We start from the raw sequence: 132108 nt of genomic DNA, 5'->3' as shown, positions 1-132108 counted from the left end.
AAAAAGTCATAGTATAGTATGTCGTTAAAAATTATGAAATAACGTCATAGTATAGCATGTCGTCCAAAATCATGACAAGAAGTCATAGCATAGTATGTCGTTAAAAATTATGAAATAACGTCATAGTATAGTATGTCGTTAAAAATTATGAAATAACGTCATAGTATAGCATGTTGTCCAAAATCATGACAAGAAGTCATAGCATAGTATGTCGTTCAAAATTATGAAATAACGTCATAGTATAGCATGTCGTCCAACATCATGACAAAACGTCATAGTATAGCATGTCGTTGAAAATCATGAAAAAAGGCATAGTATACCATGTCGTTAAAAATCATGAAAAAAAGTCATAGTATAGCATGTCATCCGAAATCATGAAATAATGTCATAGTATAGTATGTCGTTCAAAATCATCAAAAAATGTCATCGTATAGTATGTCGTCCGAAATCATGAAATAACGTCATAGTCTCGTATGTCGTTCGAAATCATGATAAAAATGTCATAGTATAGTATGTCGTTCGAAATCATGACAAAAAGTCATAGTATAGTATGTCGTTAAAAATTATGAAATAACGTCATAGTATACCATGTCATCCGAAATCATGAAATAACGTCATAGTATAGTATGTCGTTCAAAATCATGACAAAAAGTCATAGTATAGTATGTCGTTCAAAATTATGAAATAACGTCATAGTATAGCATGTCGTCCAACATCATGAAATAACGTCATAGTATAGCATGTCGTCCAACATCATGAAATAACGTCATAGTATAGTATGTCGTTCAAAATCATGACAAAAAGTCATAGTATAGTATGTCGTTCAAAATTATGACAAAAAGTCATAGTATAGTATGTCGTTCAAAATTATGAAATAACGTCATAGTATAGCATGTCGTCCAACATCATGAAATAACGTCATAGTATACCATGTCGTCCAACATCATGAAATAACGTCATAGTATAGTATGTCGTTCAAAATCATGACAAAAAGTCATAGTATAGTATGTCGTTCAAAATTATGAAATAACGTCATAGTATAGCATGTCGTCCAACATCATGAAATAACGTCATAGTATACCATGTCGTCCAACATCATGAAATAACGTCATAGTATAGTATGTCGTTCAAAATCATGACAAAAAGTCATAGTATAGTATGTCGTTCAAAATTATGAAATAACGTCATAGTATAGCATGTCGTCCAACATCATGAAATAACGTCATAGTATAGCATGTCGTCCAACATCATGAAATAACGTCATAGTATAGCATGTCGTCCAAAATCATGACAAAAAGTCATAGTATAGTATGTCATTAAAAATTATGAAATAACGTCATAGTATAGCATATCGTCCAACATCATGAAATAACGTCATAGTATAGTATGTCGTTAAAAATTATGAAATAACGTCATAGTATACCATGTCGTCCAACATCATGAAATAACGTCATAGTATAGTATGTCGTTCAAAATCATGACAAAAAGTCATAGTATAGTATGTCGTTCAAAATTATGAAATAACGTCATAGTATAGCATGTCGTCCAACATCATGAAATAACGTCATAGTATAGCATGTCGTCCAACATCATGAAATAACGTCATAGTATAGTATGTCGTTCAAAATCATGACAAAAAGTCATAGTATAGTATGTCGTTCAAAATTATGACAAAAAGTCATAGTATAGTATATCGTTCAAAATTATGAAATAACGTCATAGTATAGCATGTCGTCCAACATCATGAAATAACGTCATAGTATACCATGTCGTCCAACATCATGAAATAACGTCATAGTATAGTATGTCGTTCAAAATCATGACAAAAAGTCATAGTATAGTATGTCGTTCAAAATTATGAAATAACGTCATAGTATAGCATGTCGTCCAACATCATGAAATAACGTCATAGTATACCATGTCGTCCAACATCATGAAATAACGTCATAGTATAGTATGTCGTTCAAAATCATGACAAAAAGTCATAGTATAGTATGTCGTTCAAAATTATGAAATAACGTCATAGTATAGCATGTCGTCCAACATCATGAAATAACGTCATAGTATAGCATGTCGTCCAACATCATGAAATAACGTCATAGTATAGCATGTCGTCCAAAATCATGACAAAAAGTCATAGTATAGTATGTCATTAAAAATTATGAAATAACGTCATAGTATAGCATATCGTCCAACATCATGAAATAACGTCATAGTATAGTATGTCGTTCAAAATAATGAAAAAAAGTCATAGTATAGCATGTCGTTGAAAATCATGAAAAAAGGCATAGTATACCATGTCGTTAAAAATCATGAAAAAAAGTCATAGTATAGCATGTCATCCGAAATCATGAAATAATGTCATAGTATAGTATGTCGTTCGAAATCATGAAAAAAGTGTCATAGTATAGTATGTCGTCCGAAATCATGAAATAACATCATAGTATAGCATGTCTTTCGAAATCATGATAAAAATGTCATAGTATAGTATGTCGTTCGAAATCATGAAAAAAATGTCATCGTATAGTATGTCGTCCGAAATCATGAAATAACGTCATAGTCTTGTATGTCGTTCGAAATCATGATGAAAATGTCATAGTATAGTATGTTGTTCAAAATCATGAAATAATGTCATAGTATAGTATGTCGTCCGAAATCATGAAATAACGTCATTGTATAGTATGTCCTCCGAAATCATGAAAAAAAAAGTGAAAATGTGATAAAAAAAAAATTTAAAAAAATCATATTATTTTGTTTTATTGGGCTACATAAAAAAAGAGGATGTTATCAGTAATATAAGGAATACAGTGTTATGTTTTTTCCAGAATGTCACACAACGTCTGATGACTCAAACTTTTGAAAGTCACAATGAGGAGAAAAATATATCAAACAGAGACTTTTTGGTCAGACATTTTAATGTCCATCCAAACATATTTCATTGCAGTGTCTGGATAGTTAACGACAGAAAATGTGGAGAAATTATGCATAATAAATCTTTTATTTGTACCTGCTAAATACCACATCCATACAAATTCAGTGGTTCTAAACTGGTCTTTCTTGTATGCAATCATGAACTCAGTGAACATATTGATTAAATATTCAAAGAACTCCAAAGCTACGAGGACTGAACTGAGGCAACCTTTGTGACATCCGTCCAGGACTGAAGGTGGTGCTTCCTTGTTTGTCTTCCTCCACTTCCGCTTGTAATCCCGGGCTTTGTGCTGCTGTGGATGTTTTTCGTGTGTCTTTTGTGTGTTCTGTGTAAATTGTATTGACATTGTCTCAAATAAATATAAATAAATAAATAAATAAATAAATAAATAAATTCGATCATATGTCAGTTCCGCTTCCGGCACGGCAGAGGGCGCCGCCGGAGCCGTGCCGTGACGTCATCACGAGACATTAAACATGGCCGACAGCGAGCGGTAGATGGCGAAAGTTAGCGAAAAGCTTCGGTAAAATCTGTGAACTTTTGAGTGTTTGCTGCGGGTATTAGGACTTTGTTGCGTACTTTGATTCTCTATTGTTTTATCTGGACACATTTCACACATGAATTGGAGGGTTGAGTCGTGTTTGTCCGCCCGTACAGGCCTCAGGAGACCGGACGTTAGCCCGCAGTGTTAGCCACGTTAGCAGTCGGACCAGATATTGTTTTTGTCCGGGGGATAGTGTTATGCGTTAGACGGCTGGCAGTGTAAAGACTCTGATTTCCTTTTTTATTTCAGTTTCCTTTGTTTTTTTAATCTGGATTGGACTGTGTAGCTGCACAGCTGGATTTACTCCGGAGCTTTTTGTATTAAACCACGGGTGGGGTCCAGCCTGTGTTGCAGCGTGTTGACGGTGTTGATTCATTTTGAGCCGCTGGACTGAACCTGTTTATAAACATTACACCCAGCAACATGGATCCAAAGCGCTCACACAGTAAACCACAGACAAGTGGCGGTGGTGGTGGCGGCAGCAGCAGCGACTCCAGCTGCGGCAGCCCCGCGTCCCCCTCCAGCAGCCCCGCACCGGCACCCAGCAAAGCCCCGGCACCGGCGGCACCCGGGGGCAACGTGTTCGCCAACGACGGCAGCTTCATGGAGATGTTCAAGAAGAAGATGGAGGAGGAGAAGAGGAAAAGGGAGTCGCAGCAAACAGGTGGAGAGGCGAGAGCCACCGAGCAAGGACAGACACCAGTGGAAAAGAAGCCCCCTCCAGTGACGAGCTTTGTAAGGGGTTTGGCAGTTGTAAGATGAGATAGCTATAGCTCAACACAGATTGAAGCACCATGCACTCATTGAGTCTTACTGCAGTTATTACATCCTGAAATAATGGCAAATATTTCAGTATTATTGCCTGTATTTCACACACATACCAGTGCTTGCAGTATTTTATGAACACATTGTGGTAATATTTGTAGACCAGTGAAGACTAGGGATGCTCCTCATTGATGATGATGGTTTCGCTGGTGGTGCGGCAAGTGACTAAATGTAGACCTTCTGCTCTGGTGTAGTCTCCTTCATTGACAGTCCATCTGCAAGAGCTCCTATAACGGTTTCAGTCTTCTATCCCCTAACCCAGGTGGGGAAGCGCAGAGGCGGTGTGTTCCTAAAGACCGGCGTGGTTGCGAAGAAGCAGAAAGACGACACGGAAGTAAGTGGCGTTTGTGTTGTGGTGTGGAGTGAGTTTGAATTGTGAACCCCTGACTCATCACCTTGTGCTTCCTCTCCTGCAGGTCGAGCCAGGCAAGAGCGATGCTTGGTCAAAGTATATGGCCGAGGTTAAAAAGTACAAAGCCCACCAGTGTGGCGACGACGATAAAACCAGACCTCTGGTCAAGTAGGTTCCGAGAGGCGAGCGAGAAACGACGTTGTTTTGAGGGGACAGCCATCTGGGAGAAGCTCCGGGAGGGCCGGCCAATCCTGACCTTCTCATACTGCCAGTTCAAGTCACCCTTCATTTAAAGTCTCTCACAAACTGCTCAGTTTGACAGGCCTTCTCCCCTCTCTTTTTGTATTGTTTCTGTCTTGCTTGTTATCTGTCGGACCCTGGTAATCTGATCTGATGTCAAGACGTGTTTCAGAGACTTGGGTGTTCATTATTGATCGTTATTCTTTGTAAATGTTTTCAGATTTGACATGTCTGGGTTGAGTTAGGGTTCATTAACAGTTGGATTTCTTTTAATAGCCAAATCCAGGTGTCAATTAAAAATACACTGCCCATTAATGTGTGGTGTTGTGACTCAGTTTTTTAAAATCCTGTTATAGACACAACCTCAAAGAGTAACTTCAGTGTCTCTCAACCTGGCCCTTTTTACCCATGTTTTTGTTTCTAAATGAGCGAAAGCGCCACAGCCAGCAGCCACAAAACAGGCTGCAGTGTAATCCCTGCAGGCAACAGAGCACTGTACGTCCACTAACAGGGTTTGGTTTTGCCACTGACGGGCTATGATTTTTATTCTAGGTGCCTGACAACATTATGGAAAGGATCCCTTTTTGTTTAATGAGAAACAGCCCTGAAATCGCCCACCAGACTCCATTTAAATAAACATTAATTTTACCATTGTGAATCACTCTTCATTCAAAGTCAACAGAAGCAAAATAAAACTCAAAAAACTGTCATGGTTCATCTTCCCACTGTTCCAACAATCACCAACTCTGGTTTGGTTGAAATAAACCCTTAATTCACCCAGTTACATGTGAAAACATGCTGCCTCTATACACACCTAAATTACTGTTAATTTAAATGGAGTCTGGTGGGTTTGGTGATGGTGATTTCGGGGCTGTTTCTGGTTAAACAAAAAGGATCTTACTCTTTCATAAAAAGGTCTTTCTTTGTAGGGATCCTTTGCATAATGTTCTCAAGACACTTAAAGTAACAACGCAGGATTACCACACATTTTCACGGACAAAATTTAAAAACTTTTCCATGACTTTAGAAGAACACACTTTTTTTCTTGCTCTACTTCCCTGACATTTTTCAAACATGCCAGATTCTCATAGTATTCAAACATAATTTCAGCTTGTGGGCAAACATGAACAGAGAGATGCAAGGAGGAAATGGAGAAACGTACACGATGGTGAACAAAACGTCACATTGATGCATATTAGAGCTATGTTCCATAGCGCCACAAAATAAATGTGCTGAAGGTTATCAATGAAAGATTGTTATAACAATTTCGTTTTTTTGATTATTATTTTGCCTGAAATGACAGGACAGTTGGCGGTGTGGGGATGGCACACAGCAGGGAGCAGTGGGTGCAAGGACACCACTCCTGCACATGGGGCGCCGGAGTACTGTAACAATTTCATGGCACTTAAAAAAAATGCCACAACTTTTCCAAACCTTTTTAATTATTTTTACTTTATCCATGACTTTTCAGAGGCCTTGAAAATGTGACTGAAATTTCTCAACTTTTTTTTAGGTTTTCTATGACTTGGGGAAGTCTAATGAGCCTTTCAGTGGCAAAAACTAACACTTTAAATGGACCAGTGGAATTGACGATGCTTAGTTTCTTGCAGGGGATTACATCGCAGCGGTCTCAACCAAAAAATTGTTCCCATTTCGCACATAGAAACAACAATTAGGGGAAATATTTGATTTTCCCTTAAGGACTTTCATGTTCAGAGCAAACCAACTGCATCAATCCCACTAGATTTTGACGCCAGACCCTTTTAAAGTATGTCAAACTACTCTGTTGTGAAGGGAAAAATTTTAATTAAAAGTAGGTTTGAGTTCTATACAGAAAGAAAATCATTCAAGTACAATGAAAAAGTGTACAGCTCTCATTGGAGAAAAAAAAGTTCATTCTATTTGCAGTTTACATTTCTTACAGGTATCAGTGATAATTACATTATGATAAAAACAGCACCAAATAGACACACTGACCATGCATCAGAGAGGGAGACATACAAAAGGCACACGTTCAGTCCCACCTACCATTCAAACCCTCAGTCACACACACACACACACACACACACACACACACATACATCCCATCACTCAGCTAAAAATCCCATTCACTCCTCCCTGTCCACAGTGATATAGGTCTATGTTGTAAACATTGACAAACTGTATTTGTCATTTCATTTAACAATTCTATGAAGAATAGTATTTAAAAGTTATCAAATAATTTTAAAAAAGTTATATTTAACTGTGGTATTCATGAAAAGTTGAGCCGATCTTCTCAGATCAATTATCTTAAAAGTGTGACCCCGTCCTCGTGTCAGACCCGAGTTACACGTGGTCTGTCGGTTTTTCACCCACGTTCCGTCCTGATTTGTCATTTCGTGAGACAGCGTCCCCTGGGCGTTGAAATCCAGCTGCATCATAGAGTCTTCCTCTTAGCGTCTCCGCCCTGGCTCTGAACATCTGGACAGGAATAATACAGCTCTTGAAATTTGAGTGGGAAGCAAATCGACAGACAAATAACAGATAAAATGACTACATAAAAAAGGCATGCTGCCATCAACAGACGAGCAGAGAACAGGACAGGACGACCCGAGACAGAACACCAGACACTTGAGAAGAAGAGAGGAGGGCAGGGCGGGGGAGGGAGAACATGGAGCAGGCGTTTGAGGGCGGAGGGAGGGTCAGATTTTACCTGAGAAAGCGAGCTGCAAGTGAGGAGGCAGAGCAACCTGAGACCCTGACTGGAGACTCTTATACAGATCTGAGGAGACAGGACAGGGGAACAAGAAACAAGGAGGGAGGGAAGGGGGCGGGAGATGAGGGAGGGACAGATACCAACAAAACAGGGAGGAAAGAGAAGGAAGGAAGGACAGAAGGGAGAGAGCAAGGTGGTACAGAAGGGGGGGGGGTGACAGCCAAACAGAGGAGAGGACAAAGATAGAAGAATGAAGCAGAGTGTGTGACAGGTTGAGGAAAGTAACCAATCCAGGATCGGCGTCAGTTTGGTAGGAGTGCAGAAAAAAACAGAAAAAGAGAAGTTTGGGGGAAATGAAGCAAACAAAATGGAATAATGTCAAACAGGAGAAAAATCACAAGCTTACATTTGACACACAATATGGTGATAAAACAAATGATGCTATAACATACGACACAAAACAAAGCCTACACAGGAACAGCAAAACACGACAGCAAGGCGATGCCTGCCTACTGTGTAAATATACATCTATATTTTAGGGATGCACCAATTTATCAGCTGACATTCGCCTTGTTGACTTCTGCTGCCTCTCTGCAAATAAGATGACATTCACCACAGGGCTGATTTCACACCTTGTTAAAATAAATCCAAACCGATATGACTGGACCATGTGTGACTTTAATTTGAAAGGACAGACACAGGAAGTGTCCACGCTCAGCAGTCAGACAGGAGTCAGGTTAATTTCCAGGGCTGGTACCTGCGGTTATTCCACAGGCTAGTTAATAACATGTAGGGCAGGAAATCCAAAGTGTGGGATCATTTTGAGAAGGTGAAGGACGAACCCAAGGTGATATGTAAACTCATCTTCATTGGTCGACTACAAACATGACGTATCATCTGAAACATGGAAGTAGCTACATGCCCATTAGCCCACAGCGTCATTAACAGGCGGCTCGCTCAGTGTGTGATGCGCACTTAAATACAGGCCTATATTAATAAATATAGGAGAATAAATAACAACAAAAACTATTATTTTAAACATCAATATCAGAATTTCACAGTTGGTGCATCCCTAGAATATTTCCCTTAAATCAAACTGCCAATAATAATCAATATTTAAATCTGAGCAGTATTCAGAGTGTCCATGTTTTTGCCCTGCGTGCGTCACTCACTCTGGGTCAGGGTGGAGAACGATGCATTGCTACTGGCTGCAGAGACATTGGCTGCTGCACTGGATCCTGCTGTACCCAGTGGAGGCAGGTTTAGCAGCGGGGGGAACTGGAAGGGCAGGGACACGGGCACCAGGCCCCCTAGCATCCCAAAGCCCAGGGGAAGAGATGAGGGTGAGCTGAGCAGACTGCTGCTACCTGCTGTGGAGACCTGAGCACAAACAGGAAGGTTAACAATACTATATACTACACTACTACAAGTTTAATACAAACTGCAAAATGTAGATACTGTGTCAGAAAACACATTTACAGTGTTTATAAGTTAAAACAAAATCAGAGAAGAACAGTATATAACACCCTTGTTTTAAAACCACAGCCCACACACAGTCTGATCAGTCTTCAAAACTCTTTCCCACATGTGTGATTACAGCTGGGTGATATACGGCCTATAATAACATCACAATATCTTTAGCCTATATCACCAAACACAACATATATCTCAATATTTCTAAAATCTTCTCTAAACTATTGTAAACTATTAAAATACTAAACAACTAAAGAAACAACTGTTAGAATAAAGTTAAATAAAATATTTTTAATAACTGTTAAAAGTTAAAGTATTTCTTAAAATAAAGTTTAAAACGTATTATAATTATAGTAGAGTTAAATAAAGTACTGTTAGAATAAAGTTAAATGAAGTACTGTTGCTGCTAACATTAAGTTTAATAAAAGTACTGTTAAGATAAAGTAAAGTAATTACATAAAGAACTGTTATACTACTACTTCCATAAAGATAAAAAAATAACTGTAATAATAAAGTTCAATACAGTACTGTAATAATGGAGTTAAATTGAGAATTGTTACTAAATAAAATCAAATAAAGTACTATTTTGATCAAGTTTAAGTAAGGTTATAATAAAGTTAAATAAAGTACTACTTCCATAAAGTTAAATTAGTAACTGTTAAAATAAAGTTAAATCAGGTACTGTTACAATAAAGGTACATCAGGTATTGTTGTGAAAAATTAAAGTGCTGCTAATGTTAAGTTTAATAAAAGTACTGTTAAAATAATTACCAAAAAAATGCTATACTACTACTTCCATAAAGATAAAAAAATAATAACTAATAATAAAGTTCAATACAGTACTGTAATAATTAAGTTAAATTGAGAATTGTTACTTAAAAAATCAAATAAAGTACTATTTTGATCAAGTTTAAGTAAGTTTATAATAAAGTTAAATAAAGTACTACTTCCATAAAATTAAATTAGTAACTGTTATAATAAAGTTAAATCAGGTACTGTTACAATAAAGGTACATCAGGTACTGGTAGAATAAAGTTAAATAAAGTACTGTTGTGAAAAATTAAAGTGCTGCTGACGTTAAGTTTAATAAAAGTACTGTTAAAATAAAGTTATATACTACTTCCATAAAGATAAAAAAAAAAATAACTGTAATAATTAAGTTAAATTGAGAATAAAATTAAAGTAGTATGTGAGTTATAAAAATTTTAAAAATACTCTTACAATAAAGTTCTGTTCTACATGTGACATATCATGTTTGAGACTCTTTTTTTCTTTTTGTGTCTATGAGAGAGCAAGAGAAGCAAAACGCTGAAGCGACTCTCGTCAGTAGCTAAAAAAAAAAATGAAGTGAAAAATTATACTCAGTGTTTATGATAGTCATTTTATACATCCTACGTGGAATAAGCCACAACACACTGAGTGTAATCACTATATCTACCTCTCTGTGTGACTTACAGTTCATCAAATCAAAGTAAAATATTTTCCAGCTCAGCAGAACTCAGATCTTTTGTAGTATTGATACCACAAAGTGAAACTACTGAGATATGTCAACATGCTTAATAACATCAATCTGAAGCACGCACACTACAGGTCACTAACGTGGACGTGCTGGTGGTACATACCTGTGGCAACTGAGAAGAGACGGACGATGATGGGACAGACGCGACTGGCTTGGCCCCCTGAGGTGTCCCGCCCCCCGGCCTCTGACGCTGGCCTGCGTTGGCAGAGGCTGTTGTGGGGGAGGCACTGGATCCTGAATGTTTGCTTATGGATATGGTGTTAATAAGGCTGGTGTTGGTGGTGCTGTTGTTGTTGTTGTTGTTGGGGGTCTTCTGGCTGCCTGGAGGAGTGTAGCTGCCTTGCCCCGGCTTCGTTGCTCCTCCTTGGGCACCTGAGAACGGCGGGCGGAACCCTGCTGGGTTTTTGGGAGGGTACTGGTGCAAGGGGGGGTTTGCCTGAGACCTGGAGATGGAGGGTGAGGCTGAGGTGGTCGTGGTCACAGCAGGGTTGAGGGTGCGTGGGGTGAGTTTGACAATGGGTGGGATGCTGCTGTGGGTGGACTTGGTGAGAGTGGCGTGCATAGGGGTGATGAAGTTCGACTGCGGCTGGGGCTGAACCCCAGAAAGAGTCTGAGAGAGGGAGGGGGAGGATTTACTCTGCGGCGTCAGGGTTAGGCGGGGCGTCTGGAAGGTTTTGGGGGTCAAGTGTGAGGAGGACGTGAGGGTGTGTGGCCGAGACTGAGGCGATGTGATGATGAGTGTGTCACCACTGGTGGCTTTATTATTGCTGCCTTTGAGGAGGCCTGAAGTGGGCGTGGACACCCCCGTCTTTGATCCTGGGGGCACGAGCGGAGACGCAGTGGGCGGTGGGCGCGGTTTAGGTGATGACGCTGAGGCAGGCATGTTGGCTTTAGCCACACCCACAGCCAAAGTCCTCTGAGTGTTTAACACTGAGTGTCTGTGCGCCTGCACCGTGCCCTTAACGACCCCCATCGCGTCCACCCTCACTGAGGTCAGAGGAGAGGACGTGATGGAGGACGGCCGAGACAGAGAGGTGGAGGAAGACGAAGAGGTAGAGATGTAGTGAGGTGCGTTGGAGCTGGGAGTGCTGACAGAGTTCTTTTTCTGCTGCTGGATGAGTGGCGAGGTGTGAAGAGGAGAGGGCTTGGTGACGGTCTTGGGTCCCTCAGGGGATGGGGGGCTGTCTCCGTGGGCCAGGCCCTTGGCTGCGTTGCCAAGGATTGCCAGGGCCTGGGAGATGGAGTCCAGAGAGGGAGCTGTCAGATCCCCGTCGAGGGAATCGAGACATATGGGCTCAGACGGTGACTGAGGTGGTCGCTTGGTAACCTGGGCTGCGGGGGAGGGCGTGGCTCCTGTTGAAGGCGTGGGCCGCTGAACCCACACGGCCTCCTGGAAGAACAGAAACAACATTTACAGGGGAACCCCATCAGGACAATTTTTTTTAAAAATAATGCCAAATATCCACTCCTGAATGAGTTCCCTCTGAACCGTAAGTCACTACAAGAGTCTGAGAAGTCCGGGGCTGTTCATAAAACATTCAGGACGCCACAGTTTATTCCACACAAGCTGCTCCTCTTTTTGGAACCACCACGGAGTCGGTAATAATTTCACTTGCTGTGAGACCATGACAGAGGCACATCTGTTCTAACAGACTGATTGTTGCCTCTTTGCTGAGCTACACCAGAGAATATTTGGTTAAAACAGATCTGTGACACTGTTTCTTCCCTCATTGTCCTCCACGACGTGATGTAATGTAGCCCACAGTGAGCACTGCTACGCACTCTGTTTTAAAAATAGCCTTTTAAATGCTACAGTGCTTGTCAACAACGAGTCATGTTGTAACAGGAGGCAATTTGGCCTTGTGTGCTCAGATTAATTTGGCATGCAGTGAACACACACATATCATCATTTTGTTTTAATGAAAACTCAAAACTGAAAATTGGCATTTGCTCCTGGTGTTCTTCACCACTGTTTTAGGGGAAGGAAACGAGAGTAAGAGGTGAACCAGCAGATCAAATTTATGCTGATGTGAATATTTGATGATATCTACTGTCTATCTAATGTCTGATATCACAGTATCGATATATTCCTCAGTCCTGGCCATGTCAAAAACTAACCCCTCTGAGATTGATATAAAAGTCTAACCTTTGGCTTGGCCTTGGGCGTAGGGACCATCTTTTTCTTTGCTCTGGAGTGAGAAAAACAACAACACACGTCACAACAAGCTCCACAGGCCAAGGTTAGTTCTGAAGATACTGGTTAAGTCACATGACTCACGTGTAGCCTGTGAGGTGACCATGAGCCATGACGCTCTCTTTGAACAGCATCCTGTAAACAGAAATAAACACACAGGAAATATCAACACAAGAAAGATTCACATAAAGGGAATTATTGTTGTATAAGTAATCTCAGCATGACGCACACACCTGGCCTGCATCCAGCCTTTAGGCCACAGAGGTTTGACCTCAGTCTCCATGAAGGCTTTGAGGTAGTCCTCTAGAGACAGAGAGTTCTTTCCCTCCAGCTCGTAGCAGTCCAGCTTCACCTGCACCAGGTTACACAGCAACAACCTGGACACACAATGCAAAGACTCCGTCAGACAAAAGGCAAACTAATTATGATCACGGCTTGAAACTTTCTGTAAGCTATATCCATTCACAATTCTCTCTCAAACCCATTCCCACCACTTCCACCAATCAGCTGAATGTGGGTGTTCCAAACTTTGCCACGATCTCTTTCAGCCACTTTAAATCTGTTCTCCTCTCTGCTCTTGTCAGCTGTCACTTTAGGCGAAATCATCCCACCCTCCTCCACCCCATTCACCTCCAGTCACCTTATCCAGAGCCCAGGACAAGCTCATCAAAAGCCCACTCCTTGTCACACCCAGATCCTCAGCTCCCTCTTCATCCCATCTCATCACCACCACCAGCATCTAGACTCCATAGAGGGGTTTCCCCAATCTACTTTAGCCCCTTTTACACTGCCAGATTTTCGGCGAACGTTGGGCCGTTTTGCCGGCAAGCTGCGAGCGTTTAGACACACAGAGCCGGATTGGCGAGTTGATCCAAGGTGCCCAATTTTCCGCCTCGTAGGGTAGACATATTGGCGGAACCCTTTTAGTTTAAACAGACCGAGGCGGCCTTCAGCAACAGGAGGGGCTGTTGATGACTTGTGGGAGGAGCTGTTGATGACACCGCACGTGCGACCCACTGGCGGTGGATAAACAGGAAACAGCTGATAGCAGGAATTAGCAGCTAGTAGCAAGAGGGAAACACAAACCTGACAGACACTGTAAAGATGAGCAACTGGGGAAACAAGGAATTGTGCGCCCTCCTTGTCCTCGCAAACGAAGAGGCCATTAACCGTCAGATGACGGGGACGGTGAAGAACGGGCCGACTTATGAGAGAATCGCCGAAGGACTGACCAGCCGCGGCTTCCCTCCCACATCACTGTTCACGTCCCCCATTGCCCCGAAAAAGGCACATTCTGTATAAACAAAAGTAGGCAGGCGGCATTTTGCTGCACTCCCTGATTTTGTTTTTATACTGCCAATGCTGAAAGAAGACTGATTGGGCTTTCCTGCAAATTTGCACAATTCCTGTTTAAAAAGGGCTACTGTCTTTACCACCCTCTTGGAATATATGGCATCACGATGGGGTCCAATTGCCAATTTCTTTTCTCTCAAAACAAGTCCCTCCTGACTGAATTAAAGTTACCCAAAGTTACCCAGTCTTGCCTTTCCAGCTAGCAGGAGCTCACTTTGAGACGTACTACAAAATTTGGCCAAATGAAAACAAAACAGAGCGTCACGCCTTGCTCTAAGAACACCGCAGTTACCTCCCTGAAATGGATGGCCCGTGAGGACAGTTTGCAGATGGCTTTACAGAATGGAGGATGAAGTCGTTGGAGGTTAAAACTACAAACGACGATCATTTTGGTGTATTGCCAGTCGATGGCAAGCTCACAACTATTAAAAATGTGCATCTTCCAGTTCAGCTGCAGGCTACTTGTAAGCTATGCTATGTCATCTTTGAAGTGTTGTTTTAGTTTTCTTTTGACTCGTGCAAGTAGGCGGGGGTGGGGAGCCAAAAAATAAAAAATAAAAAAATAAAGAAGAAGAATCATTGTTCCGGAGTCTTATAATGGTCCAAAAACCCTGCTGTTTATTCTGGCATCACATTCTTATGTAAACAAAAATGCATGTAAACAGAACAGGGAATATCGAGGTCACCAAACGATCGAGGTCATGTCCATGTATCTTACGATAAGTCATTACGTAATAATCGTGATAAGCCTTGGCACGAGCCGCACTCTAATTTACTGCCACTTGCATAACAAAGTCAAACTGACCTGAGTTTGTCGTCCCAGACAAACTTCTTTCGAGGGCCCATCACCCTCTTCCCTGGTTTCTCCTCGTCATCGTCCTCTGACCCGTTCTTCTCTCCCTCCTCAGACTGCTGCCTGTGAACACAGAGACAAGCATCATAAATCACAGCACCTCTCTAAATGATGTGGATAAAAATATGTTACAAAGCACACAGAGATGATGACTGATAAACTGCGAGCCACAGCTGACTCAAGACGCGTCCTTACTTTGCCACTTTAGCGATACAGTCCATGTTGTACCGAGCAATCTGCTCCGGCATCACACTGCACACTGCCAGCTTCAGCTTCAGCAGGGGCGTTCGGAGACGGTCATCCTGGGCGACGGGGATAAGCACAGTCAGAAATCACACACATATATTCAGTGCAGCTGAATGCTAAACATAGAATCAGAGAGCGGACACACAGCCAGCAGACACAGCAGTAACAGAAACAATGACGTAGCTTTCACACTGTTACATTTAGATGCACCTGCCAGCTCATAGACTCTCACTTCTGCGTATGTCCTGTGAAATACTGTGAAATATTTGTTCTCTTTGTGAGGCAACGTTTCAATCTACAAGATGTTCCTCAGGCCTTGTAGACTGAAACGTTGCCTTAAGCCCTGTTCGCTTGTAACATAGCAAACTAATATTACCAGGGGACCTCATGTGATTTGGAAATCAACCCCCGACATCTGTGTTTCCTGTGGCGCATTTTCATGCACACACACCCCACAGACACCACACAGCTCCACTAGCACTGATTTATGGTGTTACCGTCCTTATTTTTCTTCTCACGTGCGTTAAACAAACAGAAAGGATTCTGCCACACATTGTCATGTGATCTGTCTCATCATCTTTCGAGATGTCACTCTTCTGATGGATTTGAGCTTGGTTTTCCTGTGAACAGGTCAAGACAAGTTGTGTAGCAGCAACATGACAGAGTTTATGGTGATAATTGGAAAAAACTAACACCACAGGAGGAGTGTTGTGCGACCAGGAGAACCTGATCGATACGCTTTTCTTCCTGCAGTTGTTTCCTGTTTTCTGGTATTTAGGGATCAGATTTACTTTGTAGTTTGTGCTCTCCATGATTGTATTCCTCCAGATGTTTAATCTTTTCCTCCTCTCACCAATATGGTTTCCTTGTCTTCTTTTCTTCTGCCATTTTTTCACTATCTAACTATAATCCAACTTTGTGAGATGATGACAGGCGTCACAAGCACGAGTTCAAGCAGACAAACTATCTCCATGGAAACTTTTACCGCTGTAAAATCTCTTTCAACACACTAAATGACTTTTTCCTTAACTAAGGAAACCTTCTCAGGGATCTGTGCAACTGTGTGAGTCCCTCTGCTAAGAAGAAATTAAGCCTTTAGTGACATACTGAAGGAGAAGTCTTAAAGAGACAATAAGCGGAAATTCATCATTTCTAGATTGAAGGAATTAAAAAATCGGTATGTGAAGAACTAGAGGTGTAATTTCATCTGGAGTATAGCATGACCTCACACACCCTCTCTCTGTGTTGATCTCCAGCCCCTTGTTTACAAGCCGGTCCGGCTGCGCGTTCATGTACGTTCATGTGAATCGCCGCCTCCTCCCCCCTCTCGGAGCCCTTGGCCCCCCCTCCCTATAAAAGACTACAGCCAGTGAGCGATGGCAGCGCGTATTTTCGAAGCAAAATGGCGGAGAGCGGAACGAAACGTTCACCTGAAGACGACCAGGATCTGACATTACCTCTAAAGAAACAACGGTTGTTGGCAAAGAAGTTGTCGGATAAAGAAAGGGACAGAACTCGGATTAAAATTGGCCTTACATTTCCAAGGTGGAGAGCACTGCGAGAGCTAAAGGGGCTACAGTCTGACTCGAAGCTAGCTCTTCTTCTCCTGGACAGGTACAACATTAAGTCAAATGTCTGTTTTAATTAGTGTTACAGTAACGTTAAGCACATGTCGCTATGTCGATTCAATTAAATTTAATGTTACAATCATAGCATGGGTTAATGTCTGGAGCTTGAGTTATTAGCGGCTCGGTCCCAGCAATGGGTCAGGCGTTTCAGTTGTGTTAGGTGAGTAGCCCGGCAGTCCAGCTAACATTTGCAATTAGCATTGTAAAATGTAGCCAGGTGAAAACATCGCTCTCACTCACGGAGAAGAGTAGGAACGTTAGCGTTAGCTCCCAGTGTTAGCACTAGCCGGGATCCATTGATGGCTCTCACCGAGTTGGCTCCCACCAGCCACTGGAGTAACTCACAGCTATGGAGCGCTTCTACCAGCTCTTCTAGTCACTGAGCCTCGCCTCCATCTCAGCAAATACATTACATTTATTACAGGTACCATCATCACTGAAGTAGGCAGGGGAATAGCTAAACACAGCAGAGACCGAGAGTGAGTGAAAGACATCGCTAACTGCTAAACAAGTTTAGACGAGGCGAGTGGGGGGTGGAGAGCAGAGGTAGAGGGAGGTGTGGCTCATGACACACCTTGTTTTGGTCTACAGGCAGTGCACAACAGCGAACCTAGCGGTGAAACAATTTCGCTTATTGCCCCTTAAAGGTGTTTTGTGCAACTGGTTCCAGGTTTTTTTTTTTAAAAATCTGAATTGATGCAACGACGAGAGGTTCTTCAGCATACAATCATAAATGTACACAAAAAATATTGGTGCAGTAGTGTGCAAGATTAAGTGTAGACAGACAGATACACGACCAAATGCACTATCAACAAACTGAAAAGTTGCCCAAACAGTTCACTTTACTATGAATCCCTGTGACTTCTCGGCACTGAATTCTGCAGATGACTGTTTATAAAGCAACTGTCCTCGTGTCAGAACCTGTGGTTTGTAACATGTTCCAACTTGAGGTGGCAAAATGTTTTGTGATTGTGTCTGACATTAATATCAATTGCTCCCACTCACCTGTATGTTGAGGCTGAGCTTCTTAAGGCGTTTGAGCAGAGCTTCTTTATTGCAGGGCACGAAGGCCTCCAGGTGAGAATAGACGATTGAACGCACCTCTGGAAGCTGCTCTTGGACCTGCAACTCAATACTGACACACACACACACACACACACACACACACACACACACACACACACACAGGTAGGTGTCAGGGATTTACATCGATTTGTGTTTTGTTTTTATATCACTATGCAAACAATGGTAATCTGAATGGTACTCACTCCAGCAGGATGTTGTTCATGTCCAGTGTGAAGAATTTCTTCCTGCCTTCTGCGTCAAACAAACGGGACGCCTGCGACAAGGACAAAGATCATTTTTGTCTTTAAAAAAAAAAGATTATTTTTTCAGCCATTAAGCTCTTGAGACAGTTCACAACTGTTTGTGTTATTGTTTGCTAGTAAATATCATTTGTTCTTTTAACGCTGGGGTGTGTTGTTAATGTGCTAACTGGCTAACTAGCGTCTTGAATCCATCCTGATGGTCTTCCAGTTTCACTTTTTAATTACAGACTACTGCCGTGTGCTGATATGGAGAGCACAGAACATGCGAGCTAGTAGGGGTGTAACCATCCATCGATCTGCATCGATATATCAATTCAGTGATCAATGAGCTGGTATCATCAATGCAAAGTGAATACATCGATCCATATCGTCTTTAGGATCCGCTTTTATTTCGAAAGTCTGTGTCACCGTCAAACAGCAGCAGGCAGATGGTAAGAAGAGAAGGACGATGAGGATAACATTATTTACTCAGGAATAAATCAGCAGTGTGGAAACACTTTGGATTTCGAAGATAATACAGGTCAAGAGACAGAGCACGTGGCGTTATAGGATAAAACACGACGTAATGTCACCTGCCTGGCTGAGCATGTCACTCCTTTAACTTCTCACTACAGTAACATGAGCTGCTCAGTTTCAACAATGTCAGGCTGAAAAAACGTGCCTGCAGACTGAAATTCGACTGCGTTGTTCTGTCAGGAGACGCAGTGACTTTGTAATATCGGCAAAGTCTGTGATATTTTCAAGTGCAACTTTTTAGCCATGACACAAGCGATGAGAGGTGATGCAACAGTCAGCCTACGTTGCAGCTAGTTCTTTGATTTCGATTTTTTATGTGTGGGCCTTTAAAAAAAAAAAAAGAATATCTGTGGGTTTTGTAGATCAGGTTGACCAAATAATTTGAAAAGGTAATTTAATGCTCTTTTATCAGTATTTTACAGGCAAAACTACCAATCCAAAAAAAATCTACAGATCAGTCAATACTAAAAATAATTCTTTGTTGCAGTCCTAATCTATCAAATGTGATGCAGTGGAATAAAGAAGCCCGTACCGCTCTCAGGTCCTCGATGCGCTTTGTCAGTGGAGCAGGCAGTCCACTGGGAAGAGGGGGAGGAGCCACCACAGTCCCCTGTGACACTCTGCTACCACCTGCTTTATGTCCTGTCCCAAAGGATCCGTTCTCTCCCTGGAGAGGACTGGAGGGCTGAGGAGAGTCCAGCATCCCAAAGTCCAGGTCGCCCATCATGTCCTGCAGTATGTCGTTATTGGCTGAGCCCAGCAGTGACATCACAGCCGGGTCGGCAGCCAGGTCAGCCATGTTGCATTCGTTGCTCCCGGCAGCCTTGGGCTGGGTGTTGAGGAGTGCACTGTTGGCGTTGGGCACTTTGGCGGTGGGACGTGGCAGACCGGCGACAACCAGGTTCTTCTTGCGCATCTCCTCCTTCTCCCTGGTGAAGCGCCGCAGCATGTTGGCGAGGTGGATGGAATCCTTCATCAGCTTCTTCCTCTTCTTCTTTTCTGGACGATGAACATTCAGGGCTGAAACTCTGCCGGAACAAAGACACGATAAGGAGGAAACATTTAATGACTTGCACAGAGAAAATATATTGAGTTTAGGGAATTCATCTGTGGTGATTAAAGGGATAGTTTGGATCTTTAGAAGAGGGGTGGTGTGACCTACTAGTCAAAAGGAACTAAATGTTCCCTTCTAAAACACTGCACAACAATTTGCACATAAAGCTGCACTGCCACACAAACTTGTGAGAAGAAAAAATACTGTGTGCATTAAATTACTGGAGAAACATCAAGCCTGAGATGAAACACAGAAGAAAAAATAAAACCCTTACCCGGGCTTTGGTACTTTATTCTTTCTGGGCTTCTTGTCCTCCAGAATTCCACCATCTTGCTTTTTCCGACGTTTTTTAATCACCCGCTCCTCGCCATCTTTCATCTTCTACAAACAGGTGCAAACAATGATGTTTGATATCATGGTATAACAACAGGAAATGAACATATCTGACTATTTATTGTGTATAATCTATCGAAGCAAGGGCCTACCTTGAAGCGATTATCATCTGTGCCTACGTTTTCTCCCTCAGAGTCGGACGCTGCTCTGAACTGCAGAGTGCCTGTGTTGATGTAGAAGCCTCCATGTTTTGTGGTGAGAGATGCCGGCACCAGCTCGTCATACTGAGGCCAGGAGAGAGAAGTATAATTACTGTTAGTTTACTTCTGCTATTGTGGCTCGCCAGGCTTTTACCACTGCTTAGGAAAACAGCAAAAATTAGACTGTTGTTGTCCCAAACTTATTCCACGTTATACTTTACTGTACGCACTTTATACTTTGGTTTTGCTGTTAGTATACAAGAAAGTAATGATACAAGACATGTGCATTCGAACTGCAACTTAAGAAGACAAATGCTGTAATAACTGAGAGCAACAAATTTTTTCTAAAAGATTTAAAATTTCTATGTTTATTTTATTTAGAAAGGAACGATGCACATTAATTACATGATCACTTATCGTCAATGTTACTGTAACATTTAATTTAATTTCAGTTGGAGTGGCATTAAAATAGTCTTGAATCTAACACTGACTCAAGTTGTGGGAACCCTGCGATCTGGGGAAAGAAACACTTTATCCCTGCTGACAGTTTGAGCTAAAGCAGGAAGCCTCAGAACATCAGAGATCAGTGGCTCTCAAATAATGTGCTTTGATGCCAGTCCAGGTGTGCTGTTGGATTTTGTGATAACCACAAATTATAACTGCAATATTCAACTAGGCCTGTACAAAAAGTTATGAATTCATTTTTAATTGACTCTATCAGTATGCTGTGTTCACCCATTTTCTAATAAAGAGGCAAAATCTAGTTAAAAAGTCTAACTTAATTAAATTCAATGAAAAAAAAAAACTTCACTGGGGAACCTCTTTGTCACCATATTATAAATGTGTGATTTCAAAAGCTCTGATTGGCGGCCAGTGTGAGGGATGATAACATTTAAACAGAGAAAGCCGTGAATGAGACAATGGATCGCTTTATTGTACAGAGCAAATTACAACAAAGCACCAGCGAAGACGACCTACCACTGTAAGACAAGACAAGTAGACCGTGCCATGAAAGCTATCGGTCTTATTTTTCCTTATTTTTATGATCTTATGTCGTGATAAGAGTGATAACACATGTTATAGAAGATGTTGTGCACAGATATAAATACAGGTGTGCCTTGAGATTTTGGCTCGCCCTTTGGTGTGTCTTGGGCACAAAAAGTTTGAAAACCACTGTCACAGATTCTGCAAAACAAGTTAAACCTTTAAGGACTGTGGGGCAAAGTCTTTGGAAAATAGTTTTTCCAAAGGATAAAACTTTTTTAGGTGGAAAACAACATTTTTTTTGTTGTCACCTTGTTTGCTGGGAGTTCATTAGCCTATTTTGTTCTAGTTTTGTACTTTGGTAATCGTACATCATTGTTAGCTGTTGTCCAAAGGGCTCTAGTTAAGCTATCGTTAACTTCTGGAGTTTAGCTTCATTAACTTATCTGTAATGGCAGAGATAACAAAGGTTGGCAAACGTTATGCTGAATGATTCAGTGTAAATACTGTAGCACCAAACTAACAGAGAGACACTCTTGGTAAAGATGGTAAAAAGGCCGTTATCCTTTTCTCATATTCTGAGCCAAAAACCTTAACTTCAGTGGCACTTTAACTTGTTGTCTTTGATGGCGACGGCAACCAGATGCGGTTCACAAGCGTACACTGTGATCTGTAAATTTTGGCTTGTAATTTAAGCTTTTCATCGACCTTCTCAACAATAAAATGATGAATATATCCCTCCAATGCGTAGTTTAGGCCCTTTTGGTTACTTCTCAATGACATCTGATCGTTATGTCCCCAAAAATCATCAATTGCCTCCTGTGAAATGCCGTGTACTGTGACACCTGCCATAGCGCCGGTCACTGAATGTTGATAGTTTGTCCGAGTGAGTGGAGGGGGGCGTGGCTTATCCATAGGTCAATTACAGTGATCAAAATTATCAGTTATCAGTATTGTTAAAATGTACTGACAATGTCCAAAAAGCACTGATACACTGAAATAATTTCACCACGTTTTACACCCAAAACCACAAACAAAGGTGGCAGCACTTTTTGTTTGCAAAAACATTAAACTAATAACATATATTTTACTTTATGTAAACGTATGAAAACCACATCAAATGTGCATTAATGTTAAAGACAGCCTGTCTGTGAAATGTTTGCTCAAGTGTCTGTGTTGCTGTAGATAAGGACAGAGGCCAGCAGCATCACAGAGTTTGTCTGCTGCACACCCACCCTGTAAACAAGTAAACAGCACAACAAACGCAAACTGTGCTGCGCCTGCGTCTGGGAGACTGTGTTATCTTTGATTGATGCTGGACAGTATTTACCGTTACAGTCTTTCAAAGTGTGGTGGTCAAACATGGTTTTAATGATAACCAAAGTCTGAAACATGATATTAATTGTCTGGAATTTAACTGTAGTTTGTTGTGAAACAGGTTAACATCCCCTCCTTAGTGACCACTGATGAGTAACACAGAAAATAATGTGTGTGCTTGAGCAAAAAGGGAACTCACAGCCTCTGAGTTGTCTATGAAAGGGTCAGTCTCATCGTAGCCGTAGCCAATGTCGATGAGATCCTGCATCCTGTCCTTCTTCTTCTTCTTTGAGACGCCACCCTGCAAATGGAGGTAAAACACAAAGATAGTTAGACATTCTTCTGCCCGCACAACATCTTCACAGTTATGACTGTAACAATATATTCGTATATCTTCAAACTATAACACTCACATATTTGTTCTCAAATTTCTTGGCCAGCTCTTCCACCTCCCGTCTCTCCCGGTCGTCATCAGCAAACGGGTCGCTGGGGTCCAGAGGAGGAGCGAGTCCTTTAGGGACTGTTGAACCTGCATGCTTTACCTGAGGAGGACACAGACATCGGCAAAGGAATGAAATGGGAGCAAGAAGCTTTTGTGATCTGTTCTCACAGATGGATATGAACCTCATCAGTCAATCAGGCAATCTTCTTCTTTAAAGGGGAAATCCGTCAATTTTACACATGAAGATGTCAGTCAGACTTGACTCAATACCACTGTGTTTAAATAAATAAAAAAGGAATTAACAGCTGTATACTACTGACTCTGTATGGATGTGAAATGATTGCAGTCATCTTCGCAAACACCAGAAAACAGGGTTAGTAAACAGTAGACAGCAGCATGGAGGCCAGAGAAAATGTTATGGTAGTTACTTCTTTTTTTTTTTTTTATCTGTAGCTTTTTCAGTCTCTTTCAAACTCAGACTAAGTGCAGACTAATTTGTGACAATGTTCGAGCACTGCTTGGACCGTAATGAGCAAAATTTGTGGCTGAGATGACAAAGAAGTACAGAAGTCGAGTTGATAAATACTCGTGACTACTGTCATTTGTCCTGGATATGAAAGACGACTGTAACCTTTCAGGCAAAAGCCAGATATCAGTGAGAGTTAGTTGTGTATTTAAACTTGTGCAAACAGTTGGATGTCTTCTGTGGCTCTGCACACAGCTATTAAAAGTTTGAGAAAGCCTGCATCACAAAACAGGGGTGTGGAGTTTGGAGGATGTGTGCGCTGTGCCCAGCACTCGTAATTACGAGATTCGGACAACATCAAAGTTGTAATTACAACTTGTAAACTTTTCTGTAAACTCCAAGTTAGCGCTTCATAACACAAACGTTCCTGTAAATCAAGCACATAAAAACACCTACCAAACATCAACCAAAGGCTATTTAATTTAACGGATATAGTGTTATATTGTCAGCTGACTATTTTATAATTCAAGAGGAAAATTAATTGATTCACACTGGGATTTTTTTGGTACTTTGAATGTAAATATGGCATCAGAGTGTATAAAAAATGTCTTGAAATGTCCTGTGACGTGAATACTTCCTGGTTAATGCAAGACTGAATACCATCTATGGAAGAGACCCTCCAACCAGGATGGAAATCTCTTACGTCTGAGACGCAACTTACTCACACACTGGGATTTTTTGGGGTAATTCAAATGTAAATATGGCGTCAGAGTGCATAAAAATAGAGCTGTTTATCCGCTACATTAAGCCACTGTATTTATCACCTCACCCCTGACAGAGGTCCAGGCTGAGCCCTGTTCTGTCCTCAGTTCCTAGAAACTGGCCCCAGGGTCCTGTTATTTTGCAGACAAAGCCCCTGGTCAGAGCCAATTGTGTATCTCTGGTCTAACAGATAAGGAAGACACAGTGCTTTGAGGGTTTCAGGCAAAAATAATGGACTTACCGTCAAGATATCTACTTTCTGCAACTTATTAGTGTCTGGCAAGCTCCCTAATTCTATGGAAATGCAATTTAAAAATGGCTGGATTACTTCTTTTAGCATGCAACTCTTCTTCCTGGGTTAGTAAACCTGTCCAGACTAGCCCTGGGTCATATTATAATAATGTCAGTGTCTTATCAGCACCACTACTGCAGTGTGACACCTTTACACTCCTGCAGTGACACCACCAGGTTGACGTTAGGCCCCTCCTGCTCACATCATGGTGCCTTCAGTGTAACGTTACTCTCTTACCTGAGTAAGAGTTGAGTTGACCAGCTCGCCGTAGTTGAACTCAGAGGACCCCCGGTCATTGGGCTCGGACAGCGGGAGGTTGAGGCGGACTGTGGGCTTCGCCTCCCCGGTGTCCCCATCACCCCCCTTCGTGTTCCCAAACGGACCTCCGCAACCTCCTGACCCGACCACCGCCGCCGCACTTCCACCTCCATCTTTCCCAAAAGTGATATCGACGGCCTCATCTTCGCGGCGGCGCTTCTTGCTGGATTCCGGGGTCGTCTGCGGCGGCGACGTATTGAAGGAAGAGATGGTGACGAACGGCACTTTCCTCGGCTCGGCCATTTGACGCTCTCCGTCCGACGAGCGGGCACGCAAAACGGGCAGCGCCACGCTCCTGTGAGCCGCCGCTGGTTGGAAGGCTAAATCCGGAGATGGTCGACAAGTAGAGCTAGCTTAGCCGCTCTGCTAGCTAGCTTCCTCAGAATGAGTGCTGCAGGCAACACAATGACTTTTATCTCCTCTCCGCCCGTTTTAATCCATAAAGAATAATCCGTGTCGCGGCCCTCGTCACCTACGAGGGACTTAAACAGTGAGAAAAACCAGTTTTGAGTGGTTCCATGAAATTGGAGGTTAGCTACCGCAAGGAGGATTCTGTAGTAGCCATCTTGATCATTATTATCATTATTCAGGGGCTGGGCGTGCAAGTCAAAGAAACCGGAAGCAGCGGAGGAAAGGGAACAGCGCTCGTCCAATCACAGAGCAGAAACACGCCCACCTGACACACGAGCGCGAATCTACAGAGTGATTGTTCTGCACAGGCGGGATGTCCGGACCTTGAATGCCCCTTTGACTGTTTACTACAGGAAGATTTACATTAGTTGTTTGTTTATTTGTTTAGCAGGTTCCCCCGGGCACATTATCATAGCAGATAACCACGTTTCCCTCAGGGTGAAACACACACAGACTTTGTTGAGGTCACACATCTTTCTAGGGACTGTTCTTTACTTATCAGAGGATGGGGGCGGCTAGTTCTGACCAATGATTTGAAACCATTTTATGTTGTGTCACATAACTCACACAAGTTTGAATGCTAGAATATGTGTTTATTTACTGTGATGTTACTACTGCGAGCAGTGTTTCTGTTACGGTGTGAGCAGAGTGTATCCTAAGGCTGCGTTTACACGGAAACGATCCACTGAAAACAGAAGCGTTTCTCGTTTTCGTTTTGAAAAAAGTTCCATGTTCAGATGACAGTGTTTTATAACAATCGTCGTTCACACGGATCCACAAAAATGACCAAAAACACTGTAGTTTACATGCCAAGCAAGTAGGTGATGTATAAAAAAACAAAATGGCAACTTTCTCGCACATGCCTAGTGACTCGAACCGTAATGCTCATGAGTCTCCGTTTTCAGAGGAACTGCATATTGCAAGCCACCCAAAACGTTGCTGTCGTGTAAACGATCAGCCAAAACGCAACTGAAGTTTATAGTTTTCGGTTGAAATCATTGTCGTATGAACAGGACCTAACTTACTTGTGCTGTGTGTTTTAGTTTCGTGTTTTAATCGTTCACGACTAAAATTTATTACGATATCTTGTTTTGACTCGCTTCATACGCACAAATAACTAATGTCATAAGCACATGAAGTTCCTTTTTATTTTTATTTACTTACCTAACTTTTATTTACCCAGGGAGTCCCATTGAGATTGAAAATCTCTTGGCCAAGGTAGCAACCAATCAAAACACATTAAAATGCAACAAATACAACATATAATACAAACATCGACAATAAAACCACAACTAGCTATTCAAACATATATTTAAGTATTTTTATATTAAAACATATAAACTCTTGAAGATCCACTCACTCATAAAAACTAAAGTGATGGTCAAAGTTGTCACAGTGAAATTTAAGGTGTGCTGATGGATTCCCGTCATCAACTCATGCATTGAGTAACATTACAAGTTAACGTTCCACCTTAAAAGTTGCCGGCAGTCGGCCCAGTGAATGAAGTTATTTTTTCTCAGACTCCAGCTGCTGTGAGAGGCAGCAAACATCCTTTCATTTTATAGTTACAGTTTACTAATAAAACTCTCCACAGTATGAACAGTGGTTACATGAGCCTCAAAACCAGACACAACTCAGCCCTGAGCAGAGTGACCGTCCTCTACTGACCAATCAGACTGCAGTGTTCACAGCTCCACCTTTTAGTACCAGATCTGTGTGCTAGGTACCCCAACAGAGGGGGGACCAGACATGGGGACGCTAAGGAACGGTTCCACTGATACCATCCACAACTTTTCACTGTGGAAACTGAAAAAAGCGTACTGAACTGTACTGAACTGCTTGATGGAAACAGATGCTCTATAGATGTGACAAATAAGCACAAACTGAACAGGTTTAATTTAGAATAAGCATTTTCCAACAGGTAAGTATAGAGTATGGGATTAGCGGTCGACAGAGTGCAGGAGAACTTGACTTATTTTGACATAAGTAGATCCGTAGAATTTGATAAAATGTTCATATTGAAATAAAGACATCAGTTATTCAAATTTAAGGCTAATGAATGATATTCAAAGCCTGACATTTATAAAATTAAAGACATTTTAAGACTTTTTTAAGGACTCGCAGACACCCTGGTTCGCCATTCTCTGCTGAGGAAAGCAAGAAAAACGAATTCAAGGTAACAGTGTGATTAATTGATACATAAATTGTCCATCTTGTTGGTCAAGTATTTATTTAAGACCTAAATGACCTGCAGACACCCTGATCTCACTTAACCACGTCAATGGTGTATATTGCCACTAATTTTAAAACTAGATTTTTCTTTTCACCTTGTCTGTACGTTTGCTATTTTTAATGTTTTTTTTAAAAACTTAATATCATTTAATTTTTACTTTTTGTATCTTTTTTCTCTTCACTCTTTTCTATATCATGTTTTATATTGTATTGCTCTGTAAAGCTCTTTGAATTGTCCTTGTGTATGAAATGTGCTATATAAATAAAATAGCTATATAAATAAGTCTTAGACTTTAATCAATAAACAGAAGTTTGACACAAAATGAATTCCCCTTAAACAGTGGTATTGATAACCTTGCCTTTACTGAATATTCTCTATATTTTCTCAGTAGCAGTATTCATTATTCCAAGTCACAGGTTCCACTGGTGTCACCACACCGCCTTACATTTTTTTTTAAATTTTTTATCTATTCAGTCAAATCTGAACAAACCAACAGTACTGTTAATGAAAGCCAACAAATCCACAGGCCCCTGGTAGTCTTTGACCCTTTGATAACTTCACACCAAAGACCAACCACTACCTCAGTTTTACTCCTGCAATTTTTATCTTATTTAATAAACCATTTTTATAAATGTATTATTAAAATATTTTAACAAGATTTATATTTCCATTTCTTTAATTTTGTACTACTTTTTTGTATACATTTCATATTTCTATATTCTATTGTCCAAATGTTTGATTACTTGCCACTAACAAAAGAATTCCCCAGTTTGAGATCAGAAGTTCTGTCTAGCTATGTATCAAATCATTACAGTGTTGTGTTATGTTAGTATGACAATTTCAGATTCCCTCCATTTTTCAAGATCTGGAGGGGATGCATTTTTCCCAGACTCTGAGGATCATTTGACCCCGACGTTTATCACGACAAGGTCATATTGTGGTACATTTGACATTAGATCTTGAAACAGAACAAGATTACAGTTAACAATGACTTTCACACAAATGAATCAGAAGAAAATCAGTCAATGTGTGAAAACAGTTTTATTGTTGCCATAGTCAATGATTTTAAGACCAGTCAGAGGCAGCACCACCCCAGTCAGATGCCTGAGCAGTGGGGGCGGAGGACCAGTCCTCTGTGGCAGGCTGACTGCTCCAGTCCTCTGTAGAGGGGAGAAAAAAAAAAAAAAAAATTAACATTGTGTAGTGGAAACGAACACTTTTACATGTTCGCGTATTGAATATTCATGAAAGACTCACCAGAAAATACTTCACCTGTCTTTACAGCCGGAGCAGCTGTAACAGAGATAACAAGCAGGTTAGTGTCAAAGAATGAACATCAGATGGCAGCTGTGGTCACACTTGGTCGATCAACAGTTAACTCTTACCTGCGGGGAACTGCTGGATGGGCACAGATGGAACAGCAACACCCTCAGACCAATCAGCAACCTCGGGCTGGGCGAACTCAGCTGCAGGAGCGCTCCATTCTCCCTGGAACTCCTCCTTTCCAACAGCCTTCTCAGCTGCAGCCTGCTCCTCCTTCTCAATCTGCATTAAAGACACGTCCATTAGATCAGTTTCACACAGCAATCTAACCTACTGTACGTTTATCAAGGTGCGCTGCACGTGTCTTACCTCCTCGGGATCTCTGTAGAAGTACAGATCGGGCATGACCTCCCAAGGGTGCTCCCTGGAGATGGTTCCCCTCATCCTGAGCACCTCCCTGGCCAACATCCACCACATCAGACCCACAGAGTGGTGACCCTGCAGCACAGTCACAGATTAGCCACGGATAACCACAGTTAAACTGTATTATATACTCCATGTTTCATCCACAGAGGCATTCTGTGGCGAGACCTCTACTTCCATCCCCGTGTGGTTCACAGAGAGGAGGTGAGAGGTCAGGCGTTTTTATTTAGCACACGTCCTACACCCCGCACCGCACAGACAGGACAGCGCCGGGCTCTAACGGTGTGCAGATGACTCAAGTATATTAAATATAGGAATGACTTTCTAATTTCTTTCCCTGTAGGTCAACAAGGTAGGACACCCTAACCTCTACATTCAGTTTCTATTCATGCATTTCTTTGTAATTCCCTTCTTTATTTGAACATTTAACTGGGTATTACACAAAAACATTTTGCGTGTACATGACAGATTCTTTTGTTTCTTAGGTCTCACCTTGTTGTTGCAGGGGATGGCGATGTCCACGTATCTCAGTGGGGAGTCGGTGTTGCACAGGGCAATGGTTGGGATGTTGACGTAGGAAGCCTCAGTCAGTGGCTGATGGTCAGCACGAGGGTCTGTCACAATCAGGAGACGGGGCTCTCTGAAAGCTGCCTGGATCTGATTGGTGAAGGTACCAGGGGTGAACCGACCGTGGAAGGTGGTGGCGCCGGTGGCAGAGGCGAACTTCAGCACTGCTCTCTGAAGTAGTCAGAAAGAAAAGAGTCAAACTCAAGATCTCAACGAAACTGCTCATTATTTTTATTAGACAACTTGAACTGTGGCTCAGGTCACTATCAAACCCCAGTCATGGGACAGCAGTCCTCATAGTGTTAGCGAAAACCCGGCCCGCTCACTCTCGCACACTTCCGACACCGGAACACTGACGTCAATGCCCGGCTTTAACAGTGTGCATATCATAGTGTGTGTACAGCCGTGTAAAGCATCAGAGTGTTTACCTGTCCAGTGTTCCTGGAGGAGATGACGCACACATCACCTGGGTTTTCAATGGCAACAATGGCCCTGGCAGCCAGCAGCAGCTTCTCCCAGGTCTTCTTCAGGTTAATGATGTACACACCTGGTGATTGAAGGGGAACCCCAGAGCGTTAAGAGAAATCCTAACTTCATAGACATTGATAATTTGGTAAAGTATCACTATGGTGCAGAGAGCCCTGAAATGTTTTACTGTTTAAACTTTTAACATGTCAAAGTTTACAACAAATAGCGGCGCCATCTTTCACCACTCACCGTCGCTTTTTCTCTTGTAGACGTACTGCTCCATCTGGAAGTCCAAGTTGGTGCCTCCCAGATGGGTTCCTGCTGCCAGGAACTTCAGCACATCCTCCTCCTTCATTTGAAGGACATCCAGACCTCCGGACATCGTGACCGCTTTCCCTGCGTTACGAGTGATGGGAGAGCTGGGAAAGAAAAGTGAATCAGAATCAGCTTTATTGGCCAAGTAAGTGTTAACACATAACAGGAAGCTGACTCCGGTTTGTTACTCTAAATGTGCTCGAACAGAAATAGACAAAAGCCAAAAAACCAGGATAACAAAGCTGAACAAGGTAAATGAAAACACTGACTAGTATGTACAGATAAATATAAAGTAGTAAATAAACAATTAAATTTGAAGACAGTAAGACAAAAAGAACAAGTTAAACTCAAGACCTCAATGAAACTGCTGATTATTTTTTAAGAGACAACTTGAAGTGTGGCTCAGGTCACTATCAAACCCCAGTCATGGGACAGCAGTCCTCATGGTGTTAGCGAAAACCCGGCCCGCTCACTCTCGCACACTTCCGACACCTGAACACTGACGTCAGTGCCCGGCTTTAACAGTGTGCATATCAAAGTGTATGTACAGCATATTAACAATCTCATGACAACCAAAATCTCTTTCATGACTTAAATTTTTTCCTGATTCCATAACTTAACCAGGCCTGGAAAATCCGATTGTGAAATTCCATGACTTTTCCAGTTTTTCCACAACTATGACAACCCCAAAGATTGGTGGAATAACTACAGAATTACTGATATCACAGGTTGCTTTATACACGAGTTAGTTGGACTTGACAGTATATAGACAGAGTACCTATATTTGTACTGACAGTGATTATAAAATGTTAACTGTACAAACTAGTGTTGTCAAAAATATAAATTTCAGTACATATTCTGGATATTTCACTACAGCCATTCAGCTGTTCTAATAACCAAGTCACTGTTGTCATGTTAAAGCCTTGTTCTATATATCTGTAAATAAATATTTAAAATGTTACTATGGATGCACGATGCTGGATTTTTTGCCAATATCCTATTGATAACAATGCATTTGGCCAATAACCGATACGCTTTCTCCCCCACCTAATTTTAGTTATCAAGTGTCTTAAGTGCAATGATCATCATATTACACATGCATACTCTTAAAATACAAAAAAAAACACGTTGGCTGGTTTTGGTAGTTCATTTTAAAGCCAATATTGGCAGATACTGATGACATGCCTGTTACGGTGCATCATTCTGTAAACTGTGGCCTTCATGTCAATTTTGTTTTGAGTATCAGTATTTTAAGGAACTGTATTTAAGTTAAAAACTCCAGTAGCCTGACATCACTTGTATAAACTACAGAACACATCATTTACATGTACAGTGAGGTACAGTACATGTTTGGTGTTGCAGAATTTATGACACTGATAACCAGTCAGATGACGAAATTACTTGTCACAACATCGTGGCAGGTCTGTGTCCTACTGTCGGCTCATAGTGTGCAAGACGTTTAAACTATAGACTTGATTATGATGCATCAAACTGTTCAGACATCACAATATTTACTTCATTGATCAGGCTTCTTGCTAACAGCACTGAGACGTTAACTGAGAGCATCCGGGTTACAGACGCCGGTCTTTAAAAGCGTAAAACGCTGCAACCCAAGTGACCACCCGCTGCATTTGACATTTACGTATTTAAGTGCAACATTTATGGCTGTATTTCATTTAATAAGCCGTGACTACGATATCTTGACAAGTGTTTTAACTCAGGCGCTAGGGGAACACTACGATGAGCGCGTGTCACAGGCTAGCGAGTTAGCTCTCGCGATTAGCATCATCTGTTTTAGGCTAATTTAAGTCGATAAAAACGCGGCAGCTGGCGGTTAATCCGCCCTGTGAGGAGATTTATGGTCACACTATCTTTACTTCGTCTTTTCTGTGTCTTTTAAACGTTTAAAACCAAAATATGAGAGTTAAAAACTCACCACGAAACAACGCCGTATGGAAATCTGACCACACGGTGAAAAAGAGGGCGCTGGGAGGAAATGACGCATTATAAATACCGATGGTAGCAAGCCTGTGATTGGCTGGTTTTGTCAAAGGGCGGATGTAGTTTTTTTAAACGGTCTTTATTGAATACATGTTCATAAACAAATGACAGACGGATAAATAATCTATGGGGATATGTTTGTCTCAATCAATACGATTTGTGATCGACAATCTGTGTGTAAATGTGTAACCTGTAAATATAAAATAACCTCCACATTTTGTAAAAAATATAACGTTAAAACAGATCTGCAAATACAAAAACAAATTCCAAAAAGTTTTAAAAAATAGTGTGCATAAAATGTAAATTTACCAGTGTATAATTAAGATTCAAGGTAAAAACTGGATTCACAAATATCTGTTTGAAAGTTGTAAATGTTAGAAAGATATATACAAATGTTTATTTCATTTTATTTTTTAATTTAATTTAATTTAATTTAATTTTATTTTATTTTATTTTACTAATCAATTAAAACTATTTACAGATATGTTCTTTTTATTTGTGGAATTTGTTTATGTATTTGCAAATCTTTTTTTTTACACTTGCAAAATAGTTTTTTTGAGTTTAAAAATCTTATTTCTTTTTATTTTATTTTAAAGTCACATTGAGATTAATCTATCTCCATACAAAACAAATAAATAAATGAACACATTTTATAATGCTGGTGTTTGTGTTATATACATCATATTATAATTTAAAGGTCCTTAAACTTTTTTGTTGTTTTTGTTTTTAACATAAGGTTAGCTAGTACTATATTGATTGAATTCATTATTTAAGTGCAGGAAAATTGCCTTGTTTCTCGCCATTTTTTCCTGAATATAGAATTTTATATAATAAACAGCTATATGACACTCTAAATACTGGACTAAAATATAGCATTACATCCAACATATTTATTTCCCAAGGGGCAGATGTAGTTCTGTGTACCTGCCTTTGGGTGGTAGTGTACGCTACGTGCAGTGGTGAAGGCAGCAGAGGTAACTACAGGTTGGACCTCTGGTCGGATGAGTATCCCATATTAAGACAATGGAGATGGAAAGACCATATTAAGACAATGCTGAGACGCTGACTTCTCGGTGAAGGACTGACCCGTGTTGCAACTATATTTGCGAGAGATAAAGAGTTCCAGGCAAAGGTAACATGATATGTACACAATGTCACAACGGGTTGAGAAATAATTTCAATAAAACATGTCTTATGTGCAGAAAGCATTGTGATTCTGAAAGGACAGATATATATAAAGACATTAATAAGGCAGTCATGGAGGGAGACTGAACACACACACACACACACACACACACACACACACAGGCAGGTTCAGGATCACTGGTTATAATGTGTTGACCCAAAACTAGGTTTGGGTGAAAGTCAAGGACATCAGAGGCAATGGGTCTTACAAATAAGGCTATACAAAGGATGAGAAGGGTGGTGGGTCAGGAGTGGGAATAACATGTTTTTGAAGTTGTTTTCTGGGAAAATTCTGGGATGTCCACACATACAGTCAGTATGGTCGAGCATATGCTCACTTGTGGCACAGATGACACATATACTGTTTAAGTTTAAAGGCTTTCTAGGTTTATGTATCTGATGAACTGCAAACACAATATTGAGAGTAATGTCAGACACATTCTTACCCCTATTGTTACTCTATCAGGCACTGGTTCACTTTATATCTGGTATATTTTGAAGTTTTTGACTGATATTTAGCACTATATTGTTTAAAGTCTGGGCCCAGTGTGTGACCCTGACCCTGGGGGCCCACTGGTTGTTACTGTATTTTGCGCTGCTGTAACAAAGCATTCTCTGGTGCAAGAATGTCCTTTGAGATAAATAAAGTTCTACTGAACTGAACTGAATTGAATACAGTTTAACATGTTGCACAGACTCCTAGTTATTCCTGGGAAAAGTTACACATGCAGGTTTATAATCAGTAATTCGACACATTCTGGTCGTGCAGTAAACTTTACCATAAAAGCGTCTTTCACTGTTTCTCATTGGCTTTTGGGAAACGCTGAGACCTTGATCCACTGATCCAGTAATTGCCATCATTGGAGCAACATGCTCATCTGTTGCCAGTAAGTATGATAACATGGTAGTTGTGTTTGTCATGGTGTCTACCAAAAAGTTGGCAGTGTGTAAAATGGACTCTGCACCCATGTATGATTTGAAGTTGAGAGACATGGCAAACACATGACATGTAGAGAGACTGTGATTTTATAATGGAGATAGAAGAGGTGTGTTTGATCAGATCCAGGACCCTGTACTGCAGTTTTTATTTTTCAGGATGACTAATGTTTTGTGCCCAGTGTAAAACAATCTGCTGCGTTTATTCCTTTCCTCTCTATGGATATACACCTTTGCAGGGGCGGATCTAGAGAACTATTCAAAGGGTGGCAAGACGGTGGCAGGTGTGTGTAACAGGGTCAATGATACAGCAGTAATACAGTGGTGGAAAAAAGTTTTCGGACACCCTTAAAATTTTACACAATCTCAAATATTATCATGAAATATTTGTGGAAAAATCTTTTTTGTGTTTCAAAAGGTGTGGCTGCATTAGACAGATACAAACAAATACAAATTATATTTTTTTTGTTTATTGTTTACGAGAAAAACTAACAAAACTAAATTCTTGACAGTTTCAATATGTCAGTTCTCAATATTGTCGGTATCAAAGTCAACAAATAACAGAGAATGTGTTCAAAACTGAACAAAAAATAAATAAACCATCACATCATCAAATTAATATTTAGTAGTCCTGCCATTGGCACGTAGTAGAGCTCTAATCCTGGCTGGCATGTTCCCCACGAGCCTTTCACACTGTTGAGGGGTAATCTTGTCCCATTCTTCTTGAATTACTGCTTTTAATTCTTCTAAATTCTTTGGTTTATGCTTTGAAACAGACCTTTTGATAATCCACCACAGATTTTCAATGGGGCTCATGTCCGGGGATTGAGCTGGCCACTCTAAGACCTGGATACTGTGCTCCTGCAGCCAAGTTCTACTGGCCTTGGATGTGTGGCAAGGGGCATTATCTTGTTGAAACATCCAGTTTTTACCTCAACGGAACAGTGCACGCACAGAAGGGAGCATGTGGGTTTCGAGAATGGTACAATACTTGGTAGAGTTCAATGTGCCATCACAGACAGTGATATGACCAACACCAGCAGCACTCATGCATCCCCAAACCATGATACTGCCTCCACCATGCTTGACAGTAGGTACTGTACATGCTGGAGATAATGCTACGCCTGGCCTTCTGCGTACCCTCACATTAGTAGGAGGAAGATAAAGCTGGAAACTGGACTCATCTGACCACAAAATCTTCTTCCAATTCCTGGCTGTCCAGTTCTTGTGTGGCTGGGCCCAACGACGCCGGGCTAACCTCTGTCTCTCATTGATCAGGGGCTTCTTGATAGCCTTGTAGGACCTTAAGCCATGATCTAAAAGTCGGCCACGTACAGTGCGGGTGGAACACTGGACACCAGTTTGGTTTGACCACTGCTGCTGAAGCTCCTGTGATGTCATTCGGCGGTTTTGCCTGCACATGCGGATCAGGATGCGGTCATTTCTTGCTGAAGAAACCCTTGGACGCCCAGATCTTGGTTTGTCTTCCAAGCTGTTGGTTCGTCTGTATTTCTGCAGAGTGTATCCAACTGCTGAAGGACTGCATCTGCACTTCCTGGCTATCTGGCAGCAGCTGTACCCTTCCTGGCTGAGAATCTTTATCTTCAGGCGTGTTTCCTGTGTTAGGTTCCTTGTTTTAGCCATTTTTGTGTCTGAAGAACTTTCAAATGTGCTGGCTTTATGTAGACACGAAGCTTGGCAACAAAAATTGTGTCTTTTAATAAAAAGAACGACCTTCATCACTGGTACCAAAATGACCCAATACTCAAAATTTCTTATGTATTTTTATGGAACCAATCAATTTTAAGTTTTTAATGGCTTTTTTAGGATTTATTTAGTATTTTTGGCTGTGACTATACTAAAAGAAATTGCACTTGAAGACCTAAGAGTGATTCTTAATGCAATTTTTCACAAATGCATGGGGTGTCCGAAAACTTTTTTCCACCGCTGTATGTGTCAAATGTACACTTGTAATATTATATAATTACACAACATTTGTTTCAGTTGTTATTACCTGACACACTAAGGCCTCCATAGTTAATATGTGAAACATTTAATTCTCAATTTCTGTATTCCTGTGTCCTTTGGGGGACCTGCCTTACCTCTCCCCTTTTGCGGTTGTACTCCATGGGAGAAGTAGTCATTTCTGTGTTTAATGTCAGAAACCAACGAAAAAGGCGTCATTTTACGTCGGCATGATATGTAGTCAGTTGCTGTTATAGTTTAACGGCCCTTGGTGTTGTCAGGGTAAACACGACAGGACAAGGACGAAAGTTAAGGTGGCGAAAGTCCGAGTGGGGCGGGTGGGTCAAACAAACCATGACTTTCACCCAAAAGAGTGGTGTTCATGTCCCGTAAGATTCTAAAGCCAAACCCTGTTCTTTTTTCCTAAACCCAACCACGTGTTTTTGTTGTTGAAGGAAAAAAAAGGTGTTGTAAAATTGTAGTACTTTTATTTTGAAAGAGACTGTATGTAAACGTTACATTTCCTGTGAAAACAGAAGTGTGTTTTGAAAGAAGACAATGCATGTAACAGAAGTTGGCACGCGTCTCAGAACATCAACACCCAACACACCCAGGGTACCTTGCACGTCGTATGTGGACGTGGAAAGTCAATGAGCAAACGTCAATATGTGACGAGGTCGGAGTGAGCGTGTGTTGTTTTGGACAGTGACCCTCCAGTTGGGAACCACTGATCTAGGATGTGCTGTGCCAATTTAATGTCCTGTTTTAAATTTCTTTCCTTTTTATTCTTACCCCTGCCATCCTCTCAAAAAATAATAAAGACATATTTAAGAAATGTGAGGAAAGAGTCTATGAAGTTAATATAACATATATTTCTCTAAATATCTGAACGATTAACCTAAATATTTCAGCTCTCCCTGAACATATACTGTCTTCCTTTACAGTCCAACACTCCTTGCCCTTATTTCCTATCTGTTGTTATGTCACCTCGGCCCCTCTGCTGCTTATCTCTGTCTCGGAGTGCTGCGATAAGTCTTTGGCCTTCGTGTTCTGGCGTCCTCTGGGAAATGCTTTGTAATATGTCTCTCTAATCTCCTGTTTGGAATAGTTTTATACCACACCTGGACATGTCCCACAGAGTCAGACAGTGTTTTACAACCTGTGCAATTAATGAATAAAGTAATAAAGTACAAACCATGCAGGCACATGAACTTTTTTATTATTGTTCATTGAAGGTTTTTATATAATGAGTTGGCAAATTCCTCTTGTTTCATTCATGTGGCCACATTTATACATACATGTGTAAAAAGGGAAATTAATGAGGGGAGAAGCAAACAAACCAAATAAAAATTGTACTAACAATAGTACATTTTTTAAAGAAGGCACTTGACCTTGAGTTTCAGAAGAGGACTTTTATTTTTAAGCAAGTAGCTATCCATTCTGGTATTGGTGCCTTTAATTTAGTAAAGAATTCAATTTCAACCACTGCTATCTAAATGTATAAATGTGGCCACAGGAAAGAAACAAGTGAAGAATTTGTGGACACATTGTGAATAAACCTTTCAATGAAGTAATAATAAAAAAGTTTAAGGACATGCGCGATATGTACTTTATTACTTTACTCATTAACTGGACAGGTTGTAAAACACAGGCCATCTATGTGAGACTTCAGGCATTAAATTAATTTATCTATGAATAAGGCCATTAACATGTCTTAAATTAATCTTTCAAAAGTCTTAAACATGCAAGGACACGAGGAAGAAGGATTTTATGAATCGTTCTCTTCCTGATGTTGCATCGTGTAATCTCAAAATAATTGGTAATATCCATTATTAAAACAATTTAACGTCACATATGTAAGGATAGAGGAACCAGCGACACTCGTATACATTTGCAACATCCAATCAAAAAAAATTTAACCTTTTCTAAAATATTATGAATTTTTTCCAGCATTTGAGGTAGATCTTAAAGTAACTTTATTGTAAAGTTGGTACAAATCTACATATCTACGAATCTATGGATCTATGTATCTACCTATGTACATGTCTATGTATCTACGTATCTACCTATGTACATGTCTATGTATCTATGCATCTAGCTATCTATGTATCTACATATCTACGTATCTACCTATCTACATGTCTACATGTCTACGTATCTACCTACCTACGCATTTACGAATCAATGGATCTACTGTACGAATCTACCTATGTATCTACGAATCAACATATCTCCATGTTTACGTATCTACCTATCTATGTATCTACGTATCTACCAATCAACACATCTACCTATCTACATGTCTACATATCTATGTATCTATGTATCTATGCATCTACCTATCTACATGTCTACATATCTACGCATCTACGAATCTACCTATCTACATATCTATGCATTTACCTATCTATGAATCTACCTATTTACATATCTACATATCTACATGTCTACGTATCTACGCATGTACCTATCTATGAATCTACCTATCTACATGTCTACGTATCTACGCATGTACCTATCTATGAATCTACCTATCTACATGTCTACGTATCTACCTATCTATGTATCTACGCATCTACCTATCTACATGTCTATGTATCTACGAATCTACCTATCTACATGTCTATGTATCTACGCATGTACCTATCTATGAATCTACCTATCTACATGTCTACGTATCTACCTATCTATGTATCTACGCATCTACCTATCTACATGTCTACGTATCTACGCATGTACCTATCTATGAATCTACCTATCTACATGTCTACGTATCTACCTATCTATGTATCTACGCATCTACCTATCTACATGTCTATGTATCTACGAATCTACCTATCTACATATCTATGCATTTACCTATCTATGAATCTACCTATTTACATATCTACCAATCTATGTATCTACGTATCTACCCATCTATGAATCTACCTATCTACATATCTACATATCTACCTATGTTTCTACATATCTATGCATTTACCTATCTATGAATCTACCTATTTACATATCTACATGTCTACGTATCTACGAATCTACCTATCTACATACCTATGCATTTACCTATCTATGAATCTACCTATCTACATATCTACATGTCTACGCATTTACAAATCTACCTATCTACATACCTACATGTCAACCTATCTATGCATCTACCCATCTATGAATCTACCGATCTACATATGTATGTATCTACATATCTACATGCCTACGTATCTACCTATCGACCGATCTACCTATTGACCTAGCTGCCATAAATATCTATCTACCTACAGTATCAATCTATCTATCGACGTATCTACCTACCTACCTACCTATCTGTCTACCAGTGTACGAATCTACCGGTCTATCTATCCATCTATCTACGAATCTACCTGTCTACCTATCTGCATAATCTGCATAATCTACATATCTACCTACCTACCTACCTACCTACCTACCAACCTACGTATCTACCAACCTACCTACTTACGTATCTACCTACCTACCTACCTACCTACCAACCTACGTATCTACCAACCTACCTACTTACGTATCTACCTACCTACCTACCTACCTACCAACCTACGTATCTACCAACCTACCTACTTACGTATCTACCTACCTACCTACCTACAGAATAAAGTTTAGAATAATGCATGCACATTTTATTTCTGATTCTGCACACAAGTAGGACACAGATAAAATGGTTGGCTGAACCAAGCTAAATATTTAACACTGCCGAGTCACGGTGACCCCTGTACAGCCTCGGCCAAGAAGTTAGTGTGTCATGAGACATAGCTGCCATATCTGCTCTACAGCGTCTCAGAGGTCAGCCAGAGTTCAGGCATTGGTTCACTCATGTGAGCCTGTAACTTTACACTGACAAAATAAAGATTAATGATCCACATGTATACTGCACTGAGCTTTATTTTATTCAACATCATTAAAAAGGCAGAACAACACAGGTTAAGGTAAACATATATTAAATATCAAGGCAAAAATCTTTCAAGGCAGATAAACCGAGTTAATACTACGAGCACATATTTTGTTTTACAAAAAATGTCATAATATAAATAACACTGTTATTGGAGAGGCGTTTAAGAGCCTCTCCAGGATTTAATCTGTGCATGAGACAGAACTGCAGGGGTTAAAGTGCATTACAGAAGTCTGGTCTGGGACACTGTCTTGAGAAATAGTAGATATCATCACTGCAGTCTTTCTTTGAGAGAACACAACCATGAAAAACCAGAGGCACAGAAATTCTAACTGAGGCGTTTCTAAAACATCCTCGTACACATTAAGGATCAAAATCTTTTTACATCTTAATGTGCGACACGAAGCATCACAGCGTACCTGGGTTATTCTTTAAATGTGTTCTCCATAGTTACGAAGCACTGGACCAAAAAGCTGCTTCCTGAACTTCAGCCATGAGCCAGCAAAGCACATTTCATGGAGCAAAGTCTCCTCGTCTGTCTTTTAATGTGCATGTTATGTCATTTAGACAACAAGAGTACATCGTCTTCATTCTTGAGCGTGCAACTCTTGTTGCTGTGAAATGTTGTGAGTCTTGAAAACACCGTCAGGCGCATCTCCACTGTAGCAGCTCCTTCCTGTTCACATCCCTGTCGTCACTCTGTCACTTGACTTTTTTTATCTCACCTGTATTTCGTTTACAAGCTTTTCGTTCAACTTTTCTCTTCAGGACTTGAGTCCAAAGCGAGCCATCATCTCCTCATACACTGTCCACGCCATGGCGGCCATCATGGTCCTCCTCAGCGCCCGTGGAACCGCCCCTCTGAAGAAGCCCTGGAGTCTTTGTTCCTGAGATAGAGAAGATGATGGAGGACAGGCGTCAGATATAATCAGTAGCAGTATCATGCAGACGTGACTGTACAGTTGAAAGACGGTCTTTTCAACTGCAACTAAAGTTCATCTTGACATCCTGAACATCGAGATAATAAAGAGGAGTGAGGCAGTTACCATGTAGATGTTTCTGACAGCCTCGAGTGTCCTCAGCTGTGGATTCACTTGGACGTGTGTTTTGACCACATCGGCAGGCTGCGTGATCAGGGAGGCCAGTATACCCGCTAGGATCCCACAGCTGAAGTTAGCCAGCGGGGCCGAAGCAGACGTGCTGATTTCTTGAGGGGAGAAAGACAACGAGTAAATATTTCATTTAAATACACTTTTAAAAACAACTACCTTGAAAAATAGAGCCTAAGCAAGACCCACATTTTTTTGTGTCTTTCAATTGTGACTTTTTTTTGCTGCTGGTTACTACTAAATGACCTCTGGGTGTGAGCTTACCTTTTGGCAGCGAGGCCTTGGCCTGGCTGTAGAACATGACGTAGATACCAGAGAAGGGAACATCTCGGAGGAGAGTGGCCATCAGGCCGGAGAACAGAGCTGCAGGACCTTCAGTTCGACACACACTGCGCAGAGCTCCAGCCACACTCCCATAACTGTACTTGCCACACTGAAACACAAAAATATACACACATGTAATTCAGTCTAATACAGGCGTAACACACTTGTCTACATACGGTCAGCACAGAAAACTGAAAACACATTTTTATAGCATTTTGATGTTTGTACTGATTTATACTGTAAAAACTCGACAGTTACCTCAAAGCGTGTTTTGATGACAGTGACTGGCAGCATGAAGACCCCCGCCACAGTCCGGGCCCCGCCTCCCAGCAGCACGGCCTGCACGGCGCCCGGGCTGCTGTCCTGGAAGAAGTGCTGCTTCAGAGAGTAGTAGGTGCTGAAGTAGAGCCCCACTCCTGGGATGGTCCGAGCAAAGGACTGGAGGAGTGGGTGGATGAGAGGGCGGAGTCAGGACATGGAAAATCTGACAGTGATGAATTTGTGAGCATGTTTTCAAACACACAAAAGGACACAGGGGTCGACAGAGGCGACAGCATGAAGATGGTCTCACCGGTGAAACTCCTTTCCACAGTCCCAGCAGCCTCTCTGTCCGCACCACGCTCAGGACGACCGCCATCATCCCCACTCTGCCCGAACTGAAAGGAAAGAAGTCATCAATAGTAAATGGCTTTCACATGAGGCCAACATGCTGCATGTCTGATTCTACTGAGGTAAAACTTCCTATCGTGTTCGTCCAGTCAATGAAACAGTTTTTGGAGGTCATAGGGCACGAAAACATGTGGTGTAAGCTGATATGATAACTGTGCATGTGTGTGTGTGTGTACACAGACTCACCCAGGCTGCACACCACTCTGCAGAGTCTGCAGACGAGTCTTAACCAGGTCAAGAGGCTGGAAGAGCAGCGTGGAGCAGGTCCCGCTGAAAGAGCCACACATGAAGGCTTTGATGGCCGGGTGAGCCTGAGGGGAGACGCAAGGGGAGGATACGAAGGAAGAGGAAGAGAGGGAGGGTACAAAGAAAGACAGAGGTGTAAGGAAGAAGGAAGAGAAGGTTGGCAGAGAGCAAAGAGAGAGATGACGTTACATAACATCAGCTAATAAACATTTGACGTACATTGATGGTGCTCAATTGCCTGCAGGGATTACATTGCCATTTACGTTGGATTACAGCCCTCTCACTCGATACTGAATCAATTTCAGAAATTGTTGCTCCCATCCGTCACGTAGACATTCAACACTTTATCACCTATAGTAGTTATGGAAGTAATATTCGTCATGGTACTATTGGCGGCTGTAGTAGTAACTGTAGTAAGACGACCTATGACCAGTAAATGTTTTAATGTCCTTGTGTTACATGAATCCCTCAATTTTTGGTTATTTGAGGGTGTTTTTTTAAACGATAAGGTTTTTTATTTTACATTAAAAAAGTTCTTAATTGGTATGTTAGTTTCTAGAAGTTATGTCGGGTCAAAAATAACCAGCACAGCTTTGAAGCATGTATTTTTACAGCGCAGGTTAACCAAGCCTTTTGATTTATTTATTTATTTTCCTGGGCTTGACACTAAAATTAACTCTGCCTCATCCTACAATCTGCAGCTCTGCAACCTCCCTGCATGACCGCTCAGAGAAAGGAGGTCATCAGCGTGTCAGACTGGTGTCATCGGTCAGACAGGATGCCCTGACCTCGAGACAGCAATAAAGGCACAACGACAAGAGCAGAGCAGCAACGATTAATCGATCAGTTATCAACTATTATATAAAGAGGCCAGCTAAGATGATAATCGATTAATTGAGACAAAAAAAATTAAATTCTTTGATTCTTAAATGTTGTCACTTTGAGCTCTGGGAAACACTGATCGACACTTTCCTGACATTTTCTAGACCAAACAACTGACCGATTAACCAAGAAAAAGTTAATCAAACATGGAAATAATTGTTGGCTGCAGCTCAAGACAGACTGATCTCACTGCTCAAACTGTAAAAGGATTAAATAAAACCTCACAGTGATGATTAATATCAGGTAAAACTCACCAGTGACAGCTCCATAGTTCCTCAGGATATTCCTCAGTGACACAGTATATTATGCTTTCCCTCCTCTTGTCGCTCTGTCACTCTGCTGCTGTCCACTCAAACTTCTGCACACCTAAAGAGAGTCAAAATGCAAAGTGGACTCTCAGTCAGACAACCCAGTCTTGAAGGAGCATGTGCACAGTGCTGCTGTCTCCGTCAGGCTGTGGATGATTACACCCACACAGCAGTATTTAGCATCCACAGGTCACATGACTGACACAGCGTTTCCTATTTGTGAGCACCCGACACACACAGCTACTCATTAACTAACCAGAGATCAGCGCGCGACATATTAGGATGAAACTGGTGCATGACACTCTGTTGCATGGATCATACGTGACTGTGGCCTGGAGCTGGAGATGGATTCAGCACAGAGGGGATAAAAGTCTGGTGACACCAGGTGTTGCCTTGGTTTGTGGTCACACACATAGAGTTTAAATTTTAATTTAGTTAGACTCCATGAAGAAGCACACATGTATTCTGCTGCAATCACACAGGTACATAAATGTGTCAGTAGATAACATCAATTACCTAACAACATAATAACACCAATATCACTTGAAAGTCTGGAGATTACTGATGCCTAGATATAACTTAGAAAAGTGCCATTAAAAGTTACTTCTTGTTGAGGCAGCGGCTAAAAATCCAACTCGTAGTAGCAACAGATCAGATTGATTTTATAGCACAGAGTACAGTTATTCTCAGAAAATGTTCACAAGACAATTACAAATGTTCTTTTCAGTATATATAAGTGTACACAGCATCATTTATTTTATTTTAAATACACTTCTAAGTACCATACTGTGACAATTTGTGAAGCACAAGGCAAATAATCCTTTATTCTCTGTACGTTCATCGAATCACCATGAACCCAGTGCACGTGTACATTACATAACTACCATATTCATACACTGTATTTACTGCATTGTACTTTATTGCACCAATATTATTCTTTTATCAGTATGAGAATGTGTTGTGGAAGAAGAAAATCATTTGAAGTCCAGTTATGTGACTGATTCAGAAAGATTTTATTCACGGTGCAGTTGAGACAGAAGTTCACAACAAGGCTGCTGAATTCTGTCCAAAGATCAACATCAACGTCAGCCTAAAACAATGAGCTGTGGGCTCATCAAGACGTCTGAGTGACAACAATTAACAGCTAATTAACAATACAATCTGATTCAATCTGCTGTAACACCTTCAAAACCTTGAAAAGTGTCTTCCTGGATGAAAAGTTAAAGATTTACACACTGAGATCTGTTAATCAATGTTAAATAGTTTGTCTCAGCCAGAGAAAATGTCAAACTGAACAGCACTGGTGGGAAAAACTGATACAGCACAGTATCTTGATATTTGGTGTTGAAATATCGTACACATAGACGCCAAGTACCGATCTGTTTAATTAAATGAATGACTAATATTGCAGTTAAACTTTTGGTAGCCGACTATACTAATAAAATCAACTGTTTTTTCAGATGTATTCGCTGCAATAAAAATGATTTGCTGTGAGATGAACGGACTGAAAACTTTATTTTATTAGATAAAATCAGAGTTGACAAAGTTCTGGAGTGGCAGTAACATTTGCAGTTGAAAATAAGTAATAAATTGCATTACGTGTTATTGCAATACTCAGCATATTGCAAAACATTTTAAATATCAGTAATATTGTATCATAAAATATTGTGATAATATTGTATTGTGATGCCTCTGTTGATTCCTGCCCCTGCAGGAGCTTTTTATATCAGTGTGTACAGTTTACCTTGGATTGACCATATCTTCGTTTTCAGGCACCCTTTTTTTTTTGCATTATATTTACGATCGCAGCGGTATACCATGATATGAAAGTTGGCAGTTATCATACTGAGTACATTTTTATTATCTACGATATTGAGAAAAGAGCATGAGACAGAGAATCTCATCTTTATTTTAGATATTTTCAAAAGGGAAACATTTTACAACTATTTCCATTTAAAAAAATAGTTTCAAGTTTGAATTATAGCAATAAAAAGTTTGTTTAACCCAAAATAACCTTTTGATTCTTATTCCCTTTACAGACTTATAATAGCAATAATAATGATAACAATAATAATACCATGAAGTGCAGTGTACTTTGTATGAATATTATCATATTCATTATTATATGATTAATTGTACATCTTATTTTTGCATGTTTGCACAGCCGAGTCAGTGATCACTTTTCACTCCCTTCTTAAAACATACTTTTATTAGTGAGACTTTCCTGATTTTACTCGAGTTACAAGTTCATTTATATTGTTTTTATACACTAAAGTGTTTTTAGCAGTTCTTTGAAAAGTTGTTGTTTTCATTTCCTTATTGACATGTAAAGCATTTTGTGACTGTTTTGAAAGGTGCTTTATAAATAATTATTATTATTAATGCGGGCTATTATACATGTATTATAAAGTGCACAGCTTTCCTTGCATCTTTACATATATTATTTTTTAATTTACTACATTTTGTTACCTACTCTGAATGCCTCTGCAAATTGCCCCATGAGGACAAAGTTTTTTGAACTGAATTAAACTCAAAGATCAGGTGTGCTGTGTTTTCTTGCTCATCATGATATAATTATTAATATTTTTATACTGGCAACTGAAATGTTACACCGTGTTATAATCTACATGTGGTGCCAGATTTATCACTTTATATCAAATAAACCGCGTAAAAATAGCCAACTTCCGGTGTGTTCTGTAGCTTACCTGTTCAAATGTTCTGCAGTGTCGCAGAGAGATGTCACAGGTCTGACGCCGCAGTGTAATCCATGAAAAATAGATCAATAAACGAAAAGGACACGGAGAGTAAAACACTCTCCTTCTTCTTCGTCGACCTCAAATACAGTAGCTGGTGCGCACAGTGTTAATTTGTCGCAGTCAAGTTCTCTCTTCTTCTACAGCTCGTAAACTAACACCAGCAAAGTTAAATGTCACCGTGAATTCCTCAGACCGTCTGTAACACCGAGACACACCTGAACTGCAGCTCTTTACCGGAGCTCTGTGACATTAAACGTGAAAACTAAACATCTTCATCACAACGTTAAACCGGCCGGTTCCTGCTTTTGATGACGCGCTGTGTCGTAACTAAGAAAGCCCCGCCCACAAAGAAGCCGCTGGCTTCTGATTGGTTAAACATCTTACCGTAATGTGAGTATTAGAAGGTCACCACTTAATTGAATAACTGAGGTAATATAAGCGCATGTTCATCTTTTAACTTCTCAAAACTTAAACATTTATTCGGTGGAATATAAAACTACACTGACGAGATGAAGATATTGGAATTCTGACACTGAAGAACTTTAAAATATCGCGGACATCTTCACCAGCTGCGTTTGGTAGCCACTTTCTGCACCATTTCTACCGTATTCACTGGTGTAGAAAGTATTAAAATTCTTTACTAAAAAACAAAATACCACCAAAAATTACCCAGTCATTACAAGTAAAAGACAATATTTACAGAGCTAAAAGTACATATCAGTAAAATACACTTAAAGTAAAATAAATAAATGAGTAAGTACACAAAAAGAAAAAAATAATCCTGTAATATTTTATTCAGATATATTAATCTGTTTTTTGCATTACATGAATTTATTAAGAGTAAATGAAATTGACAATAACAGCTAGGACTGCAAAAATCAAGAGATGTAAGGATAGGAGAAAATTATTAATGCTTAATGTGTATGTGTATAAATATTATTGTCTCTTTTAATATATTATTGTAATATTATTATTATTGGTAGTAGTGCTTTAATGTGTACATTTTATATAAAAACATTATCAGTCATTTTAATAAATTATTATCATTATTATTATGCTTTGATATCTAGCTATGTATTGTCATCAAATATTACTAGTTTTTAAATATATGAGAATAATAATAGTGATTAAGTAATTAATTATGATTTAATGTCTGTTTTGTATATAAATATTACAAGTTACTTTAATATATTATTATTATTATTATTTAATGATTTAATGTCTAGCTATGTTTTGTATGTGATCTTTATTTTTTAATTTTATTTTTCAATTATTTTTTTTTATTTTTTTTTAAAGTTATGTTTAATATTGATAAATAACCAGAAACTAGAGTCAAATAACTGTCGTGGAGTAAACAGAAAATAAAATACTGAGGCACCTCATAATTATAGTAACGTACAGTGCCTCAGTAAATGCACCGTTACTTCCCAACACTGAGTATATTAAAGACATTTAAATCACAACTGTGTTTCTACAAACAGGAAAAATAACTTTTTAACTCGTCTTGTTTCGTCACGTGATGAATCAAATAGTTTAACTGAAGTCTGTCTGATAACAGATTCATGCAGGAGGATAAAGTATAATAAATAAATAAATAAATAAATAAGTTCTCACCTAAACGTCTCCATCCTTGTTTACTGAGTTTGACTCAGTTTATGGTGAAACCGGTTCAGACCAGGTCCAGACCTGCTGCTGCTCTGGTGGTCTCTGATGGAGGACCTGAGCGCCCCCTGCTGGTGGAGACACAGCATGTCATAAACAACTACAGCAGCCTCAGAGAAGGTTCAGACTGCAAACATGACTTTACTAATTTAAGTAAGTAAATACTGATCTATAAACCTCTGAAAATCAGGTCTGGAATGTAACTAAGTACATAAGTACTGTACTTAAGTATAAATTCGAGGTACTTTATTTGTGTGTTTCCATCTTGTGCTACTTTAAACTACCCAACAGTAAATAAATCAGTTAAATTGAGCGCAACTTTAAACATGTACAGCAGAATAATGTGACACACACATTACTCCACATAACATTGGAGACATTAATCCAATAACATCAGGTAGAAAAGGAAAATAATTACAGGGAACATTTTACTGCACATTCAGTACTTTTATTTTTCAATAATTTTAACTACATTTTGCTTATGGCACTCACACATTTTGACTTTAGGGGAGATATTACTTTATGTGCATATTTAAACATCAAATTCCTGAAGTCTTGTAATAGAAAAATAATTGTCATAATATAAGTAATGAACTGGGTAACTTTCATGGGCTCTATTATATAATCTTTTACCTAATTCACCTGTAGTGTCTAATTATTTTGTCTAGAAATCAGCATTTTTTCAGAGTATAAGAAAAAAAGATTCTGTTTCTCATACTCTGAGCCAGAAATCTTCACTCCACTTCACTTAATTAGTTAGATACTGGATTATTAATTAGATGGTGTGTCATTGTCTACAAACGCATTTTGTCTACAAACGCGGCATTTTACAATATACATCTATAAAGGTAATTTTCTCAAAATTAGTTTTTCTCATACTCTGAGTCAGAAATCTTTACTTCAGTGGCACTTAACATACACCAGACTTTTCAGTTTTACTCCTGTCTATAATCATATTTATTATATGAAGGTTTTTACTGAGGGGTTTCTCCATATTTCATCCATAGCCTGATTTATAGAAGATTTTATTCCTAAAAACATGAAGAAAATATTTTTTTATGTCTGTTGACAGTATTTTCTGATTTATGAAGTGATATGAGAAAAAAAACTTGACTCTTAACATATCAACCAAAGGAAACAAAAATTTTAAACCTGACTTAAACTAATGTTCAGATATCTGTTCTGGAAATGTAAATCAGCTCATATTTAATTAGATAATGCTTAATTTGTCTGGTCTCGAAACTGGGTGCATGCTGAGTGACATCTACTGTAGGTGATACACTGACTATGGATAAATATGTCACACAACCTCGCCACAAAAAATCCAAACTATCCTTTTAATTAAGGTTTTGAACACAGGACTTTTACTTGTAGTGGAGTATTTCCAGAGTGTGGTATTTGTACTTTTACTAAGGATCTGAAAACTACTTCCACCACTACTAAAAAACATAAACATCTAGTGCTGCTGCCGTATGAGATTTTCATGGTATAACTGTCTCAAAGAAATATCATGGCTTCACTGTATTATTACTACCAGTCTGAATGTTTTATTTTTATGATTTAAACTTGAAGCTTTTTTTCTGTGTAAAAAGCCTCCCTTTTGACAATAACTAAAATAAAGTTGATATTTTCCGACCAGTTGCTTTTTTTCTTTTCAGTATCATAGATGAGCAGATGTAAATGTAACGTTAAACGTTGACGTTCATACCACAGTACACCTTGAAACCAGTGTACTGCCGCAACCCTATAAACCAGTGGTTTCCAACTGGTGTGTCTCAGTCCAAAGTGGGTCGTGGGTCCATCTTGAATGGACCACAGGTGACTCCTAAACATGTCAGGGTTGTAAAAACACACTTTATTGTGAAGTACAGTTAATTCCAGGCAGAAGCTTTTATTTTGAAGTGCTGTTTCCTGTTGCAGAGTGAGTGAATAATAGACAGCTACTGAACAGAGACAGCAAACTAGCTTGACGATATAGCCAAACACAAGTATGACACTGACTGTATTAAACACCTGAGACCAAATCTGGACCAGGTGGGAGCCACTGATATAAAACATCAGTATGAGAGGACAATGAAGACACAGGAAGTCGACACGTAGCAGTTTAGAAAGCCTCTTTAATTGCAATAATACCAACATTTCACAACATGATTTCCATTCCAGAGGTGCAGACGAACATTACAAAAGAACCGAGGAGATGCGGCTTTTCTTCTTTTTTTTTGGATTTCATTTGTTGTTTTAATTTATTTTAAGTGCGATCTTTTTTAATTATGAGCTGTTTTTCTTAACAACACATTCCTCTCACTTCCCAGCAGTGTGAGCCTGAAAGCAGCCCCTGAGCACAGCCTGCGAGGGGTTAACATCATCCTGACAGAGAGAGCTGTTCATCTGATACTCAACACCTGGCCACATGTCGCGTCTATGTGAAGCCCTGTCAGCGTGGTGTACACAGGTTACAGTGATGAAGAGCGCCACTACCTCCACAAGCTGTGCTCTGAGAATACAGTGTGTGCTGTGAGTAATAGACTACCCCACCACCCCTGTTCAAACTTTACCTTGAACAGAAACAAAAACACTGATAGTGATAAATGTAAAAAAAAAAAAAAAAAAAAAAAAATCAATGCATATCCAGAAGAACAAAGCCAACAAACCCTGCCCAGGAGAATTCAGCTGCATTTTAAGGCCTTAGTGTGTGTTGGCAGTCTTACTAAATGAGCATGTGCCCAGTCTTTCCAAAAGCTCCTCCATCAATGTTTCACACAGATGCAGTGGTTCATAACGTCAAGGCCAAAGTGTTTGTTTTTTATCTCAGTGCAAAATTAAATTTCAGCACAGTCACAATCAGATGCCTTCAGTATGCGTCAATGAGTCTCCAATCAGGAAATCTGCCTCTAATTACCACGAGAAATGTGTGTGTGTTACATAGTTAAGCCCAAAAGCGTAGTCACGAGTACTAACTGCAGCTAAATTGATAGAATACATTTCCGCATATAAACCTTCATTATAAACTGAAGCGAGAGCGCGAGCATAATAAACACGAAGCACTTCCATTCTTAACCATTATAAAAACTTCTGCATAAAATACAATTCTATAGACTGAGATTTTAACTTTGGTCCCCTTCCAGTAATCTGTCTTCATTTGTGTCAACTTCTCTCTTTGTTTTCTCTTCTTCAATTAGAAAAATAGATCCTAAATCAGGACTTTCACAATTGGAATGTTTCCTTACAAAAATATTTTTTTCCCAGAGAATGAAAAATGAAGCAAACGAAAAATTTGGCCCAAAAATAACAACGTGTGTGTGTGTTTGTCAGCATGGTGATTGTCCAACTTAACTGGCTTCTATGTGTGTGTGTGAGAGAGTGTGTTGAGAATGCATAGATTGTCAGTGTTACAGAGATCAGAGCGTCACAGGACTGAAGGTGTTTGTGTTCCTCTCTGCTCAGTAGGTACAGTAATGTGTGCTCGTATGTGAATTTGGATCGGTCTATGTGTGATGCGGTTCTAAGGAGTCGAGCAGCACTGTGGCTCTTCACTCAGGCTTGGGCTCCGGGGTCTCGGGGGTCTTGGGCTCCCCATCCTCATCACTTTCGAGGCCACCGCGGGGAACAGTGCGGCGCACGGTGAAGGGGAGGTCGCCACGCCTGAAACAGAAAACTGGAGTTAGTGTCTCATAGTTGTACGACTCAGCAAACCAGGCAAGATCCAGGCACAGTTTAGATACATGTCTGTGAAAACATGGACGTTGACGTTGAGTAGCGGCCAGAAGTGTTTTTCCAGAACATTATGATGTCACAGTGGAGCTGACCTTTGACCTTTTGGATATAAAATGTCATCACCTCATCATTGTATCCTATTTGACATTTTTGTAACATTTTGTCATATTTAAAGCACCAGTTCTTGAGTTATGGCAAAAACATGTTTTGTGAGGTCACAGTGACCTTGACCTTCGACCATCAAATTCTGATCATTTCATTCTTGAATCCAAGTAGACCAGCCTTCTTGAGATATTGCATTCAAGGGAATGAGAGGATTGCAAGGTCACAGTGATCTTGACCTTTGACCACTAAAATCTAATTAGAATTTGAAAAAACTCCCTCAGGGTGCTCTTGAAATATCGTTTTCACAAGAATGAGACGGATGTAAGGTCACAGTGATCTTGACCTTTGACCACCAAATTGTAATCAGTTCATCATTGAGTCCAAGTGTAAGTTTGTGCGAACTTTGAAGAAATTCCCTCGAGATGCTCCTAAAAATTTATTGTCGAGACAAAGTGAACATTTCTGTCAAATTTGAAGAAATGGTGTTCTTGAGATATCACATTCATCAGATTGAGCTAGATGCAAAGTAACAGTGACCCTGACCTTCCACAATCACATTTTTATTAGTTTTTTGTTGAGCTCAAGTTGACGATTTTACCAAATTTGTGGAAATTTTCTAAAGGCCTTCTTGAGATACTGCATACATGGGAAAAGGATGGATACAACGTCACAGCGAACTTTGACAGCTAAAATCTAATTAGTTTATCGTTGAGTTTCAGTGGATGTTTGTGCTAAATTGAATACCAAATTCTAATCAGTTTATTGTCGAGACAAAGTAGACATTTGTGTCAACTTTGAAGAAATTCCCTCAAGGTGTTCTTGAGATATTGCTCTCATGAGATTGATTTGGATACAAGGTCATAGTCACCTTGACCTTAAACCATCAAATTCTAATCAGTTCATTCTTAAGTCCAAGTTGACGTTTTTACCAAATTTGAAGAAATTCCCCTGAGGTGCTCTTAAAATACCGCATTCACATGAATGAGACAGATGCAAGGTCACAGTGCCCTTGACCTTTGACTATCAAATTGTAATCAGTTTATTGCTGAGTCAAAGTGGACATTTGTGCCAAATTTGAAGAAACTCCCTAAAAGTCTTCTTGAGATGTTGCATTCATGATAGAGTTGGATGCAAGGTCACAGTGACCTATGACCACCAAAATCTAGGGTCTCTCTGTGAAAGCTACTGGGACTCCACCATCCCTTTTCCCACCTGAGCTTGTTCTTGAGGCTGGTGACTTCACGGTTCATGGCGTCTGCTGACTCTGTGGCGTCCTCCAGCTCCCTCTGCAGTTTCCTTCGGTTGGCGTTGGCTCTCTGAGCCTCCTCCTCAGCCTCCTCCAGCTGACGCTTCAGCTGCTTCATACGAGAGTTCAACTTGTCGGACTGCGATTTGACAAAAACAAAGTTTGATTATACAAAAAGGTTCTGATGTGTGTTCACACAGATGTAGGTGACCATGACAGGACAGTTATTGGCTTGACATCAGTGACGGAGAACCTCTGACCTGGTCCTTGTACTGCTCTGTGTTGCGTCTCTCGTCGTCCACCTGCAGGATGACTTCCTTCAGTTTCTTCTCTGTGCGTCTCACAAGCTTGGTGGCAGCCTGCCTCTCCCTGAGACAGATTAAAAACACAGTGTCACAGACTGTAGGCTGACCTGCTGACTGAGGAAGTGTTAAGCATTTCCTCATCAGTGGTGACACACATGGAAGTCTGCGGCTCGTTTATCATCCACAGAACGAGGCTGCACGCCGTCATTTTCAGAAAAATTAAAAACAGGCTGCAGTGAGCCTCTCTCTCCATGGGATATTTTAAAAATGTGTCCCTTCAACAGTATATATTATGCAACATAAATGCCACGGCGGAGGCTCTCACCTGGTCTCCATGTCCAGCTGTTCCTCCAGCTGAGCGATCTTCGCCTCCAGGGCAGCCATGTTGGCCTTGTACTTGGACTTGACAGTTCCCTCCAGCTCCTGCAGCTTCAGTTTCAGCTCCTTGTTCTGACGCTCCAGCTGGCTCCGGGCGCCCTCCACGCGCTGACAGGTGCTGCGCTCTGCGGCCAGCTCCACATTCATCTGGTCATTCTGGAACAAACAGTTTGACAAGGAAGCTTCAATACAGATGATCGATAAGGTGAGTCAACATTTATTAACTTATAATCCAACCGTTTTCATCGACACTATAATGAGCTGCTGTATCTGTGTCCACAGACCTGCAGCATTGATTTCTTCAGCCTGTCGTTGGTCAGCTCAGTGTTGCACTGCTCCTCCTCCAGCTCCTCCTCCAGCTGAGCGATACGAGCCTCCAGCCGTCTCTTCTCCTCTGCAACCTGAGCACTGAGGACACAGAATACAAATGTGGTCATCAACAGGTGATAACACAACTGACAGCTCTGCCATTTCACTGGAGTTCAACAGGTGTCTTACTTCTTGTTGGCCTGGTTGTTGATCTCATCCTGCAGCTCGTCTCTCTCCTGCTGGGCCTGTCTCTTCACCCGCTCTGCAGCTGCCAGCTCCTGAACACGCATGAATGAGAACAGAGCGATCAGTGTGAAACAGAAGCAGGGGGATAGAACAGGAAGTTAACGTAGAGATGAGGTGTGCGTGCCAACCTCCTGCATCTGGATCATGTCAGCCTCCATGCCCTTCAGCTTCTTCTCCGTCTCCTTGCTCTGAGCCAGGATCTCCTCTCTGGACATGCGAGTATCATCCAGCTCCCGGATGAGATCCTTCATCTGGGCCTGCGGAGTCACAGCAGTCAGTCAAACTGGGAACAAGCTGCACTGTGACATTTAAACACATGACAGATTTTTCTCTGTTGCATTGAAGACATTTCAACGAGTGACTCACCTGGAGTTTCTTCAGCTGCTTCAGGGCCTCGTCGCGGTTCTTGTTGGCCATGTCGATGCCGGCCTCCAGCTCCTTCAGGTCCAGCTCCAGCTTCTTGCGTGCGGCCACGGCTCCAGAGCGCTGCTTCCTCTCATCCTCCAGCTCCATCTCCATCTCCCGCACCTGAAGGACGCACATTTGATTTCAGCCACAACCACGAGACTGCACCTGCATGCTTACACCCTGAGCAGTGTTAATACAGAACTATAGTCAAACCACATTTAACTGAAATGATCTGGTTCAGTCCCGTCTGTACCTGTTTGATCAGTGACCTCTTCTTCTCCTCGCCCATCTCATCACGTCCTGCCAGGTCTCTCTCATACTGGGCCTTCATTGCCTGCATGTTAACCTCTAGGCGCAGCTTGGCGTCCTCTGTGGCCTGCAGCTCGTCCTCCAGCTCCTCCAGCTGAGTCTTCATCTCCTCCAGCTGCTGCTCCATCGCACGTTTGGCCTTCTCCAGCTCGTGGACCTGCAGGACGGGGAGGAGGCTTTGTGATGATGGCACAAACAGACCACACAGACACAAGTGCACCTTAGAAAAACACGTCCTCCAGACTTACGTTCTTGCCAACATCGTCCTTTGAGGAAACCAGGTCTTCCATCTCTGCACGCAGAAGTTTGTTGTTGCGGTCCATTTCCTCCTTGATGTCCATCAGAGACTCCAGCTCACGGGTCAGATTTAGAGCCCGGGTCTCCTTCTCACGGGCCTCGGCTTCAGCTCGGTCACGCTCCTCTGCATAGCGGGCAGAGATGTTCTTCTCCTCTGCCAGCATCTAGACAAAGACAGGTCGACAGTGTCAAATCTTCATCCTAACAAGTCTGTAAAGATTTAAGAAGTGTTTTAATCGTCTCACTGTCTCACCTGGTCAAACTTCTTCTGCTTCTTCTCCAGGTTGGACACAATCTGTCGCAGGTGGTCCTGGTCGACCAGCAGATCGTCCAACTCCTGCTGGAGACGTGTCTTGGTTTTGTCCAGCTTCTCAAAGGCAGCGCACTTCTCCTCCAGGCGCTGGTTTGATGCCTCCAGGTCCCTCTGAAGCCTCTTCTTGCCCTCCTCAGCACTCTCCAGACAACCTGCATCCTGCTCCACCTTCTTCTTCATTTCCACAAGCTATGAGGACAGAGATGGCGTCACTCAAACATTCAGTGTTTCATAACACATCCCAGGTAGTTCAGATGATGTGTCAACAGTCTGAGGGACACTTTCATGTGTTTCTTCTTACCTGTGCCTGAACGGTTTGCAGCTGCCTCTCAATATTCCTCTTGGCTTCTTCTTCTTCCTCCAGCTGTTCTCGCAGGCTGTTCTGTTCATCCTCCATCTGCCGCAGACGTGTGCTCTGTGACAGTTTCTGGCGCGTCTCTTCTTGGAGCAGTTCCTGTAGTAAACACGGACACGTAAGGGTGAATTATATGCAGCAATCTGATAACTTAATATTATCTAAAGGTTTTCCTAATCGATCATCTGACACAGCCTGGGTTGCTCCAACAAGGATCTGAGATTATTTAAGATTAGAGTTTTGTCAAACTAGGTTTAAAATTCGTAAATCCAGATTCACTGTTGATTTGATCAAGGTGTGTGTGTGAATACTGGGGCAGAAAAGTGGAGCACATTTTAATTTAATTCTATACTGTTTAATATTAAGCTTATTGATAAAACATTAATAAGGCGTAGGCTTTGATACGTATTCACTTCCTCCTACTCCTTTTCCATCATGAAATACTTGTGTCTTTTTACTGAATTTGTCTGCTGGCTTTTCTGGTTTTGTTTTCTCACGTACAGTTTTAATTTTTATTTATTTTGCATGTTTCAAAATAAACTCTGAATCTACCTGAACATCTTGCAGCTGGGACTCCACAGCTGAGCAGTCTTTTGTAGCCTTGATGGACTTTCCCTCCACCTCACACAGCACGGCGCTAACGTTATCCAGCTCAGCCTGTGGACCAAAGACACATCATCGACTCAGTGTTCAGTTTGTATGGACACAGAAAAGTCTGTAAATGTAATCACACACTCAACACACAGGTGATTTGCAGCAAACCCAGACAGTGATTGTTAAAAGAGTCGTACCTGTGTTTTAGCCAGTTTCTCGGCCAGCTCCAGCCTCTGGCGTTCACTCTCTGTATGTTTGAGCTGCAGCTCCTGGACCTGGGCCTCAGCCTTCTTCCTGCGATGCTCGGAATCTCCTTTGCCCTGCATCAGTGTCTGCAGCTCAATGGTGAGCTCGTTCCTCTCCGACTCCAGAGCCTGCTTGGCCTTCTCCATGGACACTTTGTTCTGCAAGGAAGGCGGATTTTCAGTCAATCATTTTCATTATTTTAATAATAATAAAACAGTGTTTCCCACAGAAACACATTCTATGTGTGGTAGCAGCTGACAGTGACACAACCTCTGGCAAAGCATTAATGGTTTCTGCAGTCAAAAAACAATATGCATTGAGGAGAAATAGCAGCAGGTGAATACAAGGCTCTTACCCTCTTAGCCTGCTCCAGCTGCTCATTGAGCTCATCAAAGGCCTGGCTGTGTTTCTGTCTCATCTCAGTCAGCTGATGTTCATGGAGTTTGGCCTCCTCATCCAGAGTCTTCTTTAGTTGTGCCACCTCTGTCTCACGCTTGGTCCTGAGAATGGAGAGCAGAGGTTAATCTCTTATGTCACGATCTCCAACAGACTCAAACCTCAGTATGTCACACTGCATCACTTGAACTGTTTTAGTATCTCTACCTGAGCTCCTGCTGGGCGGCGGTGGAGTCCAGAGTGTCCTCTAGCTCAGTCTTGAGGGCCTCCAGCTCTTCTCCCAGGTCCCTGCGGTGCTTCTCTGCCTTGGCGCGTGCCTGCCTCTCCAGCTCCAAATCCTCCTGCAGCTCAGAGAGCTGAGCCTCCATCTCACGGATCTTTTTCTGTGCCAGGTTCTTCTGTGCTGCCTCTTCCTCGATCCTTGAGGGAGGAACAGGTCAGCAAAAATGAGTAAATGGAGCAGGAGGTTGGGGAGTCTTTCATTTGATTACAAGAGCCTGTAATACCACTGCTGACAGATGAACTGAAGGGTAACAATGGAAAATAATGTCCCATACAGACCTGGCCAGAGCTGCCTGGAGCTCTTCCTCCTTCTTGGCTAGTTGGGCACGGAGCTCAGCAATCTGGGCCTGCAGCTCAGCAATTTGGTCTTGTATCTCGTTGAAGTCACCATCCAGCTTGCGCCGGTTCTTTTCCAGCTCCTGGCGCTGCTTCTCCTCCCTGCGCAGGCGGTCTGACAGGAAAAAAAAAACAAACACAAGATCAAAGGGAGAAAAAAAAACAATGCTTAAAGTTGGAAACTTGTAATATCACCTTGTTCTGTTTAGGACCAGTTTAGGTAAGTGACTGTTTGCCCATCATGTTCTCTTCATACCTTCCAGGTCTGTGATCATGGCCTCGTGCTTGGTCTTGAGTTTCTGCAGGCTCTTGGACTTCTCCTCCTCCTCGGCCAGGTTGGTGGTGAACTCAGAGATCCTCTCCTCCAGCAGCTTCTTCTCCTGTGTTCACAAACAGGGTAAATGATCAGAGATGGTGCACTTTAATGTTTTTTGTGAGGCCCATTAAACGGCTGTCACTGAGTGTGAGTCAGTGAGTTATGAAGTGACGCCATTGGTCGGAGTGAGTGATGATGTTTCCGTTAAGAGTGCTGCAGTAATGAGTCCTAAAACCCGGATTTAGTATTTTATGTCTCCCGATTCCATCGTGTTGAAGTCAAAGGGTTTCTTGAATGGGTTTAAGACTCTTTCACGTTTTGTTCTACAACATGAAACGTCAGTAAATACCCCAGTTGTTAATTTTGACGCTTTTGTCTTAAAAAAACACAGTTGCCAACAAGTGGCTAAATTAGACTACAGAACATCATCACGCTGACCATGGCTTGACCATGGCTTGACCATGGCTTGACCATGTGGTGTAGTTCGTTAGCTTTTTACTTCTGGTGAGAGCATTTGCACTTCAAAAATCTCAACGATGGTCTTAATTTGCAAATATTTTCTTGCTAAACAAAACGTCCCACAGAGCTTACTTTCTGCAATAACCCAAAATCCACTTAAAAAATCATGTTGAGTTTTTGTCGAGGGAACTAGGGCGATGATAACTTCGGTGTTGGCCGACAAATCATCCCTGCAGCACCCTATTGGCCGTTGCGCTTTTGAAAGGAACAGGCGCTGACCATCTTGTATTACTCGCAGCGTGAGAGCACTCCTCGCTTTCACGCTGCTCTTCAGTACAAGCAGCTGCGTACACGGAGGAATTTACAGCTCAAAGCAACTCAATACGATATCTTCTCTGGCTGTTGTGTGATATATTTAGTTTCAGCAAAATATGTTGCACATTCCCGGTCCGTTGTTAGTGCAGTTAGCTTTTCTACTACATCACGTGAATGTCTCCGTTACACTGAACCCCGTTCAAACTTTAAAACTCGGCCCGACACAGGTGAGGCTCAGTGTGTTTGTCAGTTTGCTTACACCAAAAAGAATGACAAGTACACACTACTCCAATCGGCCAATCACAGTGTGCTTTTCATTCTAACCTTGTTTAGTTTGTTGTTCTGGTCGTCTAGAACCATGACATCATCCTCTATCTTCTTCATCTTGGCCTCCATGGTGACCTTCTCCAGCTGGAGCTTCTGTCTGGCTGCCTCCTCCTCATCCAGCTGCTGCTCCAGGTCCTGTGTGCAGATAACAACAGAAGGGTTGGTTAAGTAAATCAAACACTATATATTCTATAAAGTGTTTATATGTTTGAATTAGTGGGTGTATAGATGTGAACTTACAGATATATTTTGCTGCATCTTCTTTTTCTCAGAAATGAGGTGAGAGGCTCGCTCTTCCTCCTCCTCCACGCGGGCCTCCAGGTCGTGGAGGATCTCCTCCAGCTCCTGCTTCCTGGCAGCCAGACGGGCTCTCATCTCCTCAGCCTCAGCACAGAGCTCTGTTTCTGCCTGAAGCTGCTCCTGCAGGGCAGTCCTCTCAGCGCACAGCTGCAAGCATGCAAAAAGATTACACAGTTAACTTAAATCCAGGGTAAACAGCACTTAGACTCAAACAAAGCATCCTCCATCATCCATCAGTGAATATGATGTGGAAGGGCAGGATGTTTGATCTACATTTCACACCAAATTTCCTGACCTGGAGAAGAAAATAACTTGACACAGACTGTGGTTTGTTTCAGTTTACCTGACGCTGTGATTCCTCCATCTCCCGGAGCTGCTGCTCAGCATACAGATGCTTCTCCTTCACCTTGTTCAGCTCTTCGTCCTTGGCCTGCATCTCCTCCTCCTGCCTGCTGACCTGCAGAAGTGGCTTCACCTGAGGACGACATGGAAGAAATAACAGGAGTTAAAAAACTGCATGTTGGTATTTCCTTTTATTAGGTACAAATTTTATGACTTTCAAGACCTTTCTAATACATAAGAAGGTAGTTTATTCATCTCTCATTATCTCTCAGCTTAGATGTTGCGAGTGAGTTTTATGCTCACCTTTGTGAAGAGTCTCCACCACTGCCAATTCCTGAGTTTAAGGTAAGCGGCACAGTTCCTCTGGATCACCTTCATGGCAGTCAGCTGCTGCTGTCTCTTGGCAAAAGCTCTACAAGGCAGTAACAGACACAGATACACAGAGTTATATTTGGGTGCAGTTCAGTGCAACAAACTTAAAGACAAATCATCAGGTTGTCTACAGGTATCAGACACTTAAATTCACTTTTCACGATCATTTCAACCAAATTTAACAAAAATCTATGGACAAATAATCTTTGTTTTTTAAAGTAACTCTTGTTTTATTTAGGAATATAGTTATTAGAGTGAGTTAGGTTGATCTACATTGTGCCAACAATCTTAAGAGCATGTTAAGATTTGTAACATCAGAAATGGGACCTTTGATGCAGAAGAGCTTAACTCATTTTGACAAAAAAATAAATGAAATTATGAAAAAAAAGCAGAGATCAAATGTTTGTGGCAAATTTAAGACTATTTGATGACGTTTAAGGCCTAAAATTTATAAATTTGAACTTAAAGGTCCAGTGTGTAGGATTTCAAGAGATATATTGGCAGAAATGGAATATAATATAACAAGTATGTTTTCTTTAGTGCACAGGATGCGTCTCTTCATACTTGCGAGCCACGTAACCTCGGCACCAGGCCTGGAAACTGATGATGATGTCGGTGATCTTCATGTCCCTCTCCTCCTCAAGGTGAGCCAGGACTCCTGCTCTGAAGAAAACTTTACTCTGGCCGATCCGGTACAAGTTGGGATCCAGCTCCAGGCTTTGGATCTGACATGAGAGGAGACGCGGTGATCAGTCACCCTGCAGAGGGACATGTTCACGTGGAGCTTGCATAGAATATTGTAGAGCGCTTACCATGCGCACGCAGGCCTGCTTTCCATCCATGAAGCCCTTGGGGATGGCGTTGGGAGTGAGGATCTCGTACCTTAAAGAGAGGAGCAGATGGCAGGATTTTAATTTCTCTTACACACACCTGCTAGAGAACCAGACAAACTGTCACCGTGTTTTAACTCTGTTACCTCTGTCTGAACTCCTGGAAGACGATGCGGTTAGGGAAGCCCTGTCTGCAGATGCGGATGCCCTCCAGCACACCATTACACCTCAGCTGGTCCAGAACCAGGTGGGGGTCCAGTTTACCAGCCTGGGGAAGGGGAACATTTGCTGATGAGTAGTGTGGCAAAGCAGAGACAGTACTTTACACACTTTTTGACCAAAAGGTTCCAGGAGGAGCTGAACTCAGGAACTAAACCAGGATCTTCTTTGTCCTTTTAGCACCTTCCTGTTTGCACTACATCTAAAAACTCTTATAGATATAGCTGCATTTGAAACGCAATTTTAGCATAAGAGGAAACACAGAACGACTCTGTTCTGTTTTTACCATTGTGTGAATAAGTAATGAAAAATAGAAACGCACAGGTGGAAACAGAGACTCGGAAATGCCTCTCTAAGAAGTAGACGATCTGCTGAGTGTTTGATAAGCCGCATTCGACCCAAAGTTCCCAGGAGTTTTAGTCCCAGAGACAACTTTTCAAGGAACTAAAAGGTTCCTTTGGCCCATTGTCAGTTGTGTTTCCACCACAGTCTAAAGACCCGTGAAGATTAGGGCAAATTACTCTGCTGACAGGATGAAGGCTGAGGGTGGTCACAGGAATGAACACCTTGTGTCGCACTGGGATGTGATTTAACGCTGCACGTTGGATGTAATGAATGAAACGCAGAGGAAGAAAATAAAACTAAGAACATCGGTCTCCACAGTAACTTATCTGTTGAGTGTTAAATGGCTGTTTTTTTTCTGGCGGTTATGTTCTAAAGCACAGACTATCAGAAAATACGTTTTTATTTCTCTCATTCTCGGCTCTTAAAAAGTAAAAATAAACATTTTAAAATTTCTTTGTGATACAATAATTCATGCATGACAGAGCAAGAGTTCTTTCTTGTTTTATGAATGAAGCAGTGCACAAGTTAAAGCAGCAGCACTGTGTGTTTTTGACCAGTCATCTCTGCAAACACCACCCCCAAAATTCCTGTACTTTCAGAAGGTACTATCCCCTGATTCAGAGACTTTTTGGAAAGTAAAAAAATCTCCCTGAAATTTAATTTAGACCCTGCTCTCTGCGGTTGCAACACAATGAGTCCCTCAAAAGGTTCTTAGTTCCTGGGGAAAGTTCCTGCAGTCATAAACGGACTGTGGTTATTTATTTATTTTAGAACGTAACCGCCACCAAACTCTCAGCAGGTGAGAACTGGCTCCAAACTGTCCGATCCATGAGAATATCTATGGTTGTACAGAAGTTGTAGCGGTCTTGGAGTCTGTGTTTCACCCATCTGCGCATAGGATCAACAACAGGCAGCTGTTTTTGTTTGTTTGTTTGTTTGTTTTTTAAAACATCTGGAACTATTGTGCAAGAACTAAAGTTAGTCCCTGTTTCTTCGGCTGAAATTTAGGTCTTGTTTCTGAGTTCTTTAAAAGGTTTTTGGTCCTCTGTTTTTTATTCATGTGATTGCTTGGTTTTATCTCACAGTAGCTGCATTTGCTTTAATTTGCCGGTTTGTATTTATTCTCTCATTTAATATTATTGTACCGCACTTTGAGAAACATCCACTGTATGAAAAGTGCTATATAAATAAAGATTTTAATGATAGCATTATTATAAAAACTGATGCCAGTTTTTCTCGGGTACCTTCTTCTCGTGGTTGGGGATGATGCAGCGAACAAAGTTGGGGTTTGTGTTCCTCAGAGTGGCCATGAGCTTGGACAGCTGCTCTTTGTACAGCTGGCCCACTGTGCGGAACATGCCCTTGCGGGTCTTAAAGGCGCCGGGCATATCGGACATGCCAGACACCTTATCCAGGCCCACGATGCGGTCCACTGAGAGAAGAAACAGAGGAGAGAAAAAGAGAGATAATATGTGAGAAGCCAGTGGATTTTAGTTTAATAATCTAAACATTTAACCAGGCGAACTCAAACAAAATGCATGTCAGGAAGAATGAACATGACCATCGTCTCTTCACTTCCTCTTGGTAATCAAACACCAGGAGAGTGTAGAGGTGGTTCAAAATACCAGGACCAGTGAAAACACCACACAAACACCGAGTGAATGCTGAGGGAAACAGGAATCAGGAGGAGGATGACAGAGAGGAGTCAGTCGGTGAAGCGTGGAGAGATTACACACCATCACGAACATCAGTGCAGTGAGTGGGAGGAGCTGGTCAGCTGTTAATGCTGCCAGTTCAGTCCTCAGAGTGGAAATTACGTGTGATGGTCCAGTTGAATGTGAATGTGTGTGTGTGTCTGTGGGTGTGTGTGAGGAAGATGACAAACGTTGGTGGTTGCAGTGTATTCTTGTGGTGATAAAACAAAACAACCAAACCAAACCCATGCAATATACCCATTGCTGCAGTACCCATGACCAACACCAGGAGTCCCCAAACAACACTATTACACAGAGGGAGAGAAGGAGAGTTCAATGACAGAGCAACAAGTGGTGAGATGACCAGCTCACACGGCTGGTTCAAGACACAGAAACAACTCACAACATCTTTTTGAAGGTTTAAACCCAAAACACAAACAAGTTTAAGAAACTCAGGAGAGATGGACGGATGGCAGAGAGGATTCATGGTGGAAATAAGTATATTTAACCCATTTGTGCCTGCAACTGAAATTTCGACCTTTGGTGGAAGTGTTCTTTGTGCCTGCCCAAGCACGAATCTGGCAAAAATTTCAAAATCGGTGGAACCGTTAAGCTGAAAAGTGAGTTTTATGAAGTGAGAATGGCTCCTCTAGTGAGTGTTTTCAACTGCTGTTTGACTAATAATAGTTCTTTTACCAACTCTTATTTATATGGAATGTATAAGCAGGCTCCCCTCGCATGTGTGCACTTAACATAATGAAAATTCCTATATTTCAATTGTTTATTTTAGGTAATGTTCTACAGTTTTAAGAAGAAAACAGTGGCACAGTGTGCCCAAATACTGAATATAGTGTGATACAGAAAAAGGCTGCATCTCAGAAACTATAAGGAGTACAAACAAGTATTTGGTATCTATAATGGCTGCCACCTGAAAGTCATAGATTGGAATAGATTCTTCATGTCAAACAGTTTTGTTTTTTTTATGTGAGTCAATACGCAGTGTATTTCTGGGGATGTTTCAGTCCCCAGACGTAGCTGCAGAGTCAGCGCTCCTCACTCCCACGCTGCTCTCTGCTACAGGCAGCTGCAGACTCAGACCCAGGGTGAGTCTGATGCTGTGTTCACTCTTTGAAAGACACAGCAACAGGCTACATGTCGATTGTAATGAAGGCGGTAACATAAAGCTACATCCCACAATTTTCTCTGCAGACGTCCATGATGCTCTACAAATAAAATTTGAGCTGACCTTTTCTTAGAGCTCCAATGACGCAGTGAAGCTTCAACCAGTCATATGTTTTTGTTTCAAGCTGTGGTGTTGTGTTGTTAAGCTTAGTTAGCTGATACTATGCTAGCTTTATGTGCTTTGCTGCGCACAGAGATGCATTAGAGTGCTGCAGGGGAGATGTTTTTATGTAGACTGACTTGGAAGTTAGTGCTGCCCTGATACGCTCGTCTAAAAGGGGATTTTTCATTTGATTTCAGATTGTTACATTTAATAAGCTCTGTGGCAAACAAAGGTTTATGATACTTAGTTTTTGTTCACAAACAAACACTTTTTATGATTTTTGAAGCATAAATATAATCACCAGAAGTAAAAAGCTATAAACAAGCTACACTACGATCGCATGACTTGAACGCTGCCTCCACAACGTGGCTGTAAAGCCTTGGTTGGTGTGATGACGCTCTGCAGATCATTTAGCCATTTAGCAACTTGTTAGCAACTGCCTTTTTTAAAGACACATAAAAGCTTCTAAATTTAAGAGTGGGGGATTTAGTGACGTATTTTATGTCGTAGAACAAAACGTGAAAGTCTCTTAAGCTTGTGCTAACCACAGACCGTATTTCAGGCATCGAACCAAAAACCCATTCAAGACTTGAAGAAAAGGGAACCAGAAGTGCAACATGCTAACTCATTTCCTGATTTTAGGACTCATTCCTAACGCAATCTGTGAGGTAATGTGATGAAAGATGATGCTGAAATTAGAGTCAGACACTGATAGTGATTTTTTTTTTTTTTGGACCAAATACAAACTTTAGATAACGCTCAGTTGATACACACAAGCCTGTAACAATGTAACTACGTTAACAAGCACTTGAGCAACACTTTAACTGCGTCTTGACGATAATGCGGCAGGTCACACTGTTGCTCATAGTGTGAACACAACGTGTGAGACAGAGGCAGCTGCTCGGAAGAAGAGAGGCTTTGCCTGGTCAGACTCACAGATTACATTATCATCTGCCTTCTGCTTAGAGGTGGTGAATTTACAGCTCACAGCAACTTAATACGATACAGAGTCCGGCTGTGTCGACACAAAATGTTGCACATTTCTGATCTGTCGTTTGCATAGTTTGAATGCATTGGCTCGGAGGGCTAACTTTGAACGTCGCTGTCACCCTGAATGTCCCGTTTGTCCTCATTTTTTTAAAGCAAATGTTGTGGCATTTTTCCTCATCAGAGTAAATTAAGTTTTTGGGCACACATGGGTTAAACAGACAGCAGGAGTGAGAGGGAAAGACTGCATAAATGAAAAAGAAACCTCGTCACCTGAGTCTGAGTGTAGAATAGGAAAACGCTGATAAAAATAGGCTCTCTGACAACTCTGTACCTCTGAGACCCAGTGAATGAAAAAAATGACAGACCAAATGGGGCCGTACAGAGGAAGAAATGGATGGAAACAACACGTGGGATTTGAGAAGGTAAAAACAAAGGTCCACACACCAGACAGTAAAAGAGAAAGAAACACTATGAAATGCAAAACAGGAACATCAAATATATTCCCAACATCAAGCACCGCTCCCACAGAGGCAGTGAATCCTGGGTTACAGCAACAAGTCAACATCTGCCCCGACTCACCGTCCTTCCACAGCTCAGAGACAAACTTGTCAGTGGACTGGTTGAGCAGTGATGCCACGTTGTCATTCAGGGGGTCCATGTTCTTCATCAGCCACTCGTCGGCCTTGTAGTCCACCTGAGGAGACACATCAGGCATTATGACTCAGTTTCTAAATAACATATATAACAACCATATTTGCTGAAACTGTCACTTTAACCACACAGTATTACATGAGACAGATAATCTGTGAAAATATCCTGTTCTTCTGACCTTGCCAGCATAATGGATGATACAGAAGTCGGCTTCATCCTTCAGTTTCTTGGGCTTGAAGAACTTGGGGTGTTGACCCTGCTCCTGGAGCACCTTCTCCACAAAGCTCTTGTCTGTGGCTTTGGGGAACCAACACTCCTCATCCAGCAGAGCGAGGATACCAGGGGGGCTGGCCTGCACATGCAAGGGAGAGAGCACATCTTAAGACACGAAATAGAGAGCTACTCAAGTAGAGCGCAAGAAACAAGACTTAATGCTGGGTCACATGTAGAAATGAGAGCTTGAGGAGCGAGTAAGATCAAACTCACGGGTTTCTCGATGAGGTCGATGCAGGGCTGCAGGTCGAGGCCGAAGTCGATGAAGCTCCACTCGATGCCCTCCCTCTGGTACTCCTCCTGCTCCAGGATGAACATGGTGTGGTTGAAGAGCTGCTGCAGCTTCTCGTTGGTGTAGTTGATACACAGCTGCTCAAATGAGTTCAGCTGGGGGACACAAGAGAGAGACGGTTAGGAACAAATAAAAACTTTCCACTGTTACGTCATGTACAATTGCCTCAATTATTTACCTCAAAGATCTCAAAGCCAGCGATATCTAGGATGCCGATGAAGGAGGCTCCCTGCCTCTTGGTCTTGTCCAGGGCTTTGTTGATCCTCATGACGAGCCAGCGGAACATCCTCTCATATGTGGCCTTGGCCAGGGCCTCCACAGCAAACTCTGCCTGCTCCTGGGTCTGAGCCTTCTGGACGTAGTCTCTGCCCACCTTGATCCTGGGTGACAGGATGGCCTTGGTGAAGTCTGTGACGTTCATGCCCATGAGGTGGCACACCTTCTGGGCAGCTGTTACAGAGGAAATGGGAGAGAAGTTCATTAGCATTAACATTACCACAGCTAACCATAGCTGTACATGCACTGTGGTACCCAAACTAGCGTTAGGTTTAGCTCCACCCTCTCATCCTAACATGGTCATTTTGGCTCCAAAAAAACAAAATGGTGACTACCAAAATGCTAAATTGGAGGCTTCAAAACTGCAGTACCCAAACCAATGGGTGATGTAATGATGGCTACATATATTATTTATACACATGCTATGCTTATATCAGGCCAAGATCAGACTTACCGGTGTTGTCGGGCATGGAGGCCTGGTCTGTGTGGCGCTCCTTCTTGAAGGACATGTTCCCAAGCTGCAGCACAGAGGCCACCACCTTCAACATGCCTGCATGAAAAGAAGCATAAACGTGGTTTTATGTTGCACTGATACTAGTCGCTAAACATAAGCAAAGAATACGAGAGGGGGAAAAAAAAGGTGTTTTAAAAGTGATTTGCCGTCCGCCTTACCGATCTGCTCCTCCTCTGGGATGCTCATGATCCTGAAGGCCTCCATGGTCTCTGTGAACAGGTCCTTGTCCTGCTGTCCAGGAATTGTCACGTTCCCGTTGGAGAGGAAACGGTAGTTGTTGTAATTTTCAAGGAGCAGTTCATCTGAGAGGAAAGTAGGGTCGCAGTGAGATACATGGCAAAAGACAAGTTTAAAATCTTTACAGTAAGGACCTTTTAAAAACCCTTTGGCAGCCGCAGTTTTTGCTCTAGGAGGCAGAAATTTTGCATTTGGCTAAAAGCGGGGGTGACAACGGGAGGGACCTGTTGCAAAAAGTCCTGTAACTTCCAAATGAATTCACAGACTAGCCCAAGATTTTGTGGAAAGATTGGTGATGAGCAAAAGAACAGCTGATTACCTGTTCATGCCAACTGGAAAAAAGGGGAACAGGTAGATGCATGAGTGCACGAGGTTGCGGCTATCGCAAATTTGTGCTTAATATTTTAATCATCAGAATGCAAACAAAGGATTCAGTCAAGACACAGGACCACACTTGGCATTTACACGACAATTTCAGAGTGGTGATTCCAGGGACTTTGGAATCGAACAGACTCCTATCCCAGTGGGTAACAATAAGATTATGTCTGTTAACCCGCCCTCACATTACAAGGTCATTTGGACAGATAATCTGTTCACAGCAGCCTTGAATCGGGAAGACCTGCATGATTGATGTTAGGGGCGAATCAGACCCAAAATGTGCCAAGTTATCTGCTTGCATGGAGCCAGCATGACTCTTTTTTTAAGATTATTTTTATGGCTTTTTGTGACCTTAATGACAGGAAAGTTTTTGAAGCCTGAAAGGGAAAGAGAGAGTGGGGAGGACATGCAGGAAAGGAATCAAATCCGAGGCCACTGTGACAAGGACACTGCCTTTGAACATGGGGTGCCCGCCCTACCTATTGAGCTACTGGGCGCCCCGCCAGCATAAGTCCTCAGAATAAAACCCAAATAGTCATTATCACTCTGCAAACCCTTGAGATTAAAAAAAGAGTTTCATAAAATGCTTCTTACTGCGCAGTTTATCTCCAGCCCCTGTGAGCATGTAGTAGAAGATGTGGAAGGTCCTCTCTTCTTTGGCCTGGCGAATGGCACGGGATTTCTCCAACAGGTCTGGTGATCAATCTGTCAAGGACAAGTTTTCTGATACTACCAGCCAAATCAGTTTGTGTGTTGTAGTGAGACATTTAAAATCCTGCAGTGATCAAGACAAAGAACAACAAGTACGACGATGACTTCAAATCTAAAAGAGCAGCAACACAAAATCAAGGATACAAGTTTCAATATTGGCACCGACGATGTAACCATTGACATCAAAGTTGATCCTGATGAATTTTCCCTGGAGGAGAAAAAGACGCAAATATTTATTAAAGACGTGTGGAAGAGTCCAGCTGGAAAATGAATCAGAGGATGTAGCACTAAATCTTACGAATCGGGAGGAGTTGTCGTTTTTGACCGTCTTGGCGTTTCCAAAGGCCTCTAGGATGGGGTTCGCCTGCAGCAGCTGCTTCTCCAGCTCCCCCTGGTGGACATTAAGAGAACAGCAAGGCAAAATATATATCACACGTTCCAACTTCCTGCGAACACAATAAGTAAATCAGAAAAATTCTCAGCAATGATTCAGATCTAACACGACATGAGAACCACTTACTGTGATCTGTTATTCATTTACGAGAATGTTTCATCACCGCACAAAAAAAAAAACTGATTACTTTGCTTCTTTTTAATCAAATATGCTGACACTGTGTTTATGTACCCATGATGTACTTACGTTTGGGGAGGAGGGAGAACATGGAGTGTACAAAACATTCAAACAACAAGTGATAAAAGGAGGGACACCATATACACACCCATCAGCAACACACACAAACACACAAAGCATTTCCCCCACACATAATGTCATGTTAGTGCCCAAATATGCAAACACCCAGAGACCCTGTGACCCTCATCAGTAACCCGTCACCTGTTTCCCAGAGCGTAGTAATCCAGTGAACCCAAAGCACAACACAAACAAACACACACACTTGCTTCAATTTAACTTTAAATTTCTTCCTTTAAGCTGCACTGACTTGTTTTTCGTTATTGAGGCTTTGTCTGCACATACGAGTGTATTTGAAAGTTTGCACATTGACCTTCCGTACGCAAGATAGTTTGTAAAACTCCGACCAGGGTGAAGAAACTCTGTTTTCAGTGTTGCAGTGTAGACAAGGGAATCTGAGGTCTTGGCGTAACATAAGAGTATGCGCACAGAAACAGATGCTACAATTCTTTTTTTGTGCGTCTCGCTGTATCATTCCATGTCCTTTGTCTGAATTCGGAGGGTTTTGCTGGCCCCTGAACGCAGCGCAAGTGGAACTTTTCATTCCTTTTTTTCCCCATCAGCAGCAGTTTATTGAGTTCAAGTTGCGGGATGGATAATTGAGGGACAAACTGTTTGATTATAAAGACTTCCTTTCGATCAGTTCATGGTTGGATCAATCTGAGCTGATCAGATTAGATCGATGGATTAGAGGAGCAGCTGCTGCAGAGGCGAGTAAGGGAGAACTTTACTCGCCACCACTGGACCACAGTGCGTGCAGTTTCCGTGGGAATGCAGCTCGTTTCATTTAAAGTAGGTTGGAAAAATGACAGACAATACTACAACTATTTAAATTATTTAACGGTTAAGTTTCACTTTCATTGCAACTGGCGCTCTGCTGCTCTGTCCGCACCCCCTCAGTACGCTCTAACTATATGAGGCGGTGGATGCTGATGTTGTGGTAGTACACTATAAATAAATGAATGTGTGGGTAAACTCTGAACACATAAAGAAAGAATAATTAGACTACCGATGTATGAAGCTGTCAGGTAATGTGTCTCTTTAGTTGATGGTGAATTACTGTGTACAGTCTTTTTCTCACTTCACTGTAAGCATTGGTTGTTATCTAGCTGCAATTAAAAGGCTATTTCTACCGTTTAATTATAATTCGAGCAAAAGGCAGGCAAAATGAGATTTCTGTTCTCCCAGCTCTATTCTGGTTATGGAAAAAAATGAAAATAAAAAATATTTATCTGGAGTTGTGCAATAAAATGAGTGGAACAAATAAAAAATGAAATGAAATTAATAATAAAGCTGATAACCAGTCACTCAGGTGTAAATTAAACACACACACGCCCAAGCTATTTTTCATGAAAAAGGAAAAAGCACAGTAAAATTCTGAACACGCAGAGTAGCGATACAAATGATGAAAAATTCAACCAGACAAATCTACAGAAACATTTATCAGTACAAAAGTTGCTGTGTTTTTTCCAGCAAACGCCCCTCCCTCTTATCCTTCTATTGTCTGGCTGAATTTTTCACAGGAACACAAACGGCTGCCACTGATCTGCAAACAAACTTCCTCCTGACTTCCTATTGGCTGGCAAGACATGCCACCTCTGTCCTTTACACACAGTGACCTCCAAAACAGTGCGCTCCAGCGGACGGGAAAGAGAGGGAGGTTGAGGGGTGTGGGCAGGGGTGGGGGAGGAGGAAGAGGAGGAGGAGGTAGGTAATGACAGAAGCAGGTGGGGAGTAAGAGTGAATGGAGGGAGAGAGTTAACTCACATGTGACAGGATCGAGCTGTTCTGTTGATGGGAAGAGAGAAATACAACAACCTCAAAAAAGGGATGATAGATGTGGTTTTCATCAAACCCAACTACGTTGCTTTCAGCGGCATCTATCATACAGTTGGCAGGACAGATAACAGTAGTGCAGGTTCTCCGCTGACGTAATGCTCGACTGTCAGATGGTGGACTAAGTTTTAGCTCTGATGAGAATGTGCAGTAAAATCTGCAAAACCAAATACATGAAGTAAGACCTCTGGTCTATATAACATGTCAGAGCACCAGACGCTTTTAAAGGGATAGTTCAGATCTTTTAAAGTGGGTTGTATGAGGTACTTCTATATTGGTCAGTGTATTACATACAGCAGATGGCGGTCAGCACACCCTCAGTTTGGAGAAGCAGGCAGGAGTATTGCCATGGAAGCTAAGCGTGCTGTTGTGGACGGGGGCAGCAGCAAAACGTATTTTAGACACCCCAAAAAAATTCAATATCGGTTTAAATGTGTGTTATATTTAAAATATTTTCACCAATTTTCCTTTGTCAACGGGAAATTGAAGCCTTTGACAAAACTAGCAAAGGCCCTGACACACCAGGGGTTAATTTATTAAACAATTTGTAGGATCTATACTAAAAATATACATGCGGACAAAAGCCAAAAATGGTGTGTGCCAAAAAATATTCGATAATGTCTACAATCAGACTTCCACTTCACCATTGTGTCGCCAACTTCCCATCTGTAGAATGTTCGTAAGCATGCAACTTTTGGGTGGGAAATGGTGTACGCCACTTTCAGGCCTCACGTTGTGCGTACGCAATGTTTATAAATGAGACCCCAGGTCAGCCATCGGGCGGTCACTGAGCGTCTAACGCCCCAGTTTTTGCTGTGTGTCCCGCATTAGTTGGCCCTTGTTGGCTATTTTTCATCAGTTTCAGTATGTTGAATCGGCGTCAAAAACTGCAGAGCCCGTTGGTGAGGGCTATCACTCTGATTTCTAGCTCAGAGGGTGAGAGATCCACAGAAACTTGTTATATTAGGAAGATTATTTTTTCACCATTGAACACTTTGTAATAGTTTGTGTTACTGTCTGCTAAAGCATGGTAGATATCCTTTGTTCTTTCAACACTGGGTTGTATTGTTAACGTGCTAACCGGCTAACTGGAGTCTTGAATGCTTCCTGTCGGTCTTCTGGTTTCCTTTTTGATTGACAAACACAGACTTTCGTCTCACACAGGCGCAGAATGTACATGCCAGTTGGCCATTGGCTGTAGTCTTAGTGGTGTGTTCAAGTGCAACTTCTTGGCGGTTACACAAGAGATGCGAGGCGACAACAGTCAGCCTTTATTGCCACTAGTTTTCTGATGACAGTTTCTGGACCTTAATTTTACCTCACAGAAAACAGGAGCTGCTGGTCTAATGCTGCCTCTATCGGTTTGTTTGGTGAATCTGAACTAACCCATAACACCAAAGTCACACAGTAGCACAAACAAACTAGCTTACAGCAGCTCCTGTGTTCTGTGAGGTGAAATTAATTTTTCTGTCAGTGGAGTCTGTCTTTGAAGACAGCGATATAACAGCTTCAGTTCCCTGTCGTATTCGCCCTCTGACAGCTCGGTAAAGCAGTGAAAATAATCTCAATATAGCGTACCCTTAAACTGATATTGACTTTTTTTAAGTGGCTAAAATAGGTTTTGCTGCTGACTCGTCTACAGCAGTACATTGCTTAACTTCTGTGGCAGTAACCTCTCCAAACTGGGGGCACCCTGACCACCTTCTGCTCATACACTGACTACACATGAGTACCTCATCCACACTATCCCTTTAAACGTGCACTACTGTTGTTCTGTGCCTGCAGGGCGATTATCTTGATTGCCACCCATTTTCCTTTGATGATAGCTCTTTTCTGTAGCAGCAGTACCACAGAAGAGTTTGTCTACTGCAGAAAATAAGATGTTTGAATACAACAACGTGACGATGGATTAACAATCAAATGTTCATACACACACACGCACACTGGTGCACATCACAGTCACAATGAAAAAGTGGTTGGTCAATGTACAAAGAGGGATAGGGAAACGTCGTTCCTGGAAGATGAAAGCACTGGAGGATTTAGGGCTTGTGTCTCGCCTGAAAATGAATCAGCAGGGAGTGAAGTAAGAGAGGAGGAAGGGAGTAGAGATAAAAGGTATGACTAGAGGATGTAAAGGAGTAATGGGAGGAAGGTTTGAGGGATGAACTGTGCGGATCAGAGGCAGGACTGACCTGGTCTTTCTTGGTCTTGTGAGAGGAGGCCACGTGAGCCAGATACTGGATGACCTTCTTGGTGTTCTCTGTCTTACCAGCACCAGACTCTCCTCTGTGAGACAAACAGAGAGAAATGCAGAGTAAAATGATTCAGGGGAAGGGTATTAAACACAAAAAAGTGACTGTCAAGAGTTGATCATAAATAATTAAAATAATCTTAATACAACACTGAAGCTAGGCCTGTCGTGGCAACCACATTATCAACTTTATTGTATGATATATGGACATGAACTCATGTGGGTCCGTTACAATAGAATGTACGCAAACATTTCCCCTTCGTTGTCTCTCCACCCTGCCTACTTGTGCGAGTCCGAAGAAAAATAAAACACTTTAAGATGACACGGTGTAGCTAGCCTGTCATGGATGTATAAAGAGAACTGCATACAACATTGAAGACGGGGCCCCATTCATTCCTATGAGTTGCTCAGTGGCGCATGTAGCTAAAAAAGTGTGACTGCCACGCATGAAATTCCCTGGATCTTTCTTATCACTGGGCCCAAAGAGTATGAGCACTAGAGATCTTTGTTAGCCGAGCCCGCTTCTTCCATTTTAGGGCTACTCTAACCTGAACTGTGATAAAATTATTTAATTGTGCAGCTCTTCTAAAGTTTCCAAATGTTATCTGACCAAATGGATCAAATTCTGACCCTGAAATCATTTCACGAGGGTTGTGCATTAAAAAAAATTGTACCCACTGAATTACAGATGTCTCTTTCACCATGTAAGTCAATGGGCAATAGTCTTTTTGGGAAACATGGCATCACGTGACTGCTGTAAGTAGTAAGCAGTTTGGCCACTATGAACATCGTCTTCAAAGCTTGTTGCACTTACTGGTGGCCTGGTACCAGTAGCCTGCAGCTGTACTCTTGGAGTAGAGCAGGCTCAGTCCTGACAGTCGTTAGCTTCCCAACTTTATAATCCACTCCGTAAATCCACCAGCAAACCGCCCGGCATCCAGACCGTCCATCCTGGGGAGCTGATTGCAGCACACCAGCCAGATTATGGAGGTTACTGTGACCTTCCTGGAGCTTTGCTAAGCTTGTCTATTAAGCTCGAAAAATTGTCAAATAGTTGTCACGATTTTCGAATAGTGTTTTTGCTTGTGCTGCCCATCCCTACTACGAAGTCCCTTCTTCATGCCACCTTTGCTTTTTTACACAGAATAAGATGATGGCAGCATCATGCCACTCCATTGTGTGATTTAAGAGAGTATGCCAGCATCCCGGAAGCAAAAGAGGCGTGACGACATAAGGTGCAGCACAACAGCATCCGCCTCTAATGTGACGTATAACATATGCGTTGGCACCCCTTTCTAAACAATAAGAATAGCATTAACATGGCAATAACAATCATTTACCCTCCCTGTTAAATAGTGGCTGATCTCACCAACTGCTCTGAGGATACGGAGCTCCAGACTTCATCGTTTTCCAATTTGCAGATGTTGCTGCTCTTTTTTGAGTTAGCTGCTAACTACTACAAAAAACTTGGGACTTGCAGTGGGTCGCATGCATAACACATCATCAAAACTTCATCAAAATGTCGTAACTGTGCCGCCCATGATCCCGTCCTGCCAGCTGTCCCTTTTTACACAGACTTCGTTTCGGCGCTGTTTGTACCTCTGCTGCCGGCTTAAAGGCAAGACAACTTTGTAAGTAAGGCAAAAAAACGGCCCAACATTCTCACCTTGAACAGGCTGCCTAAAAAGGGTTTTGGTCGCAAGAGACATCAGTTGGCTTTGTTTTTGTTGACCAAATACTTTCTTGTATATATTAACACGTGTTTATTACTTTGACCAAAATGTGAATTCCAAATCCTGAATATTTTTAAGAATTAAAAGTTCACTGGTCTTTGAAAGGGTCTACTTGCATATGTCATCATTCTATCAGTGGCATAAAATGGTCTCAAAGTAACAATCATATCAAAAGTAGTTATCTTGACAGGTCAACTAGCAGTGTTGTTACTCTAACGTGTTATGTGATGTCTTTGTGGATATGTGTGACTCACGTGCAAAGAATGGACTGGTCTTCACGATCTGCAAAAAAAGAAATACAAATGTTGCATTACAGCTCTGCTGATTCTAAGTGAGCATATGTTATCTGCACAGTGCATACAGTTTTGTAGTCTGTACAACAGGAAGTACGTTGGCCACAGACAGGAAATCAATATCCGGCTTCCTGTGACTGAAAAGAAGTGCTGCTGCTCGGTTTCAAACTAACCAGCTAATTACCCCTCCACTCCCAAATGTGGTCTGAGCCCTTTGCTGAAGCCAAACATGGAGAAAAGGAGCCCAAACGGGAAAGAGGGGAGTTGTTTTTAATGAGTGGTGAGCATGACAGACAACATCAGGAAAACAGGCCTAAAATGGAGCTGTATTTCCAACATGAGTGCATACAGGAGGTGGACTACAGCAGCACATTACAATACAATAGCCATGCAGGAAATACCTATTAGGTGCTCGTAATGCTGAGCTTTTGTTGTAAGTGTTGATTCAAGTCACAAAACTGCACCTTTAGGTAATGTGGTAAAGGGGGAAAACCTCAGAAAAGAAAGATGACATAAGCCAAACACAGCAAAGTAGGAGGATACGTGTCCAACATAATCACTGTAAACTGAAGTCTTAAAAATAAATTGAGCTGGATCAGTTAGAACAAACTTAACAAGATTTTTTTTTTTTTACATCTCCTGCATATCCTTCCAAAGAATGTGACAAATGAGCTGCAGAGACACACATGCCTCAGTTTTTAACCTCTCTTAACTAGCATCGAGAGCGTTGTGTATTTTCTGAGGCCTGTGGGACAAGTAAATCATATATAAATATTCTGCTAGTACCACCGTCTTCCATTTAAAGGCCCCTACTCAATATACAAGGTACTCCCATGCAGCTCATTTAATTTTAAGAAGGGGACTAACACAAATAAACTGCACATATCACAGTGTCTTTAAGTACAACCTAGTCTCTTAGGAGCTTTACAGTTAACAGCTCTGTGTGGAACCACTCAGAGAACAGTAGCTTCATTGACAACACAATCTTAAAAAGGGATCCATGTTACAAGCTCGGGGCTGCTAAAATAATTGGCAAAAGTTTGAACTACAGCATAAAAAAGTACATCATGTAGGCCAACAGACTTTAAACTCCACTTCCATGCTTTACAGCATGGATGGTGACTTACCCTGCATCATGCTTCTGTAAGATGTGTCAGTGATGGCGTAGATGTGGGGCGGCATTTCATGCCTCTTCTTGCCCTTGTACATTTCGACAATCTCCTCTGAGTAGATGGGCAGGTTCTTGTAGGGGTTTATGACGACACAGAAGAGACCAGAGTACGTCTGCAGGACACAGAAAGGTGGCATTTGAAAAAAGCTGCACATGAACATGGAATAAGAAGAAGAAGGTACCAGTGGAAGTACGGGGGTTGATAAAATAAAATTAGGTCAGAAAGGAGATCTGCAAGTCTTCACTTAAGCTAAGAGGCTCAGATTTGTTTTAGGATTCGTGTGGGAATTCTTGCAGGATTGGAGTCAATGTCACTATTCATCACGTGACTGGGACAGGACAGGGAAGTCAACAGGGGTGGGCAGGTTGGGAATAACAGTGACGATGACGATAGGTGTAATGATAATATAATATCTAAATATGCACTGTTATGAATAAACACTATTGTCTTTTCTTTTTTACTGGAATACGTTGGGACGGGAAAGAAAGTCCGCTCCCATGTCACCCTCTAGTTCACACTACACAACCTTCAGGCTCGTTAGATTGCAGTGTTGTTCACTACACAACATGCTGTCTTGTAATTGGGTCTTTAAGACACTGTGGTTTTCACACTTCATGTCTGACTGGTGATAGGGTCACACACTGCAAAATCTTTCAAAAGGAGGAATCACAGATAAAAAGTCTGTTCTTCAATCTATAGTTTGTGAAACGGTAACTGACATAACACCACACAAGAGGCACAAGTTTTTGGCGCATATTAACAAAATAGCCCATTTCCTCTGAGGTGCAACAAGAACTCTGGTCTGAATTGTAGCTGCAACACACACAATTCTTATTGTTACAGACGACCCACGCCCTGAGGTTTCCCTCAACTCATGTCTTGTCTCAAGGCTAATGTCGTGCAGTGTGAGGTAGACATTAGTGGGGTTGGGGACGTCAGCTTCAGTAAATTTTGCCTCTGGTGGCCTGACATCTATCAACCGGTAACCAACTGGTTAATTTGTAACACAAAAAAGGCCAAAAAACTTGAAATATGCTAGGCCTTTACTTGAAGTTTGACTCTGTGAGCTTTAGCGCAGCATTTTGAAGTGATATCCCTGGAGGGGTGGGCACGACATTTCCATAGCAAAACCATCCTGTTACCATGGGTCAGGCTCAGCTAGCTCCTACCTGACCCACAGGTGGTGGTGCACGGTGCAGTAAACTGAAGAGAAGCAAAATAAACCTATAGATTGACATATGTGACTGGTCAAAAATGTTCTCTGCAGTTAATAGAGTAAGAGTTAACCACTGACATTCCTAACTGGTCATTTTAATATGCTTATGTGCAAACAGTGTCGTGCTTCCCTCAAAATTTGCTTCTCTAAATAATAAAGAAGTTGCACGCGGCATTGCTTCAATAATGAGGATTTCCCATCAGGACTGAGCTGAAAGTTTCTCATGAACTCTGAATTGTTCTTCTATATCATTACGTAATCTCGACCCCACCCTGCTGCAAGTTTAAACTGATGATTGAACTTAGCATTGCAAAACTACAGCTACTCGACAGGTTAGCCGAGTCATATCTCAAGTCTGCAAGGTAGAATTATCTTTCCTGCTTTGAACATTTAAACCCTCCTCCATTCCTTTCTTTAAACCCCACTAAATCTCTTCTTTGTGTATCTGGACTTTTTCTCCTCTCACCATAGCTTCAGATTTTTTGTTTCTGTGAGCTGCATTCCTGCGCTGCCCTCCCACCATCTCTGTACCAGGCGTTCCTCTTTCTGCTGTACACCCGCTCTCCCTTGAGAGATGGTCAATGTAAAGACTACAGAGCCTGGAGGCTCTTTAACCACCCGTAGCCTGGATCTTTGGAGGGAGCGAGGGAGGGGACAGCAGGCTGTGTTGATATGACCGGGTCATACCACAGAGTCAAAGAGACCAAATCACTCCCAGCCCACCACATGGGGATAAATAACATTAATTATGGGGGAAGTAATAGCAGTTACAACACGATTTACATTCCATGTCCATCTCTGAAAAAACTGGATGCCCCTCCCTACTTCCCTGACTCTTTCTTCACATCTCTCTTGCTCATTGTTCCCTGCAGCTTCCTGTTTACAAGATAACTCCAAACACAGGGAGAACAGAGAGAGAAGGGAGACAGAGGGGAGGAGGGTGCAGGAAAAGAATGCCTGCATACCATAAGTATGTTAGCAAAGGGCACGGGGTCTTTGCATTGACTATTTGCATACAATGGGTTGTCTTAAACAATGGAGCCTAATGAGATAATAAGGAGGTTGGACAGGGAGATAAATTGGTTTGGAGACTGGCCATGGCATATTGTTTTCTACAAGCCAGTGGGGATTTTGTAACAATTAAAAAGGAAAATGCTTTTAACTGCACCAATGGGAAAATGTTACCCTGATAATTGTTTAGTGGATGAGCAGATCAAGAAAACAGTAGCAACACACTTCTGAGGAAAATGTCAGATATGAAACATGGCTGTATTTTATTCTTACAACACAACGCCTAATAATTTAAATACTAAAAAAGACTGTCTAAGTATCGTCTTGGCAAAAACATTCGCACTAGAGTCAAAACTGGGAAAGAAATAAATCAATGCTTTGTTTAAGGGGGGCTATCATGCTCATATTCAGGTTCATATTTGTAATTTGGGTTTATGTTTACATGCTTTAAAGCTTGAAATACACTTAATTTTCCTAACGCTGTCCGCGCTGGAACACCTGTAATCACCCTCTGTCTAAAATGCTCTATTTCAGCAGCTGTTTCCTCACAAAAAGCCCAGTCTGCTCTAATTGGTCAGCATTTCCGTGTCTTCCGCATCTTTGCACAGTCACTGCAGCCGTGGAATGACCGTTGACGCAGAATAGTTGCACCTCTGGAATCAAAAATTAACAATAAATTTTAAGATGACTTGTTCCCCAACGTTAGCATGAAGCTACATGTAGCAGGGTGCCGGGGAATGACAGTTAACAGAGAATAGCGGCACTTTTTCCCATTTAAAACCACCAATAAGGGGCTTTGATGGCTTAGTGGGTAGAGCAGACGCCCTATATACCAGACTGTTACTGCTGCGGCCCGGGTTCAAGTCCAGCCTGTGGCCCTTTGCTGCATGTCCTCTCTCTCTCTCTCTCTCCCTTCAAACTTACCTGTCCATTAAAGGCAAATGCCCAAAAAATATCTTTATTCCGCTAGTCCGCTGCTCGCTACTGTTATTTTGGCTGGTAGAGAATATGGTTGGCTGCTGGATTTTTTTTGTCTTGAAATCCAGTGAGTCAGAAGAGATGCTTGAAATTTTGCAAAGCAGGACCCCAAACCCCCATCTCACATGTATCCCAACTTTTTGTGAAATGAAACCAACGCCAAAAAAAAAACCTGTTGGAAACTGAGGATTTAGAATCCTGAAGCCCAAGGTTGTTGCTCGCAGGGTTTACTTATACATATGTTAACCTCATTATTTCACCCTACATCGTAAGATCATACAATATGACAGCAAATAGAGAAAAGCATAATAGGTCCCCTTTAAGGTATTTGACGGCTTCATACTCACGTATATGAGCCCAGAGTAGTATCTCTCCTTCAGGTTGTGCAGCACAGAGGCCTCGTTCAGGCAGGTGAGCTCGGCCATGTCCTCCACCTTGCTGAACTTGGGCGGGTTCATCTTCTGGATGTCATCCTTGTTCACCCTGATCTTCTTCCCAGAGTCTGCCAGCTCGACCACGCACTCGTCGCCACGCTCCTCCTTCACTGAGCCGGCCTCGAAGCCCAGGCGTTCTGAGGGCACCCATACTAGCTTCTTGGTGGCCCAGTCAGCCTGTGCCAGGGGGTTGTTGACCAGATTGCGGTCCACATACAGGAACTTGTCTGCAGCAGACATGGTAGCTGAAAGATGAAGAAAGTGTTTATCTTTAGTGCTAAGAAATTGAGAGAATCACGAAGAGAAGTCAAAAACCTAGATATCAAACCACAAAAACAAAAATCTCATAAACATTTAATCATTTATTATCACATTAAAATCTATTATATGTAAATGAGTTGCTGCATGTCTTCAGTAATATCTGGCAGGCTTCGTTTACAGGACCAGACCTTTGCTTCCCCTCCATCTTCACATGTAATTTCAGAGGAATGTAAAGGTCACAGCTGACAGGATGTACAACAGGAAGAGTCTACTTCAGTGATGTCAGGTCGACATAACACACATCCATGTCAAACTACGCTCCGTGTTACTTCTTGACAAATTGCTGTGAACACTTAATCAAATCTCCAGCTGCTGGAACATCCCAGTGACGGAGGAGAAACACCTCCCAGCAGAGGTGCCTCCAGTTGGGCTCCAACTAACTGGCTGTGTGCTGGTGGGAAAAACTGTGAGGGAGCATGCCTTTGTTGTCATTCCTACTGGTTGGTTGAGTATTTGCTAAAAAGGGGGAGAAGGGGAGATGTCTGTGTGTGATCTTGGAGAGATAACCTAAAGCTCTGCTTGACTTAATGGCCTTATCAACCAAATAGTTCCAGTGACTGAACCCAGTGACAAAATCAGGAAACAAAAGTCCCTTTTATACATTCCTGTTTTTGTCTGCTTCAGAGGAACCGTAAACATAAAAAGGATCAAAGGAGTGAGACGGAAGTTTCATATGAGAGCATGTTTTGTATAAAAACAGTCATCACGTTCTCTGTAATTTAGCATTATCGTAAAGCGTTCTTTGTTTCTAGTGTTATCAAAGCAGTGATGATCTGTTGAATGTTTCATGGTTGTATTTCCTGATTTAGTGCATAGTCACACTGAAACAATTAGTAAATAAACTTCAAATTTTGTTTGCCTCGGTCACGCTTTCTCTTTAGGTTTCCTGTAAAACTAACATTGATTGTGTTTGTTTTAATGTAAATATTATCGATAGCAGCCATAATCAGTGAGTGACTGTCATGGTAACTACTTTTGGACTATATATTATCCTGGAAAACATTGCATTAAACTATATTAAAACTGCATTAAAATATAATACTGTCATTTTAAGACCATTTTATGGCACTAACATGACATAGGGCTGAAAGATATGGTCTATAAATAATATAATAAAAAAATAATATAATAATAATAATATAATAATATTTATAAGCCGTATTGCGATACACAATTCATTTATCTTGATATTATGAAATCTACTAAAATACCTAACTACGAAATAAACTAGCTACAGGAAAATTAAATAAAAATGCTACATAATAAAGTTAAATAAAGTACAGTTAAGTGAAGTATTGTTAAAATAAATAAATCAAAGCGGAAACATGGGTGCTTTCATTCAACCGGCTTCTCTCAAGCAGGAAGGGTTGATGTTTTTGCTATGAACATAAAGCTTCTGGCTGTTAGCAGTTAGCAGAAAGTTAAACTGATACTGCTGCGCCATTAAACATTATTCAATGTGAACTGGAATCAAACTAAAAGCTCTCAGTTCATGTATTAATAATATTCACAAGTGGCAGTGGTGCTCCATGGTTGCAAAACGCAACTAATTAGTCATGGTCTGGAGCCCCACTGACACAGAAATACACGCCTCACATGCTCATACAATTGTAACTTGTTAAAAGTTAAACCGTTACCAGGGCACAAGTTGCAGTTGTGCTCCATAGTTGCAAAATGCAAATAGTTGCAATCTAGAGCCCTGCAGACACAGAAACCCATGCCTTGACTCTCATACTATCATAACTCATTGAAAGTTAAGCTGTTTCCTAGCGCGTCGTTAAACGTGAGATTTAATCCACTGTGAACTGGAATCAAACTAAAAGCTCTTCAGTTCATGCATTAATAATATTCGCAAGTGGCAGTGGTGCTCCATGGTTGCAAAATGCAACTAATTAGTCATGGTCTGGAGCCCCACTGACACAATTACATGAGCATGTGAGGCATGCGTTTCTGTTACTTGTTAAAAGTTAAACCGTTAACAGGGCACAAGTCGCAGTTGTGCTCCATAGTTGCAATCTAGAGCCCTGCAGACACATAAACCCATGCCTTGACTGCTCATACTATCGTAACTATTGTATCGTAAAAGTTAAGCCGTTTCCTGGAGTGCCATTAAACGTGAGATTTAATCCACTGTGAGCAGGAAACAAACTACCAGCTCTCCTGTTAAAATACTAATAGTATTTGCAAGTCGTACTGGTGCTCCATGGCTCCAAAATGCAACTAAATGGTTATGGTCTGAAGGCATGCTGATACAGATACAGAAACACAAGCCTAGCCTGCTCAAACTATCATAACTCGTTAAAAGCTCAACAGTGACCAGGGTGCCTTTAAACATGAGATTCAATTCAACGTGAGCAGGAAACAAACCAACAGCTCTCCAGTTCATATATAAATATAATACACAATACGCAATACACTGAATAAAACGGATACATCGCCCACCCCTATAGTCTGCATATTCTTAAGAATATTAATCCTTAAGAATATGCAGACATTGGAGTTGAAATGTGAAACAAAAATTAAAAAAGCCTAAATCCATATAAGATAAATTAATGTGGTTGTTTGTGTGGAAGAGCTGAGCCCCACCCATGGTAGAAATCTGCCAGAAAGCAGAAAAAGAAGACAGCAGCAGAGCGACATGAAATGACAACAAAACGTGTCCCAGCATAGTTTCTTTCCTGTTAATTCGGCTTACACCCTCTGAAAAAAAAGAAAAGACTTGGGTGCTGCACCCAAGTCTTTTAATAGGGAAAACCCTGCCGTTTATTCTGGCATCATGTTGCCGACATTCTTTTATAAACGAACACACACACACATATATACACACCACATATGAACATGACCTCGTTAAGTCTATAACGTAATTATTATGACAGGCCAAGTGGCAGTTGAGGTGTGCGTTTGTTTAGGTAGAAAATTTGCCAACAAGCTTCTACAACCTTTAGGAAAGTCAACATGTGCAGTGCACTTTAAATACACAACTTAATGTTAGCTAACAACTGCACTTACTATGAGCTTAGAGGAATGGCTTCAAGAAAATTCTCAATGTTGTGTTGCAAGAAGTGATGAGCCGAGTGCGGTTAATTGTCAAACCAGATAAAGCTCCTCATAAAATTTGCAGTGAACCAAAACAAATGGTTGATATTAAATGCTACTTATAGAAGTTTCAAATAAAACATAACTGAACTTCAGCTGAAGCTGACAAAGTGTGCACAAGTTGCTTTCACACACCTCTAAAAAGTTCACAGATAACATCTTGTTGACAGGGAGTGCTGCGGTTTAACCTATATAGAAGGTGACAGGACCAGTATAACCAGTACTAAGGAAAATGACAGCAGTGTGCTTGAGCCAACCTGCCCAACTAAAGCGAGTGCAGAGAGACTCTTTGCAATTAACTGAACATGATGTACCTTCACTGACACCGAAGGCCCAGACTTTACACTGTCTCAATTATCATTCCAACACAGCAGGAGCATGACACCGTTTTCCCAGCATCACCAGGGTCTCTCAACGTTCCCTCACCTCTGACAAAAAAAGCAACAACAACAAAAAAAACCAAGAGCTTCCCTATAAAGGCTTGTTTGCATATGCTGTGCTGCTCATATGCAAACACTATGAAAATCACAGCAGAGGTTATTCCAGTCCAGTCCTACATTTATCATCAGGCCTGCAATAATACATAGGATGCCAAAGCTGGAAGTGTTTCAAATGTCCGTGAGAGTATTTTTGCATTACAATGTCATCCAGTGGGATGAGGTTCTGGCGCCAAGTTCGCAATTTTCTCATGCTCAACATCATAAAACACTGCTTGGACACAACAAATCAGAACATACAAAGATCAGTGCAAGAATAATGGTTTTTATAAAGGTTATGTTTATTCAACTGGGGAAATGTCTTCTTCTTACAGTAGATCAGTTTTGATGTGACTTCATGGCTCAGTCTCTCCAAAATTCCTGAATTCATTTAGGGGAACTTGGTATTTATGGAAACTTCAGTCTGTAGAACGACCAATACTGAATTTCTGAGGTTGATACCTACATCTGGGAGCTTAGAAAAAAATCTGAAAATGATTTATGAGACAAACATTACAAACAATCTTCAAGGGGATCATTTCAGTTTGTTAGCTTGTCAGTAGGATTACAAAAAGAACTACTGGCATGATTTTCATGGAACTTGGTGGAAGGATGTAGCCTAAGCCAAGGATGAACCCAGTAAATTTTAAGGCGGGTCCGGATCAAGGGGCTGATGCACAAATTATTTTTCACTGTTGTTAATAATGTGAGATATGGCATTTAGCTTTGGTGGAGGTCTGTACTCTTTGAGTGCCCTTCTAGTTTTAAATTGTGATCAAGATATTTACTAAGCAGGACATTTTACTGGGGGATATCGGCTTTCGAAAGCCTGACTACCATGAATCAGCAACTAATCTGTTCATTTCTAAGGGGAAAAAAAAGCAAAATTATGTAAAATACAAAAGGTGCTTTCCTTTGAGTCCGGCAGTCTATTGACTCAATGAGCTTTAACGCCATTTTCCAAAGCGCCAGCCAGCTGTATTAACGTCCAGAGACATAGCGCCCACCCTCTGGTCTCTACTAGGTGACTAGCTGATCTGCACTGCACACCAGCTGGACAGGAGCTAGCTAGCAATACAGCTCATTCAGGAATTACCACTAATAACAATGTCACGACCCAAAGTGACAAAATGGTGTTGCTGCAGAAACATGGTGGCCAACTTCTAGTCTCCCCTGAGATCGCCCTGGTGAATAGTGGCTTAATGTTGAACCACAAAACCCCTTTAGCATTGTTAACTATGTTAGCACCTCCAGCCGTGCTGACACTGCTAACATTGCTAACATAGTTAACAATGCTAATGCAGCCTAAAATTAAGCGGCTGACTCGCCAGGGCAACCAGGGGGAGACTGGAGGGTTGGCACAATCCCCTTCAATAAACGCTGAATGAGCAGCAACGCTAGCTAGCTCCCACCTGACCCCGAGAACATGCAATACAAAATGGTGGCAGCTAGCTAACCAGAGTAGCATGAATACCTGATTTGTTATGGTACAGCATAGTGCTAGTACTACTTCTAAACTGAAGAGCGGCAAAATTAACCTAAAGACAGACATGCGTCACTGGTCGAAAATATTCTCTGCAGTCAACCGATTAACTTTAAGTGCTCTCTGGTTGACAAATTGTGTAATAATGATACGGTTTCTAAATATAGTTGAATCTTGTTTGGCATTTCTTCAGGTGATTTATCAGGCGACACATACACAGATACTGATATCGTTGCAACAAGTTATATCAGCTAATCTACAGGCCTGGATGATGCATTGACGCAGCTCGACTTCTGACAACTGTTAGAAGAATAATCATCAGCATCAGCCAACTAAAGTTTCATCGACTGTGCTCTTGACAAAGTGCAAACTAACTACGCAACAGTCCTCAACTGTACTGAAAAAAGGCGACAGACTCTTGAGAAACTTTAGAAAGAGAACAGAGTTTCTGCGTTTAACAGGGTTATGTCGGTCCGGTCTGTTCCAGCACATTAACCCTGATCTGTGAGAAAGAAAGCAGAGTGAGAGCCATTCTTCTCATGACCCCTGCCTCCCTCCGTCCTCTATCAACTCTGTCAGGCTGCACTACAGCTGACGTCCATCACTGGTCAACCCGCCTCCAAACCCATCTCTCGAGTACCGACCCCATCCTGTAACAGAACGTGGGTCAAATTAGTCCTGCTTTACCTCTCAGCTGGCTCCCGTCTGCCTTCAGTCACCCTCCTCTGCCTCTCTAGAATCTTAACACTACCCCCCCCACCCCCCTGCTGTTTATCCAGTCTTTTCAGGGTCGCATTCCTCCCATACTCACCCTTTATCAGGGAAAGACAGCGAGCTACAGCATTCCACACATTTCTGTCCTCTATCCTCGATGCCTCCCCTCTTACGTCTCTCTGAGACCTTATTCTCTGGCTCTCTGTACAGTTTCCTCCCCTTATTCCCATCACATCAGTGTCATGTGTGCCTTTAGGAGTTTCATCACTCAGGGAAGATCAGCATCTCACACTGAAACCCATAGCTGCACATATCTAACAGATCTGAGTGCACCCGGTCCCTTTGTGTACGTCCGAGTATGTTCCCATGCTCCTTCTAAGTTTCACTTGACCATTACTCGCTCCAGTATATTTGGATCAGTTGGCCCCATGCAGGGTCGAGTAAGAGCCACGGCTGATTGTAATCCCTGTAGCTTTGTTGTTTGGCAAAAACAAGAAGTGAAACAGAACAGACTGAACACGCCCAAAGCTCTGGTGTGCAGGGAGACATGTTGGCCACCGTGAAGACAGCATCTCAAACACTTCTAAGAAATACAGACACCATCTGTTACTGCTGATAAATAGCTTACACATGTGCTGTAACTAACGGTTATTTCCATGATCAATTAATCTGCCGATCATTCTCTAGATTGGGCATGTCACAATAACAGAGATTTAGTAGTCAATACCAATACCAGTGAAATGCCATGATTCTTGATACCACAGTAAAAAAAACAAAAACAAAGAATAAATCCTATTTGCTTAAACATACACTCCTTTATTAAATTAATAAATCAAATTAAAACTAGATTTAATGTAAATATTACTACACAAAGTACAAGTCTTTGTTGGTTCAATAGATTTCAACACTTGTATATGCAAGACAGTTGGTTTTTGTGGTAGGCTCTTTGTCCCGCCCTTCCGCCACTGTGATTAGCCAGCTGGGTAAAAAGTGACAGTGACAGGTGCAGTGTTTTACCCTAAGTATAACATTTTGACTATTGGTGTTTTCACACAATATTTACAATAAAGATACTTGATAACCAATTATCGGTAATGTGGATATACTGACTAAGTAGGTAAAGGCCAGTTAAGTTCACAAAATTATATCTCTTTACTAGAATATTGCCTTAAAGAACAAGAAGGCAACCCTTATGATATGACAATATCCAAAATCGAAGATGATATCTAGTCTCTTATCACAGTAAGTGTAAGAGATATATATTGCCCGGCTCTACACTCGGCAACGAGCCAAAAATAACTTAAGGTGCAGCACTCAGTGCAGACTAGACGCTTCAGCGCCTCATCATGCTCTCCCATTACAAAAAATTAACAAAATACGTTGGCCTGAAGTAAAAACGCTTTTCTTGTTATTGTTGCAGCTGTACTTGTCGCCTTCTTCATATGTTGTTCTTAAATTACTTTGGATGAAACTGGCTGCACGGGACCCGCACACCTGCGGTCCAGCACTGGATCTGACCACTGCAGCAACAGAAAGTTTGCTTCCGTTCATCCTTGCTTCTCCTCTAATCTATTGGTCTGATTGATCCAACCACAAACTGAGCTACAGAAAGTCTTGAGTGTGATGATCAAACAGTTATTTCACGATGTTCTACCCCAAGACTCAAACTGAAGAATCTTCTGCTAAGTAAAAAACTAAAACTCATGAAGCGTTCCGCCTGCACTGCATTCACGGACCCGCAAAAACCTCTGAAATCAGAGAGGACACAATGATCACAAAGGGACACACACAAAAAAATAAAGTTTACTGATCAGCTGTCGTGGGAAACTGGAGAAAAATCTGTGCCGTCCCGTTTTCAGAATCTTGGCATCAACTTGGTACCAAACTATCTCTTCACTTGAAATTTCTTTCTATTCTAGATAAATTGTTTAAAATGTCACAAAACAGTGCAAAATGCCAAAAACAGTCCTCCACAAGAAGATGTCTTCAAGTAGTTTTTTGTCTGAGCAATGGGCCCAAACCAAACGACATTCAAGTTAGTATCAAATAAAACAAAGAAAACTTCAAACTAGGGATTATCAGGTATTTTTGCTTGAAAAATGAGTCACGATTATTGAGCTGCAACAATTAATGGAATAATCAATAATGAATACAGTTGCCAGTAAGTTTTTTGATGATCAACTAAGCTCTACTTTGAACACTATGCGTAGTAAAGTCTGTTGACGTCTGCCTCAGTCCGACTCACATGCCTGCCACAGAAATCTCGGTGACACACTTCAAACTACGTCTCCAGAGAGTAGCATGAGGACTAAAATTACTCCAACATCTATTCCAGTTTGACGAGCGCTGCTCTATATTGAAAGTAGAAAAAAGGAGGAGGGAGAGAACTCCCATCAGAGTATTTTAGACGGAGGCCTTCCCTTGTGGAGGCTGATGGTTATAGTAAGACATGGATGTTGACTTTTGACTTTGAGATAAAACAGCATGCATTTACACTCATCACGCCCCCTCTGCTTGGCTCAGGTTCCTGCTGCTGCCCTGCCAAGTCCTCTATAATCCTTTAACAATCAAGGTTTCTCCGCTTCCTTGTCACTTTGCAACATGCTCGGCTGTGAAAACGTCCACTATCTATTCTGTGGAAACCCATTTACAATGAGATTAGCTCGTCTAGATAATCATAACAAGGATTACTCATTAATTGAATAAAGAAAACACAATCAACCCGAAACCAAAAGAAATCCTTCAACTTTATAAAACCTGACTGAGATACCATTAAAGGATTAAATTCTAAAACAGCAGTATCCCGTCAAAGCAGCAGCCTTCTTGAAAGAGGAAGAGGAACCATAAAATAAATAACACAAGGAAGCGAATGCAGGACGGTTTCAGAAACACATCGACCTCATCACAGAGACCAGAATGTGGTTACAAAGAGGAAGTGATGCAGTGGCCAGAACTTTGGGAAGGAGGTGGAGGAGGAACCAGGAGACGAGAGGAAAGAGCTACTGTACAAAGCGTCCCTTTTCAGTCTTGGCTGTCCCGTTTAGAAAGCAGGTCAGCCTCTGTCTTTATAAAACTGAGGCCGTCCATCCATCAGTCAGACTCACTCTCATTCCTTTCCACCTCAGTGACTCTCCCCGAGTTACTGTAAAACCCAGGAGCCGAGAAAACCTCTACCACCGCATGACCATGTACAGTCAAACCCGCCTGCTCCAGCTAAAGGGAACCAACAAACAAGCTGCCCCATTGACAGGAATATTAATAGAATGACCGAAAAGTCAATAACCTTGCACTCCCACCGGCTGCAACCCATCACATCACAGCTAGCCCGAGCCGAGCCAAGTCTGCTCATCCGCTGTCCTCCTCGTGCTGTGGATAATATTTTGTCACCCTTGTCTGTTTGGCTTTGCGTGTTTATATCACCCTCTCCAACAAATACTCCCATCTCAAGTTCAAGTGTCAGCCCCTCTTGTGTCTCACCACTTTGATCCCACTCACAGTCCAATGATCTACTGACTGCAAGCTCATGAAAGTGAGCGCTGGTGCCAGACAGGGACCGGAAAGGTACTGAGTCAGTCAAAATTCATTATGGGCTCACACGTCTACGCACTCTCTCCCCCCTTCGTTCTCCTTCTCTGAAAGTAGGAAGGGTGGGGCAAGGACAAGTGAGGGGAGGAAAGAGGAAATGACAAACTGGGAAAACTATTTTGCCATTTGTGGAACTTGTTGTGTGCAAGGGTTTTTGAGGAGGAGGGAAGATGGCGTTTCCCTGCGCCCATGCTGAGCGGCTCGGAGGACTGAGAAGTAAATTAAGCCCTTGCTGGAAAAAAACTGCACTGCATGACAGATCTACATCACTTTCCACATTACTTTTCACATTCCTGCCCCAACCAGGATCCAGTTTCACTTTGAGCTGTAAGCCGGCCAATGCCATCTAGCATTTACAACGAGAAGCCCCTACTTGGTCTTACTAAAGCTCTCAACACCAGCAGCTCCCAACATTTTTTATCCGATGCAACTCCACAGCCCTATTAGATGAACTTAAATACCCCTTCATCAACACCACCAGTCACGCAACAAATAAATGGGATGTTATCAAATTATTATTGGTGTAAAAAAAGGGATGTTTCGACAATCTTTTATACAATTTCACTGCCTGCTACCCTAGTTTTTTTAAAAGTTTGTCCATTATTTTTTGCTAAATATTTTCATGGTTTTATCAAAACCCACGTTGGGAATTGCTGATCTACAAAACTGCTATAAGTACGCCTATCAGGTCAAGCGTTTTCGGCTATATTTAAACATTCTGTTTTGCATACGTCAACCATTTTTCTAAGCAGAATCTTAGTGTTAATACTGCACAAATTCAAATTTAAGACTACTAAATGACTTTAAAAGCCCTAGCATGTAGGATTTGCCAGAATCTAGCCATGAGGCTGCACACTGCAACCAACTGAAACCTCTTCAATGTGCCAAGCACATGAAGGAGAACCATAGCGACTGATAGGAAATAGCAAATGACCCTATCTAGAGCCAGTTTTTGATTTGTCCGTTCTGGGCTACTGTAGAAACAAAATGGCAGACTCTGTGGAAAAGGACCCCCTACATATGTAGATATAAACGGTTCCTTCTAAGGTAACAAAGATACGTTGATTCTTATTTTCAGGTGATCATAAACTGATAAAACTGTAGTTGTAAATATATTATATTTTTGCAAATATATCCCCTTAATTCCTTAATGTGTAATATTTAAAAAACAAATGAAATCAAGAATTTTTAAGATGTTTTAAGGACCTGTAGAAACCTTGCAGCATGTGGTTGCCAGCGTAAACAGGAAGTAGCTGACGGTTGGTTTGTTGTTTCGTTACAGAAGACACTACAGAGATGGCGAAAGGTAAGATCAGAGACTACAACGAGGTGAAACTGTTACTGAAAGTGAAAACAGATTGGGAGTCTTTTCAAAAAAACACAGCGACATACTGGAGGAGCCTTATCCATCCCCATAGGAAGGCAATGAGAACGAAGTACCCACACAAGGAGGATGAAATCACAAAAGGTATCTAGATCTACCTATGATGTTTTTGCTTGACACATCGTGACTGATAAGACCCAATCAAGAACGTAGTGCCTACAGCGTTTTGAAGTCTCCATTTCCGCCTGTCCACACTACAATGCAACCCCTGAGTTTTCAAACTAAAATTGGGTCAGCAGTGTTTTTTTAAAAAAAGACCCCATTTCAGGGTTTCCAAAACACTGTAGTAGTTAGGACGCTAGGCTTAAACGAGCGATGGGTTTTAAAACAAAAACCTATTAGTGTGGATGCAGCCTCAAGTTAACTACCAAGAAGGACAGATCATTAAAAGTAGGGTGGTGAGCTGATAAGCACATCATTTTCAGGGTCATAGAACAAATTCCACATCTATCATTAAAATAGCAATCTAATTACACCACTGAGTGCACAAATAACTGGTTATTGGACAAAACAGAGCAGAAACTGCACTGCACCAGTTTGCCCTTTTACAAGAGCACTCGGCAGTATTGACCATTAGACAAATAGATAGGTGGTTACATAAGCCTTTTAAACAGACGGTGAAAGAATGCAGAGGGGAGTTAAGATACACATTTCAATTTGTCAGCAGTACTCTTTTCTGTGGAACGCTAAACTGGCACGGCTTTTATTTCTGACTGACAGTGTGGAGAGAATCTGCTTGAACTACCTCACTGCTGCTCCTTCATCCTGTTAACACTCATCCTATCACCAGACAACCCTCCCCACTTCACCTTTTTAGATTACTGTGTGGGTCTGTCTAGCTATATCACCTGTTATCTCTACCTGGGGCACTCCTTCTGAGTCACTACAGACTCAGACTTATCTCAAACAATGCATTCACAGATCTCTGAAAGCCACATGCTGCTTTGCCAACCTGGGCATCTGGCGTGCAATACAATCTGGGCGGACATGGGAATTAACTGTCCAAAGGGAGACAAAAGTAGGCAAATTTATTACGCAGCATGTTTCAAAGGTCACAGTGCGAAAGTGAGTGTCTGCGATGGATGCGTTGCGCAAGAACGAACCACTTTTCTATGGAGTTACACGCCAGGTGTGCAGCTCACACACACCCACCACGGACAAAGTCTGATTTCTGACATGTACAGTGATGCAACTGAGCTTTACCACATTCACCACCAAATGAATCTTGTTCCTGTTTTATGTGGCGTCTGAATAACTGTACAGCTTCACTTCACATTCCATAACCTGTATTTGCACTACTGAATCAAAACTTTGCAGATTTTCAACCAGCTTTGTTTCATAATGGGTAGAAAGTGTAAATGAACTGGTAAAATTCCTTCCATGTAACCAGTGCCCAAATCTCCCAGCTCATCCAGGCTCAAATTCACCAGATGATGCCTTCCACAAAAGAGAGACACGCTCCTTTATCTCTCTTTAACTCAGACCAAACAGTAAATTAGGCAGTGCAGATCAAATTTGAACCAAGATTCCGTTACTGCACTGCGCCATTTCTTGCCCAAAATGTTTTCAGAAAAGTTCAGCTTAGCACAAAGACAAAAATGGTCTTTAAATAAAACTGGGCTGGCCACAGCTGGTAACAAACGATTTCATACTACGGTTAAATAGAGAGCTAAAAAATGTTTCTGAAAACATCTGAGGCAAGAAACAGGGAACGCAGTAACAGAATCTTGGTCAGCGCTGCTGAGTTTTACCATTTCATCTCAGTTTTTTCAGCTTCCCTGTGCAGGAATCAGTATGGCGCCCACTTCCCGTTAACATTCTCTCATAGCCAAACAGGGCACTAAAATATATTTCTGAAAATGTCTGAGGTGAGAAATTGGCAGTCCACTAACAATTTTGTATCTAATCAGCACTGCCTAGTTTTCACGTTTTATTGCAGTTTGGTCTGAGTTTTGTGTCGGCGGTGGCGTCATGGGAGGCGATACAAAAATGCAGACGTACAGCCTGTAGATAAACCAACAGCCTGAGAGCCAGCGAAACACCGCCAAATGATGCATTTTGCGTCATCCGACAGAGTTTCGCAAGGAGGAGAGCAGGGAGATCTGGGCACTGGTTAGATGGAGGGACATTTACCACATTTAATTTACACACACAACCCACATTGTTGTGATACGAAGCTGGTTAAAAATTGGATCCATGTTACCAGCTGGCTGCCATATTATTTGTGGACAAGAAACTCATTATGTCACCCACCAGTGTGAGCGTTTATTGATCCGGTGTGGCACAGTGCATTTTGATTTTCAACCTCTTTAGCAAAAACAAATGCCACAACCCTTTTCTCTGTTTTTTCTGGTCATGTGGCACCACTTCCAAAAGTATCTGTGTCTTTCCACTGCACAGACAGCCCAGTTTTATTTAAAGAAAAAACAACATCTTTCCGGCATTAAAATACTTCTTTAAGGACATCACTAAAAAGTCTGCCAAGCAGACAAACCTTACGAAAATGCCTTTCTACAAGTAAGTTACACAAGGAAATGGACAGCCAGGTGCTGACTATCACCTCTTTTTGAACAAACAGGAAGCTGGATCATTAAACTGGCACTCAAAGAGGGCAGAGTGCAGATCACTAATCACTGATCAAGCATTACCTCATCTTTTATTCCACAAAACAGAAAGCAGAAGTTTCTATCTAACCACAAGTAATCATGACATGAGGCATGTTCAAGGTCCGTCAGTCGAGAAATCTCAACAAGTCCTTTCTGTGTACAGTCCAAGTCAGAGCCATTTCCTGGTATTGTTTGGTTCTATTGAAACCTTACAGGTGCGCGCTGCAAGGGGAGGACGGAGAAAAGGATGGAGATGGGGGGTGGCAAAAAAAACACAAGCAGAGGAAAAGAGGCAGGGTGGGAGGAAGAATGAACACAGACAGGGAACAGAGGGCGCTCAGAACAGTCTGAGGAGGAGACAACGAGGAAATGTAAGAAATAGACCACAGTGAATGGAAATGGGAAACCAACTGCACACTATCCCTGAGCTCAGTCAGTTCAACTGTTCTAACTGAGGCAACTTAATTATGCCGTTCATGTCAACCAGAAGGAATATGTTTGGGCAGAGCAAAAATAGACAAGACGTTCAGGAAAAAACATGTTTGAAAGAACTGGATTAAAGGCCACCATTAGTGATATACGGCACACGCTGTATGTGTGCAAGCTGAAGACATGTGTTTGATACTGTCTGCATCACAAACCCTCTGAGATTAAAAAAGACAGGCATTATATCTATTTATGGATACACAAGTGACTTTCACCAAGTCTGAACAACACTGTTTCTACATGCTGAGAAATGGCATGATCAGCGCTGCCATGGTTAATCTTTACCGACTCCGCTCTGACTGGAATGTTTTGCCTGCATGAATGAATCTCAGCTGACTCTGTAGGACATGCATGATACTTCACTGCCTGACCAACCATCAAAAAACATCTAATACTAGAAAATAAATAAGTAATATACTCAGACGAGAAAAATCTGCACAGTCCAAGTCGTCTCGACTCGCCTCCTCGTCAAACTCTAAAGAAATGATACTATTCTAGAAGGATTTGACGCAGACTTGTATTGCAGTCTTTTAAATATTTTTCTTCATCTTTCAATTTTAAGTCAATAAAATGTGTCCACTGACATTTTCAAATAGCTTGTTTTGTCCAAAGATATTATATTTACAATAATTAAAAGAAAACCAGGAAAAAACTCTTTGTTTGTGAAGCTCGAGACAGTGAGATTTTAGCATCTTTGCTTAACAAAATGACCAACAATTTAAGGGATAGTGGAGCTTTTTTGAAGTGGGGTTGCATGAGGTACTTATCCATTGTCAATTTGTAGATTTGTTGGCATTTTCAACCCTTTACTTTCCCATCAGACGGCCCATTTCAACAGGGAAGCTACTCACTTCAAAATCACAAGACTCCATTGACAAAAACAGTAATTTTGGCTCTGCAACACAGGGGACACTGGTCTGCAGCTGCCTCAATCAGTACTTTAGTTTGTGTTATTTGTGTGACTTTGGTGAACCTGAACTAACCCGTTTAAACACCGAAGTCGCATAGTAACACAAACAAAATAATTGATGAAAGCAGCGGTTGACCAGGAGCTCCTGTGTTCTGCACCGTTAAATCACTGTTTTTCTCAATGGAGTCTGGTTTTAAAGAAAGCGATATACTGGCTTCAGTTTCCTGTCGGATATTGCTGTCTGCATCAAGGTAAAGCAGTGAAAATTTCTATACATAATGAACGTTTAAACTGATTTTTTAGGTGGCTAAAATATGTTTGCTGCTGCCCCCATCCACAGCTGTACATTGCTTAGCTCCTGTGTCAGTATTCCAGCCTGCTTCTCCAATCTACCGTAGGTAAAACACTGACCGTGGAGAAGTACCTCATATGACCCGACTTCAAAAGATCAAAACCATCCCTGCCTTGCATTTCTCTGCTCTTAGCCTGAAAAATCTATATTAAATTGATGATTGAGTCTATGAGTGCACTTGAAGGGCACACAACAGATAAAAGATTAGAAATACCTCAGATATATTAAAAGAACCTTGAGAGTTCATACCAGAAGGAAACTGTGGGTTGTGTGTGCCGCACCGTGTCACTCTGCCCTCTCCACGCTGCACTCTCATTCGCAACAAAAGCAAGAGGCTGGCTGCAAGTAATCTGTCTCAGCCGGGGACGACCAACCTTCAATGAAATCTAAACATCCACAGGCATGTTCTCAGACTATATCATTTTGAGAAGATTGAACAACCTCATACACCGGCCCCTTGTTCGTGTTTTAAGATGTCTGCGTTTAATTTCGTCTTGCCAACAGTACATAACTCTCCCTGGGGGCCCTGAGTGTGGACACTGCTGACACACGAATGAAGGAATGTAATGATCACAGCGGGGGGCTCCATAACTGAACACTGAAACTGGCAATATGCGAGAAGAACTGGCTTCCACCAAAGCCATTGCACAATGCATTTGCGAGTGCTTAATTCATGACTCAAATGCAATAACAGGATGTGACATATGTCACCCAACATGCCCCTTTACGTGTTTAATGATGTATCTTTCTGTAGCAACACTGCAAATGACTGCTCTATGGAAGAGTGTAGGTGTGTCATCCTGACAAACATGATAAAACAAACATGACTACACACATGCAGCGTTTTGTGTTTTGCAGCTACTGTAATCACTAACATGAACCATCATTTGCACATTTCTATGCCTGAGTAAGAAATGTTTTAATGTGGTAAGCTCACACTGCGGTTTAATAGCTCCTTGGCAGAAAACATCAGCTCATTAGACGTGTATGGCTCCGATTACTACAAATGAGAGCAAAGAGGTGCTGCTCTCACCCTCTCGGACAACGCTAACACTTAGCACAATGAGAAGCAGCTTTGGGTGAAGCAACGCCAGCCTCCATGCCCAGTCTGACACAAGGTAGAGTTCATGCAAAAAAAATAAAATAAAATAAAATAAAATAAAAAAGCTAAAACTCAGCCACACAGCTTGCCGTACTTAAAGTCAGTTGGGCGTGCAAGCATACCAGAGTGTGTTTGCTTCCCAGAGTGCAAACACTATGATGTGCCATCTAACAGAGCAAACACAAATCGCACTGACAAAGCACAACACTTAGTAGGTGTGCAATGACATGGCAGAGACAGGCATGATGAGAATGTGACCTTTTATAGATCTGAGGAGAGTCTAAGTTAGCCAGAGTGAAAATGTCAAGGGTGTCGTTGTAACATGAGCGTCTGTATCAGGCTAAATTAACAATGAACTCAACAAATTTCATCGTGCCTAAGCAATAGAGTGCTAAATCCCAGGAGTGAGTTAGCATTTTAGTACTTCCGGTTCCCTCGTCTCGAAGTCAGTGAGTTTTTGGTTAGCTGCTTGAAATAAGGTCAGCGGTTAACACAAGCTTAAGAGACTTCCACGTTTTTATCTGCAACATAAAATACGTCAGAAAACATCCCACTTGTGAATTAGCTTCATCACGCAGAAAACGGTGATGCTGAAGTCATGTGACTGTGGTGTTGTTTGTTTACAGCCTGACGTTAGCATTTTACTAATAGCGATTGAATTTATGCTTTAAAGATCATACAAGTGGCGCTCATTTGTGACGATTACCTTGCTCAACAAAAAGTGTAAGTATCAAACGTTTGTTTGCCACAGAGCTTATTTCTGCAATGATCCAAACTCCAACAGAAATCCCACCGGCTTTGTCGAGGGAACCATGGCGATGCTAATGTTCGCATTGACCTACAAATAGAAGTCATCCCTGAAGCAGTCTATACCGGAAAAGATTACAATAATCAGAAGACGTTCTTTACATAGAAGTTGCTTTAAAGCTTTCCTGATCCACATTCCTTCCTCCAAATACTTTCTGTCTAAAACTCTTAACCCACTGAGCTAAATATTTCCTTAATTTTACTTTATTCAACTAATACTGCCACTTTTACTCCATATTGTCATTTCACAGTTGCATATCTGGCATCACTGTATTCATGTCTGGAACATGGATCCCTCTTTTGTTGCTCCTCCCGAGGTTACTCCCTTTAGCCCCATAGCCAGTTTTTCTTTTTCTGAACCAGGGGTATCCAGTGTTTTACAGTTTGTGAAGCCCTCTGAGGCAAATTTGTAACTTGTGACTTCAGGTTATATAAATAAAACTGTCTTAACTTGGCTTGATATTGATATATCCCATAAAATCATCATGGAAAACTCTCGTGCTGCCTGGCTGATGTTCATCACAGTGGACCGCACTGTAATTACAAGACAAACCTGGTCATTTTCAGCTGGCATTCTTGTGTATTCCAGGAATCATTTCTGGCTAAAATCTGGTTTGCCGATGTAACAACCAATGCCTAACTAACTTCTGTAAAATGCTTTCTCCTGTTTGACTCATCGGACCAGACCCTCAATGGATAATTTTCATAAAGTCCCTCCAGTCTGTTCTGAACTAGTCAAAACTGCATTTTTGTACTATGCACCCTGGGCTGAAAGTAACTATAAGTCAAACTTCATTTGGAAACATGGCCTTCATATCAGGCATTCAAATACCACATCCAAAAAGTGCTTTATAAAGAATGCAAAAGGTCTGAATCACTCGCAAGGACCCGCTCTCTCTATGGGCCAATCCACCCCAGGGGCCCCAGTGCAACTGCACCGCCTGCACAGTCTATATTCACATCCCTGTAAATACTCATACTCACAATGATGTAAATGGTATTAATGCTTTATAATCATCATGGATCATGTTGCGGCTGGTAAAGGTGGAGCAAATTTGAATTACTTTATATACAGCTGGGTACCTTAACCTGTAATAATATATCATATTGTGTAGGGATGCACGATACTATCAGCATGTCATCGGTATTGGCCAATATTGGTTTTAAAATGAAGTATCAGAATTGGCCAACACTCTGATATAAATCGGTACATCATCAGTATCATCCAACATTGACTTTTAAAATGGATATTAGAATTATTATTATTAGAATTGGCACAAATGCTTTTTATTACTTCGCACAATTAATGAATATAAAATACATTGAGTATTGTATGTCATGTCTCCATCTGCTGGTGGGGGGCATCACAATAAGAGTATCCATGCTTAATATGATGTCAATTTCCCTACAGAAGAGACTTAAAAAGTGGCTACATCGATATCAGTATTGGTCAAATAAGTTGTTATATATCGACTTATCGGATATCTGCAAAAAATCCAATATCGTGCAGCACTTATATTTTGTTTTAACAACATGAATCTGCAAAGTAACTAAAACAGATAAATGTAGTGGAGTAAAAAGTACTATATTTGGCCCCTAAATGTATTGGAGTAGAAGTATAAGTAGCGTAAATTCAAAATACTCAAGTTAAGTACCTCAAAATGTACTTAAATATGTATTTGAGTAAATATACTCTGTTACCTTCCACCATTAAAAGGAAAGAAAAACAGATGCCACGGTTCAGCATATAATTTTGTTTTAGACAGCTACTGACTACGCCCCTGTATCAAAGTATACTTAAAGCACCAAAAGTAAAAGCACTCTCTATGCAGCATGGCCCGTTTCACAACTATGTAAATTGTATTACTGGATTACAATTATTGATCACTTTCATGTTGCAGCCAGTAAAGGTTGGAGCTCATTTTAATTACTTTTTATAATGCTAGGTACCTTTACCTGTAATAAAATGACATATTTTGTATTAACATAGATCTGCGACATAACTAAAGCCAACATATGAATGTACTGGCGTAAAAAGTACTATATTTGCCCCAGAATTGTATTGGAGTGGAAATATAAAGTAGCATAAATTGAAAATACTTACGAGAAAGTCATCGCTAATGGCCAACATCGGCTTTAAAATTGGCCATTGTGTCTTTTCTTATTTTGCGCAATGAATAAATATTACATACATCGAAAAGTAATGTATTTCATGTCTCCATCTGCTGGTGGGCCATCATGATAAGAGTATGCATGCATAATATGATGTCAATTTCCCTACAGAAGAGACTTGATGATTATCAAAATTAGTTAGGGAAAAGGTGGATGTATTGACATTGGTGGCATATTGGATATCAGCAAAAAAAAAAATCCAGTATCGTGCATCCCTAATATTTTGTATTAACATTAACATCATAAATCTTTAAAGTAACTAGTAACTGAAGCTATGAAATAAATGTAGTGGAGTAAAAGTACAATATTTGGCCCCCAAATGCTTTGGAGTAGAAGCATAAATTGGAAATACTCAAGTGCAAGTACTTCAAAACTGTACTGGAGTAAATGTACTCAGTTACTTTGCACCATTGTAAGACAGTAAGGCAGATGTCACGGTTCAGTGAGGTCGAGCTGGACGGTGCAGGAGCAGATGAAGAAGCACGGCGCCGTTTTTTTTCAGTCCACCGGTAAACCAGTGACGTCATGCCGCGAGCCAGACATGTTACTGGCCACACACAGCGTCCGTTTCTGACCAAACCGAAAAGTTCAACTCAAGAGACACAAATTAATCCCACACACACACCCCTGTGTCCACGAAGGAGTTTGCGTGCACACACTCAAAATTAACTTTTCTTTAATTTCCCATCAAACTCTTCAACCGGCATTTTCTGCAACTCATTCAACCGAATCACTTCCTGTCTCTACCGTTATGGCTTTGAGCTTGTCGCCAGCTGCCACCGTGCTGCTGCTGAACTTGGCGACAAATATCACACACGCGCCTTTTGTTTGAAACTTTACGGTGATTAAAATGTAGTTAAGGTTGTTGAAGAGTTAAATAAATCCCGGTTTGAATCAGTTCCCACTCCACCCATCGCGGTTGCTGAAGTTGCAGCCGGAGCTTCCTGGTTCACTGCACTTGCTGGAGTGACACGGCAGATTGAATGAGTTATGAAAGAGTCCACAGAGGGACAGAGAGGGAGAAAGCATGGCGGATAAAAAGTGCCCAAGGTGGAAATTATTACCTGCTTTTTCGGTGCCTTTCAGAGGGGTGGCTAACAACAACCGGTGGCGTCGCCGTGAGTCAAACTTCTTTCCCCGTCGACAGCAGCTTCGCAGAGAGCTCAGGCTAAACTACTCGCTTCCTCCGTCTCTTTCTCTGCTCCACTCACTCTTTCTATCTTTTTTTCTCTCCCCCTCTTCCTTCTGCCCTCCCTCCTCCTCGAGCTGCTCACTGGTTCGCGTAAATTCACTCGGTACGTAGGCAGCCGGAGCCGGGGTGCGGTCCAGCGCGAGGCGGGCTCCGGTCCGTGTGCACCGCCCCTTCAACCAATCGCAGCTGCGCTTTGATACTCCGCACACTTTGAGCCAATCAGAAGCGCGGATGAAGTGTAGGGAGGGCGGGGCTTGGGGAGCAGAAAGAGCTGAACTTGAAAGAGTTGAGAGGAGGGAGGGCAGAGCCGGGGCGCAGATAAAGCTGTGTTTAATGAGAGAGGTATGTGCATACTAAGGATTTTTATGACCATATAAGTACCAGGCACTCGCAGGATGGACTGCATCATCCCGGGCCTCCCTCATGTGTCAACAGGGTCTCGTCTGACCACCGTCTGCTGTGAAAACAAGTAGCAGCGTTGGCTCCAACTGTTTGATACTATGTCTACTGTAAGGCTGCCAAATATCAGACATATCCCCCCCCCCCCCACACACACACACACACACACACAGGCCTGTCTGCTACTCATATCACTCATACATCACATCAGCATCAACACCTCTGCTGTTACACTGCACTATTGTATGCAATCATCCATATGCCAATGCCAGGGTGCATTTTAGCTAATTAAAATCATGTGTAGTTGCCCTTTTTTGCACCTTCGAGTTTTTTACTTGTATCGGCATCGGCCGATACACGCATGGGTTCGCGGATTTATTTTTCCCTGGCAGTTTTTTTCATTTCAAAGTATGTGGTTAAGTTGAACAAAGCTGTTGAATCCTACTGTATACAGTAGTTGTTGTTTTATTTATGCTTCAGCTTAAATATTTGTTTATTTTATAAAGACATTACTGGAAGATTTAAGAGCACTGAACTCTTTTTTATTTGAATGTATAATAATAATAATAATGATATTCTACCTGTTCTACCTCAACTTTCCATTTTGTTTCAGTATTTTTTGCTGTTCAATAAATGTTTCTTATTTTAAACTTGAAACCTGTAATATTTGTTATCATTGTGTCATTTTTTTTTTATGTAAATTGAGGGAGCAAAAGCAATATCGGCCCCAAATATCGGCTCAAGAAAATCGGCAGTCCATAATCGGTCATCGGCTAAGGGTGATGGAAAAAAATTGGTATCGGCATCGGCCCTAAAAAATCCATATCGGTCTATCCCTATCACTTATAGCAAATACTACAGCACTTTTTGGCTTTTATTTGGGTGTCTTGAAAGGCATTTATAAATAAAATGTATTATTATTATTATTGTTATTAAATCCTGTCATTTCCCAGACAAAGGACCATTTTTTAAAAATATTTTTATTTTTTAGTTATAATAAAAAACAGGCTTGAAACTGTACACTTGTGCACTTATCCCCATCTCATATTGGAAATATGATTTATTCATAGGTGCAAGGGCGGATTATGAGACAATGGGCCGCTGGGCACAGACACGCAGACGGCCACACCATCTCTCCTCAACAGGAGCAAGACACTCAGGCTTGTGGTGGTTTAGTCGCTTTTGCTGTTGTTTAGTGTCTCTTTGAAGTAATATTGTGTCTTTTTTTGGTTGTTTTGCATGTGTTGGCGGATACTTTATGGTTCTTTTGCAAATCTTTCTTGTAATTTGTGTCTATTTCGTGTAATTTTTCGGTCTTTGTGGTCATTTTGTGGGGGGTTTTTTTGGTCATTTTGTGTCTCTTTAAAGTAAATTTGTGTCTCTTTGTTGTCATTTCGTGTCTCTTTTGTGTAACTCTTGGTCATTCTGTGTGTCTTTAAGGTCATTTTGTGGGGTTTCTTTGTCATTTTGTGTCTCTTTACAGTTAATTTGTGTCTCTGTGGTCATTTTGTGTCTCTATAAGGTACATTTTTGTCTCTTTGTTGTCATTTTGTGTCTCTTTTGTGTAAGTTTTGGTCATTTTATGTGTCTTTGAGGTAATTTTGTGGGGTTTTTTGTCATTTTGTGTCTCTTTAAGGTACATTTGTGTCCCTTTGTGGCCATTTTGTGTTATCTTTGGTTGTGTTTTGACTAAGTTTGTGTCACTTTGTTTGTTTTTGTCTCTTTGTGTTTGATTTGTGTGTCTCTGAGGTATTTTCGTGCCTTTTCCAATTATTGTGTGTCTCCTTGTGGCTGTTAAGTGTTCTATATGGTCTCTTTTTTGTGGTACTTTCTGTCTTATTGTTTTGTGTCTGTGTATGTTTTGTGCCTTTAAGTAGTTATTGTACATCTCTTTGCATGACCTTTGCATCTTTAGGTCGTTTTAGGTCTTCCTGATTAGTACGGGTTAATATGACTGCAGGGGGTTGGTGTGCCTGACACTTTGGGCCCCTGGCGCTGTGCCCAGTAGGCCCTCTCAGTAGTCCATCCATGCATACGTGTTATATCAATAATACAGCACTTTATTTATCTATGTGAGTTTTTTCTTCTGCTCCTAGCAGAGGTCAGAGCTCAGAGGTCAGAACAGGGAGCTGATAAGGATTTAGTTTCTGGACCAAGGACACTTTGGCAGGGGAGATTTTGGCCATCAGTGCCTTGAACCTTTCACTGTTGAACAACTCGAAACGCTCAGCGATCATGTCACTGCTAAAAATAAATAATTTCACCCCACTTGCCTCCATGGGAATTAAAATATTTTGTTGATCTGCTTTATATAAACAGTTTATGCTTGCTTGAGATCTTAGATGCTGGTGAAGAACACATTTGGATGATATCTTAGCAAGACTTTAGAGATGTTTGAAAACTACTTTATATGTTAATTAGAGGATGGATTGGAGTCTTTAAAACATCCAGTTGTGGTTTAAGAAAACTCAGATATAATGTAATGATAATTCATTTTAAAGTTTCACAATTTCGCTTTAAAACTCTTCACTTGTCAGCATGTTCTGTCAGCGCATACATACATCAATCTTGCATTGATATTTTGCATGTATTTAAATGCACGACTGCACTTTGCTGATAAACGATTAGATCAGGAGACCTCACAAGATTCAAACCGCAGCAGCGTTGTGTAATCTACTCTCACAGGTTCCCATGATCCCATCACTCAAACAGGTAAGCCGAGATTCATGACCAGACACGCTGACACTACATGGGAACCGCTGCTGGTGATGATATAATTAATGTGTGGGAGGGAAACACTTGTTCAGACTTCAAATCACTCCTGACATTTGTTTTTACTGGCTCTTCAAAAAGGCCTGACACACGGAGCGGTAGTAGATGACGTGTTTATGTAGATTAAATCAAAGACGAAGCAACAGGTGTGGAACAGGTGTTTCATTTGATATAGAAAATGAGGAATAAAGAGAAAGGAGTGCAGCACTGGTAGGAGAGAGACAGTGCAGGAAAATTTAACAAAACAGGGATGAGTGAGATGATGGATGTTGAAATGACAGTTCTGCGCTGCCACTGCCAAAGTCTACACAGAAGAATGGAACAGTACAGCGTGAACCTGTTTGCTTGAAATACTCTCCTGGGATTATGATTGGGTGATCTGCGCCCAGTTGCTGAGTGGAATTGAGAGCACAGTGCCAATCCACATGCCACAAGCAGATGGGGAGTCATTAGCAACGGAAAATAAATATATTTTCCCTGTCTCAGTGTGAACATGGATTGAAAAATCAGCAGCTTTGATCAGCAGCATAAACTGGTGTGGAAAAATCATTTAGAGCTGGGATTTATAACCAAAGGTGCATGTACCCCAGGGGGTGTGTGGAAATATTGTTAAGTAGCTCAGTAAATTTGAGGAAAAAATTTGAAAATATGATTGGAATTAGAAATAGATATCCACATACTGAATCACTGTGACACACAGGTTGAGAGTGATTGGAATTTGTAGTTAGTCAGTGAGAAGATAAAGGTACAGAAGTTAAGAGTGGCTGTGCTTGAAATTATTTTTTTAAAGGCATTATATCGAGATCACAAGTTAATTATTTTATCTCAAGAAAATGAGCGTAGTCATGTCAAGATAATGAGATAATCAACCCGTTATCACAAAACAAAGGTTTTTAAGCAGGTTAATTCTGCTTCTCTTCATTTTACCGTGCTGCACGCTGTTCAGGTCTGGTGGGAGCTAGCTAGCGGCGCTGCTCAGCCACAGCCATGTGTTACCTCTCTCAGTGACTTCTTACTGGCTTTGAACTGCAGGTGGGAACATGCTGGCTTATTTGCATTAATTTAACTTGGCTCATTATTCCCTGGTAACTAGCTTCTAGTGGTCCCAACCACTCCACTGAAGGAAGGATAGCAAGGCGTTTGGGTGCTGTCCACCAACAATGGCTTTATTGCAGTCTTGGCCTTCTCGTGCGGTTGAACAGTAGCCTTGAGTTTATCTAGACACTTAATTCTGCTGACTATTATCATTCTTTGCTGCATGCGATCTTCACCATGACATACCCGAGAGAGAGCTGCTTGCCTCCGCAATGAAGGACACATCACACACTCACAGGTTACCCACAAGGCCACTGCCATTACAGGGGAAAAGCGTGAGCCGGTAACACGTGGCTCAGGAGGTAGAGTGGCTCGTCCACTAACTGGAAGACTGGTGGCAGGATACTGAACCCCAAATTTCTCCTGTTGGATGGGACCAGTTTGTCTTGGGAGACCCTACCAGTGGCTATTAGCCCCGGACAGCACAGCTCCCAGGATCACGGGAGACATATCTCATCTGGCCAGGCAACGCCTTGAGATCCCCCTGCTGCCCCCGCAACCCAGCTTCGGATTGCCTTTGACAATGGATTGATAGACTCTGTTGTCATATACACACAGGCCCGAAAGACACACACATGCACAAACAGGACCTGTACAGGTATTGAATGGAGACATGTCAGAGCAAGGGGGGATCGACTTGGGTTGGGCACTTGGGGGTTTGATGCCTTGCTCAAGGCCCCTTGGCAGTGCCCAGGAGGTGAATATTTACCTCCGGTCTCCTCCAATTCATCCCGCTGAGTAAGCAGCTAAATTTTGAGCTGCAAAACCCCTTAAGCATTGTTAACTATGTTATCACTGTTAGCTTGGTTAGCATGGTTACTACCATTAGCAGTGTCAACACAGCTAGTCGGGCTAAAATCTTTAATAATGCTATGGTTTTTGCAGCTCAAAATTAAGCCGCTTACTCACCGGGGTGGGCCAGATTTTTCCGTGCCACCACCATTGGTTGGGGCGGCATTACCAGCGGTAATTGCAGAATAAGTAGTGCTGCTAGCTAGCTCCCACCTGACACGGGTGGTGGTGCACAGTAGAAGCAGCCAAGCCTAACGTTAGCTAACCAGTGGAGACTGGAGGATGGGCAGTGGGCACTATGTTTCCGTATGTTAACGAAGGTAGCCAGTTTTCATAAAATAAAGACAGGCAAGACATTTACAACACATAACATTTAAATTTTGCCACCTCTAAATGGACAGCCCTTTGAAATGTGGCGCTAAAGCTAACTGAGTCAATGAAGTTTCAGGCTAAAAGGAAAGCACTTTTTGTAGTTTATGTAATTTTGCCTCTTTTGTTTGCTTAAAAGTTAACTGGTTGATTGGTGTCAGGCTATTGAAAGCAAAATTACCCAAAACTGACATCTCTAGCTAGCTAGCTCCCACCTGACACTGATGGTGGTACACAGAGCGGGGCAGCCAAGGCTAACGTTAGCTAACCAGTGGAGACTGGAGGATGGGCAGTGGGCACTATGGATGTTAACACAGGTAGCTGGTTTTCAGAAAATAAAAGGCAAGGCATTTACATTTACAACACACAACATTAAAATATTACCACCTCTACATGGGTAGCCCTTTGAAATGTGGTGCTAAAGCTAACTGGGTTAATGGAGTGCCAGACTAAAAGGAAAACACCTTTTCAGCCTTTTGTTTTCTTGAGAATCAACATAAATAACTTCAAGATCTTGAGATGATGGCATTGAAAAAATAATTGCAAGTACAGCTGTTCTTGGCTTGCACAAAAAGTTCAAACAGTTATCTAACAGTAACAAATAAATGCTTGAATGTAGCACTTCTGCCACTGGTAGTACAAATGCAAACTTTATCAAAACCAACTTCAACATTTGACAATTTAAGTGTATGTAAAAAATATTGCAATGAGTAGCAGTAGTGTTGAATAAAATCAATTGAAATAAATTAAAATGAGCACATCTGGAACATGATGGTGATGCTGATTAAGTGGGATGTGACAGAGGTACTGGTTTAGAGGAAACATGAGGGTAATTCCACTCTTGATGTCTTAATGTTTTCCTTTCTTACACTTCAGGATGCAGGAACAAGAAACAGATGACGCTGCTCTGTGCAACAGGGATAAACAACTTTTGACACGACCTGATGCAAATATTGCTTTCATAGGTGACATCAACACGATGAAATTACAGCTTTCAGCACACCACACAAAGGGAACGCTTCTGCTGATTCACTCAGCAGAGAAGTCAAAATATAACAGGGGCTCAGGTATGGCAGGCATCCACTGACAAACAGGAAAATCACATTTTCTGTTCAACGTGTGATTTATGTTCACTATGTGTCATTATGACAGGAATGCAGCCGTGTGTTTTCCTATATGTTTGGCAGCTGGGCATCACATGTATGTGGAGCAAAACATCGAAACAGTCAGCATGCCTGCCTGGAAAATTCAATAAATCTCACACACTCTCCCTCCCCAGGATGGATGGGAAATATCTGAAATTTAAGCTGAGAGGTCAAAGGTCGCCTTGTCACCCGTTACTTGAGCAGGACCAGATGCCAGGAGAGAGGAGAATAAGGGGGAGTAACAGAGAGAGGGACTTTAAATAAACACGTGCAAATTGCGAAACAACAAAAAGTTTACATGTAATAAAAACCCCGTGTAGAAAAAGAACATGAATTACACAACAAAGGCACAAGATGCAGAACAAACACAAGTGGGCACAGAGAGAAACGCAGGGTTAAAACGCAGGCATGAATTACCAAATATGGACACTTCTGACCTCACTATCTCCCTCCCTCTCTCCGCTTCCCGCTCTCCTTTTCACTGTGACCTAGTCTCTCTCTTTTTCCTTCAGCCGGTGGTAATAGCAGCAGCAGGGTGTGTCTGCAAATCAGGGTGTGTAAAGCCATTATATCATTCAGTCAGAAAGAAAAGGACCCATTCAGGGACAGCATGTTAAAAGGGTGGCATGTTAGCTCACTGGCCACTCGCTGTGTAATTACTTGTGTGAATTCATGCGTGCGGGCATTCACACTTTGTGAGAACGTGTGCGTCTGTGCCCTCGTGCATGAGACGTATACACGCTACACGAATGTATCCAGTAGCTCAGATCTGTGTCAAATTTAACAGTAAATAGGTTGTTTAATGTAGCGCCGTCTGACCCAGATCCTGGAGCTGTGAGCTGTTACCTGACAGAGAAAAGTCACCACATGCTTGAATGTGAGTCCAGTGTAAACACACTGCTGCTCATTCCAGCAACCAATCATTCCCCAGTCATGTACAATCTCACTGCCGAGACTATTTACGAAACTTGCCTCAGTTCACACAGCCTCTTGGCTTGATAAAGCAAAGTGTTTTGTGTGTAAAGCCAGAACCACAAAGGATAATTAAGAGCACCACCAGCTTTAAAGATAATGCAATAATGAGAGTGTGGCAGAGCGACTGGTTATTTGTTCTGTCTTCTGTCTGTTAGTCTCACCCTGTTTCCTCTTCTCCCTTTCACTGTTACCCTATTGCCAGAAAATAATGTTGGTATTGTATGTTTCTGCAAACCATAAATATGTTAGATCCGTATTATGTAATGGATACATTAATATGTTTACATTTCTTTACATCGCAAAAAGAACAACCATTTTAGTGGCTCTATAGCAGCTGGAAATGCAGTGATGTCTTGGTAAAACCAACCACATTTCGTGACACTGTCCTGGCTTGAAACACCCTGATGTGTCAGTTAAAAACCACCGCTTTTCGTGGCACTATCCTGGCAGGAAACACACTGATGTGTTGGTAAAACACAAGTGGATTGTGGCACTATTATGGCTGGAAACACAGCAATGTGTCAGTAAAAAACAACCACTTTTCGTGGCACTATCCCGGCAGGAAACAGAGTGATGTCTCGGTAAAACACAAGTGGATTGTGGCACTATTATGGCTGGAAACACAGAGGTGTCTCTGTAAAAAAACAACTGCTTTTTGTGGCACTGTCCTGGCAGGAAACACACTGATGTGTTGGTAAAACACAAATGGACTGTGGCACTATTATGGTTGGAAACACAGCAATGTGTCAGTAAAAAACAATCGCATTTTGTGGCACTATCCCGGCAGGAAACTGAGTGATGTCTCAGTAAGACACAAATGGATTGTGGCACTATTATATTATAACATCTTCCTGTGTTACTATCCAGACAGGAAATGCAGCGATATCTGGGTAAAAAATAACCACTTTTCGTGGCACTATCCTGGCAGGAAACACAGTGACGTCTTAAAAAAACAAACCACAACTGCTTCTCAGGCCACTTGCCTGGCACAGCGGTGTCTGGTTAAAAAACAACTTTTTATGGCATTATCCCTGGTGGAAAAGCAGCCATGTTTCAGTAAAAAACAACCACTTTTCTTGGCGCTATCCCGGCAGGAAACACAGCGATGTCTCTGTATACTACAACCACATTTTGTGGCACGATTCAGGCAGGAAACACAGCAATGTCTTGGTAAAACACAACTGCTTTTCATGCGATGCGATGTCTTGGTAGAAAACAGTTGCTTTGTGTGGCACTATCCCAGCAGGAAAGACAGTGATGTCTCTGTAAATTACAACCACATTTTGTGGCACTATCAGGGCTTGAAACACAGCAATGTCTTGGTAAAAAAACAACTGCTTTTCATGGCACCATCCAGGCTTGAAACACAGCGATGTCTTGGTAAAATACAACCGCTTTTCGTGGCACTATCCTGGCAGGAATCACAGCAATGTCTCTGAAAAAACCAAATGCATTTTTTGTCTTTGTAAAATCAAATGCTTCTTGTTGCACTGTCAGAGCTGGAAAGGCAGCGATGTCTCTTAACAATTGCTTTTCGTGGTACCACCCCAGCAGGAAACGCAGCGATGCATCACTACAAAACACCCATGTTTAGTAGCAAAAAAAGGCACAGGAAACACAGCAGTGACTCACAGTAAAACAAGCAGTTGGTTGTTTGTTGGTTTCAAATATTGGTCGACAGTTAGACAGACATCTCACCTTGGTGTCACACCATCCACCATCCCCTCCAACTCCCGATGAAATGTCATTACATTACTTTAGAAACATTGATATGATACACATGAAACATGCAAATGATGTGATGTATTTCTGGTTTGTAGAAACGTACAATGCAAACATTTTCCTCTGGCGTGTGGGCTGGCCTACATCCTCCTCCTTTCCTCTGTAATCAGTACACAGGAAGGAGTGATAAGACACATGTTGACTCACAAAACTCAGGAATGTGGAGTAAAGGGCAAAACAAGCAAAGCTTCCACTCTTTTGTTAAGATGTCTCTGCGATAATTCATCACCAGCAATGATGTGACAACACCTCTAATGTGGTCAACACAGTATTGTGAGCCGTGTGTACGTCGCATGGGAAAAAAGATGGAGTGATGCAAACAGCAACAGTGGCTGCTTTGTCTGTGTCTGGGTTTGGTATTTGTCTGGAACAGAACGGAGAGCTAACAAGGTGGAGGGCAGCATGTGTTTAAAACATAAATACGGCAAAGTATTTACTATAAACACAGAATGCTCTCTGGCCGTGCCAGATCTTAATGTTGTTACAGAGTTGTTCGCTCTCCCACACATTCAGGAACCTCACACACACAGAGAAAACATTTGGATCACTGACAGGCAATTTCATTTCAAACAAACACAGCAAACATTAACAGTTTCAGGCGCTGGGATACTCTCAGTGGAAGCAACGTGCAGCTCTGCCTCTCAGACCGTTTGTTCAGCAGCAGCAGCAGCAGCAGCCGCCACTGGCTTCCCCTGTCTTTTTTTTGCCTTATATGGTCACAAGAGTGGTTGAGTAAGAGAGAGAGACAGCGGGAGCGAGGACGGAGGTGTGGTCTATTGTTTTTGGCGGAAGAGGTGTAGGGTTACGCGCTGTTCTTGAACCTTTGGAGCTTGTCGTCATCTATTCAGTCACCTCTCTCCTCTGTGTGAGGGCAGACAAAGAGGATGAGTAGACAACACAGGGAGGTGTGTGTGTGTGTGTGTGTGTGTGTAAGGGGCAGCCTGGGTCATGAATCCAGAGGCCTATAGAGACTGATTATTGAGAAGCAGAGAGAACAAGTGGTTAGAGTGGTAGATCATTAACAAAAGGTGCTGTCATGCAGTCCCAGACATCTCAAAGCTATGCAGGAATGCCTTTCATCCAGCGCACAACAATCGTACATCTGGATCACCTGCTGACGCAATGCCAGTGGAATTCCCCCCGTTTCAAAAACCACTGAGTCTCTGCCTCTGGTTGCTACCGAAGCAGCTCTGCGTGAATACATCATCTGTGATGACCTAAGCCGAGCCAGGACCACTAAAAGTGCAGATGGAACATGTCAAATGATGTGTGCTTAATAAGCAGTCTGGAGGCCCCGGGCATGATTCTGTCAGCTGTGGGCTCTGTAATAACATGCCAGGATGGGAAGGCAGGCAGAGGTGGGAATGTTTGTCGGTTAGCGAGTTGTGAGAGAAGACGGCGTGATGAAATGATGACTAGCGGGACTCTCTGACTGCAGGTGCTCTCCTGTCTCCTTCTGCTTTGTTTGACCTCATTTACGCGAGTGTTTCTAGCGGGCAGTGACACAGAAAGCCTTTAATCCCTCTCCACACACACACACACACACACACACACACACACGGCCTTATAGGACAGAGTTCTCACACCAAAGTGTGTATAGTAAAGCAGGTAAAACAAAATGGGAGATATTACTTATTTTGTCTCATATAAAACAGTTTCTTGTTGCGTCGTCCTGCTGTTAATGATTTACACTCTCCAGTGATAACACAATTTATCACTTTTGTTTTTATTATTGTGAAACATAGCAACCAAACAAGCAGACAGCTGCAGAGGTCAGAAGTCTACAGCAGTGATTCCCAACCTTTTACCCGAAGGGACGCCATTTCTATCACTGAGTAAACTAACGACCCCTGACTGAGTGACATATTTTATGGATATCTCATTATTTTCAGTGCATAACAATAACATAAATAGTGAACACTATCACTGCAGGAAGGTTGTGTAAGACGAGCATTTTGGATGAACTTTCAGCAGATGATAAGTTGTGGATGGTACCAGTGGAACCGTTCCTTAGCGTCCCCATGTTTGGTCCCCCCTCTGTTGGGGTACCTAGCACACAGATCTGGTACTAAAAGGTGGAGCTGTGAACACTGCAGTCTGATTGGTCAGTAGAGGACGGTCACTCTGCTCAGGGCTGAGTTGTGTCTGGTTTTGAGGCTCATGTAACCACTGTTCATACTGTGGAGAGTTTTATTAGTAAACTGTAACTATAAAATGAAAGGATGTTTTGCTGCCTCTCACAGCAGCTGGAGTCTGAGAAAAAATAACTTCATTCACTGGGCCGACTGCCGGTGACTGTTAATCACCACTTGGAGGAAAAAAAGAGTCACGGAGCGTCGTTCCTGTGGGCTCCAGCAACACTAAACCCCTGAGCTTGCCTGAGAAGGACTAAATGCACAAAGCTGCTATTTTTAAATATCCCATGGAGAGAGACTCTCACTGCAGCCTGTTCTATTTTGTTCTGAAAATGTGGGCGTGCAGCCTCGTTCTGTGGACGATAAACCAGGTGCAGACTGATAAAGGAGGAAATACAGTGAGTGCTGGACGGAGCAGCCCCGCCCACATTTAAGAGGACTGTCTGTGGTGGAAACACTAGGGTCTAGGTACCATGTCTGAAGGGTTACTGTTGGTTCCAAAGGCACCATACTGAAAGTGTTTGATGGAAACGGGGCTTTACACCCTTTAAAATTAAGAAGATCTCGCGACCTCCCCCATGAAGCTTAAGTGACCCCTAGTGGGAGCCGGGACCCCCAGGTTGGGAACCACTAGCCTACAGTACAGAAAGGCAGAGGCATAAACTAGGGTCACATGGCAGAGAGTCAGACTCGAATCACAAATTTGATGACTTTGGGCTTGACTTGACAAAAACAAAAAAAGACTTGCAACTTGACTTGGGCGTGGCCTTCGGCAGCTGCAGCCCCTGAACTGAGACACAGCTAATGACTTGGTCCCACCTCCACAGAAGGGTCTGGGGCCCCACACCATGTCTGTATGACTGTTTAAAAGCAGTAATCTCATGCATTTGGACTGGTGACAGACGAGCAGGTGGTCTGACATCTTACTCAGCAGGTGAAACTGAACATAAGAGGCTAAGTGGGGCAGTCAGCTGTGTGCCGGAGGGTCAGAGTCTGTCTGACTGTGATGGAGGAGAGAAAGGTGGTTGGGCAGTGGATGTTTGATCAGGTGAGAGACTCAGTGCATTGTGATGTGAAGATTAGAGAGACAGACGAGAGGGTGGACGTTGCTGATTTGAGGGGATGACAGAAGGGAGGTAATTTAGAGGGCAGCGATAAGTGGAGGGTGGTGTGTGGGCGTTTTTAGTTACGCTTATGAGAGGGTTGTGACAGGGTGAGTAACACCTACATGTTCAGACAGACAGCAGAGAGACGTGGTACGTACGACACTGACATACGATAACACTAACTGAGAGCTACGTCATGTTCGTCAATACTGTCGTACGCCACTGGTTCCCAAACTGGGGGTCTCAACCCCTCTAGGGGTCGCTAAAGCTTCACAGGGGGTCACGAGGCCTTCTTGATTTTACACAGTGTCAGATTTTTGTGTTTTTTACACATACTGTAGGCCTGTATCTCACAGGATAAGGACACAATGAAGGCCTGAGCACATGCTATAGTCTCAGAACCTTCACTCTCTGCTAATACAAAGTTGGCCAAATGTCACACTGAGTTTGCAAGAACTGCTCCGTACCATCTGATATCTCCAAGACTGCCTGGATCAAGGCACGATGGAGGGACCAGTGGAAGTCAGCAGAACCATCAAGGCTCCACCACGACACTGAAGACCCTGCAGATGTTCCCAGCCAGCACCTGCCCCGAAAGCAATGGTCAACCCTCAACCACCTGAGGACAGACTTAAGACTCTACTTACGACTCAGACTTAAGACCACTGCAAACTGTGGAACACATAATAACCAGCTGCCCCAAACACTGGCCACCGAATGGCGATTGTGGTGTAATTGACCTGGATGATGAAACACTGGACTGGTTTGCCTCAACAGAGCTGAAAGTGTCAGGACATACGCCAGAAGAAGTTATTTATGAGACAGGAGAGGATGGTGCAAAACAAGGGAGGCACATCAAGTAATTTTTTAAGCACTGGGGAGAGATTTATGTTTTTTCTTTTCATTTTGGCTTAAGGGAGAGACATATCTCTCTAACTGGTTGTATTTTGTAGGTTTGAAAGGCATATTTTCTTTAAAAACTGTCTGTGCTGTATGAACATTTAATTGGCTCTGATACTATCTGCATTTGGTGTGAATATATTATTATTTATGGTGGAGGGAGGGTTATGCTTTTTCCCGCCAGTCACTCATGGAGGCTTAAGGGAAAATATTTGAAGCCTCTAGGGAGGGTCAAGATTAAAACAAAAAAAACCAACAAGTCATCCCCCAGCTACCCCCCTGAATTTTTGTGATGTGACCTCAGTCTGAACAGTCACATCAGAATTCATTTTTACACCACCCACAGATGGAGAGGCACTGAGAGATGTTGTTAAAGCTGGTCCTCAACACCCTAAAATTTTGGATGAAATCTGTCCCAGTGGAACCATTCACATCACGATCATCGCACCACTCCTGGCTTTGACTCCGTATCCACACACACCTCCGTACAAAGATAGCAGCCAGTTCTCCACAGAAATCCATAATTAAAAATGTGTCTCTCTTTTACCTCATCATCCTTATCATCTGCTCATGAATGCACCGGCTTCCACTGCACATCATATTTATTTTTAAGATCAGTTTTTGGCTTTATTAGATAGGACTGAGCATCGTGTGGTGGTGGGGCATAGTATCGCGATATTTTGTGTAGCATTATTGTATCAATACACAGACACCAAGTATCAATTTATAATTATATAAATTATTCATACTGTAAATACAAATTAAATTAATTTTGGTAGCCTACACTCTAAAAATATCCAGTGGTTAAACGTAAAAAATTAAGCTAACAATTTGCACGCAAATTTTTAAGTCAGTCCAACTCTGGCCTTATAGAGTAAATCCTAAAAGTCTTTTTTAATGCTGACAAACTCAAATAAATTTAGTACGATCAACATGATTTACGTTAACATTTAAAAACTTAAATTAAGTTGAATCAACATAATATTCATCCAAAAGTTGTGTCGATGTGATTAAACTATTTTATTTTTAAGATATTCTAACTCATTTATTTTAATTCCATCCTACTCAAAACTGTATAAACTGTTTTTGATTTTAACCAACTTCTTAAAATAAAGTGTCAACTGTTTAAAACACATTAAGTTTGAAGAAGTCTCTTGGATGACTCAAGAAAGTCCGGTTGCCTACGATATAACCCTGAGGATTACCATGACCTGGATGACTGAGAATCTTCACCGATAAGCTCACGAAGATACTACAATTAATACAGAAACAGTTTACTCATGCCGAGTCTCACTCTATTCTTTAAACTACAGTTTACTGCTATAATGAATCATTAATCAGTGCATATTCTACTTATATTCACAGGTGGACAAACACACATGAAAACAATTAACCCAATAACCCTGAAACTGTGTGTGTTTCATTTAAGTCAATACATGCCAAATGTGTGTTTTCAAATTATTTACAATTTTAGTTACCATTATAATTTATCATTTAATGTATCCTCTTATCATAAAAGATAAATACAACTAGTATCCAGTGTGGGTCAGTTCAGGACGATGACCAGTTCCCTCTGGAATTTGATGTTGACCTCAATTTAAAAATAATGTGAACAGCCTAACAGAAGAAAAAAAAAGGATCTGGGCAATAAATCCAAGAGGCGTGTTCATGTCTTTCAGGCGCGAAGTTTTTGGAGCATAGGTCAACGTGTCTCAGGAGTCACAGGACTCATTTACTAGCTTCAATTCACCACTACAAGACTATCCCCAACTTCTAGTGTTCTCGTACTTTGCTGCAGAGTCAGACGGCCACTGCAGCTTTCCATAGATACAGTACAACATAGCATCTTGCTGCAGGGCACGCTTCGCCGCTGCTTGGTGTGTTTTCTGTAGTATGCCCTGTGAAAATCTCCCATCCTTTTCTCCCATAGGTATATAAGTCAAACTGCATCCTCCCAGTGCTGTCAGCGCAACCACCACAGGGGAAGTACAAAGCCTCATATTGCATCAGTGTCATTAGGGACAATAAAACTGCGACCCCCTTGTCATTTTTTCCGACCACAGACAAAAACACGATTCACATACAGAACATCTTCTGACTCCTTTATTATGTCACTTGGTCATGTTTCCGGTACATAGAGTTCATTTGAGTAATAAACTAAATCAAACTCAGATTTGTAATTCCCACTTGACGTTAGATTCACAGTCAGGACCCAGATACACACACGCACTCACACACGCACACACACACCTTCCGTTCTCACGTTATTAGGCATAATGGTGTAAAATGACCATGTGTGGCTGAGCGATGTTAATGAAACGCCGCCACCGTGTGGACTAAAGCAGGAACTACAGTTAACACTGTCACAAGCCTCATTCAGTATTGTCAGCTCTTAAGATAAATCCTCTCCAGCACTACAACTAGACACGTTCATCCCTCATGTTATACAGTATAAGTGCAGTACAGCGGCGTATTTTCCATTCTACAAACTTTTACAGCAAACGTACACAACCGGCCCGGCTGCTCCTGTAATGAGCGGAGCTGAGGAGCCATCACATTGTGGAGAGAAATGAAACTTCTGCAAAATGGAGCATGGCATGAACTAAAGTTTTAATGGAAGCACACACCCATCTCTAGACAAAAAATAAAACAGGAGGAAACACAAAACAGAAGGAGACAGAGGCCGCAATGCAAAGCTAAAGCAGTGTGTGTCTAGGGATGGGTGTGAGCGTTTGAGCGTTTGCCAGCTGGGATTGTTTATTTGTCGGCTGTTGATAAACTGGCTCAAGATGGCAGCCAGGATCATAGAAAACAGCACCGTAACGGTGGTGAGTGGCAGGGCGGGGACAGCTGGTTCATTGTCCAATGATCTTGGTGACAAATGAGTCCAACTCATCATCATCTTTGATCCCCACGAAATGGTCAACGACGTCACCTCCCCGTATGGCGATTACTGTCGGAACAGCAGACACCTGGAAACACATCAAGTCATGTGTTATAACAGCCTTACTTAATCTTTTTTCATAATGTACCCTTTTGAAATATTTTTTTAGCTAAGTACCACCTGACCAGCGCAAAACAAATAAGTGGGCACACCAAGCAGCTCTTGTTTAAAAGGTCTTTAATGCAGAGTGTCTACGCCTCTTCCTCAGGCTGTCACCGGCCCAGGGCTACCCAATAACCCCTTTTACACTGCCTGTTCAAGGCGGCAATGTCATGTCATTATGCTGCCTTGCCGTTTTGTATTAAGGTACGTTTGTGGAATAGGAGAAAAGAGCTGTCTCGCTTTTAAGCCGGCAGCGGAGATAGAAACAAATCCAAATCAACATCTGTGTGAATCCCAGTTCAAACCAAAGATTCTCGACGAAACATAACCGCTTTAGTGTGAGAGCAGCTGTGGCAGCAAGCGAACACAGCGTTCATGGTTATTTTGACTTGACTAGCAGGGTTCACTACAAGCTGATTGGCTGCACACCGCTGCAACTTTTCTCTGCCATTTTTAAACGGATTTGTCTCATTGCAAATCTTTGGTCTGACCTAGGGTTAGGGCTACTGTGTTATAAGACAAGACAATAACATTATGACTATACAACATGGGTTTACATCAAGTACTAAATTAAGTCCTTTAGGCATTTTTTTAATTCACAGGAAAAAAAACAATGATTATTGTACACAAACTACAAAGTTTAGATTGCAAAGTCAACAATGCCACAAAAATACTGAAAGTCTCACCCCGTATTCGATGGCCAGGTCTGTGTGATCGTCTATGTCAACTTTTGCCATGGCAACACGGCCTTTCTGTTTCGCGACAGCCTTCTCCAACCTCGGCCCGAGGATCTTACAGGGTCCACACCACCTAAAAACACACCAACAGATCCAAAGTCAAAGTCCATCCATCCATTTTCAGCCACTTATCAGGGGCCAGGTCGCGGGGGCAGCAGGCTAAGCGAGGCATTCCAGATGTCCTTCTCCCCAGCAACCATCTGACCCTCGAGGTGCTCCGTAGAAAAAGCTACTATGATTTTAAAACAAGGAGCAAACCAGATCAAATGGATGGCACAATTTAACTTTTAAGCTTTGAGAACGTTTAATAATTGATTAACAATAAAAACATGAAAAATGATGGTATGTATTTATTGGATTTTACCAAGTTTCACTGTAAAACAAAGTAAAAAGAAAAACTGAAAGTGTTTTCTTTACAGCAGACATTTTGACTTGTCACAGCAGGAACATATCTCAGTACACGATGACACTGAGCTGACCCTTTATCTGACTAATCTGTGTCTGGATCCAGATGAGATATACTGTCGTCTACACCCAACATGAGAATGCATGAAATCATTAAAAAGCTACAGAGATGAAGACCTCTCTATAGCACAGAGTATATATAGCAGCTTCTTTCCAGTAACTCTGTAACCTCACATGTCTTCAGAGTGGAATCCCCCCGGTCAGTGGTGTACATGTGTGTTTATTTTTAACAGCAACACACACGCACATTGTATGTTACACTTCTAGACATTTAAAGAGGCAGGGCGGCTTTAAAACAAGGTCTGTCTCAAGGTCGGTACCTAAATCCCAAAACAACACCCACACATCAGTGTTGATACAGATTTTAAGGATTTCCCAAACTGCTCCACCACAGCGACCTTCAGTCCTGGTCGCTGAGAGTGCGGCTGGTTTTTATCATGCAAGACAGTTAATTACAGAACACTTAACTTATGTAAAAAAACACAGCCTAGCTAGATTAGCATTTAAACTTTTCAATGATTAGAGAAGAAGCACGAAAGAAGACAAACGCCTTAATTAGCTTAAATCATGATTTTAAACTTAGCATTTTAAAGGATAACTTTTGTTTTTGTGCCTAAATAACTAATGAGAACCACAATTTTGAAAATTGGTTCAGTATGAGCGAGACTACTGCAGCTGTGAAACAGGCTCCTATGTAACCACTCTGGGTGTATGCAATTTATGTCAACTGAAAGTGTTTGTTTTTGCCACTGACAGGCTCAGATTGTCTCTGGAGTGTCTGACAACATTACGGAAAGGATCCCTACAGAGATAGACCTTTTTGTTTTAGAGTAGGATCCTTTTGTTCAATCAGAAACACCCCCTAAATCGCCAAACCCACCAGACTCCATTTAAATCAATAGCAATTTAAGCGTGTATAAAGTCAGCATATTTTCACATCTAATGTTGTGTTCACACCAGGCATGAATAAAACAATTTGCGAGAGTGAATTACATATTAAGTCAATATAAAGACGCAATTAGATGCGAAACACCGCCAGGCGGCACGATGAACTTGACGCGAAATACGCAAATTAAGCGTTGTGAATGAAGCGAGAAGCCTGATTTTGCGTCATACACTTATTTGCAAGAGTTGGGAAAGCTGAACTTTGAGATCCTCCGGGGATGCATGACGCAGAGGACGTACCAGCCGACGTTCATTTATCGATTCAGTAATTTCCTGTGTGAAGAAAGCCAACAGAAAAATGCTCTAGCGTTCAAACTTGTGAGAGTAACGGTGTGAACATGACAAAACTGTGTGAATTAAAGTTTAATTTCAACCAAACAAGGGTTAGAAATTGTTGGATCAATGGAAAGATGAACCAGGACTGTTTTTGTAAGTTTTTTTTTGTTGCTGTCGACTCTGAATGAAGTGTATTTTACGATGATAAAATTAGTGTTTATTTAAACAGAGTCTGGTGGGTTTGATGATGATGACCTCCGGGCTGTTTCTAGTTAAACAAAAATGACATTAAAGTTTAACAAAAAGCTCCATCTCTGTAGGGATCCTTTACATGATGTTATCAGACACTTAAAATAGTAGTTTCAGCCTGTCAGTGACAAAAACAAACACTTGTAATGGACGTACATTTACAGGACACAACCCCCCCGAGTGTTTACATTACAACCGGTTTCATGGCTGCTGGTCAAAGCTCTCTCGCTCAACACTTTCAATCATTGTTGTTCCTGTTAGTCACTTAGACACAAACACATGGGAAAATAAGGTCCAGGTTGAAAAATACCAAAGCTTCCCTTAAAGGCAAAATCAGTGCCAGCTTTAAAATCAAATCTAAAACCCACCACTATGTGTGTTTAATGCTGTTTGCACAATCTTTATGAGTTGGTTTAATCCTTTTTCTACATCACTTTAATTAAAGGGAAATTTCGATTTATTTCAACCTGTCTCCTATCGTCCTAAATTTGTTTCAAGTGACTAGTGACATAAAAATAATAGTTAGCATGTTAGCCGTTAGCCTAGATACAGCCGGGGCGCATAGTAGCGTCAGACCTGTTAAAACGTAAGTGAACGGGCAACCTTCAAGGGCAAAGTTAGTCCACTAAACAAGCTTTTTTTCCACAAAGACCGCCTCATATCGTTAGGATAAATGTCAGAGAACACATAGAAAACGACATGTAAACGTGTTGTCTTACCTTACCGGTGTGCTGCCATGTTTGTTTACCATCTAGCTCTGCTTTCAAAGCGCTGCCGAAATATCGCGAGAACAAGCAGCGATCTCATACCGTGCCTGAAATCTCGCGAGAACAAGCAGCAACAGCTGGAAGGCAGAACCGGACAGTAGCCTGAAAAGTTCATTCATTTATTTTATGAAAGATTTATAGAATAATGGCTGACTTTTTGCCAGACTTCGACTTTGTGGAGGAGGAATTTGATTTTGCAGAGTTTGATGGCCGCCCTTATTTATTTGAGCCAGAATACATTGACGAAGAGCTTCGTGAAATTGAAGAACGGAGGAGGAGAGAGAGAGAGGCACAACAGGTAGAGGACGAGAGAGGAGGAATGGCTGCTGCAAGGCTGCGTAGCTCTGGAGATTGGTGGTGTACCTGTGAATGCTGTGCCCCAGTGCCCACAGAAGAGGAATGCCTCTGTTGCAAGGAATGGGACCGGTTGCAGCCTTATTTTCAAGGTCTGGATGTGACCGAGGACGAGACACCTCCACCTGGAGTAGTATCCAGCTGGGCTTTATCTAGAGCTCGCGAGATTTCAGGCACGGTGTGAGATCGCTGCTTGTTCTTGCGATATTTCGGCCGCGCTTTGGAAAGCAGAGCTAAATGGTAAACAAACATGGCAGCACACCGGTAAGGTAAGACAACACGTTTACATGTCGTTTTCTATATGTTCTCTGACATTTATCCTAACGATATGAGGCGGTCTTTGTGGACAAAAAGCTTGTTTAGTGGACTAACTTTGCACTTGAAGGCTGCCCGTTCACTTACGTTTTAACAGGTCTGACGCTACTATGCGCCCCAGCTGTATCTAGGCTAACAGCTAACATGCTAACTATTATTTTTATGTTACTAGTCACTTGAAACAAATTTAGGACGATAGGAGACAGGTTGAAATAAACTGAAATTTCCCTTTAACATACAAGATTGTAGCGCTGCAATCACTGAGCCAATCAAAGGAAATCATACTTTAATGTTCATCATTCTCAGATGCAAGGAGATGATGCATTTCTTCATTTTTTCAAGTCCATTTTAGGATCACATTACATCTAACCACTTTAATTAGTGTATACTTTCATATAGTCGGTCTGTTAGGTCAGACCATCATCGACAACCCGCCATACTCACTGTGCATGGAAATCAACTAGCACGGGCAGCTCGCTCTTGATGACCCTGTCTGTGAAGTCGTCGTGGTCCTGAACGTTGAAGGAGACTTCCCGGCGGGTAGTGTGAGGGAGGGAGTGAGGCAGAGTGCGTGAGGGGGACAGGAAGGAGACCCGGCTTGTGGCGGACTGCAGCGAGGTGGAAAAAGTAGACGAGGAGGCGGTGGCGGCAGTGGACACTGGGAGGCAGCGGATGTCTTTCAAAGAGGACGTCCAGATTCTGCGTACTAGCAGCCTGTGAGCCATCTGAGTGAGCGAACAGAAGAAGGATGTTGATTAAGGTCATTGTGATTTCAGGACAGTTTGACACACCTTTTACTGCATCATAAGAGCGTCTGTAAGGCCTGCATGTTTACAGCTGTTCTATACACACATGGCGTACTGTGGGTGTGTGTGTGTGTTTACCTGTATGATTTATGTGCATTACCCTGAGGCACAAACAAGCTTTGACTAGATTCTATCATGACTTTAAAGCCAAGGCACTGATAGGCCTTTGAACTGATGATGAAACCAGTAAGAGAAGAAAAAATGAACTGCACGACTGCACTGTGTGCGAGAAGAGCTGCTCAAACAAACGGCCCCTGGTGGGATTAATAAAAGGTGTCTGAATCTGAATCTGTGCAAAACAAGAACAAACTGGGCTGGGTTGTTTAACTGGGAGGCAAGATAACCAGTGTGCAGTATAAAATCACATGACAGACCAGTGCTCATAAAATCACAGCAGATCCACTGCACTCTTTATGGTCTCCATAAGCGCTCTGACCTTCAGGGTGCAGGTTAAGCGTGCCCAGGGTGCGGACTAAAAGAGGCACCACATAATTTGTCCCACTTACCACTCAGCTACTTAATGAGCTCTGATCACATGGTCTGGAACTGGTGCTAATGTCCTACATCAAATTCCCAGAGATGATGTTTTTTTTATATGTTTTTTGTGACGTATATTTTCCCCTTGGGGCAGGAAAGGTTTCATTCATGTTACTAGGCAGCAAAAAGCACTGAGACATCTTTTAAAAACTATAAAAAACTTTAAAAAAACTATTTAATTTAAAATAAAAGGATCTTAAATCCTATTAAACACCTACGTCTACCAGCAGTATTAAAAACTGGCAGACGTCACTGGCCAGGAGGATCAGGATTAGGGCTGAAAGAATTAATCAAGTCGTTCGGGAGGTCATTTTCAGGTCTACAGATTCAGGAAGCTAATTTAGAATTAAGCCTTGTGCTTGGATATTAAACTGGGTATGTTATTATATACAGATAACATGGTCTGAATTTAAGTCTTCAGCTGCACAAAAAGCTATTTAAGAAAAACATTAAGTCACTGTGAGGAAGGCTTAATACTGGGGATGCACGATATTAGAATTTTTGCTGTGCGATATGCCGATATATGACAACTTGTTTGGCCGATAACTGATACATATATTTCCTTTTTTCCCCACCTAATGTTAGTGATCATCAGGTCTCTCCTGTAGTGGAATTAACATCATATTACACATGTATACTCTTATCGTGACGGCCCACCAGCAGATGGAGACATGAAATACTATACTTTTAAAAGTAGGGCGATTGAATCGGCCGATTATAGCCATTAGAGAGTAATCGGCAATCGGCCGAAAGTTGGCCGATTGCCGCCGATGTTAAAGCTATAGTGCCGATGTTAAAGCTATAGTGTGTAACTTCTACAGGTCCGTAAATGTCCGTTTCACCCAAGCCACTACTAGAGGAGATGACACAATGCTGATTGAGCCGATCGGCTCCTAACATCTCGCAGTATTTTTCAATATATATCATTTTTAGTTTGTGTGTCGACCGGTGACATTCCTGCGCTGGCGCACAGGAAATGCTTCCTCACAACAAGAAGGGAGGGGGAGGAAGAGCGGAGAGTGTCATAGCAAGAGGTAGAGCGCAGGTAGAAAGAGAAAGCAACATGGCGGAGAAGCGGCCGAGACACGGTTCAGAAGTGGATCCTACCACAAAGAAAAAGCCTGGACGTTCGGCTGAAGGTCTATTAGCAAAGAAGGAAAGTGACCGACGGAGAAGGCAAACAAGGATTTGTATTGCCGTCACTTTTCCTCGGTGGAGAGCCCTGAAGGAAGAAATTGGGCTGAGGGCAGACACGGATGTTGCCTTGCTGCTGTTGGATAAGTAAGTGACTTGGTTTATAATTATATTATGAGTAGTATGTGTTGCTGTTACATGTACTGGACCTAGTACTTTATTATTTTCTTGGAAATGGTGCTATGAACGTAATGTAATGTTAGCAGCCTGGTGTTCGTCCTTGTGTAGCGTTGTGTACACGGTGTAAAGTGAGTGTTACTCTGTGTACACGGAAGTGCCAGCTTATTTGTTGTAATAATGCATTATCCGCTGAGGGGCCACAGAAGTTACACACTATAGCTTTAACACTTATATTTTCATCACTAATAAAATGCAGGGAATATGGTGTTTTACTTAGAAATGATGTCCTTGTGTTACTTTTTGCACTATAACCTACCTCTGTTAAACTGGCAATAATAAGAAGAACTCTGGTACTGTGAACACACATGTGAATGTCTTAATTCATATAGACTTTGCATGATTATTTTATTTCCCAGAGGTTTACTGCCTTTTTGCACATCATATTTTTGATTTATTTTGTGTTCAAATCGTTCATATGCTGCTTGATCCACACAATTTCTGATAATAAATGCATTTGAAAATAGTTCCTTCGATTTATATCTTTGTAACGAGTGTTTGAACTATATTTAACCCATCAAAAGCAGGTATTTCGGGGTTTTTTTTAAATTGAAAAACGTAAAAATTTAATCGGCCGATATATCGGTTATCAGAATCAGCATCACCCCCAGAAAAATCCATATTGGTCGGGCCCTATTTAAAAGTATGTAATATTCATTCATTGTGCAGAGTAATAAATTATATAGTATGTTGGCTTATACTGATGATGTGACACTATTATGTATCCCTACAAAATATGATATATTATTATAGGTTAAGGTACCCAGCAACATGTAAGTAATTAAAATTTGCTCCATCTTCACCACCCGCAACATGACAGTGATGGTCACATGAATGCATCAATAATTATAATCCAGTAATACAATTTACATCATTGTGAAATGGGCCACTCTGCATAGAGAGTGCTTTTCCTTTGTAAACTTTAAGTATATTTTGGTGCAAAACTTCTGTGCCCTTACTTGAGTACATTTTTTAATGCAGGACTATTGCTTGTAATGGAGTATGTCTACACGGTGGTACTCCTACTTTTACTTGAATAAAAGGTCGGAGTATTGTGATCGTGCCTTTGTGGTAGCTGCTCCAGAGCTCTGGTGTAGCCTTCCACTCTCAATTAAATCCTCCTCCTGCATTGACACTTTTAAGATGAATCTTAAAGTGTACGTGTTTTCAATGGCCTTTGGTTGTTCGTAGTGGTTTTAATATTTTACAATCTTTTCATGTTTGTATTTGTTCTTGCCAGTTTTATTCTGTTTTATATCTGTGTACATGTTATATCGCTATATATTTGTGTGTCACTCTTATCTTTTGTACAGCATGTACAACATTAAATGTGATATATAAATAAATTTGATTTGATTGGAGTACTTATTTAGCCTCTGCTTTCTTTACAATCCTGCTGCTGCCATTTTGAGTTGATGGATAGTTTTAAAGTTCAGTGTTTCAATGAGTGTTTATCTTCAAGTATAATATGAGATTACACAATAAAGTGCCTCATTTAAGACATTATAGTTATAACAGCTGCTCTCAGGACTCTCTTACACTATATGTTTCTGCAATAAATATTTTTTAAATACATTTCCCCGCATAACTCAAGGGTAAAACTTAATCTTCCACCCAAAGAAATAAGGTTTAGTCCCAGCTCTCAAGAATGAGTGTTTTCTGTTTGTGAATTGTCTCTTGTTGTTTTAAAATATATAATCCACACTGTGGTCCTGGTGGCTAGTATGAGTTTATGGTGCCTTCTATGTCCATGCAGGCTGGGCACAGTTATACAGATATAACACAGTTATAAGCAAGACATTCATATAATTAAAGTGGAGCACAAAGTACAGTATTTCCCTTTGAGGTGTGGAGGATATAAAGTAGCATAAAATGGAGGTATTCAGCTACAGAAGTACTTGAGTAAAAGTACTTGGTTACAGTCCAGCTCTGATTAACAGTTTGTCTGAAGCCATGTTGCTCTGCTGTTAAAACACACTCACACACACACACACACACACACACGAACAAACAGAGTTTAAATAAGTGTCTTAATTAATATTTCCTCATTACCATCTAGTCTCTGCCTCAGTCTCAGTGTTTTCACAGCTTGTTATGTTTGCTAACCCGGCGCCTCATTTGCTCCCATAACCTACGTTACGTATGACTTTGCCCTCTTCGTCCTCCTCCTCCTCCTCCTCTTCCTCCTAACCTCTCCCTCCGTCTCCTCCTCGCGCTGTGTCACACACACACACTCGGCCCGGACAGTTTCTGAACACACTCCTAAATGTCACACACGGCGGAGGTGGAATAAAAGAATAGGATGTGTTTTCAGTGTTTACCTTGCTCCTCTGGTAGCGGTGATCTCGGCCTTGGCGGACCAGTGAAGTACTTCCGCTTTAATGCCGCAGATAGAAAAAGGGACAGAGCAGCTTTTTAGCGCCTCTCATGTCCGCTGCGCTCTGAGCGGCGCCCTCGCCTGGTCAGATGAGGAAGTACAGGACAGTCCGTTTACACTACATGTATCTTTGAAAGTAGTTCCAACTGACACACTCAATTAGTTTAGTACAACCAACAAGATTTTCTTTGACCTAGAAAAACTTAATTAAGTTGAACCAACTTAATATTTATCCAAAAGTTGTGCCGATATTAAGTGGTCAAATTACTTTATTTAAGATATTCTAATCTACTTATCTTAATTCAATTCTACTTAAAATTGTAAATAAAGTTGTTTTTTTTTTTAAATTTTGACCAACTTCTTAAACTAAGATGTCAACTGATGAACACACAAGAATGAAACAAATTGTTTTATGTTGAAAACCTTTATTTAGATTTTTAGCTACTAACCCCACGAATCATTTCACTCTAAAAACATATCCTCTGGTTCAACTTAAAAAAAAGGGTAACTATTTGCATGCATCTTTTTAAGTAGCTCCAATTCTGGTCTTGAGTGAGTCCTATGAGTCTTCTGAAATCTGACAAACTTTGCTTTGACCTTGGAAGGTTTAATTAAGTTGAACCAACTTAATATTTATCCAAAAGTTGTGGTGATATTAAGTTGTCAAATTATTTTCTTGAATATATTGTAACTTACTTATTTTAATTCCATCCTACTTAAAAATGTAAAGAAAACAAAGATAATGTTAAATTTTGAACAACTTTGTAAACTAAGTTGTGAACTGACTAAAGCCTCTTTCACACAGAGCGCGATTTTTCGCGGCGTCCACCAAGGTGCGCAAGACAGGATTTGGGGGAGTACAGGCTCGTTCAGGAGCTACAGCTCCATGGTGACTGCTTCCGGGTCTACTTCAGGCTCTTCCCTGCTATTGGACGTGCCGAGGTGTCGTCACAGCGCTTTGTGGTGAAATTAAAACATTTTCAATTCGAGCGCAGGCTGGCGGTGCACAGACGCCGCGGCATGTGCCCTCTTGCGTGCCGGCAGAGCGGTGCGCTCTTGTGCCGCGGTAGCACATACACACTGAATGGGTTCGTCGGCGGAGGTCTACGCTTTGCGCGCTCTGTGTGAAAAGGGCTTAACACACAAAAATGAAACAAATGTAATTGTTTGATGCTGAAAAATGTCTTTATTTTCAGTGTTATCTACAACCCCCCTGAAACATTTCACTCTAAAAAAAATATCCACTGGTTCAACCTAAGAAAAAAATAAGGTTGATAAACTTTAGTACAACCAACAAGGCTCTGACCTAGAAAAACTTAATTAAGTTGAACCAACTTCATATTAACACAGAAGTTAGTGGTCAAATTATTTTAGTTAAGATACTCTAACTTACATATTTTAATTCCATCCGACTTGAAAATGTAAAAAAAATAAAATAAAATGCATGCATCTTTTTAAGTAGTTGACGATGACGTTTTGTTTCATGCTAAGCTAATTGTGTCCTGACTCTGGCACCATCCTTAGCATACAGACATGAAAATGGTGTCAATTCTCATCTAACTTTCAGCAAGAAAGATAATTAGGGTGTCAATTTATAATTATTTAATTTCTATTTCAGGAGGTGCTTTGGATTCTGGGCAGGATGATGTAATTTAAGACATATTTCATTGTAAAACTGTAATAACACAACCTGGATAAACACTTTGCATTTTTGTTTGTGTTAATATGAATATAGAAAATTAAAAATGTAATAAGTTGTGTGTGGATCTTTTCCTTTTGACAAATGGAGAATGTCCCCTGCTCGCTGCACATGATTAATTCATGATTTATTTAGAGATGGAATAGTCGATGGTCTGCGCCTTTCATGTCCCAGAGGGCAACAGGATGAAAGAGAGAGGAGGTGAGTGGGTTGTTTGGAGTAGAGACGGGTGTCATCCAGAGCTCAGTGAAGTCAGACTCAAAAAGACTGAAACAACACACTGGACAGAGAGGAACTCAGATGAGCCGACAGACGAGACGATTACTGAAGCATGAAGTCAGTGTGGTAAACCATGTCCACCAGGACCAGACGATGAAGACAGGAGTACCCTTGTGCTTTGAGCCATTTCTACTAAGAGGTACAGTCATCTGTAATGACGACTGCAAGTATCCTCTTGTAAGGATGAAGAGTCAGACTCCATCTGTGTTGTATGGCTGACACATTATTTTTCTTTTGCCACATTTTGTCACTGTGGAGACTAAACTTTGGAGAGTGAATCAGTGAAGAGTAGTGGTCTCTCTGATCCCCTTCACTCTGGACTGCTGTGGATCTCTGCACAGGAAGTATCTGAACCCTTTCAAACAGGATGCATAAAAACATCGAGAGGAAAGTTGGAATTTCGAGACCCTCCTCTGTCCTTCGACCTCCTCCGCTGTTTCGCAGCATCGGGCCACCGGGGCTCTCTGCCAATCTGCCCCCACACCGACGACTCCGCACTATATTCTGCAGATCCAAAGCTGTGCTGCCTGCAAACACACACTCCACTGAAGCTTCAGGTACACACACCTATAATGACATACAGATGGGCCACCATGCTCGTACACTTGTATGCCCACTGGGTTGCAACGATGCGCTCTCAGAGGATATTCAGTCTGGCACAGTGTTGGATGCTTTTCAGCCTGAGGTGGACTCAGATCTACAAAGAGGAGCTGTGTTCAGGCCAGGGGGTTTTCCAGCCACATGGTTAGCAAGCCCTCGGGTGCAGCAGGACAGACAGCTGTTTTCTCACCTCTGTCCATCTGCAGGAGCTGGTGGCAGAGACAGAGGCAAGCAGGGCAGATGGGTGACTCCACTTCAGACATCACAGGATCCTGCGATCAAAGACAAGCAGCGGCAGAAGAGGAGAAAGAGGAGCTTTAAGGTGGACTGTGTCGGGAAACATAAATATGTAGTGCCATCACTCACTGAGAAAGAGGAAGATGCCCGGCTCTGTGAGTGGTTGCAAAGTCTGGGCATTGCAGATAGAAATGACAAGGACTCTGTCACGACAAACAACCAACAGCAGCAGCGGCTCTTTGTATCCAGGTGCAGGGGAGTGACCAAACAGCAAGAGGCAAGCTACAGGAGAGATAGACGACCTCATTTCCTGCCTCCCCTCTGTCAGTCGGACTCTCTCCTACATGTGCCCCTCCTGCTGCCTGAAAACTCCCCGCCGCCTTCACCCTGCACCTACACAGACCCGTCCATCCATCGTTTACCTGTGCCGCTGCCGCAGCCGCTCTCACTGAGGAGGAAGTGAGACACTGTCGGCCACTCAGAGGACAGACTCTCAGCTCTAGAGGCTCTGATTGTGCACTGATTGGATTTATGTCTGGTTATGTTCTCACTGGCTCTTGACTGATTTCTTTAAACTTATTAAAACATTATGGAAACCTTCATTTCATGCCTTCTTGATTACTTTCCTACACATGATTTTAATCTGTATTTTTAATTGGATTATTCAAGAGGTGGACACATTAACATCTGTACAGTCTGATGAGATCTGGCAAAGCAGCTCACGTGTTAGATCAGCCCAGATGCCAAAAAAAAACAATGTCAGCATTGTGCATTTCTTAAAATCACGGATATGTTTGTACGTTTCATATGTATGATATAGTTTCCAAAGTGATGTCGTACATGAGCTGACTTTGTCATCAGGAGGTGGAGGGGATGTTGGATGAAGTGACACCTAGGTGAGACGAGCACGGTCTCACTCCAAAGTCATTGAAATATAGCACTTGGGCAGTGACTTGCGGTGTCAGAAACCAACAAAAATGCATCCTTTAACAGTATGATATGCGGCCGGTTGTTGTTATAGTTTAAAAGCGCCCGGAGGCATCAGGGGGAAACATGGCAGGACAAGGACCAAAGTTGAGGCGGTGAAAGTCCGAAAGGGGTGGGCAGGTCCAACAAACATCGACTTTCACCCAGGAGAGCGGTGTTCATGTCCCGTAAGATTCTAAAGCCAAACCCCGATGTTGTTTCCTAAACCTAACCACATGCGTTTGTTGTTGAAGGGAAAAAAAACTCAATTTGCAGTGTTGTACCAACGTAGTGTGTTTATTTTGAAAGAGACTGTATGTTAACATTAATTTCCTGCGAAAACAGAAGTGTATTTTGAAAGAAGACAATGCATGTAACAGGCTGAAGTTGACACGGTGTCCCTGAACGTCAACAACCAACACACCCAGGGTACCTTGGACGTCATATGTGGACGTGGAAGGTCCATGACCAAAACATCAATATGTGACGAGGTCGGAGTGAGAATGTGTTGGAGCTTAAGACACCTGCCACAATACAGACCACTGTTCGAGACCAATAAACAACACAAACTGGTAGTTTTGTAGAGGCATCGCTGTGTTTCCAGTTGCCTTTTAGTCCACCAAATATGAGTGTTTTTTAGCAACCTTACGCCGTGTTTCCACCAAGGATAGTGCCACAAAGAACAGTTGTTTTTTACTGAGACGTTGCTGTGTTTCCAGCAGGGACAGTGCCATGAATAGAACAGAATATATCTTTATTGGCCACCATAGATGGAAATCTGTCTTTGGCTCACCTAGTCTTGCTCACCAGACCTTCCTCAAGAAAAGAAAGGTCTGGCTGC

General features: G+C 41.7%; 6 protein-coding genes and 1 non-coding gene across 14 annotated transcripts; 1 reads left to right on the top strand and 6 right to left on the bottom strand.

Annotated features, from left to right (window-relative positions):
• Positions 1-3394: 3394 nt before the first annotated feature.
• On the top strand, positions 3395-5208 carry trir (telomerase RNA component interacting RNase). The gene is made up of 3 exons (XM_033643987.2): positions 3395-4211; positions 4564-4635; positions 4718-5208. Exons 1-3 carry the CDS (start codon positions 3900-3902, stop codon positions 4823-4825), a joined length of 492 nt encoding a protein of 163 aa, XP_033499878.1. The 5' UTR covers positions 3395-3899; the 3' UTR covers positions 4826-5208.
• Positions 5209-6682: 1474 nt separating this feature from the next.
• Positions 6683-25248, bottom strand: LOC117268772 (ubinuclein-2). Of its 2 annotated transcripts, XM_033645455.2 has the most exons (17): positions 24786-25248; positions 23000-23128; positions 22786-22887; positions 20238-20369; positions 20027-20133; positions 19231-19726; positions 18123-18193; positions 17860-17989; positions 15176-15282; positions 14933-15043; positions 13008-13151; positions 12859-12909; positions 12727-12769; positions 10684-11970; positions 8761-8968; positions 7586-7654; positions 7160-7353 (listed from the first exon to the last, which is right to left on the bottom strand). In XM_033645455.2, exons 1-17 carry the CDS (start codon positions 25107-25109, stop codon positions 7310-7312), a joined length of 3555 nt encoding a protein of 1184 aa, XP_033501346.1. In that variant the 5' UTR covers positions 25110-25248; the 3' UTR covers positions 7160-7309. The 2 variants fall into 2 exon arrangements, with proteins under 2 accessions (XP_033501347.1, XP_033501346.1); XM_033645456.2 differs by lacking the exon at positions 7586-7654 and having other exon boundaries at positions 6683-7353.
• Positions 25249-28532: 3284 nt separating this feature from the next.
• rpsa (ribosomal protein SA) lies at positions 28533-32591 on the bottom strand. Of its 2 annotated transcripts, none has more exons than XM_033643849.2 (8): positions 32483-32591; positions 30481-30650; positions 30192-30310; positions 29689-29934; positions 29143-29271; positions 28896-29055; positions 28768-28803; positions 28533-28670 (listed from the first exon to the last, which is right to left on the bottom strand). In XM_033643849.2, the coding sequence occupies exons 2-8, from the start codon at positions 30611-30613 to the stop codon at positions 28576-28578; spliced, it is 918 nt and encodes a 305-aa protein (XP_033499740.1). In that variant the 5' UTR covers positions 30614-30650; positions 32483-32591; the 3' UTR covers positions 28533-28575. The 2 variants fall into 2 exon arrangements, with proteins under 2 accessions (XP_033499740.1, XP_033499742.1); XM_033643851.2 differs by having other exon boundaries at positions 28783-28803.
• On the bottom strand, positions 30940-31079 carry LOC117269112 (small nucleolar RNA SNORA62/SNORA6 family). The gene has a single exon (XR_004502705.1). It is a non-coding gene; the product is annotated as a small nucleolar RNA SNORA62/SNORA6 family (small nucleolar RNA).
• Positions 32592-40530: 7939 nt separating the features above from the next.
• On the bottom strand, positions 40531-48544 carry slc25a38a (solute carrier family 25 member 38a). 4 transcript variants are annotated; one of them, XM_078161478.1, is made up of 9 exons: positions 46796-47150; positions 44115-44148; positions 44037-44074; positions 42841-42965; positions 42557-42641; positions 42244-42423; positions 41926-42094; positions 41599-41759; positions 40531-41439 (listed from the first exon to the last, which is right to left on the bottom strand). In XM_078161478.1, the coding sequence occupies exons 3-9, from the start codon at positions 44049-44051 to the stop codon at positions 41317-41319; spliced, it is 858 nt and encodes a 285-aa protein (XP_078017604.1). In that variant the 5' UTR covers positions 44052-44074; positions 44115-44148; positions 46796-47150; the 3' UTR covers positions 40531-41316. The 4 variants fall into 4 exon arrangements, with proteins under 4 accessions (XP_078017604.1, XP_033499979.1, XP_033499977.1 ...); XM_033644088.2 differs by lacking the exon at positions 46796-47150 and adding an exon at positions 48461-48544 and having other exon boundaries at positions 44037-44148; XM_033644086.2 differs by having other exon boundaries at positions 44037-44148.
• Positions 48545-50605: 2061 nt separating this feature from the next.
• Positions 50606-101918, bottom strand: LOC117268484 (myosin-9-like). 2 transcript variants are annotated; one of them, XM_033644991.2, is made up of 41 exons: positions 101644-101918; positions 80999-81330; positions 77402-77558; positions 76236-76263; positions 74190-74283; positions 71929-71949; positions 69772-69864; positions 69618-69681; positions 69357-69455; positions 68306-68449; positions 68088-68183; positions 67536-67807; positions 67279-67452; positions 66971-67144; positions 66721-66835; positions 63417-63604; positions 61755-61876; positions 61591-61660; positions 61343-61503; positions 60710-60818; positions 60408-60539; positions 60005-60211; positions 59762-59899; positions 58604-58727; positions 58291-58462; positions 57937-58149; positions 57689-57833; positions 57285-57491; positions 57046-57150; positions 56440-56592; positions 56079-56327; positions 55777-55989; positions 55473-55685; positions 55178-55339; positions 54940-55068; positions 54755-54843; positions 54541-54664; positions 54204-54412; positions 53834-53942; positions 53540-53712; positions 50606-52150 (listed from the first exon to the last, which is right to left on the bottom strand). In XM_033644991.2, the coding sequence occupies exons 2-41, from the start codon at positions 81323-81325 to the stop codon at positions 52039-52041; spliced, it is 5886 nt and encodes a 1961-aa protein (XP_033500882.1). In that variant the 5' UTR covers positions 81326-81330; positions 101644-101918; the 3' UTR covers positions 50606-52038. The 2 variants fall into 2 exon arrangements, with proteins under 2 accessions (XP_033500882.1, XP_033500883.1); XM_033644992.2 differs by lacking the exon at positions 71929-71949.
• A 15404-nt stretch (positions 101919-117322) lies between these two features.
• On the bottom strand, positions 117323-127567 carry txn2 (thioredoxin 2). Of its 2 annotated transcripts, none has more exons than XM_078161353.1 (4): positions 127431-127567; positions 122840-123120; positions 118974-119097; positions 117323-118213 (listed from the first exon to the last, which is right to left on the bottom strand). In XM_078161353.1, exons 2-4 carry the CDS (start codon positions 123118-123120, stop codon positions 118097-118099), a joined length of 522 nt encoding a protein of 173 aa, XP_078017479.1. In that variant the 5' UTR covers positions 127431-127567; the 3' UTR covers positions 117323-118096. The 2 variants fall into 2 exon arrangements, with proteins under 2 accessions (XP_078017479.1, XP_033499918.2); XM_033644027.2 differs by lacking the exon at positions 127431-127567 and adding an exon at positions 127162-127281.
• Positions 127568-132108: the final 4541 nt, after the last annotated feature.

This window comes from Epinephelus lanceolatus, chromosome 18 (genome assembly GCF_041903045.1).
Source record: "Epinephelus lanceolatus isolate andai-2023 chromosome 18, ASM4190304v1, whole genome shotgun sequence".
In the NCBI taxonomy this organism is placed as follows: domain Eukaryota; kingdom Metazoa; phylum Chordata; class Actinopteri; order Perciformes; family Serranidae; genus Epinephelus; species Epinephelus lanceolatus.
Note: the sequence above shows the minus strand (reverse complement) of the source record. Positions and strands in the feature narration are given on the sequence as shown.

What these genes read in the sequence shown, in the direction of transcription:
- trir (XM_033643987.2), top strand. Translation starts at nt 3,900, where the DNA reads ATGGATCCAAAGCGCTCACACAGTAAACCACAGACAAGTGGCGGTGGT. An exon ending in CCCCTCCAGTGACGAGCTTT is followed by an intron (nt 4,212 to 4,563) that starts GTAAGGGGTTTG and finishes CCCCTAACCCAG; the next exon opens with GTGGGGAAGCGCAGAGGCGG. An exon ending in AGCAGAAAGACGACACGGAA is followed by an intron (nt 4,636 to 4,717) that starts GTAAGTGGCGTT and finishes CCTCTCCTGCAG; the next exon opens with GTCGAGCCAGGCAAGAGCGA.
- LOC117268772 (XM_033645455.2), bottom strand. Translation starts at nt 25,109, where the DNA reads ATGGCCGAGCCGAGGAAAGTGCCGTTCGTCACCATCTCTTCCTTCAAT. An exon ending in AGAAATTTGAGAACAAATAT is followed by an intron (nt 22,888 to 22,999) that starts GTGAGTGTTATA and finishes CTCCATTTGCAG; the next exon opens with GGTGGCGTCTCAAAGAAGAA. An exon ending in CGCCCAAGGCCAAGCCAAAG is followed by an intron (nt 11,971 to 12,726) that starts GTTAGACTTTTA and finishes CTGTTCTTCCAG; the next exon opens with GAGGCCGTGTGGGTTCAGCG.
- rpsa (XM_033643849.2), bottom strand. Translation starts at nt 30,613, where the DNA reads ATGTCCGGAGGTCTGGATGTCCTTCAAATGAAGGAGGAGGATGTGCTG. An exon ending in CTACAAGAGAAAAAGCGACG is followed by an intron (nt 30,311 to 30,480) that starts GTGAGTGGTGAA and finishes TTCAATCACCAG; the next exon opens with GTGTGTACATCATTAACCTG. An exon ending in CATCCAGCAGTTCCCCGCAG is followed by an intron (nt 28,804 to 28,895) that starts GTAAGAGTTAAC and finishes TCTCTGTTACAG; the next exon opens with CTGCTCCGGCTGTAAAGACA.
- slc25a38a (XM_033644088.2), bottom strand. An exon ending in TCATCAAAACACGCTTTGAG is followed by an intron (nt 42,095 to 42,243) that starts GTAACTGTCGAG and finishes TTTGTGTTTCAG; the next exon opens with TGTGGCAAGTACAGTTATGG. An exon ending in CAAGGCCTCGCTGCCAAAAG is followed by an intron (nt 41,760 to 41,925) that starts GTAAGCTCACAC and finishes TCTCCCCTCAAG; the next exon opens with AAATCAGCACGTCTGCTTCG.
- LOC117268484 (XM_033644991.2), bottom strand. Translation starts at nt 81,325, where the DNA reads ATGTCTGCTGCAGACAAGTTCCTGTATGTGGACCGCAATCTGGTCAAC. An exon ending in CCCAGAGGAGGAGCAGATCG is followed by an intron (nt 68,184 to 68,305) that starts GTAAGGCGGACG and finishes CTTTTCATGCAG; the next exon opens with GCATGTTGAAGGTGGTGGCC. An exon ending in AGAGGTCACTGATCAAACAG is followed by an intron (nt 55,340 to 55,472) that starts GTACAGACGGGA and finishes TGCGTCCTTCAG; the next exon opens with GTGCGGGAGATGGAGATGGA.
- txn2 (XM_033644027.2), bottom strand. An exon ending in CTAGTTGATTTCCATGCACA is followed by an intron (nt 119,098 to 122,839) that starts GTGAGTATGGCG and finishes GTGTGTTTTTAG; the next exon opens with GTGGTGTGGACCCTGTAAGA. An exon ending in ACCTGGCCATCGAATACGGG is followed by an intron (nt 118,214 to 118,973) that starts GTGAGACTTTCA and finishes ATGTGTTTCCAG; the next exon opens with GTGTCTGCTGTTCCGACAGT.